The 144,179-nt window shown below is 33.7% G+C and overlaps 2 protein-coding genes across 3 annotated transcripts; both read left to right on the plus strand.

Moving 5' to 3' along the window:
- The first annotated feature begins 28,763 nt into the window (after nt 1-28,763).
- Nucleotides 28,764-106,967, plus strand: LOC145276998 (threonine--tRNA ligase 1, cytoplasmic-like). Of its 2 annotated transcripts, none has more exons than XM_080128579.1 (20): nt 28,764-29,054; nt 45,942-46,001; nt 47,530-47,711; nt 52,395-52,510; nt 55,926-56,055; nt 58,315-58,432; nt 63,506-63,570; nt 64,297-64,375; nt 64,508-64,654; nt 65,865-65,963; nt 66,831-66,926; nt 75,877-75,947; nt 81,022-81,184; nt 86,824-86,961; nt 89,399-89,476; nt 89,745-89,845; nt 92,322-92,426; nt 95,048-95,120; nt 100,141-100,255; nt 105,767-106,967. In XM_080128579.1, exons 1-20 carry the CDS (start codon nt 28,986-28,988, stop codon nt 105,913-105,915), a joined length of 2,154 nt encoding a protein of 717 aa, XP_079984705.1. In that variant the 5' UTR covers nt 28,764-28,985; the 3' UTR covers nt 105,916-106,967. The 2 variants fall into 2 exon arrangements, with proteins under 2 accessions (XP_079984705.1, XP_079984704.1); XM_080128578.1 differs by having other exon boundaries at nt 28,955-29,182.
- Nucleotides 106,968-117,878: 10,911 nt separating this feature from the next.
- On the plus strand, nt 117,879-138,757 carry LOC145276999 (NADH dehydrogenase [ubiquinone] iron-sulfur protein 4, mitochondrial-like). Its single transcript, XM_080128580.1, has 5 exons — nt 117,879-118,015; nt 125,229-125,316; nt 126,199-126,374; nt 131,004-131,077; nt 138,525-138,757. The coding sequence occupies exons 1-5, from the start codon at nt 117,957-117,959 to the stop codon at nt 138,626-138,628; spliced, it is 501 nt and encodes a 166-aa protein (XP_079984706.1). The 5' UTR covers nt 117,879-117,956; the 3' UTR covers nt 138,629-138,757.
- Nucleotides 138,758-144,179: the final 5,422 nt, after the last annotated feature.

The raw sequence follows: 144,179 nt of genomic DNA on the forward strand, positions 1-144,179 counted from the left end.
TAACATTTTCGTTCTGTGATGGGTACGTACATCATAAAGATTTTCTGTATTTTTTTTTTAGGCTGCAATCGGCACTTGCACTCAAACCTTTTTTAATAGTTTTGTGTCAATGGATCTTTCCCTTTCATTTAATCTTTTTTTTTTTTACAAGGTAGTCACCACTTATCAAGGCCCGGAAGCCACCCAGGGTTATTGCGCGTACAGTACGTTAGTATTGGAGATTTGATAAAGTGTCTTACGTAAGGGGGCGGTTCATCAGAAATTTGTTTATGTTGGACTTGAAGACATCAGGTTGTAGTCAGGTTGGAAACAGGCAAACGGAACAGAGTTCCACAGGCATGCAGTTCTAAGAAAGAAGCTTTGTTCATGGAATCTACATTTTGGTTTTGGCACAGATAAAGAGTGGGGAAAATTTTTGACAGTGGTTTCAGCTAGATGGGTGTTTATCGTGAAAGACTAGCAAGGGGGGACTAGAGATTCGAGCTCAGATGAGCATTTGCCATGGTAATAACGATAAAACAAAGACAGGCTCGCAATGTCTCTCCTGTGGGAGAGAGGTTGCAGGGAAAATTCAAATGCATACATAAAATGCTAAAAAACGTAAGATGTCATTGTAGACAATACATAATGAGGTGAAATGGCACTACACGTTCATGACTGGATCGTTTCAGAAAAAGGAAAAGGCGGAGAACTAGGAGACGACCAAAATAAAAAACTCAAAAACAAGCTATCTTGATATTATAACTGAAGGAAGGTACAACCTAAACTTGTACCGGAATATTACAGCAACGCCTATTGTGAATTGGCTGAAAAGAGTGGACATGATTTGCACTCTGCCGGAAGTTTACAGGATTAATCAAGTAATCCCCTTGTGACTAGCTGAAGAGGTCTTTGATATTTATTAGCAACTGGCAAATGCAGATAGGACCAATGTGACATGGGTTAAAAATGTGTGATGCAGGACCTTTGTACTTGGTCCATATGAGGCATGCAAGCAGTATTTGAGATGCACCTAATGCTCAGAAGAGTCAGTAAATGAGTTCTACACTGCATTGATAAAACACTCCAGCTTGTGCGGAGGAGTACCTAGCCAGAAACTGAAGCATGCATTCACGGTTGAACTGCTTGCTCATACCCAGGAGTCATTGCATGCATCTGCCAACATTGACCAAGTCCAAATGGAAAGCATGCACAGCCAAGCAAGAGCCTTTGTGACCAATGAAAGGGCTGCTGACACCATCGACCGATCACTCTCAGAAATAGTACTTTTACCTGAATCCACAGAGAACTTGCTGTATTGCTTTCATTGCTTTGGGCCCAATCATTTGGCTAAGCACCAACAGTTTGAATGACCGAGAGAGCAGCATAAGCCAATCATCTGGTGTTACAAATATCAGAGTGGGTGCCATGTAACATCAAAATGTCCAGAAAACAGAGACAAGGGCAAGATATAAGCGTCACTCTCACCCCGGGAAAAGTGAACACCAACCTGCCAATCATGCATGTGTATCAATGGAGTAATGCATAACACCTTGATTGACTTAGAGTGCATACGGTCTCTTGTGAGGAGTTCAGTTTCTTGTCCACTGAATGGACACAAGACAAAAGTGCTGGCCATTAATGAGAAAAGCATGACCAGCAGGGGAGCAACCGAGGTCAATCTGTAGGTGGAGCTGCTGAACATGGATGGAGATCTATTAATGTTTGATGTCCTGCTTGGACGACATCATCTGTCTGTTGGTTGGTGTTCATATAAATGAACAGGGTGAGGCCAATTAACTAAATGAAATGATCAGTTTTGGCACTGCTATTTTAGTAAAATAGAATGACCCGACTTTGATGCCATATTCGATCCAACTAAGAAACATTGAAATGTGATCTGGAAGTAATCATGCAAGCGATTGACAAAACAGCTGATCAATCTGACATCTGAATACACCATGCCTGAACACGTTTGGAAGGATTATAATTGCAAATTGCAAACTTGGATTTGCAACAGATAGTTGATACTGTACTCAGAGAAAGAACTTAGTTTCTCAAATGGATTAATCCAACTGATGGCAATTGTTCAGCATAACAAAGGAATAATGCATCCTGTTATGGATTACTTTGCAAAGAAAATGTGGAAGTTGGATTTTGAATGTCTTGGCATATCGTGCCATTGTCTTCCTTTGTGGGAAACTGATCAAGCATTTGTCAGTGTATGTGTGGCTCTGAGCAGCAACAAGTATTATAAATCAAAGAGACCTTGTCATGACTCCTAGATGGGACACCCCACAGAGGATATCCCACTCCAACAAATTGTTCAAGAAACAATATCGAGGATAAGTAGAGTGATTCTTCACAGAGCTTGTGGTGTGCACATAGACGTTAATCTATGCATAGACGCAAGTTCCTTGATGACTGGCATGCTCTTGGAATGTGATGATGCTGTGCTCAAAGTTGCATTTGGCTGTGATTCACAGAAGATGCCCAGCACATTAACTTGACTTAACTCGATGTGGCACTGGAGGGCATCAATCTGGCAATACAATGGAAGTGCAAAGTCATACATTTAAAAACAAACTCAATAAGTGTGTATCACTGGCCAGTGAACACGCTCAATGGAAAGACTAGAGTATGCACAAAGATCACCAGCAACATTTCACTGGTGAAACAATAAGGTCGCTGGTAGAAGAATATGGATTGTCTGTGGACGTTGCTCTGATTCTGTTGAGCCAGAACTTAGTGGACCCCATAACCTGGTGGCTAAAGAGGATGAAATCTGCAATTAAGCCTGTACTTCTGACCTGTGCCGCGAGAAGTGATGAAATGACAAATAGTCACATCATGAGTAGTGGACATTCAGGTATTCGATATGCAACAGATTTTGCCTAGCAAGTGTGTCCAACAATTACCAAAGCTGATGTGGGATCAGCTCTTAGAACATTTTAAAAATGTCAGAGAATTGATCCAATCCTATTTCATTGAACAAAAAAGAGGGTTAACAGTAAAATCTAATTGGCAAAGGTTGAAGATGGACATAATGGATATATTAAGGCAAATACTTCCTATATTGGATGTATTAAGGCAAAAACTTCCTAACAGTCAACGACTGCAGTACAACACGTTTTATCATTTGGTGGTTGATGTTGTGGAAAGTCTCCAGAAACGTTATTCAGCATCTTGAATCAATATTCTTTGAATATGTCAAACTGCAGAAACTACTTACTGACAAAGACATTGCTATTGGGAAATTCAGGGAGTTTTCCGACAGCTGAAGTATGTGTCTGCTATTTCGGTGTGCCAGCAGGCAATGCCATCCCAGAACGATGCCACCTCAGTATTAAATGGATTGCAACTATAAAGAGGTGTTCTGTTCAGGAAGCAGTGTATTAGTACAGCTTTGCACTCAAGGACGATACATCATCGTTCACTGCATCTGCCAATGGGTTCTACAGATATGAGGTTAGGATAAGAAATATTGACCCAGTGCCCATGTAACTGGCCTCCACACAAAACCAGTACTGTCTGGGCAACACAATATGAGTCAAACCGCCTTGTTATCAAGGACATCCAAGTTCAAAAAAAGAATGATAACAAAAGTGATCAGCCTGCAATCCATTATTGTTGACGGCATTCATGCCATGGGATGGCATTATTCTGGAGTCGCATGTCCTTCCATCAGCTATGATTGGAGAGAAGTCTTAACTAATTCGTAATTGTATGTTTTGATGGCCCAAACTAAGAAGTGAACCTTCAACCTTCAGGAGAATATCCATTCGTATAGATTTCTGTAAGTTAGTACAGTCAAGGAAGCAGAAAACAGGAAAGAAATTCCATTAGTCCAAGGGAAGAAACTAGGGGCATCATCAGTGAAGAGGCGAGATTTTGCTGCATCTGTTGTCTGCTTTTGTATATCATAGCTTAAGTTTTCTTCAATCCCCATGGGGCATTCATTTTGTCAGCAAAATCAGCTGGTCAAATTTCTATATTCGCAATAGCAAGGTTCCCCCTTTCCTCTGCCATTTTTTTTTTATTATTCATAATTCTTTTATAGACGTTATTAAATAAAGAAACATCGACAAATGAAATTGGGTTTTAAAAATGTCTTTGGGGTTGTAGTAGAGGCTTGGAGTATCTACTTCAAGTGAGCTGTATTCGGTAAAGTTGCTCAAAATGATGCACTTTAAATTTTGATAATACATCAATTATTAGCGAAGATTTGAGGTTTTTCAAATTTATCCTGAACATCCTGTAGATTTGGAAACATTATACTTATTACACGAATGTGTACTTGTCGGCATCTATAAATACATAGCTACACAGACAACTCCATAGTAATACACAAATATGACATACAGATCTTACTTTTTGTATATCTACTGAGCAGCCATTATAAGAGTACAGATACATACATACATACATACATATATATATATATATATATATATATATATATATGTACAAATGATTAATAAAATATGTTAAAAGACATCTTGAAAAAGAGTTAAAAACATATTTAATTTTAAAAAAGGAAGCACAAGATAAGTGGATAGTCCTTAATCCGATCCTGCATTTTGCTAATTCCTGCCCTCTGATGAGAAGGAGAGTATTTCTTTGAAACTCCGCGGATTAAGGACTATCCACTTATCTTGTGCTTCCTTTTTTTAAAATTAAATATGTTTTTAACTCTTTTTCAAGATGTCTTTTAACATATTTTATTAATCATTTGTTCATATTATAAGCTCTATTTCCTTTTCGGTTTTATTGAGCTTTTTACATCTGGCTGAGTTTATTTTACTTGTAAATATTAACTCTTTAATATTTATAATATATTTTAAGTTTACCATTTTGATTACCTTAGTAAACTTATTGTAACTTTTATTTTATATATATATATATATATATATATATATATATATATATATATATATATATATATATATACATACATGCTTCCCATTTACATATATTGTACATTTGCATGCATTTATATATACTCAAATATACATATTCACATATACTTACACAGACAGATGCAGTGCCGGCAAAAAGAAAGTCTGCACTTGTAATTTTTTCAAAAACTGCAAATTTAAGCTAAATTTAATGTAACTAAACAACCTATACCTCATTTGATTCGCCTTTTATGCCTCTATAATTTTACCTGTTCATATTTGACTTTTAATTGAAATATTCTAGTGTTCATGTCAATTTAAAAAAATAACTTGAACTTGAGGCGGCAAAAAGAAAGTCTGCAACAAATTCGCTTAAAACCAGCTTAAAATCAGTTTAAAATATCCATCAACAAGCAACAAAGCATCTCTAATCGTAATTGTTGTTGTTCCAGGTTATACAACGTAAAATTTAGTCCATATGTCACGACTCTCTTAGTGATCGTCAGGAGCTCATTAATCTCCACCTTTCTGGTTTATCCAATCGAGAAATTGGCCGCAGATTGAAATGTGATGAGAAAACGGTACGAAAGACTGTGCAAAAGCACCAAAACACCAACAGTGTTCGTGATGCTCCTAAATCTGATCATACTAGAGTTACTTCTAACAGGGAAGACAAAGCTATCAAGATCTGCAGCCTAAGAAACAGATTTGAAACAGCTCCCGAAATCCAACAACAGTGCAATCTTGTTAAAAAAGTGCTCTCTTTCTACAGACTAAAGGAATTTAACTTGCGAGGATATGTTGCAAGATGCAAGCCAATGATTTCTGTAAAAAACAGAAAGCGCCGTCTGAACTTTGTCAGATGCAATGAAGATCATGACTCTTCATTTTGGTCAAAAGTGCTTTTTAGTGACGAAAGCAAGTTCAATAGACCAGGCAGTGATGGTAGGCAGTACGTCCATCAGAGGAAAGACAAACAATTTAATCCTAAGTGCTCAGTTTCAACACTGCAAGGTGGTGGAGGTTCAGTTTTGGTGTGGGGCATTATTAGTATCAATGGTCCAGGGCCTATAGTTCGCTTGTAAGGTCGAATTAATTTGACCAAGTACATTAATATGTTGACTGGTCAGAATTTGGATGATAATCCCATCTTCATGCAGGATAATGCTCCCATTCACACAGCTGGCAATGTCAAGAGGTTCCTCAAAGAGCATGATATTCCGTGTTTGGATTGGCTTGCACAATCTCCAGACCTCAATCCTATCAAAAACGTATGACATTACATCAAGCAACTGCTATGCAATGATAAAATTTCAAATTTGGAAGAACTTTGGACAAAAATTAAACAAAAGTGAGATGCCCTTTCCCCGGAGTATTGCTGCAGTCTAATTCAAAGAATTCCCAAAAGATTGCAGGCTGTCAAATTGCAGAAAGGCTATGCTACTAAATACTAACTAGTTCATTGTGTTCATGTTGTATTTGTGTTGCATTAATGTCCTAAAATTACATTTAAATAACAATTTTCCATTGTGCAGACTTTTTTTGTCTCGTCAATTTGAAGTTTATTTTTTTTAAATTGACGTGAACACTAAAATATTTCAATTAAAAGTCAAATATGAACAGGTAAAATTATAGAAGAATAAAAGGCGGATCAAATGAAGTATAGTTTGTTTAAACAGTTACATAAAATTTAGCTTAAATTTGCAGTTGTTTTTTTTTTAAATTACAAGTGCAGACTTTCTTCTTGCCACCTATGTATATGATGAAAATGATATTTCAACATGATGGAAATGTAAAAGGAAAAACTAATATTAATATTTAAGTATATTTTTTAAGCCACAAAATAACCAGTGCAGCTAGAATGAATAATACCAATCAAGGAGAAGGAAAAAAAAGAAAGAACCGAAGGTGAGACGATTGTTATCATTCTTGTTTGTTAATCAACCTTTGTCAGTCACACTCAGTCAACCACTCTTGTGTAAAGGCAACTAAGGATGATTAACCTCTGCTCTGTCAATGAGAGTTTTAACCTTTTTCCTATTACATATAAAAGAAAGTTGTTATTCTGTGTGCATAGGTGTGTGACGTGCGACAGCTGTAGGTGTTATACGTTCCAGTTTGACAGCTGCTGTCAAGCTGAGGTGTGTTTCTGTTCAGTTCTAAGAAGTTCCCAGGCTTTACCTTCTCTCTGAGAAAGAAATTAGTTATAACTAATCACCTGAGGTGCCTCTTATCAGGAAATGCCGACAAGGCTGCTCAGACATGTTTTGTAGACCAAAGGATGCGGTTATGGCGGCCATATGTAAATGCTGAGCCATGTGAACAATCACGTCACAATATACGTTCTTGTTAGTTCCTTACATTCAAATAGCTTCATGCCTTGTCTTGAACGATTTCCATAAAAAAAATTTTAAAGGCATGAATTTAGTCATATTATAGATTTCCATCAGCTGCACTCAACTACTATTTTGATCGCTACACTATCCCCAATATTCAAAATTTTGCTTTATCTGTGCATAGATGTAAAATCTATTTAAAATTAGATCTTGTTGAGGCTTACGTCCAAATTCCGGTTAATCCTGCAGATATTCCTAAGACTGCTGCCACTATTCCTTTCAGAGCATTTGAAACTTTAACAATGCCATCTGGCTTATATAATGCAGCTAGCACTTTTCAGTATTTTATAGATGAAGTAGTTCATGACTTAAACTTGATGTATAATTATATAGGTTAATATCTTCATAGCTAGCTCGTTACTAGAGGAACATTTAATATATCTCTTTATTCTTTTCAAATGGTGATTAATAATAAAATAAAAATGGCTTAAGACTTCTACCCTGTCTTGGGTGACAGAACAAGAACAATCTAATCTACATTTTATTCATTATAATCCTGCCTTTGTCATAATAAATCTCTTTTTCTTTTTTCTTATTTTTTCATGTCTAAAATACAGGGTGCTCTGCAAATCTTCTTTCACCATGTTTCTTATCTCTAGAATCAATGGTAAATTGTTGTTATATAGTTATTATTATTATTATTATTATTAGACGAATTTACCACTTGTGCGTATGTTACATGAGTTCTTATTAGTAAAGATACGAGTCTTAGTGAGAGTTTGTCTTATTACAGAGAGGGAGATGTTCTTGTAAGAGAGATTTATTAAGAGGGATGTTGAAAGAGACTTTGTTGTTGTAAGAGACTTAGAGAGATTGTTCGTTTATAACGATTCCTATATATTAAATGTTCATTCCTTAGATGTGTAGAATGGAAGAAGAAGCTCTTTGAGTGAGGACATAGTGTTCAGACAGTTTTAGTGTAGATATGATGTAGATTCACACTGTGGATATGAGAAGTCGAGATGTGTATGAAAAGACATTTTATAACACAGATATATAATACAATTTCATTTTACCTTTTTGTAAGAATCATTAGACAAGACGACGTTTTTATACAACGCATGATGAGGTTTATTCTTCACACAACCGGCCGTGATTTCCATCATCAAGAATTCAAAGCTTCACATTTTAGTTTCAAAGTGACGTCTCGCTTCCTAGACGACTGACTCTCTCTGAGTTTCTCACTGACTGTCTCTCTGACCGTCTTCCTTTACTCTAAAGTTTTTCTCTATCCCTAGAACTTCCTATTTTCCGTGACGTCATACACATGTTAAAACATGTGCTTTCTTTCACGTGTTCTGAACATGTGTGTCCAAAACTTTTCCTATACTCAGTAACCTATTTTTCCAATATGTTAAAAACATTATCTTATAAGCTGCATTCTTTCAATTTAAAATTTCATAACAAACTTGACAGTTCACATTCTTTTCTTGAAATATTTTATCTATATTCTAAACAAGTTTTTGTTTTACATTCCTTTTTAATTCTCACACATAATCTATTTCTCAACCTAAATTACGAGGTTCGAATTTCGTCTATTGCTATTTCGTTTTCATTTTAACTAATCTCTCTATTTTTATACTTACATGAAAAGGGGACAGCCCTTATCATGTAACATTGTCTGTCCAGTCCGCATTGTTTAAATACATAGCCAAGGAAGCTTTCAATTGTCTGTGAAATATTTCCACCATCCCATTTGCACAAGGGTGATAGGCGGTTGTCTTAATGTGATTCGTTTCTAACAATTGATTAGATTCGGCAAAAAGAGTTGATTGGAACTGTGAGCCCCTGTCTGTTGCAATTACTGAAGGTACTCCAAAAATTGCTATTCAATCCTACAGTATAACTCTGACTCTTGTTGCGGCTGAAGTGTCTTTGACTGCTATGGCTGTAGGCCATCTGCTAAATTTATCAACTATAGTAAGGATGTGCATATGTCCTTTTATGGTGAGTCCTACTAAGTCGATGTGAACATTAGTGAATCTAGCGTCAGGTATGCTAAAAGTGCCAAGTCGTGATTTTGTGTGTCTGTGAATTTTATTCTTTTGGCAAGGTATACAAGTTTTAGTCTACTTGCGAATGTCCATGTTCATATTGAGCCAAACAAAGCGTTCTTCTATTTATTTCACAGTTGCTCTTTTTCCTTTATGAAGTTATGAAAATGTTGAAAAACTTGTCTCCTGATGCTAGGTGGTATATATGGGTGCGGATGTGTTTTTGATACATCGCAATAAAATTCAGTTGTACCAAATGGTACGAGCATTTCCTTTACTTGTAAGGATGTTTTTTTTTTGTTGTATAGCTGGAAGTGTTTCATATTTTTCCTGCTCTTGTGTGATTAATTTCATATTTAATGAACTGGAACTTAAAGAGGCAATTGTAGCTTGATAGCACATCTGCTATAATGTTCTCTTGTCCCTTAACATATTGAATATCTGCGGAGAACTGAGCTATATAATCGAGATGTCTGATTTCTCGTGGACTGCAATTTATATACGCCTGTATGTAGAGCATAAATGCAAAAATTCTTTCCTTCCAGCAAGTGTTTAAAATGCTTAATTGCAAGATAAATTGCTAGTAGTTCTTTTGAAAAAGTGCCGTATTTTGTTTGTGTCTTGCTTAACTTAGCAGAAAAAAATGATATAGGAGTCATTGTGTTGTTGACCAGTTGGTGTATGACTGCTCCTACAGCTATATCTGATACATCTGTTGTAAGATTAAGTTTTGTGTCCTCACTGTCTTTTATGTAATTCAATTTTGTAAAGTTGGCCAAAGCAGTTTTAGCTTGTTTGAAGGTAAGGTAGGTCCTTCTAACTTTAACTGTTGGTTGTTTGTTTTGTTTTTTAACAGACGTGTCAACGGTGCAAGTATTGTAGAACAGTTAGGTAAGAATCGTCTGTAGTAGTTTATTATGCCTATGAATTAGTGTACTTGTCTGACAGATTTGAGTTGTGGGAAATTTAAAATAGCACTTACTTTCTCAGGTAGTGGAGATATTCCATCCTTGTCAATCAAGTGTCTGAGGAAACTAACCTTTGGTTGCCCAAAAATGCATTTCTCGATGTTTATTTTTAGACCATAATGTGACAGTCTTTGAAATGTTTGCTCCAAGTGTTGTTGGTGCTTGTCGAGGTTTCTGCTGGCAATTAGAACGTCATCTACATATGCAAATATGAATGACAATAACCCTTATCCCTGAGTGGCTTCCAGGCCTTGATAAGTGGTGACCACCGTGTAAAAAAAAAAAAAATGACAGACCTCTAAAAACTTTGTCGATTAGCCTTTGAAGCCGAAACTATACTACTACTTCTATTAATTCTACTGTTGCACTCTCTGGTAATGCTCAATTTAGTTTGCTGCACTAATTCACACTAATGTACTATTTCTCAATGCTCAACCCAGGAGAAGATAGTGTAGTATCTGTTCTGTTGTCATGATACCATCCTCCCAGAAATTATCTCCTCCCTTCGGAATGGAAGTAGTATATGTTCGTTCGTCATGATACCTTCTTCTCAGGCATTACTTTCTCTTTCTTTTTTTAGAGGAGAGGGGAGTAGTGTAGTATCTTTTCTATAGTAATAAAACCATTCTTCCAGGCATTACTACCTTCTTAGGGTTTGGGTGTGTGTGTGTGTGTGTGTGTAGTGTAATATATATTTGTTTCTCATGATACCATGCTACAAACAAATTAGCAAAAATATGAAACCAGATTGAGAAAATATTTGCTAATTAATTTAATAATCTTCGGGATCACTCAATTTGATAAAGATATTTCCTACAAAAAGTCGGCTCAAGATTTAAATAGTTAAAATATGATAAAATATCATTCAACTAATATGTAATTTTTTTTTTTTTTTTAGATATTTCAGTCAAAATACCTTATTCAGCTTGTTAACATATTTACCAGTTGGGAGCTGCATTATCAACATCAGTCCGATAGTGACTTTTGTTGTTGTCTGACTATGGTATTGTTTTGTTCAGCCTCAGGAGGTTCATCCTCCTCTGCTTTTCCTTCTCTTTGAGAAGGAATTCATTTATTTCTAATTGCCTGAGACACTCTTATAGGGGAATGCTGACAGTGCTGCTCAAATATTTTTTGTAGGCCAGAGCATGATAATCATAGTGCGCTGGCTTTTCAAAATCACACCTGACTTTGTATCTAACCCCCCGGGAGAGTAGGTAACTAAAATACTAATGGACACAGACAACACTTGATGATACTGACTCAAACACACACACATGTCATAAACGCACTCACACATCTAGTGTAAGATAAATCAAAACTTGTTGATCACTTACTTTACTGACATGGGCAGCAATCGACAACACTGATTCATATAGACATTAGTTTGTACGCATTCTCACCATTTATTTTTTCCAGTGTGAGCAAAATACACCCAATGAGATATTTTGTAGCAACTGTATTACAAGTGTTAACAGCAGCAGCAGTGACAAGTCACAGCAATATTTTAAATCTGTGTTGATTTCTGAGCTGGACCCTGATTGGTGCAAGCATTTAACTTTGTCTTGGGTTTGCCCAATCGGGAGTCATCTCTCATCCGAACTAAGATGGGCACCAATGATAATAAAAGATGACAGTTAACATCTTCTTCCACTTTTTTAGCAACGAAATGGCACTGCTGCCAACTACTCATCCACATCGCTTGGACTATCACAAACTTTTCTCTAGGGATGTATCCCCCTGGGATTCAATAAAAAAAAACAAGAATTCCACATGGCAATAGTCACACACAGGTGAACTTTATGTAACACACACACACACACACATACACACACACGCACATACATACACACACACATATACCTACATATATGATGATTGTTTCTTCTTGACAAAAGCTTGTCATATCTTCAGATTGATGTAGAGCATCCACACACGTAGGTGGCTCTTCAAATCAGCTACATTCTTGCAAAATCATTCACAAAGATGACAAGGGAACTTGCCAGTATTTGTTGTTGTTTGTGGTGGGACTTCATTATGCACCTTTGAGAATCTTGTCAAAATGCCAGAGGTATAACTGCAATACTTGTGTGGTCTGGGAAGCAGCACAGACTCATACAATTGTTTGTCATACCTAATCTTTTTTTTATTTTACTTTTGTTAGTTTGAAGAGATCAAGGGCAATTAGAACGTCATCCACATATGCAAATATGAATGACAATAACCCTTATCCCTGAGTGGCTTCCGGGCCTTAATAAGTGGTGACCACCATGTAAAAAAAAAAAAATGACAGACCTCTAAAAACTTTGTCGATTAGCCTTTGAAGCCGAAACTATACTACTACTTCTATTAATTCTACTGTTGCACTCTCTGGTAATGCTCAATTTAGTTTACTGCACTAATTCACACTAATGTATTATTTCTCAATGCTCAACCCAGGAGAAGATAGTGTAGTATCTGTTCTGTTGTCATGATGCCATCCTCCCAGAAATTATCTCCTCCCTTCGGAATGGAAGTAGTATATGTTCGTTCGTCATGATACCTTCTTCTCAGGCATTACTTTCTCTTTCTTTTTTTAGAGGAGAGGGGAGTAGTATCTTTTCTATGGTAATAAAACCATTCTTCCAGGCATTACTACCTTCTTAGGGTTTGGGAGTGTGTGTGTGTATGTGTAGTGTAATATATATTTGTTTCTCATGATACCATGCTACAAACAAATTAGCAAAAATATGAAACCAGATTGAGAAAATATTTGCTAATTAATTTAATAATCTTTGGGATCACTCAATTTGATAAAGATAGTTCCTACAAAAAGTCGGCTCAAGATTTAAATAGTTAAAATATGATAAAATATCATTCAACTAATATGCAATTTTTTTTTTTTTTTTAGATACTTCAGTCAAAATACCTTATTCAGCTTGTTAACATATTTACCAGTTGGGAGCTGCATTATCAACATCAGTCCGATAGTGACTTTTGTTGTTGTCTGACTATGGTATTGTTTTGTTCAGTCTCAGGAGGTTCATCCTCCTCTGCTTTTCCTTCTCTTTGAGAAGGAATTCATTTATTTCTAATTGCCTGAGACACTCCTATAGGGGAATGCTGACAGTGCTTCTCAAATATTTTTTGTAGGCCAGAGCATGATAATCATAGTGCACTGGCTTTTCAAAATCACACCTGACTTTGTATCTAACCCTCTGGAGAGTAGGTAACTAAAATACTAATGGACACAGACAACACTTGATGATACTGACTCAAACACACACACATGTCATAAACGCACTCACACATCTAGTGTAAGATAAATCAAAACTTGTTGATCACTTACTTTACTGACATGGGCAGTAATCGACAACACTGATTCATATAGACATTAGTTTGTACGAATTCTCACCATTTATTTTTTCCAGTGCAAGCAAAATACACCCAATGAGATATTTTGTAGCAACTGTATTACAAGTGTTAACAGCAGCAGCAGTGACAAGTCACAGCAATATTTTAAATCTGTGTTGATTTCTGAGCTGGACCCTGATTGGTGCAAGGATTTAACTTTGTCTTGGGTTTGCCCAATCGGGGGTCATCTCTCATCCGAACTAAGATGGGCACCAATGATAATAAAAGATGACAGTTAACATCTTCTTCCTCTTTTTTAGTTACGAAATGGCACTGCTGCCAACTACTCATCCACATCACTTGGACTGTCACAAACTTTTCTCTAGGGATGTATCCCCCTGGGAGTCAATAAAAAAAAGCAAGAATTCCACATGGCAATAGTCACACACAGGTGAACTTTATGTAACACACACACACACACACACACACACACACACACACACACACACACACATACACACACACATATACCTACATATATGATGATTGCTTCTTCTTGACAAAAGCTTGTCATATCTTCAGATTGATGTAGAGCATCCACACACATATAGGTGGCTCTTCAAATCAGCTACACTCTTGCAAAATCATTCACAAAGATGACAAGGGAACTTGCCAGTATTTGTTGTTGTTTGTGGTGGGATTTCATTATGCACCTTTGAGAATCTTGTCAAAATGCCAGAGGTATAACTGCAATACTTGTGTGGTCTGGGAAGCATCACAGACTCATACAATTGTTTGTCATACCTAATCTTTTTTTTATTTTACTGTTGTTAGCTTGAAGAGATCAAGGAGCTCCTTCCTGGGGCTAACACTTGATTCTATTATAGTTTAACATTGTGTGACCTCACATGGTTTACTAAACCGGCTTTAGGTAGAAGAAATCTGCCACAAATTGTGCATTTCAGTTCTTGTTGAAATTTGCAGGAAGTGCAGATTCATCCTTTCTAATAACATGGTTCAATACTGCATGCTTAAAATGCTTAAAATGCTTTTCCTCAAATTTTTTGCATACTTCTGTGATTATTTTCCTCCATTTATTTTGATCTACCGTTTGAATTTCCTAGTCGTTTGTAACAATCTCTAGCAACTTGAGATTAGCCCTCAATACATCCTTAAACCTTTTTGTAGGTTTCTGCTGTGGTCTCTTTTCTATGGAAAGCTCATCATAAAACAGTTGTTTCTGTATCCTATCATCTCTCATCCTCAGTAAATATCCATTTGATTTAGAACGATTCTCATTTCTATGCTACATTCTATTGGATAGGGCCTCCAACTGATGTTCAATATTCTACGGATGCACTTTTGATGAAGATGCTTTCGATGTGTTGTCCAAGTTTCTGATGCATACAGTAGACGTCAGAACACATGCCTCATATGCACTGATCTTTGTCTTCACACAGATTCCTCTATTCGACCATGCACATTTTTCAAGCTTACCAAAAGCAGCACTAGCCTGGGCTATCCTGTGAAAGCTTCCATCTCTACTCAGCATACTCCCAAGATATTTAAAGGTATCAGTGACATTCAATCTCCTCCCATCAACCAGAATAGTTGGTTCCATATATAGCATACCAGAACATGACAATGGTTTTCTTCATACTAATGGTCAGACCGAAAGCTCTGCAAGCATCAGAAAATTTGTTCATTACTAACTGCATGTCCTCTTCTGCATGTGCAACAAGAACTGCATAGTATGCATATGACAACCCACGAATGATTGTGTGGAAGGTTTTTGAATTCACACTCAAACGTTGAAGATTGAGCAGTCCACCAGAAGATCGAAAATGCAATGAACCTCCAACATCATCGTCTCTAAAAGCATAAACAAGCATTGTGGCAAATTAAATTGAAAAAAGTGTGGGTGCCAATATGCCACCTTGCTAGACTCCATTGTCTTTTGATATTGGTTCAGGTAATATACCATTAATGTTCACTCAGACCTTTATGTTCTGATGTATGTGCTACAAAAAAAATTCTTCCTTTCTTTTTCTCTCTTACTTTCCCTCTCTACTCTGCTCTAATCAAGTCAGTCAACCTGTCCCACAAATCCCAAAACGTAACCACAAAAAGTTTCCAGAAAAAAGAACACAAATAAACCCAGAACTCCATCTTCCAACATAGACCCCCATGTCTCCTTCTCCAACATCAGAGGTCTACGTTCCAACCTTCCATTCGGTTGTATCAGTTAAGATGAAAATGACATGTAATAAGTCCTCAGATGTACCTTTCCATCGTACAGTATATCGATACCCTATGGCTGACTGAGATAGCTTCTGTATATTTATATCTGATCTACCTCTGTGCTCCATGTTTAAAAAGGATGTGTCCTCTATAGAATCAAACCTGATGGAATGGTTAATTGTAGGTATAGACAGTTTCATACCTCCAAAAAATTCCAGCAAAAACCTAACAGCCAGCCGTCGTTGTCGTCCTCCTTGTATTTTGATATATTATCGTGGTCCTTATCACCTTTATCGTCTAATTTCCCCTCACTGTCGTTTTTAGCTTTTTCTTTCAATTTATTCCCACTAATATCACCGTCTCTGTAGTTTATTTTATTTATTCCGTCATCGCTATTGCTTAATTTAGTCAGACTACTGCCATTCTTCATTTCGGTAACTATCCCTGGATAAACTTCCATATCCTTTCTTTTGCATAGACTTTGTTTTTTCTAAGACTTCTCCTGCATGTTTGTAGAGACATCATCCCCATTGATCCATTTGGGCAGAATAAAACAAAGGAGACATTACTTTTGGAATATGTCCACAAGTATGGACGGAGACAAAAACATTAGAGATACTACACACACACACACACACACACACACACACACACACACACACATAGCTACATACATATACCTACATACACACATATACCTACATACACACACATACATACATGCACATACTTACATACACACATGAATACGGTTTGACATTAAGAGATGCATATGCATAGATATGTTTTCATCCATACTCATAGACTTATTCATTTTTAAAGGGCATTCTAAATGTAATGCCTCCTATGCTTTATTACACCCAAATTAATTAACAGGATTGCAAATTGTATTGTTATGATGACTGAACTTATACATTCATGACCTGAAAGCTTCATCTCTTTGTTGCAGATATTGATGTTGTGAGACTCAATGAAAGCAACCCCTGTCATGGACATGTGTCAGAAGCAGAGATGTGTCTGAGAAAAGTGCACTGGAATTGATGGTAACTATGTAGAAAAATAAATTCAGGAGCACAAAGCGTTGCTTATTTTAATAGTACCACTCCTGTCCTTGTAGCTGTCCAACTTTTTGAGTTAAAAAATAGGAGGCTTTACTTTTGGAACAACCTTCGTATGACAAAGTGCGCTCTGGACACCCATGCACAGCCATTGTTCATCACTGGCAAAAGTGCATTGAGAATGGTGGTAACTATGTAGAAAAAATAACCTCTGTAGCACAAAACATTATCCATTTTACTAGTATCACTCCTGTCTTCATAGCTCTTCAACGTTTTGAGTTTTTAAAAAAGTATGGAGCTTTACTTTTGGAACGTCCTTTGTATCTGGCTTTTATGTGTACAAATAGATTATTGTCTCAGGAGTAAGATAATTTCTTGAGAGATAGAATGATCCAACCATTTTCCCAGTAACTTTAGCAATAGATTTTATGTTAGTTTCATTTTATGTCTGGAAGCTTAACAATGCAAAGGGCTTCCTCAAAGAGAGAGGCATTCTTTTTAGTTGGGATAAAGTGAAGATCCAAACGTTAGAGATGAAATGGGATATTTGTTTATAGATGTATTAAAAGTAATCTGACTCATTTTCCCCTTTGTAATACTTGTTCCAAGATGGAAGAAAGAGAATCAGAAAGATCTTGATTACGATTGCTCTTTGAACTGCTTTATGGTTTGTCATCTGCATAGATGTCAATAAATGATCTGAGAATGTGATTTGGAAGATCATTAATGAGGACCAGGAAGAGGGTTAATAGTAGGTGTCTATCAATGACTACTCTTGTAGACCTACTACCAGAGAGACTGGACATTGCCCGGGATTGAATGATGATCAACAAATTTTTCAAACTCCCATATTTTTATTATCATTGAAATCGATGAACTCACCCACTTTTCAATCAAATCGATTGATTGCCTTCTCTAGTTGGGGACCCATCACAGGGAGGAAGATTCACATGCCTACTCGCAGTAACTTAGTCCACAATACATTGTAGTCTACATTGCACTGTAGAGAACCTACTGTTGATTTTATAAAATTATTTTTTATATATAATGGCTTGAATTAAAGTTTAAAGTGCAAAAATCAAGTATCATGCTTCAGTTGTGCTCTAAATAGAAACATTTATTTTGAATGTGCTCTTGTCATATCAAAGAATCTACTGTTGATTTTATGTTGGGCTTTTCGGCTGGTGTTGTAATAAAACTTCTCAAAGGCACTTGCGATGTAAGGTGTTAACTTTGGTCGAAGTTGCCTGTTCCTTTTTTCATCGGATTAATTTGACTATTGATTATCAATACTTATCAAAAAAATCATAAAATTATCAATACTTATCAAAAAAATCATAAAAATCAGCACAGGTGTTTTCGAGTCTATAGGAAATTAACTCTCTCACACACACACACAGACAAAAGTTCCTTTTATATAATAGTAGAGACAGAGATAGTGATTAGAGAGAAAGAATTTAAAAAGTATTGTGATGATAATTCAAACAGAAGAGACTGAGAATTAAACCCTCAACAGCTTAATAACAAAATCAAGATTAAATGGAGGCAGATTGAAATTCAATAATTGAATCATCTGCTGTTGTAAATCAAATTGGAATGTACTGATATCTGCTTTATATTGATGCCACAATTGATCCGCTGAATAGAGGATCAATTGCATTTATATTTGCTCAGTTATTGACAGAAAAATTCCAGCAGTTCTAGCTTCAGTATTTTCACCTCTCTCTGAAAGTCATATCAGTGCATGCACACAAACCACAACCCTTTTGTCTACTTAAATTCTTCGAATATTTCATGATTTTCTCTTCATGAAAATCTTTTATGAGTGAAATATGTTATGCTATAAAGACATTAGCAATTTTCATTCTAATTCCATTGAAATGTATTTCACTATAGGAACACCTACACGTTAAGTCTCCAGCAACAGCTGTTTGAGGAAGGCTTTGATTTAAATGATGTAAATTTAATCAATCTGTACAAAAAATGTGTCAGTGGAGAAGAACCCCTCACGTGTTAAATGACGTAAAAATTGTCTATAAAAAATGAATCAACATGACATAGGTTTTGTTGAGAGAAAAATCAAATGTATTCAAAGCATAAAACAACTAAGGTACATTGATACACTGGAAATAAGTTGTACAAATAATTGTCTGTGAAAAAGAAAGAAAGTAGAATTGACAATGACAGAATCTTCTGACATGGATGTTATGTATATCTTTTCAGTTCTTATAATTTGTATAAATAAAACTACAACTCTTCAGCTATTTGGGCTTCAACATCAATCCTAACTCCATTCATGACTCCGCATTCCTAACAAAACCGGATGTTTCGTCTTTGTTATCTTTCTTTTCACATCGTTAACCTGCCCACGCAAATAGAAATCAAATGGTGCAGAATCTCTCAGATCTGCCTTATGAAAGCTGACTCAAGAAGTTTAACCTTTTCTTCCTTGAGTGCCAACAATTACGTGGTGATCTCATTTTGGCCTACAATCTCTCTACTGGTTATTATATATACTGTGTATCAAATTATTAACGAGTTTACATTTTGTTGTGAAGGAACATAACTGGCTATACACCGGTTACAAACTGTATATATATATTGGACTGTTGGGCAGACAGCGGCAGACAAGCAGTCGCAGTAAGACGGATAGTCTTACGTGTTGATTATCAGACTTTCTTCCCCATACTTGTTACTATGTACTTCTATTTACCTTAGGCGAGCAGCCTTACGTTTCTGTATTATAAATAAACCCCATTACACATACCACTCGGTGTAACTCACGTTTGTCTTTATTTCCTAAGTATTTAGGAATATAACAATGGCGACGAAAGGATGTTCTTTCTCTTAACAGAGATAAATTACCGTACCAAGGACTGTGTACAATGCAAGGATTTTTTGTTTTACGAAAAAAACAAACTACACAAGGATTTTTGACCACGTGCGTCAATGAATTTAAAAAATTTTCCTACCTAAAGTAGCGAAAAGTACGGATTTTTCTTCGTAAAGAACTCACAAGAAATTATAGAAACATGTTCAAGGTAAAGTGGAATTTATATTTATTTTGACAAGTAAAAAAAAAAAAAAAAAAAAAAAAAAAATGGTCGCAAGTTGAATTCGAAACTACACTAAAGGATTACGAGTTTCGAAAGAAAAAATATAAATACAACGACTATTGTACCATTTTATGCCACGTGGGAACGGCAGCCATATATTTTTTTTTTTTTTGGAAAATTAATTGTTTGTTATTGCCTTTATATAAATAATTGGAACTATTTGTCGTGGGAAGTAAGAAATATTTTGTGTATGAACTTACGTTGTTGAAAAAAAAAAAAAAAAAAAAAAAAAGAATTATTTTACAAAGCCTGTTGAATTACTATGGATGAACTTTGTTGAAACGTGTTGTGTCTGCATATTGCTACTAATTTACGATATACGTAAATTTACGATTTTTCTTTGGAATTATTGTGTAGAATTCGAAAAGACATTTTTGTACTAGAAGCTAACATGGAACAATTAGCAGAGTTAACTAAGGCTCTAGCCCTTAGCATCCAGGAACAGACAAAAATGACTCAACAATTTTTAGCGCAACAACAACAACAACAACAAATTCAACAACAACAGCTACAGCAACAGCTGCAACAACAACAAGAAAGAACACAAAAAACTTTAGAGGCACAACAAGAACAAACAAACATACTACAACGACAAATGTCGACACAGCAAAAGAATTTAGAAAAGCTAATTCTAACGTCGACCGGGAAGAAGACTAATTTTTCTGCCGAGGGTATTTCAAATTCACTAACGGAATTTCGTTACTCCCCGGATACTGGTGTTACTTTCCCTGCATACTACAGAAGATACGAAACAATTTTTACGAAAAGATGTTTAGACTGGACCGATGAGGAAAAAGTTACCCTGCTACTACAAAAACTGGGTACTGATGAAAACACCAAGTATGCAAATCTAATTCTACCAAAAAAACCGGAGGAGGTTTCGTTCGAGGAAACAATTAGTACCTTGTCGAAAATATTTGATAAAAGGGATAGCCTATTTCACTCTAGATACAAATGTTTGAACATTCAGAAGGCAGAAGCTGAAGACTATCTAGAATATGCTTGCACTGTGAACTGTTTATGCGAATCATTTAAATTGAATGAAATTTCCGCAGACCAATTTAAATGTTTAATCTTTGTACAAGGTCTCACAGCACCAAGGGACAAAGATATACGTTCACGGATCCTAACAATTATGGAGGCGGATCCTAACATAACATTGCAAAAAGTCACTGAAGAGTGTCAACGTCTGATTAACATAAAGAAAGACAACACTCGCATTGAAGAGAAAAATATTTTTAAGGTGCAGCAAGTAAAAAGGCAAGGGACCACAAGAAAGTCCAGGTTCCAAGAACACAGGATCCTTAAAGGATACAAAGACCCAAAGCTAAAGTGTAAATGTTGTGGTAGTTTAAGACACAACAATAAGACCTGCTGGTTTAGGAACAAAATATGTTATGAATGTGGTCTCAGAGGTCACAAGGGAACATACTGTGCCCAGAAGAAAAGACAAGGGACCGATAATGTAAATACGCTTCGCATGAATAAAGAAAAAAGCTGCGAAAGACGGAAATATGTTGATGTTCGGATAAATGGACATCTGGTTACATTGCTTCTGGATAGCGGTGCAGATATTAGTATTATAAATGAAGATATATGGAAAAGGATAGGTCGACCTGAATTAACGAAAACCAGAAAGACGGCGAGAAGTGTGTGCGGCAAAAGATTAGAGTTCAAGGGAGAATTAAAATGCAAAGTGACATTCGCTAACCAGACTCATAAATCCAAAGTGTACGTCGTACCAGGAAAGAATACATGCCTGTTTGGGGTAGATTGGATTGTCCTGTTTAATTTATGGGAGAAAACCATAAATTCGTTTTGTAACGTTTTAACTGCAGAAAAAGCAAACCAAAGGGAAGACTTCCTGAAGGATTTGAAAACTGAATTTCCCAATGTTTTTGCCGAAGGACTAGGACTCTGTATTAAGACAGAGGCAAAATTTGAATTAAAGAAAAATGCCACTCCAGTATTCAAACCTAAAAGAAATGTGCCTTTTTCAGCGATGGACGCAATCGAAAAAGAGTTGGATAGACTTCAACAACTGGAAGTCATTGAAAAAGTTAACCACACAGATTGGGCAAGTCCAACCGTGTATGTAAAGAAAAAAAATAACAGAATAAGGGTCTGTGGAGATTTTTCAACGGGTTTAAATGACTGTCTATTGGACCATAATTATCCCCTTCCGTCCGCAGAAGATCTGTTCTCTAAGCTTAACGGAGGAAAAATTTTTTCTAAGATAGACCTCTCAGATGCTTACTTGCAAATTAAGATCAGCGATGAATGCTCCAAATACTTAGGCATAAATACTCATAAGGGCATTTTTAAGCTAAAGAGGCTTCCTTTTGGATTAAAGGTTGCTCCTGCTATTTTCCAGCAAATTATGGACACGATGCTGGCAGGGTTGGAATTTTCAATGGCCTACCTTGACGATATCCTAATTAAAAGTGAAAATTTGCAAGATCATAAGAAGCATGTAAAAGAAGTATTCAAAAGAATACAGGAATTTGGTTTTAAATTGAGCCCAGAAAAATGCGATTTTTTTATGAAAAAAATTAAATATCTAGGTCAAATAATCGACAAAGAGGGTCGAAGACCGGATCCACAAAGGACTGAAGCAATTGAAAAGATGCCTGCTCCAGATTCAGTGACAAAATTAAAATCGTTTTTGGGATTAGTTCAATACTATGCAATTTACATCCCTAACATACATAATTTAAGAGCTCCTCTTAACGAGTTACTGAAAAAGGGTGTTAAATGGAACTGGAATAAGGAATGTGAATCTGCTTTCCAAAATATCAAAAGATGTCTACTGTCAGACTTAGCATTGGCACATTTCAATCCAGAAAAGGAACTAATACTAGCAACGGACGCCAGTGATTACGGTGTTGGCGCTGTATTACTTCACAAGTATGAGGATGGTAGGACAAAAGCTATCGCCCATGCTTCAAGAACGTTGGTTGCAGCGGAGAAAAATTACAGCCAAATTGAAAAAGAGGCGCTGTCGATAATATTTGGAATTACAAAGTACAATCGATTTCTCCATGGACGATCTTTTATTTTGCAAACCGACCATAAACCCCTACTTACCATATTTGGATCAAAGAAAGGCATTCCCACACATACTGCGAATCGATTACAGCGATGGGCTGTAACCCTCTTAAACTATCAGTTTAAGATGGAACATGTATCCTCAAAAAAGTTAGGACACGCAGATGCATTATCACGGTTGATCCCTAAAAGAAGCGAAAGTTTCGAAGAAACGGTAATTGCTGCGCTTAAAGACGAAAGTGAATGTACAAGTTCAATGTGTAATATGATACGTGAACTTCCGGTAACTTTCGAAAAAATAAAAAAAGAGGCAGTAAATGACATTTTCATTAAGAAAATGAAAAATCAATTGGGATGGATAAAAAAAAATAAAAAGGTAGATCAAACAACGCCTTTTTCCATTTGTGAAGATGTGCTCATGTATGGTGAGAGGATCGTAATTCCACTAACGTTACAGAGGAAAATTCTGAAGGAATTTCATACAGGTCATCCGGGCATTTCGAGAATGAAATCCCTTATGAGAGGATATGTGTACTGGCCTGGTATGGACAAGGAAGTTGAAAAATGTGTCAAGACATGCAGAGGATGTCAATTAGCAGCTCGAGATCCTCCAGTAAAAACGACGCCATGGCCAAAGACGGACCTACCCTGGTCACGTCTGCATATTGATTATGCGGGACCTATAAATGGTTATTTTTACTTGATTATTGTAGATTCTTTTTCAAAATGGCCAGAAATATTTAAGTTTAGACATCCAACAGCAAAAAACACTGTGAGTGCGCTTAATGAAATTTTTAGCCGTTTTGGAGTGCCAAAAACCTTAGTGAGCGATAATGGAACAGCATTTACTGCTCATGAATTCAAAGAATTCTGTGACTCACTAAATATTCTACATATGACAACACCTGTGTACCATCCACGATCGAATGGGTTGGCCGAAAAATTTGTAGATACGTTTAAAAGGGCACTTAAGAAAAATCTTACTACGGACACAGACGAACAATGTATTCAAACATTTTTAGCAATTTACAGGGTGACACCAAATCCTAATAATAATGTCAATTCTTCCCCGGCTGAGCTAATGTTTGCAAGAAAGATAAGATCTGTCTTCGATAGGCTGCTACCAGAGAAAAAGAAAGTTTTCAAAAAAGAAAACCTTAATACCAAGTGCTTCTCCCCAGGTGAAAATGTATATTTCAAAAATTTTCAAAATGGACGAAATCAGTGGGTTGAAGGTATTATCAAAAAAAGGATTGGGAGCATGGTCTATACCATCCAAGGATTAAGTTTTGTCTGCAAAAGACACAGAAATCAAATACGTCCCAGACTATCTCCAAATGTGGAAGAGACACCAATGGAAACATTGTGCGATATTTTTGATATACCAAAACCAGCGTGTGTACCGCAAACAATGAATATTTCGCCTGAACCGACCATACGGGCTGGACAGAAACCTTTACCCCGGGTAACGCTGACCAGAAGGAAAAGCGCAAGAAAGAGAAAAGTTACCAGGAGATTAAGCCCTGACCCTAAAAGGAAGAGGTATTTAAGCTAAAATCAGGAAGATTTCAGCTTCAGGGGGAGGTGTTGTGAAGGAACATAACTGGCTATACACCGGTTACAAACTGTATATATATATTGGACTGTTGGGCAGACAGCGGCAGACAAGCAGTCGCAGTAAGACGGATAGTCTTACGTGTTGATTATCAGACTTTCTTCCCCATACTTGTTACTATGTACTTCTATTTACCTTAGGCGAGCAGCCTTACGTTTCTGTATTATAAATAAACCCCATTACACATACCACTCGGTGTAACTCACGTTTGTCTTTATTTCCTAAGTATTTAGGAATATAACACATTTTTTTTTAAATAGTTAAGAAACAAGTGAATAAAAATCCATGAAACTTTGAGAAAGCGCTTACAATACTATTCAGCTACTCCAGTCAGAAAATAAAAGTATTTAAATCAGTATTAGTGAAACTATGGCAAAAGATAGGAATATCTGTTGATTTCAGTGTGTCAAGTTATTAACGAGGTTGAGAAAAAAATGCAATATACCCATAACTTTTTATTGAAATAATTTTCAAACATTAAATGAACTAGAAAAAATGCGTAGAACACAATAACTACATAGCAATTTCTATGTTGACATAATTAGTAGGGGATATGCAATCTTTTTTTATGAATGACTTTTAAACGACGGTCCACAGAATTAGTCAAATTTGTGATTTCGTCAACAGTTATTCCTCGCGATACCTCTTGGAAACCATCCCACAACACATCTTTGCTCTTAACTTGGCATCCACTTGCATAGAGACGTCGCTTCATGATACTCCAAAGGTTCTCAATTGGGTTCAAATCTGGTGAATTCACAGGCCACTACATCTTCCGTAACCCAGAGAACCCAGTTGGTTCAAATACTGTTTGCTTTTGTTTGCTGCATGCGAGGGAGCATTATCCTGCATAAAAATGATGGTTCTGCGGAATGTCAACCTTTGCTTCTTCAGCCATAGTTCAAAGTGCTCCTTCTTTTTATGCCTTCTGGGACTCCCTATAGACCAACTAAAGTACCTCTGATAATCCCAGGCCAAATCATTATCCCACCACCACCTTGTTCGCACCTTAAACGCTGATGACGATGTCGTCCATCTAGGACCCATCCCTTGCTCCAGCCACCTGGGCCATCAAGATTGACATGCACTTCATCTGTGAAAAAAACCTTGGAAAACTCTGTTTTGATGTTGTCCTCGGCCCATTTCAATTGGTTTTGTATTTAATGTTGCTTTAATGGAGGCTTTGTCACAAGCTTAACAAACTTTGCTATTTCTTTCAGAAGGCGATATCGAGTATTTTTTTGCAAGATTCTTCAATCCAGCATGGTTAAAGACTTCTAGAATTGTCAGCCCAGGGTTCTTAACAACTTCACGTTTAATTTAGAGTAGAGAACGGCGTGAAACAACTCTAGATTTACCTTTATCAACTCTCTTACGTACCTTTATAGGGTCCTTGACAAAGTTCTTCACAGTTTGATGGTACCTTCCTATCATTTTCGATATTTCGATGGTAGTTTTACCTTTGTCTAGCTGTTCTGTAATTGTACTCTTTTAGAACCCATTTTATTGACGAAGAAAACTGCCTTGTTAATAATTTGACAGTGTTATTTTGTCCCGATTACTGTAAAAATACATCTTAAATGTGCCTATGTTTTCTCAAACGTAAAACACACTTGTGAGGGGGTGATCTAGAGATTTTAGTCTTACAGTGGAGCATGTTTCTTAAATCAAAATCAAATAAAAAAGATAATATAAGCAATCAGTTATAACATCAGAAAATTTTTCCGATTCCGATTCTGATACCCCTAAAAGCTCCGATTTTTCTGATTCCAGATTCTGATTAATCATCCAAACACTAGTATTAAGTCACACCCTCCTAAAAGAACAACAATTTTCATCTGATCCTACCTAAGCCTGTAATGGAACAGTACAAAATTTGCCATTTTCTGACAGTCACAAATATTCACATATAATGGCTTCCAGCATTCATTTTTAACATTAAACGAAAACATTTGACTTCAAAACTTGACTGAAAACCATATAAACACAGTCAACTAACACCATAGATATTTTTTTAATACAGTTAATTCCAGTCATTTGTTTCTTTTGAGGATTCACCAAATCTAACATATCCATTCAAAAATAGATTAAGCAAGTTTTGACCCAGCCAATGGGGGTTGGGATCAGAAAGCTTCCACTTTTGACTGAATGCGCAGTTGTCAAACCCAGAAGCCAAAAACACCAACAGTTTCAACAGTAGCAATAGCAATCAAAATGAAAGCACCTCATCTTACTTAATACTATCAAACTTTCACACTCTGCTTCCTGCTCCATCCACCTTATTCCAGCTTGTATCTCTAGTTCCTATTCCTGGTCTGACTCTGGTTTCTGTTTCAGCTCCTTCAGTGGCTCTCTCATCCAGCTCCTTCTTGCAGTTTCTGCTCCATCTCTTTTGTGCAGCTCCTGCACCAGCTCCTTCCAATGGCTCCAGCTTTTTCTTAAAGCACCTGCATTAGCTCCTGTCGGCAGTGTTTGCTCCAGAACATTCCAGCAGCTCCTTCAGGCAGCTTCTGCTTCATTTGCTTTCAGTAGTGCCTGTTCTAGCTCAGTTAAGTGGTTCTTGCTTCAGCTCATTCATGCAACTATTGCTCCAGCTTTATGTTCCAGCAGCTCCTATTTTTGTCAATCCAGCTCTTAGCCATGCTCACATGGAAAGGACCTACTCCTTCTCTGACTCTGACAGCTGTTCCTGTTCTGACTTTAGCGGTTTCTGCTCCAGGTCCTTTCAGTGGTTCTTTCCTCCAGTTCTTTCCTGCAACTCTTGCACCAACTCCTTCCAGTGGCCCCAGCTGGTTCCTACAGTATCTGCATCAGCTCCCTCCAGCAGTGTCTACTCCAACACTTTCCAATTGCTCCTTCAAGCAGCTCCTGCTTCATTTCCTTCTAGTAGTGCCTGCTCTAGCTCAGTTAAGTGCTTCAGCTTATTCGTACAACCACTGCTACAGCTGCTCCTGTTCCTAATAATCCAGCTCTTGGCCATGCTCACATGGAAAGGACATACTTGAGGCATTTTCATACACCTCCAGAATGACTACTGCAATCTCCGTGTGAAGTCATCTCATGCTGTCCAGGATCCAGTTTCACCATTCCTGTCAATCCAGTTCTTTCCTGCTGCCCACGTCCTGGAAACATTCCTTCCTGCTGTCCAAATTCCAGTTCCCTATCTTTCAACCTTCCTACATATGAGGACATCATCTAATGATTTCCGCCAATTCTTCTACACTGTTTCCACTTGTATTTATAGTGCAATAATCACAACTTCTATTTTTTTTACAATTGTTCATCTGAGTTTTTTTTTTCTTCTTTGTCATTGCTGTTACCTTTTTGCTTGTGTCTACTTTCTTAGTTGTAGGACTGATCACCCTGATGACTGGAGTAGTAGCGGTGCTCAGCATTGCACTGATGCTGCCCAAGTGTTGCACTGACATCGCCCAAGCGTTGGTCAAAACTCAGACCAGACCATGAAATTAACTTAGTGTTACTAAAAACAGTATTTTAGCAACAAAAATAATTGGTTTACAAACAGTAGCTAATAGCGATTTGATTTCTTGGCCTTTTGGCTAAGATCAAAGTGTAGTATAAGGTATTTATTTTCAATAAAAATTTTTAATGATTTGGTTAATTTTAAGTAGGACGTCCCCTATAGTAAATGTGGTATTATGGTGATTTATGATTCTTGTTAACAGTAGGATAGACATTTTCTAGTCATGGTGACAAAGGATGATCAATGACATCCATTTTCCCTTGCTTTTGAATGGCCTTTTGTCTAATTTGCTGAAAGGTAAATTTTTTTATCTTTTGTACAAATAAATATTTCAAAGTGTAGTATCTGTCCTGCTACTAACTTGAGGCAGATTCTATTTTTGTTCCAATCCAGAGTTACCCTTTTTTGAGAAGCTGGAATGTTCCTACATCCAACACCGACCTTATGTCTATCTTTGTCCTCGTGGGATAACAAGTAAATAGGAACTTGTCGGCGAAACACGTTAAATTAGCGTTTACCTGTAGAAAAATGGAGCCCATGTCAATGTTATAGTTTCAGAAACAGGAAATGTTATTCAGTTATTTCCCTTTTCAATACTCCCCACCCTTACACGCTTAGTGATTTTTTTTTGTTAATAAAGGAATCTTTTAGAGTTGAGTGGGATGTGGGGTAATGTAAATAGATCAATTGTCATACGCAATATTTGCCTTCGCTTACGTGTAAAGGTGTTTGAAGTATTCGATTAGACATGGCCACTTCACTTTATTCAACCGGAAATGATGAAATTTTTCTAGAGTTATTCAGAGTTATTTCCCTTGAGTTACTGACATGCGCAGTTCTGATCTGTAAAACAACATGGCTGACCAACCAGACGAACTTACGAAATCCATGGACCAGATTAATCTGAATAACACGGATAAAAAGGCATGGAGGATTCTGTAACGTTTTGAATTATTACTTATTTTTGTTAGAAACAAAAAATGCTATCTTGGATTCGTCTTTCCCGTCTCTCGCAACGAATAGGAGTGAGATATGCAAAGACTTACAATAGGGTTCGTTGTTTTCTAACATCGTGTGATGTTGACTTTTATTTTAGATTTAGTCACTTTTTTTTCTCTCTTTTTTTCTTAAATTACCGGCAACTTCATTAGTTTCGTTTTACTTTATTCTAGAAATAAGCAAAGAAGTAATTAATTTTAAATTCTTTTTTTGTTGTTATTGAAAAAGAAAACATCACTGAATCAGGGAAGATGAGAGGTTTTTTTTGTACATATTCTAAGTAAATGATTTATTACATATTTTTTAATTACCTTACACGTGTGTTCTAATTCAGTGTGCCCCCTCATTTTTTTTTTTTTTGAAGGGGAGGCTGGAATTTAACAACTGACTTTTTTTTTTTTTTTTTTTTACTCTGCAGAGAGTATAAAGGCAAGTAAATTATCATACGTGTTAAACTTTCAATGTCCGACCCCTACAGGAATCGGCACGCAGGGGATTTAAGTAATTACGTAGTTAGTTCCGAGTATCGACGGAGAATCTAGAATCAGTCCTGAATAACCGAGCATTTGATTTGAAATCCGTGCAAAAAGCAGTTAACATTAAGCATGTCAATAGTTAAAGGCTAAAATATGTGGTGCTTATGCATCTATGTTACCGGGCTATTTTTGAAATAGTATTTTTTTTTTTTTTTTTTTTTTTTTTACTTCATTCAATTTTTACGATACATTTGTGTATTAAATCAAGTGAGAGTACAGAATAGTAACAGACAGCACCCTCCCCTCCTTATGTTAAGAATAAATAATCCTGTTATATTTTCAACGCGGTAACCACGATGCAGTATGCACATTGCACAAGTACCAAAATAGCTTCTCAAAAAATAGTACTTGTACAGGATTTGAACAGAAGTGTTTTTTTTACCCTAACTATAAATTAACCCTAAACCTAAGTTTTAGATTTAGTTCGACTTAGTTTTGTTCAAATTCTGTACGTGTCTATGAGCACGCACACACACACACATACACATACACACACACACACACACACACACGAAATGTTGGCTTTCAAATCGTATGCTGCTTTCGCGCTTTCCAGGACTAATTTGATTTTTTGGTGTTTAAGATAGTTTACTTTTAACTATAAATAATTTTATACTCGATGAATAATCGTTTTTTGTTTTTTGTTTTTTTTTATATATCATTCTGGACATGACAAGTAGTTATTTTTGCTTAAAAGCACAAATCTGTCGACTCTATCTTAACAAGAAGCACTTGATTTTTTTTTCATCAATAGTCGGAACAAACTTCATAAGAACTGAAATCTTTTGGATGGCCAATCTTTACAAGTTCAGGCTTTATTTACTTCACTGCTCACGAGGGCAGATTTAGACACAAGATCAGATTTTAATTGGTGAATTGGGACAAAAATAAAAATTGCCTCAATGTAAAAATCTCTCCTCCACTACACAACAGATACTTTAGTTTAATCGAGAAGGTAAATTAGAGTGAAATGGGTTGTAACGTCGTAACGACTTTGCTTCCTTTAGCCATATTTTAAGTAAAAAAAAAAAAAAAAAAAAAAAATAGCAAGTTTCATCATACACGTGTACTGTAACGCTAAAATAAAATCTAAGCCGCAAAAGTATAATGTCCATCTTTTTGAACAAGTCGAAAACGAAACCGAACCAGATACGAAAAAACGATAACTCAACAAGCTCATAATTTACTAGTTACAAGGTGTTTATTCAGATTAGCACTTACGGCGGCATTTATAATTAAAGAAAATACAAAAATATCCATCATTTACGAAGATGAAAAATTTCCCAAATCACGTAATTTGATCCAGTAGTTATTATTATTATTATTATTATTCAAGAAAAATCAAATTTTATCTGTTTCGATAAAGGTTTGAAAAGCGTTCAAAGAATCGATGGACAAGGGCAGACAACCCAAATGCACTCGGAAACTGTCAAAATAATCACTAATTACCTCCCCTTCTTGTGTTTTCTAGTAAAATATAGCCTCCTCTGTCACTTATAGGTAAAAAAAAACAAAAAAAAAAACGAGGGTTAATCTGTACGGATAGGGTCCCGACGTCCTGAGTTTGGGGAAAAGCCGTCTGACGTAAGCGGTGTCGAGGCAGAAAATTTCCATAACCCTAAAACCCTTCAGTATGGATTTGACAAGCATGAGTAAATTTTGGAGTTGTTACAATGAGAATTTTCTTACGAGAAAATAACATCTTACGAAAAGAACAAACAAAAATTATTGTTGGAGATGCCCTTCATATGAAGAAATTATTAGCAATCCCAACAAAATTAAGGGGCCCCAGAATAATTGTGGAGATAGATGAAAGTGAGTGTCATAACGAAAAGAAAATATAACTGAGGGTGCATGCGCCGCATGATACAACAGAATTTTTTTTATTTCTTATTATTTGAACTGTTGAATTAAAAAAAAAATTAGGTATACCAAAAATTGTAATTATTTGTGGAATTTATAAGGGGGTAAAAAATACAAATTATTTGAACTGTTTATTTTTTAAAATTTCTAATTATTTGGGTAAATATCCAGATACGCTACTACAGAACACCGACCATTCTAATTTGTTTTTTTTAGAGGTAATTGAGGTCGCTGACAACGAATCTGATAGTCAAACTTGGGGCAAATTTACCGTTTGCATGGTATTTACCCCTGAACCCACGAACTACTTTCCACCATTTTGCAGCTTCCGTTTATGCTACGCGCATGCACGCTGTAGCATAAACGACGGCTTCACCAAGCAAACTACGTTGGGGGGAGGGGATTTTTTTTTCCAGGACATAGAATTTTCTAATTTTCAAAAATACATTATAGCACTTTTTGGATGTGATGTCGGTGTGTTACTTACGGAAAAACATTTAACTAAACTGCAGAAGCACCTATTAAGCCACATAAGTTCTATAATTGAATCCCCCTCCCGCAAAAAAAGAATGAAAAACATAAAGATGTTTGGTGCTTATGTCTTTGTAAACCACATTAAAAACTACGCGAGACAAAAAAAAAAAAGTCCCCCAATTTGTTGTACTTTTCTTTAACTGTAAGTCATTAAAAAAAAATGTCAGTCCATAATTTTTTGATTGGTACGCCATGTGAGAAGGCAGTTTGCTAGGTGAAGCAAGCCGGCGTTCATGATGCAGCGCACACGGAAGCTGCAAAATGGTGGAAAGTTATTTGTGGGTTCGGGGGTTAATACCATGCAAACGGTAAATTTGCCCTAAGTTTGACTCTCAGATTCGTTGTCAGCGACCTCAATTACCTATAAAAAAAAAAATTAGAGTAGGTATCCCAAACCAAAATTTTATTTTTATCATATCTAAAAAAAAGTAATGTGGGCATGTAGATTTTTGTAAACCATTTACAAAAATACCAAATTTATTTTGGTAGGTCAATTAGCCATCAAGTTATGATCATTCAAAGTTTTTCGGAAAGTTGAAATTTGCTATCGTGGCCGAGAAGCCAAATTTCATAGTCTATAACTAAAAATGTAAGCTACTAACAAGTGAAAAATCCTTATAAATGTAATGTCATCTTGTAGTAGATGAAAATTAATACAAATTTAGGCAATAAATATTAGATAAAACCAACTTAAACACAGGCAAAATCCCTCTATCAACGCGAAAATAGTGAAAATACGACACGGAAATGCAACTTTAACTGTTCATATCAATTTCATTTTAATAGCTAATGTATTGATTCTTCTTAGTATGATTCAAAACACATTAGAGATCAAGATAATTCTTTCTTTTAATTATAAATTGATAAAACCACTCAATTGTGGACCATGTAAAAGCAGTCAAACAGGCAATTTTGTAAAAAGGGCAAAAAAGGTAAAAAAAATGAGTCAAAAGTATATGTTACTGAAATTGCTATAAAACTGTAACCATTGGTGGTAGAAGCTTGAAACTTTGCAACTTTACTAATTTTGGGGTGAGGAATTCAAAAAAATGGTTGCCTTGTTTCTAATAACAAAACTTTTTGCCACAGAAATACTTTTACTTTGGGAAATTTAAACTCGCCAAAAAAGCACCGATGACAATAATATTTAGAGATTTTTTATACAAAAAAAAGGCACAAATCATTTTTTTTTAACATTGAAAAACTTAACTTAAAACACAAGTAAGAAAGATATTTTAGGTCTTACTACAATTCCTTTCTTATCGATCTTCTCTCAGAATTCTTTCATAGGCTTCTGCTATGGTAGATATCTCAGGAACCCTCCAAATCCTACCATCACTTTAAACTGGCATTACCTCAAAATCCCATCTGTAGACAAATGCTGACTCTACTTGTGCAATGTCATCTGATAAAGGCCATCGAAAATAATCTTTTCTACTTTTTGTTTGCATTAAAAATTTTACTACAGCATTGGATGCAGATATAATATCAATGACTTGGCCAATGTAAAAGTTGGTGTCATAGTAGACAGCTACCTATTGTCCTTGATGTTCATAACTGAAGATATCCTGAGATGGATCTTCATCACAACTGCAGGAGTTATCTGAATGTTCAGCAGATTCACTTAGGGAAGACATTTTTTGTTCCTTTGGTGGAGGTGGAGATGAATCAATTGGATTTCTTTTCAAGTAGTCAGAGAGAGCAGCTTCCAGTTGAACTTTATTTCCACTGGTGTTGATTTTGACACCTAAAACAACCTTGAGGTATCTCAATTGGTCTTTGAGTGCTTCCAAACCACTTTCTGAAATTTTTTTTTATCTGTTTATCAGATTTCACTGGACCATCATGCTTAATAACAGAGTTAATAATTCTCTCTTTCTCAGCAGCAGCTTGACGTTCTTTTTCCTTCTTTAATCTTTCATTTTGTGCAATTTTTTCTTGGACACAAAGTTTCACAAGGGCTTCTTGTTGTGCATGTTTTTGTCGCAAATGTTTTGCATGTTTTCTGGAGATGCTCAGAATGGATTGCCTCTTTGTTGATGGTATTACTTCCAACCAAGCTGTTGTCCGATTGCGCTTAAGCATATTTGAAGATGATCGATTATGTAGTGATGCATGTCGTTTTGTTTGCATGCTAAAATCTAAATCTCCAAAGGCATGCTCACCTGACAGATTTGTTAAAGGGCAGCTCTTCAAGGCATCTCTCGTCTCCTGATCTACATCTTTTCCAAAAGCACTGCCTTCTAAAAAGTCATGCAACTGGTGCTTAGTGACAATGAGGAACTAAGTATCTTGCGCAAACATTCTAAAACAAGTTCAGGGGCTGTGAGACTAATACAGAGAGACACATTGCCTTCCTCAAAGAATTCCCCATTAAATACACCTTTACAGTCAGATTTTAATAACAACTGGGGATTGTTGATCCAGCATTCTAAACTTAGAGCCATTTTCTTGATATAGTGATGGAAGTCAACATACTGAACAGTGCTGTTAACAAGTTTCCAGAAAGGTTTGGTCAAATTAATGTTCAGCAAACCAACTGCAGCAAGTAGGGAATGTAGTCTCTCATCAGAAATGTCAGCCAAAACACTCTGTAATTTCATATTGCAAGATGTTGCAAACACATAAAAATAATTTTATGTGCTCTTTATGGTGATATATTGCCAGGGCATTTTCAAATAGAGAATTAAACCTATTTGCCCGATAACTTGTGATTTGAGATTGGTACCCTTCTTTGCTGCAGAATGCCAGCCATTCTGTCCTGCAACCACTTTTATTGTTTATGAGTATGTACGGGTTACGACAAAAAAAAAAATTAATATGCGTTCTGTCACAATTTCTGTTAATGCTGACATAAAAAGTTTTTATTTAATTATTTTCAAATTTTAGGACAAAATAATTTAATATATTTGCTAATATATAGCCTTGGAACTGAGTTTTTATATTTAGTCAGTTTTTTTCTACAAAACGTAAATGTTGACATGTTTTACGAATCCAAAACAAAGAAACAAAAAATTAGTAAATGCTTATTTTAAGTAATTTATTTTGAATAATTTTTTTTTTTTTTTCATAATTAAAAAAACTTATGTTTCTGAACAATAACAAAAACATATACTTTATCGTCATAAGTCACTAGCCGAACGTTTTGTTTATGGAATTTAATTAAAATAATTTAACAGTGCTAAAGTTTATCCAACCGAAAAAAAATAAAAGTTTCCGTCAGTCCCACACAACTAAAAATGTTTTGTACACGGTTTTATTAATTAATTTAATTAAAATAATCTAACAATGCTGAAGTTTATCCAACCGTAACCGAAGGAGAAAGCGATGAAAGAACATATGAAAGTTTGAAAAAAGCTATAGAAAATAAAGTGGCATTATTTTTTAAATTGTAAATTTTCATTTTTTTTTTTTAATGACGTTTTAAAAATATTAATTAAAAAAATATCTTTCTATAACTTTTAAATAATAAAGAAAAAACAAACTCACCTAAGAACTTTGGTAAGTCCATAGTGAAACAAGTTGTTTATGTTTTTCAGTTCAGTCAGTCAGTACGTTGTGCTGCTGTGTGGCTACTGGCTAGCTGACAGTTGATAATTGGTCTCTCTGACATTAAGTTGAAAATCTCTGTAGGTACCCCAACTTTTATTAGTGTGTGCTCCTTGATTTATGGGGCCATAAACATGACACCAACAGATTATTAAAGAGGAGATATTCCTCTACAAAACAATGCCTTTTTCGGAATTCTTACTATAAAATTTCTTTCATGCTTCTTTCACTGAAGTTTTCAAGTTGGATCTTTTTTTTAGAAAAACCACTTATAACCTTTTAATAACCTCGCCATGTTATTAAGTGACCTTTTTTCTTTAAAATGATACCATTTTTATATACTTAGAGACTCACAATATGAAGCGCAACAAATTTGAAAAACATCAACATTTTTTTTGTGTAAAAAATAAAGCGACATTTACCAAAATTAGAGGCATAACTTGAAAAATCCTGAAAAAAAAAACTATTAAAGACACAAGAAAAAGAATTATATATCTATAAAGACAAAAGATTAAATTTTATTTAAATCAAAACCATATCAAAATAACCCAAAAAACAAACGAGATATCGCAAGTTAAAGTTAAGGGAAATTTTACTTTACTAGTTTTCGCACCTAAACTAGGCCAGTTTGGGATACCTAATTAGAGTGGTCCGTGTTCTGTAGTAGCGTATCTGGATATTTACTATTATTTGAACTGTGAAAATAAAAAAAAATTCTAATTATTTGAACTTTTTTTTTTTTTTTTTTTTTTGTCGTAAGTTAACAACTCTGCACTTTATTGAAGGGGTAATTTTTCGCCTCGACACCGCTCATGTAGGTGTATCAGAATTTTTGTAGGAATTTTTGACACCCCTAACACGAAACTGTGAATAAAATATTAAAAATAAAAAATGGTAATTTCTCTGTTAAAAAGTGGGATTTTATTTTCTTTATGGATTATACGGTTATCCCTTTACGGAGATGGTCCCGACGTCCGCCTCGTTCTGAGTTTGGGGAGAGGCCGTCTGACGTAGGCGGTGTCGAGGCAGAAAATTACCCTAACCCTAAAATATGCAATATGTCACAGACAGATGCTTTTACAAATATTTTGAAACAAATCACAGAATTTTACAGGGTTAACTAACCACATGGAACTATTCTAATCATGTGGACTGTTTTTTTGTTTTTAAATTCTAATTATTTGAACTGTTTAAAATAAAAAAAAAATAAAAATTCTAATTATTGGAACGGGTTTTTTTCTCCTTAAGTTAACAACTGGGCACTTTATTGAAGGGGTAACTTTCTGCCTCGACACCGCCTACGTCAGACGGCCTCTCCCTGAGCTCAGAACGAGGCGGACGTTGGGACCATCTCCGTAAAGGTTATCCGATTATACTTCCAAAATAAACTAATAAAAGTTGTTTTAAAAGTAATAGAAATATTTTTTTTCATTTAAAAAAAAAAAACGGTAATGAAATTAATTGAATTTTACGAGCTCAGTATTTTTCAATTTTTAAACTTCAAAAATCAAAATTTTTCTATTGATTCAATTTTTACGATATTTTCAATGTCAATATGAAATTTTATGCTCTTTCCGAATATAATATTTTAGACAAACGTTTTTTTTTAAATTCACGCCCTCCCCCCCATTTTCAAGTATCTATTAAAAAGTAAATAATTTACTCACCAAAGTTTTATATATCACAAATTCAAGATAAATGATCAATAAATAATATATTCAAATTTAAAACAAAAAAGTAGTGTTTTTTTTTAATTTACCTGTAAAGTCCGAAGTTTAAAACCTTTTTTAAAAAAAAAAACATGTTTTTTTTTTTTGTTTTTTTTAATGAAACCTTGGTCCTTGCTCCTTTTAATTGAAAAAAAAATTAGGGCTTGAATTACATTTTTCGAGTAGTTATAAGCTTGGAAAGACGGGATGGAATTATTCAATATTTTTCACGAAATTTCTGACGCTCACGTCAGAAAATTTTCCCCTGAACTCAGAATGAGGCGGGACCCTATCCATACAGGTTAACCAAAATGGCAAATTTGTTTTTTTGTAAATAAAAAACCTACTATACAAAATACATCTTTGATCTCGCTCTATAGATTTTGCATAATTTTTGGAATACAAAATCTTCATTTCGTGACAACTAGGTACAATATAAGTTTTAATTTTTGTTTATCAATGCCAATCTGAATAAGTACCAGTTAAAATTATGAACTCATGCAGTTTTCGAGCCGTGCGGAAATAGTCTTAACATCAGAAAGGGGCTTTGTTGATTAACTTTCTGTACTTTCACCTAACAACTTAATAAACTTTGCTTTCCGGGCTGTTGGAAAACTGCTTCTGTGGTACCAGTATTCAAGAATTCTGGCGAAAGAACTGACCCATTAAATTATCGCCCTATTAGCCTCCTCCCACTTTTTGCCAAAATATTTGAGGCTTTAATTAACCATGCTCTAGTCCAGCACCTTACAGATGCTAAACTTCTGACCGACCAACAATATGGATTTAGACAAGCCCGTTCTACGGCAGACATCCTCACTGTAATCTCTGAACGCATATACCATTCACTGGACAAAGCGAGAGAGGGCAGAGCAGTAGCTCTAGATATATCTAAGGCTTTTGACAGGGTATGGCATGAGGGTCTCCTCAGGAAGATTAGATCATACGGTATCACTGGTAGAATACTTAACATAATTAAATCCTTCTTAGATAAGAGAAAAATCCAGGTTGTCCTCGACGGTCGTACATCTAAACAATATGATATAAATGCGGGAGTGCCCCAGGGATCTATCCTTGGACCTCTGCTGTTCCTGATATTCATAAATGACCTCCCCGACAAAATTGCCACTGAGATGGGTATATATGCTGATGACACCACACTCTATAGCAGGCACGACAGGAGAACAAATGAAAATATATCTAAAGTAATGGCAGAAACACTAGAGGATGACCTCCAATCAGTAGTGGAATGGGGACAAAAATGGATGGTCACGTTCAATGCTGCCAAGACAAAACTGGTTTCATTCAATAATTACAAGAAACCTGCTCTACCCCCTATAGCAATGGCCAACGACTCTTTATCTGAGAGTACGTCTCTCAAGCTCCTTGGCCTAACGTTCACAGGAAACATGAGTTGAAACAATTACATCGAGAGCTGCGAGGAAGGTGGGCTCTCTCTACCGTGCTAGAAAACTTCTAACACCCGAAAGTATCCTGTACCTCTACAAGGCCACCATTCGCCCATGTATGGAGTATTGTTGTCACATCTGGGCTAGTGCGTCTACTACTAGTCTCTCGCTCCTTGACAGGGTTCAAAAGAGAGTCGCAAATCTGATAGGCCCTAAGCTGGCATCTAAGCTTCAGCCTCTGTCCCATCGTCGAAATGTTGCATCCCTCTGCCTGTTCTACAAGTACATGGTGAATGCTCTGATGAACTGCAAGCACTTGTGCCCCCACGACGTAAACACCCTTGACAGACCCGACAAGCTGCAAAATCCCACCCCCACACTGTAGAGATCCCTAGATGTAAAAGATCTTTCTACTCCAGTAGTTTTTTCCCCAGAACTGCTAGACTTTGGAATTCCATTCCAGGTCACTACTTCCCCAACTGTACTGACATGCATAAGTTCAAGTGCAACCTGAACCAACATCTTGCTGTCCTAATCCCTACATAGTACCCCAGTAGATGTTTCCCCTGATAGTAGCCCCCTACACCAAAGTGGCAATGTGCCTTGTTTGGGGTGAAAATGTAATAAAAAAAAAAATAAATAAATAAATAAACAATATACTGTAAAATTTGAATTTAACTTAAGTTCTGTGTAAAGAAAAAAAAATTAGTAAGGTTCGTAAACTGCATAAATACCTGAACTAGAGTTATCGTTCTTCTTTAGCTACTTTCTTTGGTGCTTGTTAAGAAAGAATCGACAGATCGATTTTTTAAAAATGTCATTTTAAACAAAAATGACAGTACTTACTTGTCATGTCGAAAATAGTAGTATATTAAAAAATTACGAAAATTTATCGAGTGTAGGCATTGTCAAAAAATGGAAGAAAAACCAAGTTATTTATTTTTTTTAAATGGATTTAAAATCTATTAAAATTCATGATACTTGAACAACTTTTGTTTGTTTTTGTTTTTTTTTTTCAGAAAGATAAATGCCTGAATTTTATCATGAAAAGCAGAATAATAAAACTTATTCTATTTTTAATAGAATTTATATTTTCCAAAATAACACCATTCACCGTCATTTTTGTCTCAATGGCTAATACATTTGATTATTTTTTAAAAGGTTTTAGAAATTTGATTATTTTTTAAAAGGTTTTTGAACCAATTAATTTTTTTTTTTTTTTTACTAAATAAGATTTAAGATGATTTGCTATAAGCATGTGCAAAAATATAACATAAGTCCCTGGATTTCAAATAATTCCATCTTTGATCTCGCTCTATAGGTTTAGCATGGCAAAATTAAAAAATCCAAAATTTAATGATAGTTTGGAAGAAACTATGGTAGTCTTTATAGGACTAAATAAGTTCATTTAGGTTTGTAAATTTCCACATATTTTTAACGTTTGTTTTGACGATTAAGTGAAGAATCAACTTTATAAGGGTTTAATTCTTTTTTCATAAGTGATATATTTTAAACAATACCCCCCCCCCCCAAAGTTAAGCGAAAATGAGGCTAGCCAGTACCAGAGGGATGACCATTTTGAGAATGCTAGGCGCCGTATGTTTTGGAGACAACTCCTGCATCTAGTATCATGCTTGTACATCTTGACCCTGGCTCACCATCAGGACCAAGTGTTTCTAGATGAGAGTGTGGTAGATGCAAATCCCCCATACTTTAAACTAAGTCAAGCGCAAGTCAAAGGAAAAGGAGATAACAACTGTTTGTAAATATGAACAACTGTGTGTAGGCCTTATGGTCTACCATAGATGAGGTATTATCTATTATGTAACAACAAATTGCCAAAACAAATTATTTTTTTTAGCAAAATGCGCAGTTATTTATCTTTTTTTTTCAAAGATTTAAAAATAGTGTTTTTCGTAAAAATAATGATATATATTTTGTTTTTTGTTAATCTAAAAGATAATTATTAACATATTCAACGAATTTCACGCTTCAAAACACAAAAGATGTAAATGTAAACACCTTCAAACTTTGGATTTTCAAGCTTAAAATCTGATACGTACAGTTTGTTTGTTCACATGTATTATCTACAGTCCTCACCCTCCTCACAATGCAATACAATTTGTTCAGATTCTGATTATTATTTTAAGCATATTTGTAACCACAAATAAAGAGGGTGTTGTAGGCAAAAAATATAAATATCGATTATGAAAAAAAAAAAGTACACCATTATAAAGTTCATTCTTCACTCAATAATCAGGAAAAATTTTATATTGATTAGATAATTACTTTATTTTTAATAGATTTTTAAAGATACCATAAAAAATACTTCTTTTTGTTTTGGTTGTAGTGTTTTTAGTAAAAGGTCTATTGCTATCGGCTAAAACAAAACATTGGTCATTAAAGTGTCGAAAAGAGAGTAGTATTCCCCAGAATTCGCGTTCTTCAAGGTGTTCATCTCTGGGGAAAATGCTGTTTTCGTCAATTTTCTGAAAAAGTTACTTTTAAGTATAAATAATTTTCTACTTGATAAATTTTCGTAAATTTTAGATATATTACTATTTTCGACATAGCAATTAAGTACTATTGTTTTTGCTTAAAACAATGTATTTTACAAAATCGATTTGTCAACTCTGTTAACCAGCCCCAATTCGTTTGGTTGTAAAATTTGTATTTTTTTAATAAAAAAAAACTTGGTTAAATTGTTTCTTTTTTTTTTTTTTTTTTTTTTTTTGTCTATCGTTCCGTGATTGATGCATACATTATACAGGCTTTTCTGTATTTTCTTTACTTTGAATTGCTGTCGTAAATACCAATTAAGCAGCAAATTTAATTATAAAATTTTCTGACAAAAATTTTATGTGACTTCTTTTTTTTTTTTTTTTTTTTTTGTAATTATGACCATTTAATGACTAAAATGGGAATTAACCAAATTCTTATGTTAGTTTAATTCATGTAAAATAAATTTCTGACATTTTGCAGTATGGACAACAAAATGTAAAAGTGTTTGAAAATTTATATAAATATCAGGTTGACAAGGAAGTTCTTGTGGTTTTTAACTTTTAAATTCAGACAAACATATCTCAGTTCAAACAAAATTTATTGATCAAAAAAAGCACCATCAGAATCAACACGCTTTTGCCAATGCAAAACAAGTGTATTTATGCCAGTAACATAAAAAAGTCACTGAAGGCGTTTTTTTCTTTTTTTTTTCTTTTTGTTTTTCTTTTTCCTTTTTTTTCTTTTTTTCTTTTTTCTTTTTTTTCTTTTTTTCTTTTTCTTTTTTTTTCTTTTTCTTTTTTTTTCTTTTTCTTTTCTTTTTCTTTTTTTTTCTTTTTCTTTTTTTTTCTTTTTCTTTTTTTTTCTTTTTCTTTTTTTTCTTTTTCTTTTTTTTCTTTTTTTTTCTTTTTCTTTTTTTTCTTTTTTTTTCTTTTTCTTTTTTTTCTTTTTCTTTTTTTTCTTTTTCTTTTCTTTTCTTTTTCTTTTTCTTTTCTTTTCTTTTTCTTTTCTTTTCTTTTCTTTTCTTTTTCTTTTCTTTTTCTTTTCTTTTCTTTTTCTTTTCTTTTTCTTTTTCTTTTCTTTTTCTTTTCTTTTTCTTTTTCTTTTCTTTTGTTTTTCTTTTCCTTTTCTTTTCTTTTTTTTTTTTTTTTTCTTTTTTTTATCACTTAAGTTTGTGAAGCATTTCTCACACAGAAAGTTGTCGAAATGCTTCACCACTGTAATGGTTTCGCTTGCATTCAAAAAATCTTAATGGATGAAATCAGTCGCAGACATTCAGCATGACCTTTTTTTGGTGCAACTCTGGTTTCAGGAAGTGTCGTGGAGCTTTGTTGGCATCTAATCACTGAGCTGCAGGTCATTGGTTGTTGTAAAGAACCCACTTTTCCGTGCAAGTCACAACTCTGTTAAGAAACGGGTCGTTCGTGTTGCAAAGTGAAGGGAATATGACACTTCATAACGTCATTTCTTTTGGTTATCGTTCAATTCGTGAGGCATCCATTTATCAAGGTTTTTGTCTTTTCAATCTCTCTCAAGTGGTTAGAAATCCTATATGTTATGTCTAATTCAGAAGCAAGTTCTTGAATAGCTGTGCATGGATTGGCTTCAACTAAGACTCTTAATTGATCATTGTCAACATCCGATGGCCAACCACTATGCTCATCTTCAAGACTCTTGTCGCCGCCTTGAAATTTCTTAAACCACCCTTGTGCTGTGCCTTCAATAGTTTTTCAGCCTAGCTTTTCCATCTTGTATTCAACGTTCTAAAAGGAAGACAATTGTTTGGAAATGATGAGATAGAGCAAAAAATGCACTTTAAAATAATATATGATGTAAAGGTATTATAACAAAAATTTATTTCCAAATACATCATTTGAGATCAAAATTTAAAATTCTGCAAGAACTTTCTTCTCAACCTAATATAAATAAATGTAACCAAAGGCCAGATAAGTTACTCTTCTACCTACCTGGATAAGATTTTTGTGTTTTAACTTATTTTAAAGCGTTTATTTCCTTTGAGGGTGACATTTGGTGTGTTTTTACCAGTATTTTGTTGAATTTTTATTTTTAATATTCTGGAATAGGCAAAAGAAATCAAATTAATGAACCAATCAATCACAACAATTTAAAACTAAAGAGAATTCGACTGCTGAAAAAAACAAAAAAACTGATTATTTTTACATCTCCTCTAAATATTGACCCACTTTGCAATATTTGTTTTGTTTGTTTGTTACTTTTCAAAATAGAATTAACATTGATAGATTTTCCCACATTAAAACTAGCATTGTGTCTATTCACATGTGAAGGCAACTAAATAAGAACAATATAGTAAAAGTGAAGAATAGTTAACATCAGGAAGTGACCCTATTTTTTCTCATAAGACATCTTTACAAAATTGAAATAAAAAAAAGATCTCAGTTTCAACACATTGAAAGTTTCTGTTGTGCTTGATATAAATTTTTTAATGCTTGTGACATTTATTGGGAGTCGATGGAATCGGCTCTTTCTAATTAATTCAGTGAGTTTTTAATTTAGGACGAGTAAGCATAGCAATTCATTGCCAGCATTAAGAGGAGTAACAACCGCATTTGTTAAACTTGACAACAAAGATGCATAAACAAATGGTACATTCCAAAAATGTCTCCTGTTAAATGATATCTAATTTTTAATGAGTGGGTAGTTAGCCCCTCCCCCCTCCCCATTATTATACAAATTAAATGTTGAAGATTTCTATATTAAAATCTGTTGGAAATACAATCTTTATTTTTACGAACATAAACTAATATTTGCCATAAATGACTGACATTCAGATATTGTTCACCAAAAACAAGGCATTTTTGCCACTGAAGCCTTAGAGGCTATTGTGATAGGGGCCAGATTTAAAGGAAGGGTAATCTTGGTGAGAAGATATACATTTTTTTTTTTTTTTTTACATAACATTTAATGTTTTGCATGTTGGTAGTCAGGTAAACAGGAAGGGAATTCTTAAGACAAGCAGTTTATGAAAAAACTAAAAAATATCTTGTCACCTTGGGATCTCTATAGAAAAGTGATAAGATTTTGCTAGAAAAATTCCATAGAAGCACTTGTAAAACAAACACACAGATGCAACACTGAGACAGAGGCTGGAGCTTGGCAGTCAGTGCGGGATGTATTAAGTTAGAAATTTTCTTTTGTACCCTGTTTAAGAGGGAGAGTCTAGTAGTTGAGGCTCCAACCCAGATGTGACGACAGTATTTTATGCATGATGGCGAGTAGTAGCTTTATGCGATATTGGCACAAATGTGAAGAGGGAGCTTACCTTTCTGTCAGATGTGGCAGCATCTAAAATGTACTTATTCTACTTCATGTTGCCTGAGAATGCCTTGAGAAGAGTGCTATCAGCCATAACGATCAATGGTTGGAAACGTAGTTGTTAAAAGAAAAGACCTTTGTTTTGCTAATATTAAATGTAACCGTTCATTTTTGGTCCCGTTCTACTACAGCCTGAAGATAATTTTTCAAGTATTCAGGCATTACCCCTTTTTTTTTTTTTTTTTTTTTTACAAAAGTCCCCACTTATCAAGGCCTGGAGGCCACTTGAGCATAAGGGTTAATGAGTGTATGGTAGTCAATGGGACAATATAGCAGTAATCGTTAGTGGTGGAAATTTGGTAAATTGGATTACTTAAGGGGATGACTCATAAAAATTTGTTAATGTTGGACTTGAAGACAACCAAATTATAGTCAGCTGAAAAGCAGGTAAACCGAAAAGGATTTCCACAGGCATTCAGTTCTACGAAGCTTTGTTCGTGGAATCTATGTTTAGGTTTAAGCACAGATAAAGAGTGGCGGAAATTATTGATAGTGGTTTCAGCTAGGCGAGTGTGTCTTGTGAAAGTTTGACCAGGATGGGCATAGATTGGAGCTCAGACGAACACTTGCCATGAAAATAATGATAAAGCAGAGACAGGCTTGCAATATCTCTTCTGTGGGGAAGAGAAAAGGGCATCCCCTACTAGCCTACAAAGTCTATTTTGAACTCTCGCTTGTATGAGCATTCAATTTGTCCTCATGTCAGGAATAGTGTAGTGTCTTTAGCAAATTCCCTATCTGATATGCAATTGCACCAGGGAAGTCATTTATGAAGGCCAGGAATAATATAGGTCCAAACATTTTCCAAAATGACTGGATTCAGCATTAAATAACCTGAAAAGGATTGATATACCATAAAACAAATCAACCGAACAAAACTCTTTGAAACTTTGTCCCTCAGACCTAGGAATCACCATCTTCTCACTTTAGTTGTTTTTCTGTTTTTTTTTCTTGAAGCAAAATGTTCTATTTTCAGTTCTTACTGTCCCTTTCTTCCTGACCTCGATTCACGATACTGAGTATTTCCTTTTTTCACCCTCTTTCTGAAACGAACAACACGAAATCTCTCAGCGAGCGAAGCAAATAAAAAAAATACTGCCCACACAAAAATAAATCTGACGTCTTTTATATCCGCGGGGGCACAAACTAATGAAAATGAGTACAAACCGGATTTCCTGTACCATCACGCAGGCGCAGTGTCATTTGTGCATTAGACGTGATAGCATTTGGCTTGTCATACATTGCCTACATCTCTCCAGCAATTTCAGTTGATTCTGTATTGAGATATAAAATGTTATTTTTGTTTTATAGCGAATTATTTTTGTATATTCATTTTTATTTATATATATTTTTTTTTAGTCTTCAAAATCTGCCAAAAAATCCAAAGGAAACAAAGACAATTCCAATGCATCAGCTGAGGTGAGAACTTCAAACATTTTCTTTTCAATTTCTTTTAATGTCTTATTTTTATAAAATAATTGAAGAATTACTTTTGTAGCATTAAAATCACTTTAGATTTTGTTTCATCCACTCAAAATATAAGCGTCATTTCCTGTGTGTATCTATTCACGCTATTATTATTTTTTTTAATGAATATCTTCTTTTAGAAATGAAAGATATTCCATTAAACAATAACTAAACAATAACTTCTCAACAAATAAAGCAAGTGTTCTGACCAGAAATCAAAACTGAAACTTTGAGATCTTCTATGTATGAAATCTTTAGATTTTCTTATGAATAAATGTTAACTCTTTACCACCAGATGTTTTTTTATGCAATAAATAAATTTAGCAATCATGAAACTCACGTGATGGAAAGTAGCGTGCAACTGATGCCCCCTCACTCACTTGTTGAACCATGCATAGACTTGTACTTTGAAGACCAGTTGGGCTGACAAGCCATAAGAGTAAGAAATATTATTTTTTTGAAAGGCGACTTGAAAGTACAATTTGGCAGTAAAGGGTTAAAACATTATGACGTCATAGATTTGTGATTAACGACATGTTTCATATCATTAATTCAAATGTAAGCGATCATAAAAATAAATTAATGGTTAAATATTATCAATATTGAAAATTCTTTTAATAATCCAAAACAATTTATTTTACTTTAACTATCTATTGATATTAAAAACTAATATATACTAGAATTAAGTTCAAGTTCAAAGAGTAGGCAGCTTGAGTGGAGAGAGAGGAAAAAAAAAATGGTAGTAGGCAGGTAAGCTCGGACCCGTGAGGCGAAGGCGGAAAAGAAAGTGAAAGAAAAGCTGAGATTTACTGCTACGCTAAGACGCAACAGGAAGTTAAAACGTTCAAATTAATCAATGTCAATCAAAAAGTTGACTTGCTAAGTGAATAAGTTCATGCAGGCGCAGAAACGAATGTTGGCTGAAGGCCAGTTCAGCTTTCCACCGTTTCATTTATTTGTTTCCTTAATATGTTGGGGAAACAAAGCTCTCCCGAAAAAGAGGAACTCTCAAATGAATAGCAATTGTCTGATATGAAGGGTTTTCCCAACATTGATCAAAGCTAATTGTTTTCAAGACATTCCTGACAGGAAAGCCAGGCGACCTACTTCGTTTCGATTAGCTTTGCTTTATTTATACGAAAAAGAACAAACATGTGAAGGAATAGAATAGAGGAAATTTTATAAAAGTCGATCAAAATAAATATAAAGACGACGACCGTTCGCAAATTGTACTAGGGAGTATATAAAATGTTTTCCAAAATAGTAACTCCCTTGAAACTCCCACCCCTGCAAAAAAAGCCTTTCGCAGACATACAAAAATGTGTGCGCCACTTTTGCCTTTTATATATATAGATGATTAAATAATATTCAAATATCTGTAGAAAATAAATGAAGAGTAATAGCCATTGTTGTTTAAATGTTGATAATTTTTTTTTTTTTTTTTTTAAATATTGATTTTGTTTTTACTTTATTTGTTCAGTTGAACCCTCCTCCAGACTATATCGAATCACGTCAGAAACTTTGGGACAAATTAAAGAAAGAATATGATGAGTGGCTTGCAGCTCAGACTCCGGCACCCATCAGCATTACGTTGCCAGATGGGAAAGTAGTAGCAGGAGAATCATGGCGTACAACTCCTTACGATATTGCCAAAGGAATCAGGTAAACTTGTTCACTTTTTTTGTATAATTTGTTTTGAAACTTGGAATTTTATCTTCTGAATACAGTTTCGCCGTTTGAAAGTATAAGGACGAAACTCTGACTTGAACTTCTAGAATTCAGAAATATCCAACTTTAACTTGTAAACTTTTCCAATGCTTAGACTTCAAAAATTAAAAAATACAATTCCAACTTCTATCCCAGGCAATAGTTGAAACCTTAGAAAATGATCTCCAATCTGCAGTGGAATGGTGACATAAATGGATGATAACATTTAATGCTACTAAGACAAAGCTTCTTTCTTTTAACAATTACAAAGAACCTTTCCAGCCACCGAATGCCATTGATAATAACATTTTAGTTGAGAATTCATCATTCAAAATCTTCAACCTAGCATATACAGATAACAGAAATCTCAGCAAATGCATAGAGGACATTACCAAGGTTGTTACAAGGAAGGTGGGCTCCCTCTACTGCGCTAGAAAAGTACTCACACCTGACAATATTTTATATCTCTACAATATTGCGCATGCATGGAATATTGTTGCCACATATTGGCCGATGTGTCAACCACTAGTTTCTCTCCCTATTGGACAGTCCAAAAAGATCTCTGATCTAATAGAACCTTCACTGTCAACCAAGCACTAACCCCTGTCCTCTCGCTGCAATGTAGCATGCCTGTGCTTGTTTTACAAATATGAGGTGCCTTCAATAAGTTTCCAGACTTTTTTCATATGAGCACGTTTATTGATAGTACACTCATGAAATTAATTCCCTTCAACATAATCTCCAACTGTAATGTATTTGTTCCAACAACTTCTGGAAGACCTCATGGAACTCCTCTCGTGTGAGCGTGTTAATGATCCTTATCACAGCCTCTTTCATCTACTCAGTTGTCATATAACGACAGCCTCTAGGGTTTTCTTTGAGCTTAGGGTGTTAGGTGTTGAGACGTTATGTTGAACAAAGATGGCGGCAGTAAATTAAATCTGTGAAGAATCAATGTAGTCCCGATCTTGAGTCGTTTCGTGACAGGTGACGGCAAACTGATTGAATCCAAAATTCGACATTTTTTATAACTTTTGAAGCTTCTGATTGGTTGATTATTATAACTGTGGTTATAAAAATGATCGTCAAAATCATTAGAGTCATACCCCACTTAACTTAGGGAATAGCCAAAAATCACAGGAAGCAAGCTCTGGACAATGAGAAGGGTAAGAAACTGTCTTGATATCTATCTTGATCAAATCGTTTGTGTCAAGGATAGAGTTGTGGACTGGTGCATTGTCCTGGTGGAAATGCCACTGATCCAATTTGAAGAGTGATGGTCTCTTCCAATGCAATCTCTTCCTGAACTCTGTTAAAACTTCAATATAATATTCCTTGTTTACTGTCTGCCCAGTGAGAATCCAGTGCATGTTGATCACGCCCGTGCTGTCCAAAAAAGGGGTCATCATAAGCTTGTGGGTGAGTTTGCTCTTTCTGGCCTTCTTGGGTTTAGGAAAGCCAGCATGTTTCCACTAGGAACTCTATCTCTTTGTCTCAGTGTCATAGCACTAGATCCAGAGCATCAAGCAGTATGAGATCTGAATTGATCAGCTCAACCATCTCCCTATTGTCATGGCGTCTTTCTTTCTAATCTTTACGGAGCACCCTTGGGACAAACTTTGTGCAAATCTTCCGCATCTTCAGTTCTTCACGAATAATTGTGTGTACAGTTCCTACACTGATATCAAACTGTGCACATATTGTCTCTATAGACACACAACGGTTCTTATCCATGCGATTATTTGGCTAATCTACTTTGGTCCTCCAAAACCTTTCATCATCCATCACAGACTCCCTGCTTTTCTTGAATCTCTTATGCCACTCAAAAATTTATACTATATTCATGCAAGATGTATAGCAATAACATACTGAATTTTCTACAATTTTAAATGCATGTAAAACAAAAAAGTCTGGAAATTTATTTAAGGCACCTCGTACTTTAATAAAATGTGCTCTGAACTTATAACAATTGTGCCTCCCCCTCGATTAAGCTGAAAAGTAACAAAATCCGATGGCAAAGGGTCGCGTACTCTGGAAGTTGCTTCCCTCAAACTGCTAGACTTTGGAATTTTCTCCATGTATCATGCTTCCCAGACTGTACTTACATGCAGACATTTAACTGTAATGTGAACAAACCTCTCATTACTCAACTCCCTACTTAGTGTCCCTGGAGGCATAGTTTCTTATTCATATGAATCCCTCGTCTCAGTGGCAAATTGCCTTGTTTGACATGAATATGAGTGATAAAAAAAACTTCTAGAATTTTTATTAATCCTACTTTGCAATTCTACTTCTGAAGGGGAGAAAATTTTTTTTTTTTAATAAGTATAAAAACATTTATGTCATTTATTGTGTAGACAAATTAAAAAAAACCCCAAAAAACTGTATATTAATCATGATAATGGCAATCAAAATTGTTAATTTCCACACATGAATTTATTTTCAGATATTGTAAAAAAAAAAACAAAACAAAAAAAAAGCCCACTATCTATAGTGGAGCAGATATGTAAAATTACTTACCCACAGTCTCCAGTTTTAAAAGGCTACACTCATCAGGTAAAGTGCCACCATCTTGTATGTTGTGACAGCAAGACAGTGACTTGTTTTAAAACATGCAAAAACAACGCAAACGCTTTACTAAACAAATGGTCAGCAAGGTTACGATCTCAGAGGTTTTGGAAGAAGTCTGTGTTGAAATTGTAAGCTTGCTAGGAATGAGTCATATTTTTAATTTCTGAAGAGTCCAAAGTTTTAGCATTGGAATATTTCTAAATAAGGAGACAGATATTTTGGAATCGTGTGAGTCAGAGATGGAGTCAGATCTTATACTTTCTTACTCTGTAACCCTGATAGGCAGGAAAGTCAGCTATACAGATAAGTCTTTTTGCCAGCACTGACAGCATTCATAAACGGTCAAAATTTGTTTGTTTATATGTTTGTTTTTTTTTCTTCTGCATATGTCATGTTTATTTGCTGGTGATTCTCATAACATCCTGTTTGTTTCCTGTGATTTTCTGGTTTCCGTCCTTCACATCTTTTGTTTGTCTTTCTTGTTCATTTTTGAAAATATAAGGCTTTCCGTTTCCTTCCTGGTTCTTTTTGTCTTGGATATGACCTTAAACTATATCCAGTGGTGAGGCCCCAGCTTGTGGGCTTTGGAGAGTGTGGAGCCCCCCTTTAATACCATTGTTCCCAGGTCCACTCTGACCCGGAGTGGTAGTACCTGTTAGGGTCCCAACTATGGGTTAAATAGAAACCGACTTGAAAACAACAAATATATTCTATTAAAAAATTTTTCTTCAAAATCTTTGGATTCGGCATTAAATAACCCGAAAAGGGTTGGTATGCCGTAAAACAAAAATAACCAACTAACCAACCAACCAACCAACCTGGTTCTTTCTTTAATTTAACTTTTGAAGGCTCCGATTCACTCTTAGACACCAGGTAAATGATGATTACTTAGAAGTATAGTGTTTACTATGTAATAAACCTGACAAAGTTTGTGTCTCATCTACTTACTATTTTACTGATAGCTGCAGAGAGTAGGATGCATGTATAGCATTAGTAAAAGTGATATAACAGCCCTGAAGCAGCATTTTTAGTGTATGGTTGCACCGTTAATTACCTGCATCACAACTGCCAGGCACATTAGTTCCTATAACTAATATCTCGCTTGTTGAAACGTTTAAAAACAATGTAACATCTTACTTTTAAAACTTCTAATTTCTTCTGCTTTCATTTATGTGTAAGCTGTTGTAACTGGTTCACTATGATAGCTAGTGTTACTTGATTAGACTCTGAAAATATAGACTTCCTTGTTTTAAATGCACCAAACTTTAATATTATTGTTTTCTCTTTTTCCTTTGTAAAACTCAATCATATTCTGAAAAGTCAGAAAACAACAATTTTCCTCTACAAAACAACCAAACCAAACACCATGAGTAAATATTTGAAGACATAAAAAATTTTGAGCATAAAAAATTATACCAAAATAACTTGATTCTGCATAAAATAACCCCAAAACTGTTGATTTATTATAAAAGAAAAAACCAAATATAAAAGAAAGCAATAGGGAAAAATAATTGTCTGAAGCTGACTGTTTGAATTAGTTTCAATGTTATTTTTCACACATTTATCACTAAGAATGCAAGTAATATTTTCTAATCTATCTTGTATATTAGTTTGGTCTGTGGAGACTACAAGCAAATAAATATTATCTTGTTGACTACTAAAAGAGTTAAAGTATGCGTGATATCTTTTAAAACTTTGCTCTATTTTCCTTTCTTGTAATTGTATTAAAAATTCACTCTCCATGCCTCTCATCTTTTCACAACTAATTTTGATCCTTTTGATTCCTCAAAATAACAATGATAAAATTTGTCAGACAACACTAAAAAAAAAAAAAATGACACCATTTTTTTTTTTTTTTTTCTAGTTTTTGACTTTTAACTGGACACACAGGCAACTTCTCTTTTAATATAATAGATAACCAGCTCAAGGGCATGTGTAATGTATATGGTAGTTTCTGGGTTTTAGTCAGACATGTACACAATGAAATCTGATTTTCTTTTCTATAATAGATGAAATAATTGTACATTTAAATTCTTTTTATTTTACATTAATATAATTTTATTCTAGCCAAGGCCTTGCCGATAATACTGTAATCTCTAAGGTTAGTGATGAACTATGGGACATAGAACGACCTTTGGAAAAGGACTGCACTCTCAAGTTCATAAAATTTGATGATGATGAAGGTAAGTATTCAGATTTTTTTTTTGTTACTAATTAATGTTATATTTTTCTCTTATAAAGAATAACTCTATAAAATATTTGGACATTCTATGGAAAAATCCTTAAGAAAATGGTCATCTATGTCTGTAAAATATTGACTACACCTCTATAGTGGGATAGACGTCTCTACTCCTCAATGTTGCCTACATGGTATCCCACAATGCCTGAGAATATGATCTTAGTACCTGTGAAGTCATAGATGATAATTATGTGAACTCCTACCCTTCACTTAAGCCTATACTTGGATTTATATACAGTCAGAGAGATTCCGTGTGATCACTCAATTTATCATATCCAGGTTGTAAAGCATCCAATTGGAGATGTGAGAGGTCAATCATGTTGAAAATTGAATGTCTCAACATGGTTTTTATACTCATAAAAGAAGTCTATTCCTGGATAAGTCTAGGAGAAGAGCAAGTGCTTGTGGGTCAATTTAATGCAGATGTATATCATCTGTAATGCTGGTGGGATAATGAGAGGAAATGCTCTTAACATTCACTTAACATTCCCCATATGAACATCGAGGTTGAAAGCGCAGGGAAGAAAGAAACAGCTAACAAATTCTCTTTGGTTTCATTTTGCTTCAAAGTTCTCACAAATTAAGGGCCCTTTTCTTTGATTTCTATATAAGATACATAGATATTTAATATTCTGTGCAGATTTGAGAGCTCAACAGAAAAATTCCCAAAGTTGACAAGATACACCTGAAGGCAGTCGGGTTACATCGATCAAAACATGAAAATAATGCTGAAGATGAACGCTGTAATTTGAATAATCCAATTAGGATTTTTAAATTTAATTATTACAGTGTCTTTTGGTCATTAAATAATTGAACCAAATCATTATAAAACTAGAAGTGCTTTTGTTCAACCATTGTCAGTCAGTCAACAATAATGACAACAAGTTTTCCACCACTCACATGAACGTTTCTTTCACTGAGTATTATGTGATTATCCAAGTGTTTGGTAAACCATTCAATTGTATAGAACATCATTTGTCAGGTCAATTTCAGCCCAAGAAAAAAATGAATACAAGAAAGAGTTATTCAATTGGAAAGGTTCTTGATAAGGTACAGAAATATATCTAAGTTGATTGGACCAATCCTTTCTTTGCAATCTCTTTTCCATATGTGATTTTGCTAGTCTCTGTCTTTATTTTTATGAATACTATTATTGCATGTATTCAAAATTGTTTGATCTAGTTTCTGCTTTCTTTATTCCAGCTCATTTAGCTCCTTAGTCTGATGCTTTTCATTAATTTTCTGTATTGATACTTCATTGTAATACAGCTTCCTATTCCACTAACTTCTTCCCAAGAACTGCAAACTTGTGGCACTCTTTGTCTTCCTTCTACCTATAACCTTAGTTTTTTCAAGACCAACAGCCATTTTTTTGTCTTTCTTGGTAGCTCCTTACATTAAGTGGCTTCATACTTTGCCTGGAGCGATTTTTTTTTTTTTTTTTTTTTTTTTTTTAAATCAGTACAAGTAAAGAATCCTGAAGAAGCATGGTGCCAGAATGGGACTGTTTCCTTCAAATGACAGAATCAATATCTCTGGGTCAAAAAGAACAAGTAGACTATGATAAACTGTCAACAGATGGACAAAAGAAATGCAAAGAAAAACAAGTGTGGATTTTGTGTTATTTATGCAGGTAGATGTGACATGAGGTCGGAAGGTGGGGAAGATTCAAGCTAGTGCCCCATAAAGGAGGAACACTTTAGCCTATTAAAAGAATTGCCAGGGCAATTCAGTCAGTATTCCCCAATATGAGTGCCTTAGGCAGTAAGCAATAAATTTACCCAACCTGAAAGACAGAAAGCAAAATGACTTGAGAGGATGGAATTTCTATAATCGCACAGGAAATGAGCTGTTCTTTAGGGAAAAAGCCCGTTTCAAAAATGGTACACTTTTTTAGAGCCCAGGCTGAGGTTTTGAGATGTGGATGTTTTTTTTCTTTCTTTATAGAGTTGGTAAACTTTAATTTAAACAAAACACTAAAAAATATTTTTTTATACAAATATATGATTTATTCCAAAGATTAATTTTTGGTATTTAAAATTTAAATAAAATTTTGGTTGCAGCTTGCACGTAGAGAGTATAATCTAGGAGTTCAATTTTCACAAATTCTACTCAACTATTTCTTGAATAACATGTAAAATGTTGTCTTCCAAGTTGTCTATTGTGTCTGGTTTATGAACGTAAACATGCAAATTTATATGTCCCTAAAGAAAATTTACACGAACAAGGTGGCTAGTTGACAGGTCCATTTTGTGAAATTATTCATTCATCAAATTTGCATAATTTGCTTTGCTACTTAGGTGTCAGTCTCTTAATGATGAAGTGCCAAACCATGCTGAAGTAAAAAGAACCAATAGTTGCCATATCAGCAATTAAAGAAAATAATTGTTGATTTAAAGTTTGCTGCTTCTAAGAAAAAAAAAACGCCCTGTGTTTTTGAGCAGGTTGATAAAAGGAGTACAAATGTTTTAGTTGTTCAGATATTTAAACATTTGCTCTTGTGGACTACTGTTCTCATCTGGAGTGTTATTCTTAAAAATGTTTCAACCAATGTAACCTCTGACCTTCCTCAGATGTATCTTGTTGAATTTGGGAATCTTTCTGTTGAACTCTGGAATCAGCACAGAATTTCAAACAGAACCCTTTATTCAGTCTGCAGGGTAGCGTGCTATCATTCCGTCAGCCATGGCCAAGTAGAAGTCTTAAGTAATTTATAATTATATTTTCATATTATACTAAAGATTGAACCAGAAGAGTGTCACTTAGAACTGAGTTTTCCCTAATACTTTATCCATTATGCCATGGGTCCCTGAAGCATAGTATGATAACTTAGATACCCCCCCCCAAAAAAAAATAAACTCTCACTTATTTTCTGAGAAACATTAACACAATGTTTTAATAGTTAATTGAATGCTAGCAATTTTAAAACAATCATTGTTGTAAATTGCCTTAAATTAGTTTATTTATTTATGAATTTAAATAGAAAGGAAGAAACAAAATGCGCGACGATTCATCTGTTCAGTGGGTTTTATTTAAACAACTATTTTCAAATGTGAAGTATATTCCTTCAGCTTCCATTTAGTGTTGGGTATATCAGTTTAAATAAAACCCACTGAACAGACAAATCATCGAGGATTCTGTTTCTTTCTTTCCATTCTAAATTTATATCATAAGATTTTTTTTCTAATCCCTTTATTATATATATATATATATATATATATAATCATTTACATTTTACCATTAACTGGTCCCCTTTATGTTGAGCTTGAAACCAACAGTACCAATGTTTTTCTGAACTTCTGTACAATTAAATATATATATTCAGCCTTATTCTTTTATGATAACTTTCTCTCTTTCAGGAAAGACAGTGTTTTGGCATTCCAGTGCTCATATTCTTGGAGAAGCTATGGAACGTATTTATGGAGGCCATCTTTGTTATGGACCACCTATAGAAAATGGTTTCTACTATGACATGTTTCTGGAAGATAAGTAAGTACATACTTTCCCATCTTATTTTTATTTCTTTGCTACTTTGTAACCATTCTCACTTTGAACGCAGAAAATCCATAGAAGTTTGATAACCTATTTAGAAATAATTTTAATAGCCAGTTGTGTTCAAGACAATGGAGCCAGATGAGAACTTAGATGTGAAGGGAGTATATTTGGATGGCAAGGCTATTACGGTTGTTGCCAAGTTTATTTTAATGATACCCTTGGAACACAAGGAGTAGCTGGTACCAACAGGGTAACAAAACATCTCAACAACTTTAATAACACAGGTGTACTTTATCCACATCTGAGATCTCATCCATCAAGCTTGTTTTCAGAATGTAAAGTAAATGTATGATAATTTTTTCCCCCCATTTAAGACTACTTTTCCTCCATCTCCCAAACTTTTTCTCCTCTCAATTAAAAAAATTCCAAAAATTAAGGAAATAGTCAAGTTTAATTGAAATCTCAAGTTTTATTTATTAAAATATAAACTTTATGAATATGATTTTATAATTTTAGTTATTTCTTCCCCCCCCCCCCCCAACACCTTTTTTCTTTCACCATCCATCATAAAATAATTTTGATTGACTTCTATTTTTTGTTACAAAAACATCTCGAGTGTAATCGAAAAAAAATAAAATAAATAAAATACATGGAAATAAAAGCTGCTCTGAAATCATAAAAACTTGAGAAACTATTTTGCATGGAGAATTGGTCATTTAATAAATCTTGCTATTTGCTTAATAGAAAAAAACTTATTGAATTGTTATTAATTTAAATTGAGGTTTAAAAATGTTTCCATGTTTTTATTGACAAAAATTCATTCGGTACAAATGTATTGAAACTTATAAAATGTAATAAAATTAGTGTTCACCTGTTTTCAAACGCGTTGACAAATCTTTGACTTTTAAATGTAAAGATCAAAACTGTAAACATTGTAAATTAGTGTTGCTGACTTTGTAGCTGTTTATTTAAAATTTTTAAGCTTTGCCATCCATTTTACACTCATGGAAATTAAAACGAAATGGACTACATTAAAATATTGGATTTTCTGTATTTTTTTTTTTCTTGATCATCACTTGAACGCAGCAAAGCAGACTTAAAATTCTTACTGCAGTTGTAAAACAGTTTCCTTTGTTCATGCTTCTTTGATAGTCTCAATCTATACTTCAGTGAAGTTTGTGAACATTCTTTTAAATGTACTACAACTATGTGTTATGCTTGTGTGAAAAAAAGCATTTTCGTTACTAAGTATGTAGATTTAATGGTAATGCGAACGTACTTCAGTGTCGATCATGTTATCTCAATCGCTGCTGTTAAAAAAATATTTAGCTTTAAAAAAAGTTTAGAATAAAGTTTTATTTTTAGATGTTAAAATTTTTCTAACAAGTGACAGACTTGCAATCAGACCAAACATAAACAGTCCACCAGTGTAGAACCATGCACAGACCAGAAACTCCCCTTCATTTGTTTTAGAATAAATATATATAGACATTACTGTCTTTCGAAATGGATCACACAAGATCACTTAAAAATCATCAACTGTTAATTTATGAACATGAAAACTGACTAACCAGGGTGTCCATTATTTGAAGTTGATGTAACTTCTGTGGGATTCGAAGTGGTCTACTTTCTCAACATGAACTTTTGTTTTGAAGCTATTATCTATATATTAATAGGATAGTGTGTGTGTTCTTTATTTTGTGGGCTACGCTTACATCTGAAGTACTGTCATTTGATTGTTATGGACTTCCATTTCTTGTAAATTAATAATTTTACCAAGAATTTTTCATAAGTTTTGGTTTTGATTTCGATTTAAGCTTATATGGATATATTTTTTATTTTTGAAATCACAACTTTATAATATATAAAAGTCAATATAACATTAACTCTATAATAATATATACAAAATCTGCAAGAATTAAAATGTCATATTTAAGCGTACTTTATGACTGGGCTATGCTGGATGTCCTTGCTAGTTATTTTATTTATTGTTTTTTGAGTGAACCAATTTCTTGGAGGGTTTCCTCTTTTAGCTAAATATATTTCCCTTTGCAGGCTTGCCATTTGTAGAATGAATTTATTCATTTCCACTAGATGCAGAATTGTTTATAGTTATTCAATCACTTTGCTTTTGCACAAAAATTTCAGCCATGTATGAAAGTAGCCAATGCATATGTTATACATTTCTCACATTTACAACTGTTTATTGTCCTTGAATTCAAGAATATTATTTCTTTATTTGCTCTTTTGCAGGCAAGTCTCTAGCAATGATTATGCTAACCTGGAGAATCTTGTCAAGTCTATCGTTAAAGAAAAACAGCCATTTGAAAGATTAGAAATGAAGAAAGAAGATCTTTTGGAAATGTTTAAAGTATGTCAAAATCTTTCTCGTTTTCCTATTTAACATGTTTTTTTAAAAAATATTTTTGAATATCCGTATATTCTTTTTAGAAAACTCCTTTTTTTGTTAGAGATGTCAAATAATTAAAATTGTGCTTACCACAAAAGTTATCTATATATTAATATAGTAGTATCTTTACCGTATGTACATACGTCACACTTTCCAGATTATAAATTATTCAATCAGGAGATCCTATTAAAAAGGAGTATAGGTGATAATATACTACAAGCATATATATAGATACACTAATTTTATGATCGTAGTATGTTATCACGTATCATTTTTCATAAATAGAATCACTAAACATACAATGTAAAAGAAAATATATATATATATATATATATATATATATATATATATATATATATACACAAGATTTAATAAAAAAAAAAATAAAAATGTTGGTGTGTTAAATTAAAATTTTTGCCGCTGTGGAATTTCCACAGTTCCCGTTAGTCTATATAAACAAAATTATGTGACCTTGTATGTGTTTTTCTCGCTTCTGTGACATTGTTCCCTTTTTATTGATCAGTGATTTTAGTAAATTAAAAGCTGTAATAACAAAGTTTAAAATACTTTAAAATAATCCTATTTATAAATTATGAAATTAAAATCATCAGAATGCTGTTCAGTTTCTTCATAAGTGTTATGACGTGGGTAAATGGAATCCTTCATAACAGTAAAAAACATGGTAATAAATCACATCGATGGAGAGACAAACCAATGGTTATCGATTAACGTTTATTGATATTAACATAACGATTACATAAAAATATATACTAAGATGGGAACAGATAGAATTAAAAATGTCTCTGCTACGAAGAACGATGTTCGTTCCTCCATTGTCCCAATCGCAGACTATCCGCTTCTCGTGCCGCTCTCGTGGTATTCTCATTCCTGTGTTTACATACGAGAATCTCAGGGACCATTCCAGAGTTCAGGGGAAATAACTCTTCTCTAAAATGTTTTAGATTCGTTCTAATTGTCGTCCGAACAATAAGCACATGTGACGCTTCAAATTTTTTATTTATCCGATGCCCCCGTTCGGTCTCAAAAGACAAAGGATACCCCCTGTAGGGGCAGCTGCGCCTGTAATTATGTGGTGAGAGTGCGCAATCTCAAACCACACCTCTCCTGAATCGGCACTGCTTGAGTCCAGTGGCAAAGAAAGTCCAGGACGACTGGAAATAATGCTGAGATAAGCGGGGAGCATATACAGCACCTAGAAATCCCAAATGGTCACCCATCTGATACTAACTAGACTCATTGTTGCTTAACTTCGATGATCTAACGGGGAATCGGTGTGTCAAACGTGATTATGCTGTATATATAGATTTTTGAAGCATTTAAACTGAAATACTCATTTGTTCATCAAAAGATTAAAATTTTTGGAAGCTTACAATTTTGGGTGCTTTTACAGTTTAGCAAAGACATTAAAAATGGAGATAAAGAAAAATCTTTACGTTGTACACGTCCGTTAAGATTTTTTTTTTTTTTTTTTTTTTTTTAAGAGAAGAAAATAAAATTTTATTGACAGTGATCGCAATGGAGCCATGTTGGTGATTCCAGGGGGAGATAACTCCATCTATTTCTTGCGGTTTGCCAAAATGTACATAAAGTTCTAATAATTAATAAATTTTGAAATGGTATTTTGAAAGAAAAAAAAAAAGAAAAATTATTAAAAACTATAAATAATCTTGTCAAATTTTGATAAATTTAAAGAATTAGATGGAGTTTTAATCTCCGCTGGTGCCCTCTTCCTCATAGCTGGAATTGTCAACATTGACTCCATTGCAATCACTGTCATTAAATTTTTTTCTGTAAAAGAAAAAGCTACTTGATCAAATTAAGCGATTTTTTTTTTTTTTTTTTTTTTTTTTTTTAAGTTCATTCCATGTACATCATAGAGATTTTTCTTTATCTTCATTTTCTAATGTTTTTGCTAAACTGCATAAGCACCCAATTTTGTTTTAAAGTTTTTGCTGAATATTTGAAAAATTGAAAGAAAATGTCTCTTCTGAATGTCATTTTTTAATTACATAGCTTCAAAACTATTTCATATAACATTTTTTAACAAAATGTTTTGAGATTTCATTTTTTTTTTTTTTCAAATTTGTTTCTTTAAAAAATATTCTATTAAATCAACACGACTTCAAATATATATTTTACTTCTTGATTTACAATTAGTACTTGTCATATTCTTGCTCTAAACTGATATGAAAAATTCTCTAGTATAATTTGTATTTCTCATCAAAGTGAAATAAATGCATATAAATACCTTCACAAAAGCAGAATGTGAAAACAGTTACAATAGAACATTTTCATAGTTGATGAATTTCATATACTTTTGAAACCTGTAGTTCTATAAATGTTTGCTGATTCACTTAAATTAATCTGGTCTGCTATAAACTTGAAAACTTGTTTTTATTTACATGAATATTAAAGAAGTAGACACTAATTATCATTAATGATGTAAACCAATATTAAAGGTGCTTGAAGGACGTGGGACAGGATAATTATTTTCTCTTTCTATTACTTAATCTAATGGGTGCTTTTGCTTGTGACAATATAATTGACTATCTCCTAAATTTCTCATTTTTCGGTGTTTTACATTTTTATCTTGATTTCTTATGTACTGAAATTTTATTAACTTTGTTCCTTATTTCATTCTATAAACTTTTTAAAAAAAAGTTTTTGAAATTTTAAGATATATACTATGAGATGGTTGCATAGTGACAGTATGAGGAGAAATACATATGAAGAGAGAAAGAAAGACACCAATAAAGAGTCAGCAAAACTATTTATGCTAAATATACTAAAACTATGTTTGTCATGTTATTTGAAAACATTTTAATACAGTAGAACCCTGGGATACAGCATTAATCTGTTCTGGGATTGGTGAAATCGCCATATGGCGGGGCTTAAGCAAAATTTTATGCAGTGCATATTAAAAATGAGTAACAAAATACATACAGTATATAATACACATGTATGCAATTAAAAAACATAAATAACACTATAAGGCAGGGCCAATACCGTAACCAGGGTCTAGAAAATCATTGTATTCCACATCATAACCTGAAAAAAAAAACATATCCTAGGGCCACCGTATCCTGAAGTTCTACTGTACTCATAAAACAGATGGGTATAGGGTTTAAAAGCTTGGTTTTATTGGTACTCTGGAGGCCTCGTTGTATAGATTAGATCTTTCAAACCAGTGCACTTCAGGTGACAACATTATTACATACTTACGTGGCATCAAAATTAGGAGAAATTCCCAAAATTATATGAAAATGAATCACTAGAAAAATAATTACAAGAAAAAAAATTGGGGTGCTTGTGTAGATTAGGGATCTTTTTAAACTGACGTAGTTCAAGTGAAAACATTATTACCTACTTATGTATTAAAGGGAAGATAAGTTATATGGATACATTTTTTGTGTTAACTTTATTTCAAATTATTTTTTCTTACAAATAAAAGCAGTTTATAACATTACTGTTACCAAAGGCAAAATAAGTTGCACTTAAATAAGAAATATGATACTTATACAGAATTCTATCCAGTTTGTACAACAAAATATCACATAAAACCATTGAATAGTTCTATTTTTAAATTAGAAATAAGGTACTTAAAAAATAATTTTAGTATTGTGTTGAGTTCCTCCTTGATTTTAATTAGTTCTTTCATAGTGCTCCAGGTCCTTCCAGAGTTTTTAAAATAATTTTTTCAATGCTTACATAAAATCATTTTTCTTCTATATAGTGTGACAGCTTATCTCAATATTCCATAAGAATCTTTCACTTAGTGATACAAGCACTAAGTGAAAGATTGTTTCAGCGATCTGCCCCACTAATAGGGTGGGGCACTTAGAAACTTGCTTTTTACTAGTGCTCTGGAGGCGTCCTTATTTTTATTTTGTACTTAGCGCTCTGTACTTTCAAAAATTTTTAGTTGAAAGTTATATTTCTATGTCATTAATTGCTAAATAATAGATAAATTTAAATTTGTTTAGTGCAACAAAATATAGATAACATAAATTCAAGTAATTTTTAAATTTAATTTTAATTGAATTTTTATATTTTACTTTGTAAAGTTTATTATAAAAAGTGCACTTTGAAAATTGATAAATTTCAAATTAAATCTTGTATCTGAATTTTTAAAGTTTATAAAAAAATATTTTGTTCAATCATTTTCATAATTTGCAAGAAATGCCTTTCTAACTTGTATATTTATAAATCTGGTCTTGGTAAAAAATGCTCAATGTTTAGATAGAGCATCAATATGAGGCAAATTATGATTTACAAACATTGTTTGTTCATAAAACCAAGAATACAAGATAAAGTGAATTATTTTTTTCCTAGGAGTTACAATAATTTGAAAAAGGTTAGCAAAGGAATTTTATATAACATATATATATATACTAGCAGGATGCTCAGCATTGCCCGGTTGTAAAATATGCTTAAATATGATAGTTTATGCAGATGTCATATTTATTATGGAGCCAATACTCTTATTATATTGTACCCAATGATTTCAAGAGTAAAAAAAAAAAAATACTTCGGTACCATCAGCTGGAATCGAAACAAAACATATACTTCTCCAAATTTAGCTGTTACCATTTGCGCTATCGACAGATTGATAAGAAATGATTAAAAATAAACCATCCTTAATGTATAAATGTACATTTGCACTTGCATAGAACATTTTAAGTTGACGTATGACTGCCAAGTTCAATTTTGTTTTTTACTTTTGATCACTTAGTAGCTATTTTTACCTGTTAAAAAAAAATAAATCAATTTGTTCCACAGGTCCAAATCCCCTATGTATCAAGTTTCAAATCTGTAGACAAAATATTGAAAGCGGAATTTGATAGACTATTCCTCAGACACAGACAAGTTCTTATATATGTAGTGGGCCTGTTGGCCGTTAATAATTGTCTTTAAAGCTGTTAATCTTTTTCTATAAATAAACAAGATAAGGGCTGAACCTTATCCTAATTTTCTTTCTCATTGTTAAGTAATAATTTCTTTCTTTTAATTCAGTATAATAAATTCAAGCAGCGAATTTTGAATGAAAAAGTTACAACTCCAACCACCACTGTATATAAGTAAGTAAACATTTCCATTTTTATCATGTTAATGTAATACATAACCATCTTTTCTAGTTGTTAATATCATTGCGAAAGTCATTGAGCATTAGTAAAACTCATTTGCTGTAGAATTGGTGCCACTTGATTGCAAATCCCAAAAGAAATGACTAACAAAATTGGTTCAAATTATTTTAAAAACTTGTTTTTCTAATTTTACCACTGTATAAGATGGGTCATTCTTAACATTTGCTTTTTTACTCAATTGGATCTCACGAAAGAATCATTTCAGAAACAATTTCTACTCCAAATTCATGAACTATTGATATTTTTCATTTGTGATCCATTTCTATAAATTGCAAATTTTAAATACTACATTGCTAATTTTTGTCCATTTATTGGTTTCAATGAATCTTTTTTGATAAGCATCCAAGAATCTTTATAAGAGGCAACACATATAACGTTTAAAAAGTTTGAAAATATTTCATAATTAAATGCTTTGAGAAACTGATGAACCAGTGCGGGTGAGGGGTTAAGTCAAACCTTGTTTCATACTTTGCACTGCAATGAGATCTAGATTGTGATAATTTGTTTTATAATAAACCACATTTTAGGGGTAATGGTATAGAATAGATTTAGCTGAAACAATATATTTAAAATTGTATGAAAAGAAATTATTGAAGATCAGATTGAATATTAATGATTTGTCAAGCAGAAAATATTTATCATTTTTTTGTTTATATTTAGATGTGGACCATTGATTGATTTGTGTCGAGGACCACATATAAGACACACTGGTAAAGTGAAAGCCTTAGCTGTTACTAAGGTAATTCTCTACCTTCAATAGCACAAATTTCAAAAATATTCTTGTTCAATAATTTATGGAATTTTTTTTGTACTTTTTTAAAAACTTTTGCTCTAATAAATGTTGACTACACTTATTTTCGTGTGATTTCAGAATTCCGCTACGTATTGGGAAGGCAAATCTGATGCAGAGTCTTTGAATCGGATCTATGGAATGTCCTTCCCAGATCCAAAGCAAATGAAAGAATGGAAACACTTTCAGGAAGAAGCGGCCAAAAGAGATCACCGTAAGATTGGTCGGGTAAGAATTATGTTGTTCTAAGGTAGAAGAGGGTGGGGGGCGTTTTTGTTTTTTTCTTTTTCCTAATTGTATTACAATTTGAGAGAAGTCATAAAGTCTTAAGAAGAAAACTGATTATAGAAAAAATTTTTTAATAAAACATTTTTCTGAAAATATTTCTTATCCATTACTGCGATTACATAATGCTCTTGATTAATCCCTAGCATTAACTCGGATTCCGAGATGGTAATAAAATAAAAAGAAATATTGTAGAAATATGAGAAAAGAAAAAATGCAATGCCAAAAGATAAAACAATATACAATAGTTGTAAAATAAAATTTTGTTCATATTTATGTTTCCAGTACTCTGTAATGATTTTGCCATATATATATATATATATATATATGAGCAACGTTGAGCCTGGTCACTGCTAAAATGAGTGACCAATTTGGAAATTCTAGGCGCTGTATGTCGGAGGACGTCGACACTTCCCTGCAAGAAATTGCAAAAACCTAACGTCGTCATCCCCCCTGACAGGGATATACATGTGACTCGGGACCGCTTGTGAATTTCATACTCCCATGAAACTTACCCTTCGGGAGAAGCCGGTTAAACCCGAATAAGGTTAGTGCTGACACAGTTACAGTTACTCTGTAATGGTTAACTTAATTTAAATCTTTATAACAAAACTTTATTTAACCTTCAGAAGAGTATTGCTTAAACTGCATTTTCCTTAGTACTTTATCCGTTACATTATGGGTCCTAGTGAAAAATCCTAGTATGAATTTTAGGAGTCTTAAACTTATTCTTGTTTGTAGATTATTTTCTGACTTTTGAATAAAAGTAGTTTTCATTTCCTTTTTGAGGAGACCAGGCTAATAAAGTATTACTGTTCGTGTGTGTGTGTCATTTATTTCATGTTGCACATTTGTTAAAATTCTTTACATCTAACACTTTTCATTGAAAATATATTTGCATATGGCTTAAGCTTACCTTCCAACATGACTCTCAAACCGAAATAGCTTCACAAAATTCTATTACAATTTTGAATTGAATGAAACAAATACATTTCCTATCATGTAGGATGTCTTATTTTCCATCTTTTTTTTCTTTTCATTTGATAATGATCTATGCTAAAATGTAAACAAATACATTTTTAAATTTTAATATTTTCTATTCTAATAAAAAATGTAAATATTGTTATATTTTTTCCTCAACTTTTCTTTGTAGGAGCAAGAATTGTTCTTTTTCCATGAACTCAGTCCTGGAAGTTGTTTCTTCTTACCAAAAGGTGCTCATATTTATAACAAATTAGTGGGATTAATTAGGGTAAGTTTTATAGAAAAACATTTTTTCTTTCAATTCTTGTGACTTGATTTTGTCATCATTTTCCTTAAAAGTAAGAAAAATGGCTGCTGAAAACTAAATTTTTCTGTACAATAAATTACAGAAAATTCCTTCATTATTTTCAATGAACAAACAATTTCATTTTTTACTTGAGGATTAATTATTTTCATTTTTAGGATGATGATTATCAGGAATAGATTATGGAATCTATTATGACTACAATCTCTTTAGATAAATTTTTAGGATTATATACATATTATAATATAGAAGTGTGTCAAATATGTAGAGAAATGCAAACATGTTTTGATCTTCGATCTCCTCAAGAGACTGACACAAATCAAAGATCAAAACGTGATTTCATTGAATAAATATTGCCAAAATCTACTGACTATTACTCTACTACTGGCAAATATCCTCAAAATATATTTTAATATTTAAAATTCATAATAGTTATATATGGTGTGGATAATTGATAATGTATTTATATATGGTGTGGATATAAAATTTATATGATCAACCATTCAGAACAATGAGACATATCATCATCTTTATCCTATTATATTCATCTCAAATTCCTCATTCATTAAATCAGCCACAATCTAAACTGAATAGATAAACAGCTTTTATGATGCCCCTAGAATTATGTTCAATTCCCAGCTGCAGCCAAAAAGTCTTGAAATGCCAGGTCGATGTGCTGCTTCAGTTTGTCCTTACTGTTCAAATTAAAATCTGCACCATCTATCAACTTAGACCTACATATCTCCTCACAATTAAAATTTTTGATTTTAATCTTGACAGCTTTCTTTCTCTTTTGTCTTAGAATGTTGACATGTCTTTCTATTTTTGTAGAGTGAATATTGGAAAAGAGGCTTCAGTGAAGTTGTCTCACCAAATATCTACAACAGTAAATTGTGGGAGACTTCTGGTCATTGGCAACATTATGCGGTAAATATTTCCTTTCTATTTCTTTTAACATGTTGTTCATTTTTTTTTTAATTGGCACTTCATTATAAATAGCGAAATTGGCCTAAGATTTTCAAAGTTTTCAGAAAATACTTACCTCTCTTGTTATAATTTCAACTCTTGGGTTTCCTTTTTGTAGCAAAACACAATTTTTACTAATTTTCTTCAAAAACTATTTTCATTAATAATTATTTTTTTACTTTATTGGTTTTTGTGATTTTTTGGATATGTTTATTACTGTTTTTGTGATTTTTTTTTTTTTTTTTATGTGTGACATGAAAATTCAGGAGATACTATTAGTTTTACTTGAAATTCAGTGTTTTGATTTTTGCTATTATAATATTATATATTATAATGAAGAAGTGTCTAAAAATTTGTTACAGTTGGAAATTAATTTTCTATATATGGAATTAAGGATTTAATTTTGAGTTTCATAAGTTTTTACCAAAATTTTATTTTAATATTAAATAAAATTTGAATGCTCTCTATATAATTATATCATCTGAAAATTGTTTTCCATTCATTTTTTTTTTTTTTGTAACCATTTTAACAACTCAAAAGTAAGTTTCTTCATTACGATTAAATTGTACACTGGAGATGATGGAACTTCATATCGCAAGGGAAGATTAGAATGCCCATTCTCTCTTTCTAGCCCTGTCAGTGAGGCATTAGAATACGCCATCTGCCCCCCCCCCCCCCCTGCAGAGAGTAAAAGTCCCTCAATGAGGCCACGTGTTGGCCGTGGGTGGCAACCCATGATGCCTAGGAAAAGGATCCTGGTGGCTGAGCAACTGATACCTAGAGAAAATAAAGGTATCAATTGCAACACTCCACTTTGGCCTCGTACTAGGCTAGACGGGCGGTCGGAGAGGTCCGATCTGATCAATTGGCTGGTCAGGTCAAGCCCTAACGTCTCTCATTAAAAGCCCAGTCAAAATAAGAGAAAACCTAAAATACTAAATAATAATCTCCTCTTATCAAATACAAGACAGAAACAATTAAACATTGTTTCTATAATAGATGTTAGAAGGCGCTGGCTAAGGGTCAATTGGTAAGTGAGGAATCCAAATCCAGACATGGCTGATAACCACAACATTTATGCACTAATGATTTGGATAGTGTAATAAATCTGGCAACAGGTGCTCAGGATTTCTCACTTGACCAAGTATACTGTCTTGTGTAGCCCTGACATTGTCAAGGCGAATGGGTTTCCCTCTTGAAAGGTCCCAATATCGGGCTCCAAGGCAGGTGGGGAACACAGACAAAGAAAATTTCCACTTAAGTCAATGTCCAAACAAACCAAAAAACCCAAGCGCGCCTTATCAGATTCAGAAGAAGAAAGCCCGGAATTCCCCAGATTCTACGTTATAGAATCACTTGAGGAAACCCGATGGCTAAACTCCACCCCTTTCTAATAGAATATTATGAAATAAAATTAAACCTAAATCAGTTAAAAAACTGAAAGTTGGGAACCTGTTGATTGAAATAGAAACCAAAAATCAAAGTCTTAACTTGGAGAAAATGAAAACATTCCAAAACATTAACGTAAAAACATCCCTGCATAAAAATCTTAGCCAATCTAAAGGAATAGTTCGCAGCAGAGAATTAGCACTTGCCTCCCCTGAAGAAATACAAAAGGAGCTAAATAACCAAGGAGTTATCAGTTACAAAAGAATAACTATTAAAAAAGACAATGAAAAGATAGCAACTAACACATACATATTTACATTCAATACCCCTAAAATACTCCCAAAAATTAAAATTGGTTATACCATCGAACCAGTAGAAATCTACATACCCGACCCTCTGAGATGCTACAAATGCCAGAAGTTTGGGCATCATAGAGATGTATGTAGAGGACATCCCATGTGTGCTAAATGTGGCACCAAAGAAATAAGTCATAACGAACAGAAATGCCAGGAGACAAAATGCATTAACTGATAAGGTGAACGGCCCACTTATTAAAAAAAATGCGAAAGACGGAGAAAAGAAAAAGAAATTCTAACCACTAAATAAACGTAACATCTCCTATCCAGAGGCAAAACAAATAGTAGGAGCACTCACCAAAAACCAAACCTATTCAAAAATTACTGCAAAATCAAACACCATCAATCAACCCGGCAAATACCTCGAACTAATTGAAAAACTTATAAACCTAGAACCTAGCGAATTGCCTAATTTCCAAAAGAAACTAAAAATAATTCACTCCCAAAAAATAGAAAAAACTAAACCAGAAACAAAAAAGAAAACAATAAAATACTTATTTCCACCCAAACCACCCCTCTTCAAAACCAAAACTTCAAAGAACAAACCTTCCCAAAACCAAACAACAAACCACCAAATCAAAAAACCGAAATACCCCTAAAAAATTAAACTGAACAGAAATGGACGAAATGGAAACAGAACAAACATAAATCGCAAAACAAGAAACCCCTCATCAATCACTTCCCAAACAAAAACAAAACAATAACAAAATAGACAACAGGTCCCGTTCAAATTCCAGATCTAGAACCCCGAATAATAAAGCCAAAATGAAAGACCAAACAGAAGATAAATCAAAAACGGAAAAAAACAAAAAAATTAGGGCCAAACGGAAACCCTCAACAACCTGCACCTTTCACCAACCCAAAAGGCTAAAACCCAAAATCAAGTCGAAGCAACAGAAAAAATGATCACGGATAATCAAAACCTCAACATAAATGACCCATAAACCAATCTTCATTCAATGGAATATAAGAGGTAAAAAGGCGAACCTTGATGAACTACACCTTCTCATTCATCTTATCACCCAGCAGTTATATCTCTCCAAGGAACCTACAAAAAATCTCAAAAAACACTCTGCATAAAACAATATACTTCATATGACTACATACATAAACAAGCAAATAGGGCATCCGATGGAGTATCCATCTTAATAAACAACAATATAACTCAAAGTGAAGCCAAGTTGAATACATCTCTCTAAGCAGTTGCAGTTACCATCAACCTAAAAAAAACCACTAATAATCTGCTCCCTATATCTACTATCAAATGAAAACTTAAATAAAACAGACTTAAATAAACTAACTCAACAGCTGCCCAAGCCATTCATTTTCATGGGCGATTACAACAGCCACAGTGAACTATGGGGGAATGAAAAAACAAACAGAAGAGGACAAATTATTGAATATTTCTTAAATGAAAACCATCTATGCCTCCTCAATAATGGAACAAACACTTATCTACACCCAGCTACTGGAACATCCTCTGCCATCGACCTCACTATATGCGACCTGTCCATCTTCCTAGATTTTAACTGAAGAGTCTATGAGGATACTTGTGGAAGTGATCATTTCCCTATTATCCTCGAAAACTCAAATCCTCATTCCGAAAAAAAAAAAAAACACGCTGGAATATTCATAAAGCTAACTGGGAAGAATTTTTAAAATTATGCTCATCAAAACTAAACCCAGAATCTAATCTCAGTAATGAAGACCATCTTCTCTATTTCACTAAAACCTTAACATCTATAGCAGAGGAATGCATACCTAAATCTTCTCCCTCAACAAAATTTAACAAACCTTAGTTTAATGACCAAAGAAACTATAAGAGCACGACGTGCAGCTCTTAGAAAATTCAACTCTCACCCAACCAAAGAAAATTTATATTTCTTCAAAAACTGTAGAGCCAAAACCAGACAAATTATCAAAGAATCCAAAAAAACTACTTGGAAAAATTATATTTCAAAATTAAATTCAAACACTAAAACAATATGGGACATGATCAGAAAGATATCAGGAAAATATGACAGTAATCCAATAAAACACCTCACCATAAACAATGTAAAACTCACAAATAAAAAAGACATTGCAAACCACATAGCAGATACCTTCTCACAAATTTCATCCCCACAAAATTTAGAAAGAACTTTCCAAAATATTAAACAAGAAGAAAAGAAAAATATCAACTTTCAATCAGAAAATACGGAAAACTATAATCTGCCTTTTTCGATTACAGAACTCCGAGACTCACTAGCCAAAACCCATAACACAGCTGCTGGCCCAGATGAAATTCCCTATGAATTTATAAAACAATTGCCAAAAATTTCTCTTATATACCTACTTAATATATACAATAATCTATGGATAACTAGCAACATTCCTACACTCTGGAAACAGGCCACTATTATCCCTATTCCAAAACTCCAAAACACAACAGATCACCCAAACCAACCAAATACCATGACAAACCAAACAAACTTCCAACCAATTGCTTTAACCAGCTGTATTAGCAAAATACTAGAGCGTATGATCAATAAAAGATTAACATGGTACCTTGAAACCAACAATCTAATAACCAACCTACAAACAGGATTCAGAAAAGGAAGAGGGACAATTGACCACCTTGTCAGACTGGAAACATTAATACGTGAAGCTTTCCTCCAAAAAGAAAATCTCACTGCAGTTTTCTTTGACCTTGAAAAGGCTTATGATACCACGTGGAGATATGGTATAATGAGGGACTTAAAAACACTCGGCTTAAAAGTTTGACAACTTACTAAAAAACAACTTTTAGAGTCCTTTTAAATGACACTTTCTCAGACTCGAAAGAACAAAGAATGGGAGTTCCGCAAGGATGCATCCTCTCTACCACATTATTTAACATTAAAATTAATAACATCACAAAATGTCTTACCCCTGGTATAAAAGGCTCACTATATGTGGATGATTTCTTGATCTGCTAAAGATCAAAACACATCTATACTATAGAACATGAACTTCAACAATGCCTAAACAAAATAAGCAAATGGACCACAGAAAACGGCTTTAAACTATCAAAAGAAAAAACCAAATGTCTACATTTCAGCCATATACACAAAATGCATAATGACCCAACTCTCAAACTCTTTGATACAGAAATCCCAATAGTCAAACAACATAAATTCCTTGGCATTATATTTATCATAAACTCTCCTTTATCCCACATATAAATCACCTGAGAACCAAATGCAACAAAGCCATCCATCTCATAAAGACTATAGCCCACACTGAATGGGGAGCCGACAAAAACTCTCATTAAACTTTACCAAACATTAATACGCTTCAAACTAGATTATGCATGTTTCATTTACGGATCAATTAGAAAATCTTACCTACTAAAATTAGATACAATACACCATCAAGGTCTAAGACTCGCCACAGGGGCTTTCACTACCTCCCCAGTAGAAAGCTTATATACAGAAACAAATGAGCTCCCACTAAAGCTAAGAAGGCAAAAATTGGGAACACAGAAATATATAAAACTTGCTTCAAACTCCGCTTACAAAACTATCTTTGAATCCTAATTTAACCTACCCCTCAACATAAAAGAAAACACTATTAAACTTTTCAGCTTTCGCATAAAAGAACTCCTCTCTGAGACAAATAAACATTACCCACATACACAAAACTGTCACTTCAAAAACACCCCCATGGCTACAAAAACCTCCAACAATTATATTAGACGTCGCTAAACATCCCAAAACTAAAACAAACCCGATCACCCTCCAAGAAAAAAAACCAATCCATAATAAATGTTTTTTGTAACTACTTGCACATATATACTGATGGATCCAAAAATAAAGACAAAGTAGGGTGTGCTGCTGTACTTAATAACACACAACGGCAACAACACATTCTGAACAATGCTTCAATATATAGTGCTGAAATCCTGGCCATCAACTTAACCCTAGACATCATCACAGCAAACCAATCCAGCAAGTTCATAATTTTCTCAGACTCCAAATCAACGCTCTTATCCTTATTAAACCAAGAATCGACAAACCCATTAATCATCAAACTCTTACATAGAATAAACCAATTATCCACAAGCAAAAAAAATCATTCTGCTGGATAACTAGTCATATTGGCATCCCCAACAACGAAAAAGCTGACAAAGTAGCAAAAAAAATCACTACACCTAAATATTTCTGATTTCAAAATCCCCCATTCAGACCTCAAACCAACAATCAACAAGTTTTTTAGAAATAAATTGCAAGAAATATGGAACAATCAAGCAAACAACAAACTTCAAAATATCCAACCTAATATCGAGGAATGGTATCCAGGATATCGGAAAATAAGGAAAGAAGTACTAACCAGACTCAGAATAGGACATACTCATATTACTCATTCTCATCTTCTAAAAAACGAAGTACCCCCAACATGCATGTCATGAACCATTTGCAGTAAAACACATATTAATCTACTGCCATGGTTTTAACTCAATTCGATCAAAATACTACCAATCCAAAGACCTAAAAGACTTATTCAACAATACAGACCCAAACAAAATCTTGAAATTCTTAAAAGAAATAAAACTAAACCTTCCCATTCTGTAGAAACATTAATTACTACACCATTGACCAATATTTAATCTAAAACCGAACATGTCACCAATAGCCAAACAGAACTCTGCATTAAATAACCTCTAACGGTTGATATGCCGTTAAACAAACCAATCAATCAATTCTCTCTTTCTACATCTAGAGATCGTTATAAGATGGTTGAATAAAATGCATTCAATTTTAGTGGTCTGTTTTAAATGTTCTTCAGAATAATTAATGATACCCAATGATGTCACACCGTTTATATCTGTAAGAAACTTTTAGAATTTGGTTTTCTAGTTTGAATTTGTATTCATATGTATAAAGACTGCAAGGATTTAATTAATATACATCTGATGATTGGATATTCTTTGAAACTTTAATAAACTATTAAAATGAACTTAATTTATTATTTCTTATATAGTGTTTTTTTTTACATTTTTTTAGAGGCTGCAAACTTTAAATTAAATAAATCAAAGATTCATTTTTATTATATGAATATGTAGTCTATTCCAATGTGTGTGTGTATATATTCTTGTACAGAATTCCCTCTACATTAAAAAATCAAAATACAGAAAAATCTTTGATTTATGTACCCATGACAAAATGAGAAAACATTTGTGTGTATATATATATATATATATATATATATATATATACACACACAGTGCCACCAAAAAGAAAGTCCGCACTTGTCATTTTTCCAAAAACTGCAAATTAAGGTTAAATTGAATGTAACTGTTTAAACAACCTATACCTCATTTGATTTGCCTTTTCTCCTATAATTTTACCTGTTCATATTTGACTTTTAATTGAAATATCCTAGTGTTCATGTCAATTTAAAAAATTAACTTCAAATCGAGAAGACAAAAAAGAAACTCTGTACTATGGAAAATAGTTATTTAAATGTAACTTTTGATGCAACACAAATACAACAGGAACACAATGAACTAGTTAATATTTAGTAGCATAGCCCTTGTGCAATTTGACAGCCTGCAAATTTTGGCTCATCCTCTGTGGCAATACTCCAGTGAAATTGAGCCTCCACCACCTTGCAGTATTGAAACTGTGAACGTACTACCTATCATCACTGCCTAGTCTATTGAACTTGCTTTCATCGTTAAAAATAACTTTCAACCAATATGAAGAGTAATCATGTTCATTGCATCTGATGAAGTCCAGACAACGCTTTCTGTTCTTTATAGAAATCATCGGCATGCGTCTTGGAACACAGCTTGGCAAATTAAATTCCTTTAATCTGTTCTTAACTGTAGAAAGAGAGCACGTTTTAACAAGATTATACTGTTGTTGGATTTGGTGAGCTGTTTCAAATTTATTTCTGAGGCTGCAAATCTTGATCGCATTGTCTTCCTTGTAAGAAGTAACTCTCTCGACGACCAGATTTAGGGGCCTCACAAATACTGCCGGTGTTTTGGTGCGTTTGCACAATCATACCTACCGTTTTCTCATTACATTTCAATCTGTGGCCGATTTCTCGATTGGATAACAAGAATTATGATTAGAGGTGCTAAAATGTGGATATTTTAAGCTGGTTTTAAGCTCATTTGTTGCTGCGGAGTTTCTTTTTGGGTTTCGATTTCAAGCTAATTTTTTAAATTTACGTGAACACTAGAATACTTCAATTGAAAGTCAAATATGAACAGGTAAAATTATAGAGGAATAAAAGGCGAATCAAATGAGGTCTAGATTAAACAGTTACATTCAGTTTAGCTTAAATTTGTGGTTTTTGAAAAAATGACAAGTGCAGACTTTCTTTTTGGCAGCACTGTGTGTGTGTATGTATGTGTGTGTGTGTGTATATATATATATATATATATATATATATACACACACATACACACACAATATTATGATTAATATTTTTAAAATCATTATCCACTTAACATGCGTTTCATCCTTTTCTAGTAATCATCAGTGTGGAGGCTGTTCTGCCAATTTCACGATTTGAAATTCTCAAACCAAAGTTAATATTAACTTTTTCTGAAAAGATGCATGCCTAGGACCATGATACAAAGATAGCAACCACAGTGAAAGAAAGTGCGAATACATTGCATTTAAGTCTTTATGAACTCATAAAAATGCTTTCTTATTTTATTTATTTTTTTTTTTTCAAGTGTAGGTATTTGATAACAGATGTTAGACTACTTGATCCAAACTGTCTAAGACTTACTGATTTTATCATAGGAAAAGCATATCTTCTGGTATTGAATATTCAAGAAGTTTTGGAGTTTCAACATGTGCAGATACAGTAGATATGTTGTAGTTAAGTATAATCAACTATTAGCTAAAAATGAACACAAAGTGCTTTATTATGAATATTAAAAATTGGATCAACTTGGAAGCAATCTTAAAGTGAATAGATTTCATAAAGATTAGCTGGAAGTAGTTCATATCAAGTTTATGTTACAGAACTATTATAGTTATCAATTTGCATTGGATTATGTTTCAGTAATAAAATCTTTATATTTTAGTTAAAAAATTTGATTTCTATTAAAAATGTCAAAGAGGTATGTGCGTTCATAAATGTAATTCTTTGCATGAATAAACATTTCTTTTTTCTCAACACAGGAAAACATGTTTTCATTTGAATCTGAAAAGGAAACTTTTGCTCTGAAACCAATGAATTGTCCTGGACATTGGTAAGTAATCAAACTTTTAGTTTTACAAAGAAAAACCGTTTCAGAATTTTGTAGATGACGATTAATAATTTGAATTCTTCAGCCTACTGTTCTCATTTTGGATGTTGTTTTCACATTTCAGCCAGATTAGCCTTGAATCTTCCTCAGCTGCATCTTGTTGAACTCTGGAATATAGAATTTCAAAAAGAACTCTTATTCCACACAGACTCTCCCCGTGGTGAAACAAATAGGTGCTAAGTAATAATCGATTTAAGTGACAATATTAAGTGAATATTGAAGATCCAATCCTCAGTGTAGGTGCTACTAAGAATATAATCACTAATTAAAATTTCTACCTAGTCATGGTTGACGGAACGAGAACAATTTACTCTTGTGGATTAATTAAATGATTCCATTCACTATTGTGTACTTCCATTACAGATTAGAATTGTAGTCCGAATAATGCGGAAAACAAATGGATATACATGAATGTAGAAATTTTAAATCTTTTTTATTTACTTTTAATTTTCTTGAAATTGAATTTATAAATTAAAAATGAATCATTCACTGGAATTTATACAAAATCTTCAAATTTTGTAAATTTAAATGTTTTCTTTTCCTCTTTTGTTCGTAAATAATGGAAAGATTTACTTTTGCAGATACTTTTTCTCGATTATAAAAATCATCTGCAAATATTAAATATGATGAATCTCGTATTCAGACTTGATCATTAGATTTTTATAAGTTTTCTCACGTTGAGAACATTTTATGAGGTTATTTGAAAACTTTTAGAATTCTAATGTTATATAATTTTTTTATTAAATGAATGAAATCATTTTTTCTTTTTTCTTTTCTGAGATATTGGGTAGTATGCACCTTTTTCAAAGGAGACTTTTTTTCCTTTTCGCTTGTGGTATTAAATATTAAATACGAGGGATAGGCCTCTCATGAAGAGAGCAAAGTATGTCGACAGTTATTGTGGTCTGAATCTGATGTGCATGTATTGTTCGCAGAAATTTTATTTACTCACCCGGTTCTTAAAATATGCTTAAATTCATGCAGACTTTGTATTTATTATTACAGAGCCAATTCTCTATTGAATATTATATATATATATATATATATATAGTAAGTTATAAAATATATATGTCGATTAAGCTACACTGAATATTCCGCATTTCATCCACTTTAGGACTCTTCAGGCTTATGCGCATAAGTCTGAAGAGTCCTAGAGTGGATGAAACGCGGAATATTCAGTGTAGCTTAATCGACATATATATTTTATAACTTACTAACTAGCTCTACCTACGTATTGAGCACTTTTGAAGTAAATACTTAAGGTTTACACATAAATTTATACTTTCGTATATTAATTTTATGTGAGTAAATGAAGTAGTTATATATATATATATATATATATATATATATATATATATATAGTACTGATTTCTAAAATTAAAAAAAAAAATGCCTTGGTTGCCATCAGCTAGAATCAAAACCAAAACATCTAGAGCTCCAGCCACATTCTATCGTTTAACACATTCTCTAGCAATGTAGCTATCAACAGATAGATAAAAGATTTAAAACTAAACCACTTCTACCTAGGATTGAGTTTGTGCATACATAAAACTAATAAAAAATGTTGGCAAATTGAAATGAACATTTTGCATTTCATCTTGCTGATATATTTCTGTATGCGTTATTCATCCCTCCAAAGATTTTGCTTGTTATAAAGCATCCTTGGTGTATGATTAGTATTTCCTATTTCAGTGTTATGTGACCAGTAATTAAAGAGTTCATTGTTTATCAATTAAATATTTACAGACAGTGACACGCACATATACATTTACTGCTTTATTTATGTTTTTGGTTTCATCAAATGTTTTTCCGTATATAGCCGAATACAATCATTTTTTTCAAGATGTATCATTCACTAGTTAGTTTTACTGGCTGATTTGATCTGGAAGTTCACAAACTTATCACACTATCTTCTTGGTGGTTTACTTTTTCTGTACGATTCCACCATTTCCTATAGAGATACTAGATCAGTAATTGGTTGTCTATGCTTTTTATATATCTCTTTTAGATTGGGAATAGAAATTGTATCACTTATGTGTATTTCAAGCAACACATGAGTTCCTATAGACTATAATTTGCTTTTAATTTGCAGCTTTGTTACTGCAAACTCCATACGTTATTAGGCATGTGTGCTATTATGTATGGAAGTGAAACCTGACTAGGCAGTGAGGATTGAGAATGTGTTAGAAAGAAATAATACAATGTACATGTAATGGACTGGTTAAGATCTGACGACCTCAGAGGTAGTATAAGAAGTGTACAGAAAAGTAAACTTTGATGTTATTGGAAGAATGGATGAAAGTTCTTGGGTTATTGAAGGTAGAACAGTTGAGATAGCAGGTTCAGTTCACATGGAAAGGTCGAGGAAAACAGGAAAATAATGTAATGAATGTGTAATGTGAGTCTCAAAAATAGGCTTACCTCTGATGACTCCAGAAGGTTAACTCTGTACAGTGAAGCAATGACATAATTCTAACAATTCTATCTCAAACTTTCTTGTCCTGCCTTGATCCCATATACAAATGCACATTTCACCTTCTTTAACCAAAGTTGGAATATCATCAAGCGATTCTTGGTCAGAACGAAACTGTCATATTCCAAAAGGCATATAAATTGCTCAAATATTTTTATTTTTAACTAAGAAAATCAAATTTTATCTGTAAATGAAGAGGGCCTATTTCACATTGCCATCTTGAAGAAATAAAGGCGGATAACTCAACAATAGTTCAAACTTAAGTGATTAACCTTGTAATGAATACAATTTTCACATTAATCATTTAAAAATGATATTCTTTATAAAAATAAAGCTGTTTGATCAATTTACATGATTTTGGAATATGATTTTTTTTTTTTTTGTCACAAGTACGTACATCATAAAGATTTTTCTTTATTTTTTTAATGTAGGGGAAATTCTATACAAGAACCATTTGATTTAGCAGTAAAATAGTGAACTTGGGATAAAGCAAATAGAATTTATTAGTGATAGCATTATGTACAGGGTGGAATGATAAAATTGTCACCCTAGAAAAGACGACATGATTCCAGTTTTCTTTTGTTGTGGTAGACCATCTACTAGTTGGCCAGTTGTGTACAAATCCCAAAAGCGATAGGAGTCTTCTATCATGTCTGAAAGTGGCGCAATGTTCAAACAAAATCGGAGATGCGCCGCTGTACAACTCATGCTCTCTACTGATCCAAATTTTGCCAGCACCCTCAAAATGCATTGCGGGATTGCCACAAGTAATAGGGACGTGCTTAGGATGATGAAAACAAAGCTTCCGGCCACAGTAATAGTCTTTGGTGTGGTTTCAAGTGAGGGCCACATTATGCCTTCTCACATCTTTAAAGTTGGCTTAAAAGTTAACACCAAAGTGTATCTGGGTGTGCTGAAGAGTGTGGTGCACCTTTGGTGCAATCATGTGATCACTGGCAGACCCTGCCGGCTTACAAGTCCAAAAAAACCCAGGCTTGGCTTAAGAAAGAGTGCTACGGCTTGTACCCTTTTCTCATGCCCCCCCCCCCCCTTCTCTTCCGACCTGAACCTGCTTTGTTTGGTCATACGTCATGAACATCACTAACATGACCTCCCACAACACCAAAGCCAACCTGATCGCCACCATCTGCCGAGTATTCACCAACCTTCCACCAGCACTTGTGGAAAAGACATGCGCTCAGTTCTGAACCCCTATCAAGGTAATGATTGAGGTTGACGGCAGCTACATTGAATAGATGTCAGCTCTACTACATAATCAAGTTACTTGAATGGATTTTTTTCAGTGAAAGTTTTAAAATAAAGTTGTAGTGTTGTTTTCCTTAGGGCGAAAACTTTATTGTTCCACCCAAGTACAAGACTTAGGAAGTATAAACAATTCCTATTCATGTTTTGTAATTTTTGAGATGTAGATTAATAAATCGGATGATTCGGACTACTGTTCTGATTTTAGTTGTTACATTCATAATAATTAAGTTGATTCTATTTTTGGATGAATCTTTTCGAACTTGGAAGCTTGTCTGGAATTTTCAACCGAACCCTTTGTTTAATCAATGGCGATACAAGTGTTATCATTTCATCAACCATGGCCATGTAGAAATGTTAATTTTATGTTATCACCTGTAGTAAGAATTAAATCTTCAACATCCAGAAGACTTAAAACTGATGGTTAACGAATGTTCTTAATCACTATGCCATGGATCAATGTCTCGGTGACAGACTTCTGGGTTTAAAGTTTCAATCTTTACTATAGGTGGTAATAACAAAGAAACCCGTAAATTAACATGTCTACTTGGTCATTGCTGCTGAAATGAGAAAATACTTCCATGGATCAAATAAAGGATTCGGTTCAAATGTTTTGGGGTTTCTTTGTTTTGTTTTTTGATGGAAATGACTTCAGACAAGGCATGAAGCCACTTGACGTAAAAAAAATACAACTTTAAGGTCAAAAACTAACCAACAATAAGCGCTTGTGTAACATGTCAATAACAAATAAGATGCATGTTCAATGATATTCACGTGTAAACATTAAAACAAGGGGACACACATTGCGACATATCTAGTACACATGGCATTTTTACATACGTGTGCTGCTTATTCAACAAATGCACATTTGACTGCACCTGCTGGCTGTTGCGAGTGAGCAATCAAGAACAAATCTATCAATAAAGCTGTGTACGTACAATTTGGTTTTTATTCCTTGAGCATTGCTTCCCATGTGTTTGTGGCCATCGATCTGTCCATTGGATTGTCCTGTTATTCAAAACAAATAAACTCATTCTACAACTACAGTAGGTTGTCTTTCTATTATACAGTTTTCATGAGGTTTCTTTTAATACAGTATCTCTAGTGCAGTACTAATTACAAATACTTTGAATATCCTCTATCATTCGTCCATATCATCTTCTGTGTTATGTGGAGAACTTTAATAGATTTAAATCTTAACTGAACCAAGTAGTGGCGATGTTTCATATTTATTTTTTTTAATTAATTTTCTTCTCACATATTTTCTTTACTGTTTAATAGTTTGATGTTTGATCACCGTCCAAGATCGTGGAAAGAAATGCCTGTGAGATTTGCTGATTTTGGTGTCCTTCATAGAAACGAGTTGTCTGGTGCACTTAGCGGCCTCACCAGAGTGCGACGATTCCAGCAAGATGATGCTCACATATTCTGCCGACCTGACCAGGTGAGAAAAAAAAAATTTTTTTTAAAAGATTGTAAAAGTAAAATTTGATTAATTCATTGTAACCATACCATGTTGTAATAATGGGTGAGTTGATGTAGAACAGAATAAAACCATGGTTGTAATGATTGATTTGAGAAAAAAAGAAGGGGGGATAAATAAAGACCTGGCCTGAGATAGATCAATATTATTTGGATTATTAAGATCTAGCTGCCTTACTGTTTTTATGTAGAGCGTTATTCTCACAATATTTCTGTCAAGGAAATCTCCGACCTTCTTTTGGTGTACCTTGTCAAACTTGAATCTTTGTACTTTATCATGACTGATGGAATGAGAACATGCTACCCTCATGGATTAAATGAATTGTTTTGTTCAAATTTCTGTACAGATTTCAGAGTTTGATAAAAAGATTCCCAAGTTCGACAAGATACGCTTGAAGAAAGTTGGATACTACATTGTGAGAATAACTCTTAAGATGAGAACAGTAGTCGAAATAATATAAATAATCAATCCTTGTCTCAAGAATTTAAAAACCGATAGGTTAGTTTATAATCAATTTCTAAAAGTCATAACATGCTAGCATATAAAACATTCAACTGAATCTAATGATGAATAACCCCCCCTCTCTTACATCAACATTTCTCAAATCATTTACTTTTTATAACAAGATCATAAGTTTTAGTCGAAAATTGGAAGGTACTGATAAGAACTGACAAATCAAATAGAGCCACGTTCTGCTAGCAACCAATCAGAAACCAGAGTTGCTTTATAAAAATATTGAATTTTAAGCATTCCAGTAGATAATTTTTTTGTGTCAACACGAGATTTTTTGCTCTTTGCCTGCAAAATGAAAAAGTCCAGGACATGTACAGAACAGCTACCCATTGAAAATTCTTCATCTTGTACAGAATAGCTGCCCATTGGAAACTCTGAAATTAAATATGGCTTTCAATTCAAGAATCTAATTTGATGAATCTAATCTGGATGGATCTTTATATTTGAAATGTTGCTTTTTGTTAATGCTTCTCAATGAATAAAGGAAAGGTTTTTTTCTGATTATATTACTATCAAAACAGGTTACTCTAACTTAAATCAATAATACATAAGTCTTTTGAAATACTATATATATATATATATATATATATATATATATATATATAGTAATAAGCAAAGACCCAAACTGATGTATTTAAAAAAGAATATGCAAATTAGCTAGATATTTTGCTAGTGAATGCATTTCCACAACCCATATATAAGAAAATTGTATTTTCTTTTTAAATAAATAGAAAAGAGGGGTTTTAATATGAATATCAAATACACACAAAAGAAAAACGAATTTATAGGAGTATAGATTTTTTTTTATTCTTTAATCGCATATCTTCATATATATCTATATAATTATAAAACTCAAATGACCTTGTAACGATGTATGTAACCCACTTTCCGGTTTACAACATCCGGTTGGGCATGCGCGCATGACCTGCGCACTGAAATATTAACGTTATTATTTCGAAATTATTATTTAACATGTGAAGAGTGGGGTTTAAAATAACTTAAACATAATACAGAAATGAACGATGTAAAAAAAAAAAAAAAGCAAACAGTATTAACAATTGTTTATTTGGGTAATTTAAACATGAAAAAAAAACATAAGAACAATTGGGATGCTGAAATATTAACATTATTATTTCAAAATTATTATTTAACATGGGGAAGAGTAAGGTTTAAAATCACTTAAACGTAATACAGAAATGAACAATGTAAAAAAAATTTAAAAGAAAAAAAAAGCAGATGTATCAAAATTTGAATTTAACTATAATAAGTATTATGGTATCTGTTCAGTGCACATTTACCTATATGTATGACCAACCATATAATTCAGTAACTCATTTTTTTTTTTTTTTTTGTTCAAAAATAATCAATTATAATAAACAAAACGACTCAGAAATCTATGTTCTTTTTCCATTACTTTCATAGAAATGTTTCTGTTATGTCAAAAAAAACAAAAAAACTTTTCTTTACGTCACAAGTGTCACACTCATACATGAATTCCATAGCTCACATAACATACTGATCCAACGGGTCACGGGTAGTCTAGTATATATATATATATATATATATAACTTAATTAAACAGTTATTTTAAAAGATATGCGATAAAGAAATAATAAAAAACAATTGATAAAAAAGTTTATAAATTTTTTTGTTAATATATTTTCAAACATATTTAGGTTTTGCTTTTGTTTTTCAAATATAGTTACTTTTTTATTTAAACCTGCATAATCTATTACAATCTTTTTTATCAATTATTTTTCTTATATTTTTAATCGCATATCTTTTTACTGTTTTTTAAAAAAAATTTTAATCGCATATCTTTTCAATTAACTATGTTTAAGTTAATGTTATATATTTTGTCAAACTATTTAATAGATTATGCAGGTTTAAATACAAAAACTATCTTTGAAAAATAAAACCTAAATGTTTGAAAAAATATTAAAACATTTATAAAAATATATAAAAATACAAACTTTTTTATTGATTGTTTTTTTTTTAATTTTTTTAATCGCATGTCTTTTTTTAAATAACTGTTTAATTAATTTAATGTTTTATATATATATATATATATAAAGATATGCAATTAAATAATTGATGAAAAAAGTTTACATATTTTTATATATTTTTATTATAAGGGGTAAAAAAACAAAAAACAAAAAAAACGTAAAATATAATTGAAAATTGTATCGATTCTGTGCTTCCATACCTCAATTGAGAGACGCGGGTGCCAACTTTTATGCACCATTAACAAACTTTAACTTAGAATATTGAAAAAAATCATATAAAATAACAATTTTGTTATTTTATTTTTTCCCTAATTAATAATAACACTGGTAATCTTTTTGTTCTTTTCCAAATTATCGAAAATGTGAAATGAAAATTCTTTGTCTGTAAAGAAAATTAATTAGTTTATGCTTGGCGGATGAGCTGTTTTTCCTTTTTACTTTTTTGTTTGAAGTCTGTGGCCAAGGTCGCTGGGAAAATGGTGAGATCCTTCTACCGCTCCAGAAGATATCTCACTAATGATGCAATTCTCTATCTACATAAGAGCCAAGTACGTCCAAAGATGGAGTACTGCTGCCACATCTGGGCGGGAGCTGCTAAAAACAGCCTATCCTGCCTTGACAGAGTACAAAATAGACTTCGTGGCTTGGTGGGGGATGCCCTTTTCTCTACCCTGCAACCTCTTTCCCACAGAAGAGACATAGCGAGCCTGTCTTTATTCTATCGTTATTTCCATGGCAAGTGCTCATCTGAGCTCCATTCTCTAGTCCCCCCTCGCCAATCTTTTTCCAAAAACACCAAACTGGCTGAAACCACCGTCAATAATTTTCCCCACTCCTTATCTGTGCCTAAATCAAAACGTAGATTCCATGAACAAAGCTTCTTTCTTAAAACTGCATGCCTGTGGAACCCTGTTCCGCTTGCCTGTTTCACTCCCGACTTCAACCTGGGTGTCTTCAAGTCCAACACAAACAAATTCCTGATGAACTGCCCCCCTAAGTAATGACACCTTACAAATTCTCCAATACTATTGCTACACTATCCCTTTGATTACTGTGCATATAATAACCCTTATCCATGAGTGGCCATTGGGCCTTGATAAGTGGTGAACTCCATGTAAAAAAAAAAAAAAAAAAAAAAAACTATATGTGAACATTTTTATAGGCAAGGTTTTATTTATAGAGCCCCATCCCCTATCTCAATATAATGAGACAAAAACAAAAAAATGTAGAATCTCTCAAAGCCATTATCAAATGTTGACGGAATAAAAATTTGTCTTTTCTTATGAGAACCAGTTCTATTTGATATTGTTCATGTCGGTACTTGTGCATTTAACGAACCAGACGTAACTCAGTATTTGCTCGGCTTTGTCCCACACATGACGTCAACAGCCGGATAAAACCGAGCATTGCCGATAAAATAAAAATAACGCTCCAACAAAATAATTGTAAAATGTAGAAACATCCAAAACTAAATGAGTAAAAAAGCAAAAACCTACCGTTCATTTGTTTTTTTTATTAGTGTTATTGTTTGAAATTGTTTTTTGTTTGCAAAATAAATACATATAAAACAAGTTTGTTTTTTTTTTTTAAATAATAGTAAATTTTTTTTTTTTTTTCAGTTTTTAACGAAACAAAAACATTGTTTTCATTTTATGAACCTTTTTTTTGTTTTAGTTTTTAACGAACAAAAACATTTTTTATTTGTTAAGCACATATAATAAAAAGATAAAGCCTAAAAAAAAAGGCAATAAAAAAACATTTGAGGGAGGGCAGGAACAAGGATCCCGTCCGCTTTTTTTTTTTTTTTGCCAGAAACAAGGATTTTTTTTTTTACCCAGAATCCCTGCGTGATATGTACAAATTTTTTTTTCAGGAGGATATATTTTCCTCAGACTTTTGGAGGGCTTCAGACAACAAAGTAGACGGAGAAGAGGTAGCGATTGTGATTGGAAGCTCCTCCTTACCAACCGGGTAGCTTTCGGCTATATGGGTTAATATGGAGTCAAAAGGCTGCCTACCAAACTTTTGTCACTGCATAAACTCAATAAGATATGTGTTCAAATGTTCCCGGTTGGTACCGCATTCCCGTTTATTTCGTTGCTTGGCCTCCTTCCACATCCGCTCCACATGTTTTGTGGTTGCCTGTGTTATGGGATCAACAAAATTAATTCAGGCTGTGGTTCACCGTCAAATGGTTATACCCCTCTCCTCCCACTTTGTTATAAGCCCTTCAACGACCGTGGTCCCCGGCAAAATGTATTTTTTATTAGTGGAAGGAGGGTTTCCGCGTTCCTATTTGGTACAGTGACCAAGAACCCCTCCTTTTCGGTGGGGTCGTATCCACCGAAGACCCAGATCGGTGTCAGAAGTCTGCCAACGTTGTGTTTTCTGCGGTTAAAAACAGATTCGTCGATTTCTACCGTATGGCCTGGGCCCCCAATCTACCGGGGATTCCTGAGAAAATAGTCCCTGCATATATCATGCAGGAAATTTTTCCAGTCCACAATTATGTGGCGAGAACATAACCCACATTCTCGATGGAGATTTTTTGTCGAGGCCATCTCGAACACCCATAAATATATTAGCTTTGATACATGCGATAGTTACTCGCTTTTTCAAAAAAGGTCCCAATCCTGATGGAGGTCCAACAGCAGCAGTTTACATTTCGACACCGCCAACCGTACCCGTCGGAAAGGCTTGTTCTCTTGGCAAGTAAGTAATCCTGGCCGCAGTGGAAACACCTTTTCGCTTCGGCCAACAATTTCCGTTGCTGGCAAAAGTTTAGTACAGCCTCTGGGGTCTGGATCTGGTTCACAAGATTTGTAATATTCATATTTTTTGTTGCTTCTTTTTACAAAACTTTTTTTCACCTTCTTCAATTCAGCGTTTCTTACGTTTTAACACTCTTCCAATTGATAGCGAAATTCTCGTCTGCTCGCTCGGTTTTATCCGGCTGTTGACGTCATGCGTCGGACAAAGCCGAGCAAATGTTGGGTTACGTCTGGTTCGTTAAATGCACAAGTACTTTCATGTCTATTTTGTTTTTCTGCTGTCTTAAAGAAGAAAAACTTCTAAATTTCAGATCAAAGAAGAAATTGAGGGTTGCCTTGATTTTCTGCGGAATATTTATGGAATCTTTGGGTTTACATTCAGTCTAAAGTTATCTACTCGACCTGAAAAATACTTGGGGGATTTGGAAGTGTGGAATGAAGCTGAAAAGGTAATGTTTTCTTAAGATAATTAAAAATTTTCGACAATAAAATTTAAAACTTTTCATTTGAAATTATGTATAACTAAAGTTGCATAATTACTAAATAAGGTTAAACTGGACACTTGTTACTATAATGTTTTTGATATATTAATTAAAACTTCAGAGAAAAAAACTGTTTTGTCCAGAATTCCCCCTATATTAAATAAAGATAAATTTATGTGATTTCTGTATCCAGTGATAAACCCAAAATATCATATTACAAAAATTAAGTAAATTAGTCAAGTATTTTTATAAAGAAAATAATTTTTAAGCAATTAATAGAAATTCGTAGGCATTTTTACATAATCTCAAAAGTTTGAATTGTTTGAGTTATCTTCCTTTGTTTTTGTTTCAGATTGTTTTTAAAATAGACAAGACAGCCAATTTTAGGTTACTCATAATATTTGATTTTTTTCTTTTTTTTAAAAATAAAACTTGATCAATTTATATGACTTTTGGAATATATTTTCTTTTTATCATGAGTACATACATCGTACAGATTTTTCTTTACTTTTGTTTTTTAATATAGGGAGAATTTTAAACAAAACCCAAAAAATCTTAAATGATTTGTATTCCAGAGCCAGTTTCTGTTCCAAACCAGTTTCACATTCTGGCTACTGCAGTGATTTAACTTAAATACAGGCACATGAGTCTAAACACTTCTCATCTGCTGTAGCTTCAATAATATGATCGTGCCATGAGCGGATGAATGTGCAGCAGCCTGTCTCTGCTCTGTCATTATTTTTATAGCAAGTGGTCATTTGAGTTTTCAAACTATGGCCCCCTTCTTACCAAACTTTCACAAAAAGTACTTGGCCAGCTAAAATCACTATCAGTGATTTCTCCCAATCTTTATCTGTACCAGAATTTAAATGCAAATTTCATAAACAAAGCTTCTTTCCTGGCACTGCCTGCTTGTGGAACTCTGTTAAGCTACCTGCTTTCTGACTAACTACAACCTGGTCATCTTCAAGTCTAATGTAAACAAGTTTTTGTTGAGGCATATCCTTAAATAATAAAATTCTACCTAATTTCCACAACTAACAATGATCACGTCTCATTGACTACCTGACACTCATTAACTTGAGTGGCGGAATTATTGATGGCTTATGCACTCTATGGCTAATGGTTTGGACAGGTACTACTTGCCAACTCTTGCATCAACTCCATAATGCATCTGGATTTAACAGGCACTAGGCAGCTCATTAGATCAAAAGACCTGGTTTGAATGGATAACCAGCTATGTTGCTGCATGCAAGCTGATTTCTACTAACCTCTTGAATTGAACCGCATGGAGAGCAGGTATGAAACCTTACTTAATGTTGCCCACATTTGGGACATTTTGCAACGCTTAAAATACAAAAACCAAATGAAGAAGAGATAATTTATGAGTAGCAAACTTTAGAATAGAATTAAAATAAACCTTGATGGTTACTAAATGTAAAAGAAATTTGATAAATACCTAAGTGTTTAAGAAGGTTGTTAGCAGTATAAATTACTGAGATAGTGACATATGAACGAAAATAGACGACTATCCCAATTATATTAAGCAATAAATCCATATTTACTGATATATACGTGAAAGAATGTATTTAAAAATAAATAGATATACGAAGATTTATAATTAAAATGCGGCCTTTGGTTTTCTGTTTTTGTTCCTACATGTCTCTTCAACATTCTGGTATCCTACATTGCTAACAGCCTTCTTAAACACATATTTGTTTACCAGCATTGCTTCACGCAAACCACCGCTTCCATTTTATATCTAATAAATTAGTTCAGTAGCATTACAATTTAAATGAACATAACAGCAAAAGTATATATTTGATGATATCCTTACAATGTTTGGAAAAAAAATTAAAAGAAAAAAGCACATTTATTCTAAAATGGATTTACCATCTTTTCAGAAAGATAGTGTTCGTGTCTTAAAAAAATGATTTTGTTATATATGAATGCAATTACATAGGATGGACATCTCAACAATTCATTGAATGAATCAAATAGTATGTTCTATCGTAAATATATAATCACAATTATTTTAATTAGCAACAGAATATTTCAGACTCTTAATGGCTCATTCCAGTACAATAAAAGGTCTCTTATTTGTTTCAAATTTTTTATTTATGTATTTCTAAATCATACCATTCCTGAAGTTTTGAGCTTAATGGGTTTCTCCAAGCGGATTTTATAAGCATTTGAAGAAATGGTCAGTTTTGAAAAATCTTAATATTCTTGATTTTTTTTTTTTAGCATCATTAGTTTTTATAGTTCAGTGTAGCTTTTATGTTATACTCTTGTATTTCTTATTTCTGAGTTCAAAGTAAAAGAAAAAAAACGTGAATAAATTTTATTTATATTTTTACCTTGTTGTAATGACATTTAGTAATTCTTCCATTTCTAATTTCAGCAATTATCTGAAAGTCTTGATCAATTTGGACAAGAATGGAAAATAGATCCTGGTGATGGTGCCTTTTATGGTCCTAAGGCAAGTGATAATGTGTTTTTACAAATTTTAACGCAATCATAATTTATAATGAAACATGAAGCTAGAAAAGATTTAAATTTTAAAAATTTCTAATCAAGTTCTGTTTCTAACATTTTCTGTTTGTTATTTTATCGACAAGACATTTTCCTTTTAAATTATAAACTTTATATAAAAAGAGCATTGTATCAGGTTGTTTTTTTTTACATTGCACACATCTATATAATTGTGAATATTTTTCAAATCTTATTGATCTTTTTCTTATATTTAGATCGACATTACAATCTTGGATGCTTTAAAGAGAGCCCATCAGTGTGCTACAATTCAGTTGGACTTCCAACTGCCATTACGTTTTAACTTGTCCTATATCAGGTCAGACATTTTTTTTATTGTCAAATTTTCCCATTTTAACTGCATTTTAATTTAACACTTTGCAACTGATTTTTAATGAAATATTTAATGAGTTTTATTTAGTTTTAGTTTTTAGACAGATTATTTTTGTAAAATATAAAATCTTGGCTGGTGCATTTACCACTAGTCGCTTCTCTCTAATCTAATAAGTCTCACATCGTCAACTAAACTCTAAACCCTGTTTTTTTTTTTTTTTTTTTTTTCTTTTGTTTTTTTGTTGCAATGTTGCATCCCTGTGCCTGTTTTACAAGTATTTTAATGGAAAGTCTTGTGACAAACTCATAGCACTTGTTCCCCCACAACATAAATACTTCTGACTAACCTGACATGCTGCAAAATCCCACCCTTTCACCGTAGAGGTTCATAGATGCCAGAGGTTTTCTACTCTAATAGTTTTTTCTCTTAAACTTTCTTCCCTAACTGTAATAACATGCAAAAGTTTAAATATAATACAAACATCTTGCTGCTTAACTCCCTATGTAGTGTCTCTGTAGGGATGGTTCTAAATAGTAGCTCCTTACATTCAAGTGACAATAATTCTTGTTTGAGTAAAAAGAAACAAAAATAATAATTTTACTTGTATTATTTTTTTTGTCAAATATTAAATATCGAGATGTATATTCATATTAACTTTTTTAACACTGAAAAAATTCAGTTTAATAGAAATTTAATCTTTTTCATAAAAAATTCAGTGAAAACAAATCTCATTGCAATACAGAAATTGCAATGTATTGCTCTCCTCACCTTACCTTTCAAAACGACAAAATTTTCCAATCCAAGGGAGATCACTCGTTTTAACAATTTTTATATAATTATTTGGTACCTGCCAATAAATTTTATGAAATTGTATATTTTTCAACAAATTGAGTAAACTAGTTTTACAATTCATAAGCATGTGAAAGTTTCAAAGATTAATCCAATAATTAATGTAAATTTTTACATTAAGAATGTACATGTTAGAAATGAAAATGAGTCAAATTTTTATCCAATATTATAAAATTAAATACTTCATGGTAAATTTTGAAAATATGAATATTTTGAAAATATGACAATATTTTAAATAATATTTGTAAATTTAGATAACTATTTAATGATTCACAAATGAAAGAACTTACAGCAAATTCATTTTTTTTTTTTTTAAACTATTGCTTTTAAGTGTAATTAGATCATCATATCATAGGAATCTGAAGAATTTGTTGTTGGCATTGGTTTCTCTGATAATTTGTCTTGTCAGAATTCTTTCTAGAAACACATCCAGTACACATTGTAGGTACCACAAGAAGGTTGCCACATTCTAAGTGAAAGTGATTTTTTTTTGTGGAACGAACGAAATTTAAACTTGGAATATCCAGGTTCTCAGTATGTTAACCGCTAGACCACCGTTACCTTCCAGTGTAATTAGATATTGAGCCAATGTTGGTACATTGTGCATCAGATAAATAAAAATCAAAAGTTATACATGTTCAAAGGCATTGATGTCTAAAGCAGCTTTAACAGAAACAATAAACAAAACACCCACTTTTTGCCATGTCCCATTTTCACATTATCAAAGGAGTTAAGGGTACATTGTCATGTCATAGCAACCTTCCTTCTCTCTCATTCCCCTTTTTTCTCACAACACTTCTCTTATCTGCCTTTTATTTATGTTAACTGCCCTTTCTCTCACCATCTAAAACATTTATATACAAATAAAATGAACGATGACAACATATTAAAAGCATAAACAAGATTCTATGAGTTTTAATAAGTTTTTTTTTGTCCAGACTTTCCCCATATATTAAAAAACATAACATCTATATGATGTATGTGTCCATGACAAAACAAAAAATATCATATTCCAGAAATTATGTAAATTGATCAAGTATTTTTACTTTTAATAAAGAAATTCATTTTTAAGCAATTAACAAAAATTTGTAGGCATTATAACATAATTCAAGTAAGTATGAAGTATTGTGGAGCTATTTCCCTTTATTTCTAGAGATATTTCTCAAAATGACAGGCAAAACTGTCACTTGTCTGATACTCATAAAATTTGATTTTATTTAAAAATAAAACTACTTGATCAATTTGTGATTTTTGGAATATATTTTCGTTTGTCATAGGCTTGTACATATAGATTATACAAATTTTTCTTTTTGTTTTTAATATAGGGGAAATCCTGGACAACAATATTTCATTTGAATTGGGTGGACATTAAACTGCATATACTAAAATTTATTTAATGTGTTTAGCTGATTTTACATGGTTTTATTTATATTTACAACTGGAAAACTACTTGAAAACTATTCTAAAAGTTAAAGCTATATTTTCATCCTTGAAAGTTTCTAGCAATTATTTAAATGAAAAAAAAAATCACTTAATCGAAATAATCTATTTGCCATTTCCCTTTTTGTTATCATTTGTTTTCTTGTTAAATGTTGTTTTGTTTTCAATTTAGTGGAGAAGGTGGTGACAAGAAAGCACCTGTTATTATTCATCGTGCCATACTTGGATCTGTTGAAAGGATGATAGCCATTCTCTGTGAGAATTATGGAGGCAAATGGTAAATCATCTCTCAATTTCTTTAATCATTTCATCTATTTTTGGTTTGAAATATATTTGCACGCTTATTTGCTTGTATCAGCAATTTTCTTTTTATTTTAGTTTATTTAAGTTCAGTATTGAATTCTTTTTAAAATTACAAATTATTTCTTAGAGTTTTATCTTTAGAGACAGGAGGAGGTGCAACCTTCAAACAAACATTAATCTGAAGTAATATTATCAACTCCAAACAATATTTTCTCTCATACATTTTTGTGTACATCTTTGGCAAAATTACCATTTGAACCAATGTTGCATGGTTTAAATATTTTATTGCACCGGGTTAAATCTGTGATTGACTTGAGTTTTAAGTTCTACCAGACTGGATATGATCTGTTGTTTTGTATGGCTTTTTGATGAAGGAAACGGTTTGAAGTTATGGAAATAAAGATGTTGCATTGGACTTATGGTCTGACAAGATTCAAACATGTCAGAAATTAACACTGCTACAATATTAACTACCACTACAGTGTTATACGAATCTTTAAATGAGAGGAAATAAGGGATGTACGGTATGAAAACCACAACACCATTGTAAAAAGGGGATTCAAAATGGAGACCTCTGCAAAAAAAAAAAAAAAAAAAAAGGCCAAGAAGACTGCCGAAAAATGAATGTGATTGAATATCCTACATCAAGATGTCAAGAGAACTGATTTCATCCTAACCAAACCTTTGACAATGTGTGATGGAGGGAGAAATATAGTACTACAGAGAAAAACTATCAAAACAATGGCATAGACTTTGAGGCCCAACAGGACCTCCATCACCCACTGGCTGGAACTTAAGATGAATTAAAAATCATGGGAAATCTTAAATGTAAAAGAATTAACTTGATTTTTTTAACTTTTTAAAATTGTCCTTAATTTTATGTTACATTTTAATTTACATCTGGCATCAGTTGAAATGAATGGCTCTCCTCTTGAGGAGACCTCAAGTTTTGACAAGCTTCTGGGCTTAACCTTTACTCCTGATCTTAAATGGAACAGGTACATCAAATCTGTTGCCAAAGACGCTGGAAAAATGGTGGGATCTTTCTATCGATCCAATAGATATCTCACTGCTGATGCAATTCTCTATCTATATAAGAGCCAGGTACGTCCAAGGATGGAATACTGTTGCCACATCTGAGCAGGAGCTGCTAGAAAGGACTTGTCCTGCCTTGATAGAGTTCAAAATAGACTTTGTAGCCTCGTAGGAGATATCCTTTTCTTTTCCCTGCACCTCTATCTCACAAAAGAGATGTTGCGAGTTTGTCTCTACTGTATTGTTATTTTCATGGTAATCGCCAAACTTTCACAAGAAACACTCGTCTAGCAGAAAACACTATCAATAATTCCCCCCACTCGTTATCTGTGCCTAAGCCTAAATGTAGATTCCATAAACAAAGCTTCTTTCTTAGAACTGCACGCCTGTGGAATTGTCTTGCGTTTTCCTGCTTTCCAGCTGACTACAATCTGATTGTCTTCAAGTGTAACGTAAACAAGTTCCTGATGAGCCATTCAACTTAACAAATTTACCGAATTTCTATTACTAACGATTACTATATTGTCCAATTTCTACTGTACACTCTTTAACCATTATCCTCGCTTGGCCTTGGTAAGTGGTGATGCTTATGTAAAAAAAAAAATTCCCAAGTTTTTAATTTAAAACAAAACTTTTAATTATTTCCATTTATCTATTATATAATTGAGCTAAAGTATGTGCGCCCTTCCACTGTATTTTTATCTCAATCATTAATACTTATATTTTTACTGTTAACTAATCTTTCTTTTAATAACCAATTCAGATTTTATGTGTGCAAGAAAATTTGAGTAAAAAAAAATAGGAGTCTTTACTTTTGGAACAACTTTCGTAGTATACTAGTATCAAGAAGTTTCATTGGATGTCCTGCTAGCCATTTTTTTTTATTAACAGATAATTTATGATCATTATTAATTTTTAATTCTTTGGTTGTATTTTAATATATATTCAGAATTTTGTGAATGTATATAATTAAAAAAAGACTTAATTTTAAGAGAATGAATAATTGAAACAATTCATAAAATAACTATCATTTTTATTTTGTCTTCTGAAACAAATGTTTTAGTGAAATAACTTCTATTTTATCAACTTGTCCCAGGTGCAACATTAAACTATTCAAGACACCCTTTCACAAGGTATCAATCCTAGCACCTGAAGTCCATCTTTTGGGGCCTTTTCTGCTTTTTTTCTCTGCTTTTCCTATTTTTTTTTACCCTATCAACTATTCAAGCTTCCACCATCCAGCAACACTGATTATTTGACTCTTCTGACTATTTTTTTTACGTCAAAGTATTTGTAGGTTTGTGTTGACTTATATTTAAAAAGTCATCATTTCACTTCCATGATGGTTGTTGAGGTGTTGACGTTTCACCTGAAACAAATGGACATCATCAGCAAAAATAGTGGGCAATTCATTTTGTGTATCAGATCTATTATAATTGACAACATATTTAGTTTTATTTTGCAAGTATTTTGAAAGCGAAATGTTAAAACAGAATAAAAGAAATATTTATTGTTCTTTGATTAGATTCGTTGTTGATATTTTTTTCTTTGTTTTTCCAGGCCTTTCTGGTTGTCACCACGTCAGTCAATTGTCATCCCAGTTGCACCACCATTCGATGAATATGCTCAGAAGGTAATCAAGCTATTTATTGAATTTATCAAAAGACTAGCAGGAAGATCCAACGTTGCTCAGGATTGAATGAGATAAGCACTGCACACTTTTAAACCATGCTCATAGCACTAGACATTTTTTTTTTATTGCCCTCCTCATCCCGTTCCATCTCTAGTCTCATAATATAGTTGGAAGAAGCTGGAATGTTAGAAAACTATTTAAATTAGTGTCTTATACACACAGTTAAAATTTTATTAAAATCTTATACACACAGTTAAAATTTTATTAAAATCTTATACACACAGTTAAAATTTTATTAAAATCTTATACACACAGTTAAAATTTTATTAAAATCTTATACACACAGTTAAAATTTTATTAAAATCTTATACACACAGTTAAAATTTTATTAAAATCTTATACACACAGTTAAAATTTTATTAAAATCTTATACACACAGTTAAAATTTTATTAAAATCGGAAAAATGTATTTAAAGTTTTAAGAGGATTCTGTTTGCATCAGTCACTTATGGAGTATGTAGATAGTAGGCACTTAGAGGGTAACATTTTCCCCAGAGAAAATTTCATCAGAATAGGATATTATGGTTTGGAGTTCCCTTACATTTAGATGTTCAAAACCATTTCCATTGTCTTCCCCAGAAAATTTTATATAAATGGTGGAAATATGCTAAAAATAGGATATATTTGGAGGGAATATCTAAAAAAAAAAACAAAAAAAAAAAAACACAAATAAACCTAGAACCCCATCCTCCAACAAATTCCTGATGAATCGCCGCCTTAAGTAAGACACTTTATCAAGTCTCCATTACTAATGATTACTACGATACTATCCCATTGATTATTGTACACACAACCCTTATCCTCGTGTGGCTCCCGGGCCTTGATAAGTGGTGACCTCCATGTAAAAAAAAAAAAAAAAAAAAAGTCTGCATAGTTCCCTTAAAGGCAAAATTAGAGATTTGGAACCATTTCCATTATATTCCCTGGTAAATTTTGCATAAGAATACACTACATTTTATTCCCTAACTTTTCCTTCTTTAGGAAACATATGCGTTTAATTTTATATATAAAGATTAAAAGCAAAGTCCAAATTAAAATAATGATTACTATGTATTTTTTTTTCTTTCTTTACTGAAGTTTATTAATAAAAACTGAACTTTATTCAATTCTAAATCAAAGTTGCAAATCATCGTTCTCTTTAATGTCTATTCTTCACAATTTGGATGTCTATCACTATTTTGTATTCTGTGGATGAGTCTTATTCTGACCAGATGCAGGCATCAAGGCAGTTTTCTATCGAGCAAAACTGCAAGATAACAGGAATATTTTTTTACACAACACAAAAGCAGTTGGATTATTCGGACCATTGTTCTTATTTTGGTTGTTATTCTCACAATGATTTGTGGATAAAGTACATTTAAAGTAAAATTTAGGTCTAAGCGATACTCTTCTAGTGGTTGAAGGTTCAATCCTCAGTGCAGGTGAAGTGTGGGAATATCTAAGACTTTTATCCAGTCAGGGTTGACTGAATAAGAGCATGCTACCTCCATGCATTAAATAGAGTTCTGTTCGAAATTCAGTGCAGATTCCTGAGTTTGACAAGATATACCTGAAGAAGGTTGGAGGTTACATTATCTGAAACACAAGAATGACACTTAAAAATAGAACAGTAGTTTGATTAATACAAATTATCAATCTCCATCTCAAAAAAAATACAAATTATCAATGTCCATCTCAAAAAAAATACAAATTATCAATCTCCATCTCAAAAAGTTCAGGAACAGAATTGAATGGCTATAGAAAGTCCATGAATACTTTTATTTTTCTTTCTTGTCAAATCATGTAAAAGTCTGTAGTCGGGGTCAGAAATTTAAGTGAGATTAAATTTCCTCGCCCCAAACAAATAATTAAAAAAAAGAATGAGAATGAAACAAAACGACACCTACTTCTGATTTAAATGAACCGCATTTATTTTTTAAACAACAACAATAAGGTAATTACACAAAGGTAAATAAATGAACAGAAAGTGTTGTTTTCTTTGTGAATGGTGACTGAGGTAATTAAATGCTTTTTATGTAAAGAAGAAAACTGTTCTTTTCTGGTTTACTTAGCGGAGAGATATACAAGGGTAAAAAGAGTCCATCAGGGTAACAAGTCCATCTCCACATGGAGGAATTAATTGTTGGCCGTACGCGTGTTTAACGTCCAAACGCGGACGGGTCGACCTTGATGTTTACGCCATGCTCAAAAGATCGACTGACTCATATGGGCGCAAAAATGCTCTTTTTATAGATCCAGACCAGCTCCAGAGAGCATTAGATTCTGTTGATATTTTGGTGTTTTGGAAATTCGTTAAAAAGATTATATAAATTTTTCATTGGCTGGTTGTTTCACGTGACCTGCTTTCAACTACGTCTGCCAAAAATGTTATTTTTACTTTTGTTATTTTGAGCAAAGTGTGTGGGCATATTTGAATTTGTACCGTTACTGAAAGATTTTTTTTTTTTTCTCAAAATGCGTGGGGAAAATTGCAATGAATAATGGTTCGTTATTTGCGCGCGAGTGTGTGTGACTGTATAAGTCTACAATGTTTTTTAACTTGTCAAGATAATAAAAAAAAAAACATGTAGATTTTTAATTCTGTTTTTTTATTTCTTTGTTTATAATTTACAAAGGCTTAGTTGATCCCAATAGATAAAGCAAAGTGACTGAAAATAACCTGAGCACAAATTCTAAACACTCACTATAAAATGAAGCCCTATTCTGAAAGAAGAATGGTAGTAATTGAACTTAAAAACTATGTAAAAATGGTTAATTAATAAAATGTTCTTCTGAAAATAAATATGCAAATAAAGTGTAAACTGTAGATTACATTTATGTAAGCAGCATATCCAAAAAATAGCATTTCAATATCACTTGCAGTTTTCTTTTTTATTCTTGTTCACCCCCAACATGGTACATTGCCACGTGGAAATAAGTGGCTGCTATTTGGGACCGTGCCTAGGAAAGATTAACAAGATGTTGGTTTATGTTACATTTAAACTTCTGTATATCAGTACAGTCAGTTAAGTAGGTAGCAGAAAGTGAATTCCAAAGTTTAACTGTTTGAGAGAAGAAGCGATTAGAGTAGAAAGCCTTCTGACATTTGTAGACCTCAACAGTTAAGGGGTGATTTTGCTGCTAAGCGGGTTTTTCGGGGATATGTGTATCGAGAGGGCACAAGTCCAACGAGTTCATCAGACCACATTCTATTAAAATACTTGTAACCAGGCACAGAGATGCAACATTACGGCGATGGGACAGGGTTTGGAGCTTAGTTAACAAAATGGGATGTATTAGATTGAAAACTCATTTTGGACTTTATTCAAGAGGGAGAGACTAATGTTAGATGCACCAGCCCAGATGTGACAATAATACTCCATACATGGGCGAATAGTGGTCTTGTAGAGGTACAGGATACTCTCGGGTCTTAGTAGTCTTCTGGCACGATAGAGGGAACCCACCCTCCTTGCAGCAGCCTTCACAATGTCCTCAATGTATTTGGTTCCAGTTCATATTGCCCGCAATGTTAGGTGAGGAGTTTAAAGGAAGAATTCTCAGGTAAGATGTTATTTGTCATGGATATCGATGGTTGAAGAGGCATCTTTTATTGTTAAAGGAGAGCAGCTTAGTCTTACTAGCATTAAATGTCACCATCCATTTACAGCTCATTCCACTAGTCTAGAAGTCTAGGTCATTTTCTAAGCATTGTCTTAGATTTCTGTACATCGTAATCTGTACATCTGTAATGCGAACAACGTTTCAACTTTATAAGTATCCTAGCAGGCTGCCCGGCATTGCCTGGTCATAAGATACACTTAAATATATTTGAATTCATGCAAATTATGTGTTTATTATTATATTATAGAGACGATTCTCTATCGATTATTATATTGAACCTATTATATAGTAGTAAAATAAAGACTAAAAAATTGTGACTTTGATGTCATCAGCTAGAATCAAAACCCTAATTTACAACTTTCCACCCTCATTCCTGAGCCTCTGAGCCATGCCTATATGCATATATATATATATATATATATATATATATATATATATATATATATGAACATATGATTAATAAAACATGTTAAAAGACATCTTGAAAAAGAGTTAAAAACATATTTAATTTTAAAAAAGGAAGCACAAGATAAGTGGATAGTCCTTAATCCGCAGAGTTTCGAAGAAATACTCTCCTTCTCATCAGAGGGCAGGAATTAGCAAAATGCAGGATCGGATTTTGCATATAAAAGTATTTAATGAAACTACAAGTAAGTCACAGATCTTACTTGGTTAAAAAAAAGGGTGAGGTAAGGGGAACAGGAGGCAAAAGAAAAATGATAAAAAGATTTCACATGAATGGAGATATATATATATATATATATATATATATATATATATATATATATATATATATATATATATATAATTTACTTGTCATCCCTTTTTTAAAAGATGGAATTTTCAAAGACAAGATTCAAGTAAAGGCAGACATTCCAGAGTTTTATGATTATATAAATATGTATTTAGTATTACATATTTTAATTTTAATTTAAAGTTTCAGAAATGTACATTGGAATTCTTAAAGTTTATTTTTATATGCGTTTTCATTTTAAAAATGAAATTAAGTACCAAGTAAACAGGATGGTGCAGTCAAGAGAGACCATATAAAGGTTGGCGATATCCCTAAATGAAAGTGTTTTTTGTGGAAAAAAATGAATTTGAACTTGGTGCACCCAGGTTGTCATGGAGGAAGCCAGTTAATGCCATTTTCAATTTATGCTATTGAATTTTTCATTCTTGTCCCAAATTCTCTCCATATTAAAAAACAAAACTAATAAAAATCTGTATGATTTACATAGTCATGACAAAACAAGAATATCATATTCCAAAAATCACGTAAATTGATCTATTAATATAGTTTATAATAGAATATCATTTTTTTTTCTTAGTTTTCATAATAAAATTATTTCTGTTGCAGGTTTCTCAAGAAATTCATGATGCTGGATTCATTTGTGATCTGGATTTGGATCCTGGCACAACAATGAACAAGAAGATCCGAAATGCTCAACTGGATCAGTATAATTTCATCTTCGGTTTGTATTTATTTTCACTTCCAACTTCCCTATCTGTTCCCATTTTTGGTGATATAAGTTATAAGTGTATATGAAATGAACACTTGTTCATAAAGCCAGAGTATGTTTAAATGATTCATTGTAGACATGGTTTTAATTTACATGCCATGTTTTCATGTTACTTGGCTGGTTATTAGACTGTGTGAATGGTCTGATTGCCTCTTTGGGAAAGATGCCATTTGTCAGCGATGTTTTATAGTTGTTTATTTGCCAGACAGGCCCCCTCTTTTTTTTTCTTTTTTTTTTTTTATCACTTTTTGTTCCCCATAATATATGATCATTTGCCGGAGAAAGTAATTTAGTATATCCATGATCAGGGGGATGTGCCTAGAACAGTTATGTCCTGAAAATAGCAACCAGCTTCCCCGGGGGAATAAATGATAGCTGATCTCCTTTACATCAAGAGGTTTATATGTCATCAGATAGATCTATTCATGGGTTTTTTCTTTGCATTCTCTAGGCATCGTTAATGGCAGGATTTTCGTTGTCCTTAATGGCAGGGACTGTTCTGTTGGAATCAAATGCTTATGGGCACATACCTTTAAAATCTAACATGCATTTACTCAAATAATGCCCACACACACACACACACACCTTCAGTACGTATCGGTTACCTGCCCTTGTTGTAATTTCTCGTTTGCCCAACAGGTGGCGTTCTCTACTTCTGTTTTTCTCTTTCCCTCGATCTTTCTCTTTCGATTCAAATAGTCCATGTGAGTGGACGCAAAAATTATGCACACGCCTTGGCAGGGCGTTTACCTTACTCAAGGTAAGAATGGATACACATGTTTCCCTTAACTCTTGCATACACAATCAACTTTTAACGTATATCCTTAATGAACTCTGGTGATCACATATGCACAAGAATATATGTTATCCACCTGATAATCAGGGACCCGAACCTTGGATTAACCACTAAAGAGGCTGTCCTATCAGCAGGTGCAAAGTACTGGGGCTGTTTTATTGCCATTTGGTGAATGGATTCTGGACCATGCAGTAGTTTCTGGTGGGGGCCTCTTGATGCCATACTAGTGGGTAATTGTTACGGCTTACCTTATGTGCTACAAAAAAAAAAAAACTTCCTGTCTTTTTCTCTTTTACTTTCCCTCTCTGTCTTGCTCTAACCAAGTCTGTCGACCTGTTCCACAAATCCCAAAACCTCAACATGAAATATCTCCAGAAAAAAACCCACAAATAAACCTAGACCCCCATCTTCCAATATAGACCCCTACTACCATGTCTCCTTCTCCAACATCAGGGGTCTATGTTCCAACTTTCCAGAGGTTGAAATCAGACAAAACCGGACATATTCTTCCGAAGCGAAACTGGCATAGGGTCGACCACTTCCCTAGATGAGTTCATAATTAAAGGATACTCTAACTTAACATCTTAATCTGACCCCCAAGATCGCCATGGGTATGGAATATGTGCCTACATTAAAGATGGCTTCCCGTGTGGTAGGGATATCTCCAGAGAAGACCCCAATTTACCTTTTATGTGCTTCCAGGTTGCACTTGCTTACACCACATTTATTTGCCTTCTATCGCCCCCACAACAGCGGAGTTACTATCTTTGAGTATATCTAAGAAAATAGACCACATCCTGTCTGCTCATCCTTCGGCTAACATTCACATTTGTGGTGACTTCAATGTCCACAATGTTGAATGGCTGTCCTACTCAAATAAGACATGATGAGGAGAGGTTCTGTCATGATTTCGCCATTGCCTATGACCTCACTCAGATTGTTCATGAACCCACCCATGTGCCCAATACTACCGGTCAGTATGAAAGCCTTCTAGACCTTTTTCTCACAACTTCCTCTGAGCTATGTTCATGTTCTGTTCTATCTCCTCTGGGATCTTGACCACCCCGTTGTATCAGTTAAGATAAAAATGAAATATAACAAGTCTTCAGACGTACCTTTCCACCGTACTGTATATCAATACTCTATGACTGACTGGGATAGCTTCCGTACATTTCTATCTGGTCTACCTCTGCATTCCATGTTTAAAATGGATGTGTCCTCTATAGTATCAGACCTGACCGAATGGTTAATTGTAGGCATAGACCGATTCATGCCATCCAAAAAATTCCAACAAAAACCTGACAGCCAGCCATAGTTCTCCCCAGAATGTGCTGCTACCATCACGCACAGAAATCACTTTTTCCATAGCTACCAATGTAATAGATGTACTGAGACTAAAGCTGCTTTCAGGACTGCCAGCAACCACTGTAAAAGAGTAATAAAACATGCAAGAGAGCTATGTGCTCAGTCCGTTAAATCTAAAGTGGTTGAGCAGCAGCTTGGTTCCCACCAGTTTTGGCAAATAGCAAACAGGATCCTGAACAGAAGCGTGCGTTCTATCCCAACCATCATCAATCAACCTGAGGTCATCTCATCAGCATCAGACAAGGCCAAACTATTTGCCAAAAACTTTGCAGCTAACTCTACCCTATGCGACGAAGGCCATTAACTCCCTGTTTTTCCTCCTATAAAAGACAACACACTATGCAACATAAAAATGTCTGTGAGTGAGGTCACCAAGCTAATAAATAACCTTGATTCCAGTAAAGGGACTGGCCCTGACGGCATTCCAATTATAGTGTTGAAAAAGCTTCAACCAGAACTTGCTTCCATACTTACAAAACTATTTAAACGTTGCCTTAAGGAGAAGTGCTTCCCAACATCTTGGAAAACCTCATCAGTATGCCCTGTATTTAAGAATTCAGGTGAAAAGTCATCTCCCTCTCAGTACAGACCAATAAGTCTCCTGTGTGTTATGCGTAAGTTGTTGGAATCCATATTAAATAAAGAAGTAGTCAACCACCTCAGCAGAAATAACCTTCTTAGTGATATGCAATATGGTTTCCATTCTGACAGATCTACAGCAGATGTGCTAATCGTTATATCTCCTAGGATTAGTGACTCTCTCGACAAAGGCTTCCTTTCTAGGTCAATTGCTCTTGACATATCAAAGGCCTTCGATAAGGTATGGCATAAAGACCTACTTCACAAGATTTCTACCTACGGTATAATTGGAAATGTTTTCTCAATTATTAAATCATTTCTCTCTGATAGGCTCATAAGAGTAGTGGTTGATGGGTAGAAATCAGAGGCCACAGTATTAATGCTGGAGTCCCTCAGGGGTCCATCCTGGGCCCAACTCTCTTCTTGATCTACATCAATGATCTCCCAAAACACATACTTAAATCATTCGTTGCCATCTATGCTGATGACACGACCATCTATAGCAACACATCAAAGGCTGTAAATGACAAAGTTCTCTCTGATTCTCTCTCCTCTGATCTTGAGTGCGTGGTACAGTGAGGGACGAGGTGTCTGGTTACTTTTAATGTATCTAAAACCAAGCTCCTATCTTTACATCATCAATGCTCTGATCCCCATCTGGCATCAATTGGCATGTATGGCTCTCGTCTTGGTGAGGCTCCATGTTTTGACAAGCTTCTGGGATTGACCTTTACTCCTGATCTGAAATGGAACATGTACATCAAGTTTGTTGCCAAGGTCGCTGGAAAAATTGAGGATCCTTCTACCACTCCAGAAGATATCTCACTACTGATGCAATTCTCTATCTGTATAAAAGCCAAGTACGTCCAAGGATGGAGTACTGCTGTCACATCTGGGCAGGAGCTGCTAAAAACAGCCTATCCTGCTTTGACAGAATACAAAATAGACTTCGTGCCTTAGTGGGGGGTGCCCTTTTCTCTTCCCTGCAACCTCTCTCCCACAGAAGAGACGTTTCGAGCCTGTCTTTGTTTTATCGTTACTTCCATGGCAAGTGCTCATCTGAGCTCCAATCTCTGGTCCCGCCTCGCCAATACTCCACGATAAACACCCGTCTAGCCGAAACAACTGTCAATAATTTTCCCCACTCTTTATCTGTACCTAAATCCAAACATAGATTTCATGACCAAAGCTTCTTTCTTAGAACTGCACGCCTGTGGAACTCTTCTGTTTGCCTGATTCCCACCTGACTACAACTTGGATGTCTTCAAGTCCAACATAAACAAATTCCTGATAAAGCACCCCCTTAAGTAAGACACTTTATCAAATCTATTACTAACAATTACTACGATATTATCCCATTGATTACTGTACATGCAATAACCCTTATACCCGAGTGGCTTCCGGGCCTTGATAAGTGATGACTACCATGTAAAAAAAATATATATATATATATATGCGTAACGAACGCTTTCTACTCACATACACACAAAACGCTCTCTTAATATTCTCATCTTCTATATTAAATATCTTATATGTATATATGTAACTCTGCTTTAGCATCCTTCATTTTAATGTCTTAAATGTACTCGTAACACATGCTTCATTGTTTTATTAATGCTGTATGATCTACAAATGACGACCTTCGACCCTTCTAGTAATCAAACACGTAACCTTCCCTATAATCAGTTCCACAACACAGCCTACAAGTGGGACCCTAACCTATAACCGGAATAAAACCGCGGGTCCCTACAGTCATCACGATCTCCAACACGCTTGTATAAAATATGCGACATATTTTCTTATGAAAATAGAAATTTATTTAAATATTTAAAAAGGAGCCTTCTCTTCGAACTCTAAAGTTTAGCTGAGTTGGGGACCAACCTGCTGCAACATCCCAACTTTTATTGATCCACCTTGTACAGCGCCCAGGCTTTAACTGAATATTTTTGTCCTCTCTATCAGTTTTCGTTATGAAGAAAATGAAATATGGGCCAAAGGTTTTTAAATGTGTGAAACTAAAGAGTAAATCTCTTTCTTTAGAGCATTTTTGAAGGTTTGCAAGCAACCAGTAGTTGCAAGGGGCCAAATCTGGAGAATAGGAGTGTAGAAGCAATTCAGCGTGCAATTCATGTCATTGTTGCAATCAACTTGTGACAGTACATTGTCTTGATGAAAGAGCACTTTTTACTTCATTTGTGGCCTTTAGTGATTTATTCCTTTTAAACACTAATCTTAATTTTATTTACCTTCTTTCCGGGAGGTTAGACACAAGGTCAAGTCTAGGTTTGATTGAATGTCTTCCTGTGAAATGCACTGGATTCAAACTTGGCACACCAGAATTTCAGTCCATATTAAGCACTTAGCCATCGTCACCCAAGGTGGTTATTTTATGAACAAAATTGTTTGCATATACTACAATATGAAGTTTGAAATTTTGTTTGCTGATGTTTGCATCTTTAGACAGCTTTCGCTTGCTGCTGTCCACTCAGCTGACTCTGGAATGAAATTGTGAATCAATGTTTCATCCATTGTCACATACTGATACAAAAATTCCTTCCTGTTGAAACATTTGCAAATCAACACTCTGAATCATTAATGCAATGTTTCTGATTGGCTGTCAGCAAATGCAGCATCCACTTTGAACGCAGTTTTTATCATTGACAATTTTTTTGTTGTTGTTGCCTCCTGCTTAATTTCTTTTTTTTTTTATCTTTTACTTTTAGTTGTTGGTGAAAAAGAAGTCCTAAACAGTACGGCAAATGTGCGTACTCGAGACAACAAGGTGCACGGTGAGCACAGCATTGTTCACATCATCGAACGCTTCAAAGAATTGGACAAAAATAAAGTTCCAGACGCAGAAGAGAAATTTTAAGATTTTCCATTTCAAGATACAAACGGAATTCAATACCTTCTCAACAACTTTGTGGAGTTTACTGCATTCATTTGCAAACTTTCTTCAATATTATCTAGAACCTTCCTTTTATATGTTGCGTCAGCTTACAGCATTTCTGATTGCAACATTAAATGAAGCTGATCTCGGGAGTCCTTTATCTTTTTAAATAAATGATTAAGTGTAATGCTTGAAACTTTATTCTCAAATAACTTGATGAATTATTGAATCAAATCAACAAAAAAAAGTGATATTTTAACTGTTTTACTTATTGAAAAAAATGGATTTTATTGTAAGTTTTGAATAATTTTCTTCTGATTTTTAAATAGGACTTACACACTTGGGAGGCAAAATAGATGGTACAAGTTCAGATTTCAACGTAAAAAATGAAAATACAGAAAAATGTTATGATGTCCATACCCACCACGGAACGAAAATGTCAAATTCCAAAAATCACGTTAATTAACCAAGTAGTTATTTTGTTTTATTTTTTAACTAAGAAAATCAATTTTTTTGACAAAGGAAGACATTTTGATTAATGTTTAATAAGTATGGTGGACACAACTTAATTCAAACTATTGAGATAAAAATTAGCCTTGTAATGCCTACAATTTCCTATTAAAATCACTAAAAATCATGAAAAAGAAATTTTCTGTATATAAAAAATTACTTGATCAAATGACGTGATTTTTTTTGAATATGACATTTTCATTCTGTGACGGGTATGTACATCATAAAGATTCTTCTGGACATTTTTTTTTTAATCTGGTTGAATTCTGGGTAAGAACCAAAAAGACTTCTGATATTTTCTTTGTGATCAATTGATTTGTTGGACCAAGTAAAAATGATGTCAGAAACTATTTCCTTCTGTTGTTTTCTCAACAACTTTTACAATAGAACATTTTGTTTTTATCACCTGAAAATTGTAACTTGTTGTCTTTGTTTTTAATCAATTGATTTTCGTTTGACTAGCAGAAACAGTCGTTTGCCTATTCTAACATGTTTCTTCTAACAATAAAAGCTTCAGCTGCTTATATCAGTTATTATGTTATTAATCATTTTTGCTTTTCAAATAACACCATGTTTATCCTTAGAAAAATATAAAGAATATGTGAAATGCAAGTTTAGACACCAAATGATTGAGCGATCGGCTGTGACATTCACTGCAGAAGTATGGAAGAATACACTGACCAGACTTGTGGGTAGACAATAGTCTCTCACCCAATGTATAGGGTGGCCATATGGTGGAATAAGGAGAGGTGTATCAAATTTTCCCCACTCTTTATCTGTGCCAAAACCGAAACATAGATTCTCTGAACAAAGCTTCTTTCTTAGAACTGCACGCCTGTGGAACTCTGTTCCATCTGCCTGTTTTCCTCCTGACTACAACCTGGATGTCTTCAAGTCCAACATAAACAAATTCCTGATGAACCACCCCCTTAAGTAAGACACTTTATCAAATCTCAACACTAACATACTGTACACGCAATAACCCTTATCCCCGAGTGGCCTCCGGGCCTTGATAAGTGGTAACCACCTTGTAAAAAGAAAAAAAGAAGCAAAATATAGTGAATTAAAGAATAAGGATGTGTATCTAGGAGCAAGGAGGAAATCAAGAAAAGCAATATACAAAAAGGAGAGTAAAAAAGACATTTCCAAGATATACTGTAAAGATATGATCAAAAGAACAATGTAGAAGATAGCAGATATGTTATTGGAGTGAAGTGCATGCGAAATGACAATGGTAATGAAGAGGACAAGAGAAATGTTTGGAAATGCTGCTATGAAAAATTCTTGAATACTGAGGTTTCATAGAACTGAGAAAATCTTGAGTTGCAGAAGCAATATCTGGTACAGTTATAAGAATTGGAGAAAAAAATAGTACAGGGAGCTGTAAGATAAAAAGAGACAAGGTTGAAGGTATGAACTAATTACTGTGGGGGGTGGGGGTCACTCAGCAGCCGAGTGGGTGAAGGCTTATGCAATGTACAGACAATAATTAATCACATTGTGACACTTGTGTTAAAATATGAATATATCAGTGTCCTGTATCAAGTCTGTTGCTTTTTATTTGTGTGTTAAAAGTTTTGTCTGACAAATTTCATATGGTTTATCTGGAAGAGATGTTGTACGCTGATGATTTAATACTTGTCTTTGAAACCAGGGAAGGTTGATTTTGTTAAGTTAAAGACTTTGGAAAATGCTATGGAAAGTAATGGTTTTGAGGTGAATGTTATCAAAATGATGATCATTGGTTGCATGTGTGGGAATGTTTCACTTAGTTTATCACAGTGCAGTTCAATATTTTATGCTGTACTTATAAACATGGCGTACAAAAGAAGTGCTATGGGACTAGTGATAAGTTGAGAGAAAATCACCAGTTTGTGTTGAAGAAGTGTAAGACTAGAGATGAATGAGAACTGAACTGATGTGGAGAAAGTATATTTATGTGCCAAACTTATTGAGGTTCTTTAGAAGTTTTGTTTTTAACATGACAGCCTGGTCAATAGGGTGACTGGCCATATGTTACATAATGAGGGTATCTGGCGTTGCCTGATTGTGTAGAGGTGGTGTAGTAAGGAACGCCAAAATAACAGTAGGCAGCCCAAGTGGAGAAAGGTGTTTTAAAAAAAAAAAAAAAAGTGGGGTAGGGGGTCAAAACAGTAGCTGCAAGCATCGTTTTGACATTTAAGGCTGATCAAACAATGCAACACAGCTGTAATATAAATATATGTATTTCTTAACTAGTTTATTTTACAAAATATATATTACAATATTTTACAATTTACAAATTAATTTTGAATTATTATCTCCTTAAGCTAACTACTTAGCTACTCCTAACTAGTGCTGGTGGAGAGGGAAGGGCTACATAGGAGTCACCAAGATGCATGCAGAAGAGTAGATTTCAACACGATTTCACATTGAAAGAATAGATGAGAGTTCTTAGATTAGTAGATATAGAACAGTTGAGGCAGCAGGTTCAGTTCACTGGAAAAGAAAACATGAGAAAGTGATAAAAAATAGACCTGGATGACAAAAAAAAAAAGCTCTATTTTATAAACTCCCAGATCTATATCTAATTGTGTAAGTTTTTTTTTTTTTAAATTGGGTAAATGGGAAATGAAGTTAAGTGTTTGTGCCAATCAGAGCTCAGCTTAGAAGTCAAGTAGAGACACAAAACATTGTTAATGGTGGCTTGTTGTCATTTGTAATACTGTTATTTATTAATAATTATTGTTGTTATAGATTAAGCTGTGTGATTACTTTTGACAGATGCTCTTTCTGCCACATTACTGCTTCTACGGGATAGTAGAATTTTTGGTGAAATGTCTGCTGGGTTTACAAGAGGCAGAAGCCTTTCTTTTCTATGCAGGAACAATATTTCAAAATGACACAAAATATAGAAGTTAGCTGAATTTATGATTTTTTTTTCTATATCTTTTTTAATATACATGAATCAAAATAAAATATATCATGAGAAATATCTAGAAAACCCAGTATTATTTAGTATAAATTAATTCATTTTTTTTTTTTTCATTTTTATACTAAAATAATCAAAAACTAAACTAACCCCGGATTGATATACTGGTAAAATAAACCAACTAAATAAATTAACCCTAATCTTAGTTTTAGTTTCTAAAGTCTGTTTAGTTCTATTCACATTATCTTGAAGCATCAGAACAAAAATTAATCCCACCATCATCGTCTCCATCAGAAAATCCATACAGTGATCCCCCACTCTAAAAATTAAAATATTTTAGATACATTTTAATTCTGAAATCATTTTTATATTCGATCCTAGCCAATATCTGGACGTGGGTTCTGCTAGTTTAGTATTAATTTTGTAATTATGTGATGCATAGTACAGAATCACATTCGAGGAGGTATTTTCCTTTCGGCGTATATATGCTTGGTGGCGGAGGAGGAAGAACTGGTCTGATAAGTTAAAACTTGCAGTGAAAGTAGTTCATTGCTAATGACTAGGGCTATGACGACAGCATATTCTTTTCATTGTTTTGACTCTCGAGTGTGTATCCGTTGATATCTTATATGCTGTTATATAGAGTGATGTTGATCCTGTTGATTAATTGTGTCGGATATATACTCAAGTCAAAACGGTGAAAAGAATATGCTGTTGTCATAGCCCTACTAATAACCAAATTTAGAGAATCAACAAAATTTTACAATTAATAGGTTAACTTGTATTATTTCGATTCATTGGACTACTGTTCTCATCTTGAGTCTGATTTTCACGTTTTGGTCGATCTAACCTCCAACCTTCTTCAGGTGTATCTTGTTGAACTCAGGAATATTTCTATCAAACGTGGCAATTTCGAGCGGAACCCTTTATTTACTTCACATGAGTAGTGTGCTCTTGTTCTGTCAGCCATGACTGAATAGAGGTCCTAAGTAATTGCAGAAGGATTTGTGGCGCAAATTAACACTTCTAACGATTACTATGATATTGTACTTTTGAACACTGTACACTCTTTAAGCCTTATCCTCGAGTGGCCTCTGTGCCTTGATAAGTGGTGATTCCTTTGTAAAAAGAAAAAAAAAGTATGTTCCTGACCGCTAACAAAGCTTGAAACACAAAAAAGGTAACAGTCCAGGATTCGACAACAATGCAATAGGTTGTTAAAAATTAAGACACCATCTTAGTTTAACAACAATCCATATTATCTTAATCTCAAGTTAGTCCGATTCATTCTAACAAAAACCTAAAGGCTAAAAACCTCCACTGGTCATGCACTACGCACGTCTTGTTAATTAACACAAGTGCTAGGTGTGCCATAAACATGGCTATAAAGAGAAATTTATCATCCACCAAAGGCCAAATCTGATCATCAAACTCATAGTAAATTTGCTTATCTCTATATAAATAAAATGAACTCATTTTTCCCGCGGATTTTGACCTTAATAGGATTAAAAATAAAGATATTTCATGCAAATATAATATGCACAAACGGCAGAACAATATCTGAGGTGTGTTATAGGCTTATTATTTCTCAAATTCCTCGATAATCTTAGATTTCTATACTTTTTCTGCTGAGAAGTCACGGCCAAAATCGGTTAAGATCAATGGAAGTGGTAAAATATTTTCTCTCTAATAAATTCCTCCTCCCCCTGCCACCACTTAACACCGTTTGGGGATCGTTCACAAGGAACAGTTGAGAAGAGAACACCGGTTTGGCTTCGTAGTTCTTTCATGTGAAGTAATTTAAAATCACTAAACTAAGCTGCAGTGCTCTGTGGCGTAGTGGTTAGCATGCTGGACAATTCACATTATATTTTCACGTTCGCGCTGACCTACCGTAGTCGTTTTTTTTTTTTTTTTTTTCCTAAACAACTGGAATGGACTTTTCTTGGTGGCCGAACTGTTAACGTTGCAGATTTTTTTTTTTTTTTTTTTTTTTTTTTTCCACACTTTATTTTCCTACTTTTACTCATGACTCCGGGTTTGATCCTTCCTACTTACCTACCATAACATTTTTTAAAACTCCCCCCCCCCGTCCCGGAAACAAACACTCGGGCAACGCCGGGTACCCCCGCTAGTCTATAATATAAATCTCACCTGTCTGTTTAAATGTATGTATGTTTGTATGTCTAAAGCTTTCAACAGCAGCGACAGATTTTCACAAGCTCGTCCCTTTGGACGACAAATATAAAAAAATTGGAAAAAAATATTAATTCCTTCATCTTCAGCTGGGCACTTTTCTACAAGGAGTGCTCATTTTTTTTTTCACCAATATTTTCGAAAGTCATCCCCTCTTTTTGATTGTCTAGCCTTAATTTAAACCTTCACCACTTCTGGTTTGGCGATGGACGCAATGGCAAACACATTAGTTTTTTTGTTTTCACGTTCTTTTCCTCCTTCGTAGTACAGGTTCAAGCCTGCCTGCCTACTACTTTTTTTTTTTTTTTTTTTTTAGCTCAACACACACCTCCAAACATCCAGACAACACCGGGCACCTAGGCTAGTAAATAATAAATCGCTTATAAAAAATGAATCAGTGGAGAAAATCAAATTTAGTGTTTGCTACTTTTAACGTTGATTGTAAATCGTGCAGAAAATATATCAGCTTCAGTTTAAATGAAATTCCAGTTTGTTTTCAATTTAAAACAACATTTGATGTAACTCATTTCTTGGGACACGTGGACAAAAATTAGCAAACCTTAAAACAAAATATATTGGCCAGCGCATATCTGGAAATGATATTTGACTCACCAGTGAACTAAGGACCCAGGATCTGCCAGTGGCCACCTAATTGCCACAGGGGATCACCACAGTCTTGAACACATCCAGATACACTTTGGTGTTGACTTTCAAGCTGACTTTGAAGATGTGAGGTGGCATGATCTGGCCCTGACTTGAAATCACACCAAAAACCATAACCATGGCTGGAAGCTTTGTTTTCATCACTAATCCAGCAATGCATTTTGAGGATGCTGGCAATAGTCCTGTTTTCATAACTTGGATCAGCAGAGAGTTGTACAGCGGTACGTCTCCGATCTCATTCATTGAACATTGTGTCACTTTCAGACATGATAGAAAGCTCCTATCACTCTTGGGATTTGTACACAACTAGTAGATGGTTTGCAAAAAAAAAAAATAAAACAGATTTTCATCAAACGGAAATGGAATCATGTCATCTTTTCTAGGGCGACAATTTTATTGTTCCACACTGTAGAAAGTGTAGAATCTGTTAATCTTATATTTTGGAATGCCGAAAATGTCAAAAGTAAGTGTTTATGATGAATAAAAGTACTACTATGACGAGATCCCTGGCGACACCAGATGATCTTGCTTTTCAAATAGAGGAAGAGAGGATGAGGTATAGTTGGGGGCCCATGCTGACAATTGGTCAAGGAAAAACAGATGTTTATGAGAGAAGAAATAGTAAATATTTCAATGAGAAAAAAAAATATATAAATAAATATGATAATAGATAATAGTTGTTCTTAAGCGGTTTTAAATTCCATTTTGTACTTATGTAGCGATAGGAAGAGGCAGGGATGTCCAGAGGGGGTGGAATATTTCGATGGGAAATAAATAAATAAATATGATAATGAGATTCTCGAGTTGGCAGAAAAAAACAATACAGGGTCGTTTTCTGGTTTAGGTTAGAACAACAATTCAAATTATTAAAGAAACAATGTTCTGTTGAAAGGTACGTGGGGGGGGATGCGGTCTCACTGGCCAACATCTATAGGAAGTTAGGGTCAGGAAAAAAAAAGGAAATAGGGTCACCAGCCGAAAATGTTTGACTCAGATGACGAATCACTCATGGAAATGGATAGTTATCGCTTATCACATCAAGGCCGGGGTGGGGTTTTTAAGAGAAAGACAAACGAGAATTTGTTCCTATATCACGGCTGTTAAAAATCTGTTAACAACGAAGAAGTTGTTTTTAAAACCATGTGGAGCAATACGGAAGACAGCTGGGGTGACTAATGACTCCTAATTACATGATAAGTTAACACCTCAGTGTAATGAGGGTTAAAAATGGGGATAGATAAAGCCGAAAGGAGGAGTAGAAATTAGGGAAACAGAGAGAGGGAGGAAATTCAAAAGAAGAAAAAGGGAGTACAAATTAATAGGGAACGAAGAGAAAGAGAGAAAGGGAAGAGGAAAGAAATAGCTCCAGAAAGGTGGAAGGGGAACTTCTGATTTGATAAAAACGATTGGCTTTTTAGAGTTAGGTCCTTAGTTTTTTTTACTAGCTGGCATTCGAGGCGTTCACATTGCTCTCACCCCGCCTGGGGGGGGGGGGAGCGAAACATCCATAAGAGCTAAGTTGAAAAGCTCTTGTTCTTAGCTGGGAAATTAATTAGAGGAACTTAACCTGCATCATGAAGCTTGAATCAAAGAACTCGACTATAACAAGTGTAAAACGATTTATGAATAATTATTTTGTTTCGTTATATAAAAATGTCCCAGAGTTTTTCCTTGTTTCTCGATTTGCCAGCCTGAATGAAGATGCAGTTTATTTCAGGTATGCCCTGACGCCAGATGAAGGAGACAGACGGGGTCAGCACGAAGCCAGAGTGACGGCCAAAATCGACAATGTTGCCACACTGACTTAGGGTCATGCACATTTCGCGTGCCCTGAGCAGCAGAAGGATATTTTCCAGTGACCAGTGAGAGTCTGGTCACCCTTAAGGGGTCCACCACTAGACAAGTAAGAATGTAGCCCTGCTGGGTTGCATCTATGGTCCTGTGAGCTGAGAGCAACGAACACGGTCAGAAGTACATCACAAGTATGCTCCCGTGAACCAGGATAGCGACGGACAGAGAGGGTGTTAAGGTTATACTACAATTCACACTATATTTTTAAATGATTTAAAATCAATACATTTTGAAAAAATAAATAAATATGTAACATAATGTAACTTTCATTGGCTAAGAAACACTTTTTTATTTACAAAATATATGTTTCCAAATTATAATATGAAATGTATTAAAAGTAAAAGGTTTTTAAAAAGTATTACTTTTATATTCGAATAATCTAAACTTTTCATAAAATATTGTCTTGTGGATTGTTATGGTCAGTTAGCATGCGTTTAATGTTATTTTTCTAATCTCATATTCTAGTCACCAAAATTTAAAAAAAAGTTATTTGGAGTAGTCAATTTGAGAATAAAAGAGAACAATTGTCTGATTAATCCAAATACAATAATCACCTAAAAAATTTAGAACTATAATTTAGTGTTTGATACTTTTTAAATTGATTTCAAATCCTGCAGGAAATATATCAGTATCGGTTCAAACGAAATTGCAGTTCATTTCCAATTCAAAGCAGCATCTAATATCATCCTTATTTCTTGGAACACATGATCAAAATTTTGCAAGCCTGATCTATTTGAAACAAAACATTTAGATTGAAAAAATGTCCCTTGTTTAGATTGAAAATGTAAAATACTTACACATTAAAGGTCCTTCATCGGTACTGTTGGAATATTTTGGGAGACTAATGGGGTATGATCCCACACAGTCGGAGGATTCTATTTATAAACGATGCTGCTAAGAACTGACGAATCAAATAAATTCACGTGCTGCTACCAACCAATCAGAAACCAGAATTGCTTCATAAATATTAAACCTTTTCTGGTGCAATTTCACATGTTCTTTCCCGGGTTTCGACACGGTAAGAATATTTTGTTCTGTGGAACTGTCTACTACAAACAAGTCACCTACCAGGACTTGTGTGTAACAGCGAACCATCTGAAATTCAAAGTGGCTTACACTTCTACAGGTACCAATTGAGTTAACTAGTGTGGATTTTAACAAAGGGTCACATCTAGTGCATGATAACTGAAATCTGCAGAGCAGAATCGTCTCCAGAGTTGAGTCAAAGACAACTGACATATAAGGTCAAAGCTAAACGATGTAGATGACGAATGATGTCATGTATTTTTTTTTTTTTAACAGAGAAACAAAGGTTTTCAAACCTGTTTCTCCTTGAAAGTCATATGAACGAGACATTGCAAATAATGTAGAAAAAAACTTTGACAATAAAAGTGTGAAATATTACCTCAATGTGTTCATGCATCACGCATTTCAATTCAGTTAAGAAACTAAATAATAAATAATTAGCTAGGAGAACATTAGTACCTCTCGAGTCATTTTCTTCAAAATAAAACCTTAAAGAAAACTCAACGGACATCTCTTATATTTTTCCTACATGAAAAGACTTATTCATCTTAGTTAAACAGATAAGACAATCGATGACCACTCATGAAATGCTGCAGGAAGAAATAATGGCAACAGACAAAATGATAAAGGACCCAAGTACATACATAGAAAGAACTTTTTTTTGTTATTGAATTATAAAGTAATAATGGTGCTACCAACCTATGTATCTTATAAAGAATTCTATGCCGTGTACAAATAATCAGTAACATAATACACCGCAACAAGTCTACTGTTAATAATCTAAGGTGCCCTCACAGGAGAATGCCGACAGGATTACCCAGGCATTTTTTGCAGATCAGTCTTCCTCTATGGCACTGGCTCTTCAATCTCACTTGTTGACCAATTTACATCCTATAATAAAGAAATAAAAATAAAGACAGCACTCGATAAAGACAGAATCGCTGAGTTTATATAAAATAAATAACATTTATTTACATGAAAGTATTAAAATAAAACGTTCCAACATAAGTATTTTGTGTGTGTGTGTGTGTTTGGACGTTTTAAATGATTATTGGTGAGCGGATTTTGTGTGTATGGCACAGGGCTTGAAATTGCTAATTTTTATGATAGGTGTGCCGCAGGAGGGCTTGGAGTCAAAATGGCTTATTTCTTGATGGAAACTGTCCATAATCCATATAAGTGAATGTGTGTATGTGCTCGCATTGTAAGGACGCTGGTTTGGGATACGAATGTTTAAAAGGAGGTTTGAGTTCTCGCTGGAAGTGATAAATTTCCATGATGGGTATTGTAGTTCATCTGCAGCAAGCGTAAAACTATTGTGGGTGTTTTAACATCTCACAAAGACAGAGTTTCCTTGAATACATGCTGCACTTGAGAATTTGGAGAGAAGCCAGTTTGATTTTGGCAGGTAAATGCCTTTGTAGAGCCCGCCTGCTGCTTGGGGATTGATCACCATATTTAAGCGTAAACCGTAAACATATTTCCTTTGCTTTTATGTATGCATGTGGTCGCATCACAACGTCATGTTCCTACACATTTACAATAAAGCGTAGGCGTTTCAAAGCGATGATTGATGTAGGAATGTTCCTGCCTGTCATTTATTCTGGCTATAAGTAGCAAATCGCAACAATATCAAATTGTGCATGTTTTTTTTTACTGTTGTAATAGACAAGCATATAGTTGCAAGAAAAATACAGACAACTGAATAAAATTAAATATTTTTTATTCTCACCAAATCAGAGATTTATAGCAGTAGAGGAATCATCGTTAGCAACAATGAGTCTGATGTCGGTGACGGCAACGAAGTATACGCAATAGGTTGGTGTCAACAATGACGGCGGTGATATTCACAGTAAGTTGATGTCGTCGTCAGCTATGTATTTGCAGCATCGTCAGTAGCAATGAGTCTGGTTAATGTCGGCGATGGCAGTGAGGTATACGCAGTAGGTTTGTATTGGCGACGATGGTGGTGATATTCACAGTAAGTTGGCGTGGTCATCGTCAGCGATGTATTCGCAGTATGTTGGTGTCGGTGATGACGATGTCGAGATGATCCCCAAGAATGGTAAGACTGCTTTGTGGTCGAAGGAGGAGTTCCTTTTATAATTGGTTTTTGGCTTGAATCGGATCAAAAAAATGTTTCATTTTTTGTGTCTCTGATTGGTCAGTAAGTCGCGTTTTCTGATCACATGGTATGTCGCCTACTACGTCCGCATGGAGAACGCAGTTTTGTTTTTGTTCTTTGCATAGTGTACGTAGGTGCAATTGACATTGTGTACGTGACTGAAATTTTAATGTCCAGCGAAATGCGTGCACAATTGTACTTTTTTTTTTTTTTTTTTAACAGAGTGGATCATGCAGTAATTGAGTGAGATTTGTTATATAACACTGTCAGGACGACACAAATGATAAATATTTTTGTTTAATTAATCTTAGAAAACTTTATGAGAATAGCCACTTCTCACTTTCCGGTAGTTGGATAGGTCTGGATGAATTTGCCTAGCGGGTGATGTGGTTTTCTTTTTTTTTTCCTTTTTCTTTCTTTTCCATTTTTTTAAGAGAAAGCAGAAGGAAAGCAAAATAACCCTTCTGAAATCAATAAGAAAGTCGGAAAATAAGAAATAATTCATAGAAGTTGGTTTAATGAAATAACGATCTATAAATGATTGTCAAGTGTCTAATGGCTGACATTACTAGTCGAACCTTGACAAACGTAATAATTTAAGATGCTGATTTTCTAGGCAATAACTAGGCAACACCATTTTTGAATTTTACAGAAAATAAATTTCAGAACAAATAGCATTCTGCCGGCCGCTGAGTTGTCTCCCTTCCTCCCGAGTTACCTCCCTTGCCCATAACCTTCAAGATGGCGGCCGTAACGAAGTTTCGATGCAATCCCCGATTATTTTATAACATTGCTACCAGGTATTCTGCATTTTAATTTTTTTAAATACCTTTCTTTTCATGTTAAATAATACTTATAATTATATGAAATCTTATTCTGATTTTTATATTTTGTTTTTACTTCCAAAGCAAGCAGGTTATGTTTATACGTAGGACAAGTTGAGTTCTCAGGCTTGTTTACATTGGATATTTCATTCCTTTTTTTTTTTTAAACATTAATTCTGTTTAAGTAATGTATTTTATTTATTTCATTAATCAAAGTTTTGTTTTATTATATTTATTATAGAGGTGTCTATCGTTTTTATAAAGAAATCTCCTTAATATAAATTTGCCTTGACACGTGAGGTGTCCTGAAACACAAGGTCACTTTAAGAAACAGTTTGGAATTAGTATTTGTATTCAGCTTCACAACAATTCTCGTTTGGTTAATTTTTTTTTTTTTTTTTTTTTTTTGATAGGATTTCCCGGTTAAATTCAATTTTTACTGTGTCTTTTTTTTCTTGAATTGTTAGATAAAAGTACAGAATAATTACAAAACGCACCTTCCACTCTTGAATATGGGTTTCTAAATAATAACGTTATTATTTCAGCATGTTCCGTATTTCGAAGTACCGATTTTTTGTGCTTGTACAAAGAAAGGCGAAATATCAAACAAGGGAGATTTTTTGAAAATTAAATTAAATTGTTAGGTGAAAGTACAGAATAATAACAAAGCCCCTTTATGTTAAGAATGGCTTTCTAAATACGGGCAATAATGGCGGAAATCTGGTAGCGGACATACTTTTTGATTGTTTGAAAAAAGCCTAAAGTTAAATTCCAAAAGGAATATATATATATATATATATATATATATATATATATATATATATATATTGTACACATGAAAAAAAAAGTTATAATGAAAAATGGGGTTTGTATTACTATACACATAGATTCGAAAAAGTTGTCAAAAAACAAATATATAACAAATAAATGTTATCAAAGGCAAGATAAGTTACTTTTCTACCTAACTGGATATATTTTTTGTGTTTTTATTCAATGTAACATGTTTATTCAGCTCGAAAAACATACAGTGTTTACCGATGTATTGGAAAATTCAAGATGGCGCCTGACTCTCTCTTTAACACGGTAAGTATGGGAAAAGGTGTTATAAATAGAAAACTAGACAAAATACTGTTAAAAAGCCGCCGAATATATGTCAACCTATGTCACAGTAACATATATTGACCGAGTTTTTAATAGTATTTTGTCTAGTTTTTTATTTATAACACCTTTTCTCAAACTTACCGTGTTAAAGAGTCAGGCGCCATCTTGAATTTTCCAATACATCGGTAAACACTATGTTTTTCGAGCTGAATAAACATGTTATATTGAATAAAAACACAAAAAAATATATCCAGTTTGGTAGAAAAGTAACTTATCTTGCCTTTGATAACATTTACTTGTTATATATTTGTTTTTTGACAACTTTTTCGAATCTATGTGTACAGTAATACAAACCAGAAAAATGTTCTCACTGCCACATTTGGAAGCTGACGAATTCAGCTAAATTTTGAAATTAAATAAATTCATTGTAAAAATCCCTTGAAAGATAAATATTAATTTTCTAGGTCTATTTCAAATATAATTAGTAAAATCCTAAGATATTGAATTAAATAATAAAAAAAACGCCTTGTTTGTAAAAAAAAAAAAAAAAAAAGCTTAAAGCAAGAGATTATGGCTTTGAACAAACAAAAGCAAAATGAAGTCGTTTAAGCATGGATTTTACAGAAGCCCAAAATGTCAGAAAGTCCTAAGGCTGTCTGAAAATGACATCAGGTAGTTGGAGGGAGGTAGGAAGTGCAAAACCAACTGGTTTTCTTTTTTAACCCCCAGCTGTGCGTCCGTACATTCCTATCATGAACGTTTGTGTATTTTTCACCATTTTTTAATTTATTTTTCTGCGAAAAAAAAAAAAAAAAGGGATTAATGATTGCTCAAAGAGAGGGAGAGCGATGTGCACTTACCTTGCTTACTATTAAAAAGAGATAGCATTGCCTTCTCATCTGTTTTAAAGCTTTTCCCTGGTCAGGTGACAGTAATCACATGACTATTTGGTTATTTAAAAAAGATTTCTCTCCTTTGGGGATGATTTTTTTTTTTATTATTATTATAAATAAATTATTATTATTAAATGCATTGGTGGCTGGTGCCGGGAAGCTACTTTACCTCAACTTATCTTTAAATGTTATTAGTTTCATACATCCTCTGGGTTGATTTCCATAAAAAAAAGTAGAAATATTTGAAAAAACAAATTCGCTTTATTTTATTATATAGAAAAAGGAGATAATGCTAAGTTTCTTGCTTAAAGAAATTATGTACAATGCTTGTTTAACCTAATGGATAATAGTGTGGACCATGGGATCACATCAGTTGATGATGATGCCTCCCTTCAGTCTCGAAAGACAAAGGATACCCCCTGTAGGAGCAGCTGCATGTGTAATTGTGAGGCAAGGGTTGCACAATTCCAACCACAACTCTCCTGAATCGGCACTGTTTGAGTCCAGTGGCAAAAAGTATTCCAGGCACAAATTGATAAAAGTTCCATTATCGTATTTTACTTATAAGGTAAAGCTAGAATGCTCGAACATTCTCTATCGAGGTAAATAAATAAAAATACAGACCCCCCTCCCCCCCCCAACCTCTAACACCTCCTTTAAGTACCCGGCATAAAATCAGTTAGGTCGGCTAGTCTTTCCTTCTTCTTCGATATGAACTCAGAAAGGCAGGGTCAAACTCTTCGGACCAAAAGCTAAGTTAAGCCATTTTTCTATCTATAACTTTTGAAATCACCTTGTCTTAATATCGCAAACATTTGTGTATTGCAAACATTTTTTTTTTTTCAGCTCTGACTTAAACTCTGAACATTTTAACTGTACTTATCTGGTAGTTTTTAAAATCTTTTTTTTGTCAAATATATTATTATTAACCAATACTGTTTTCTTATATTAAAAAAAAGAAAAAAAAATTTCCCAAATTAAAACTGCACTATTATCTAAACTCAGAAAAACGCAGCTTTTTCTCTGCAGTATGCATTAATTTTAACTAGTCTAAACTTAGTACGTAACTAAAACGGTATTACTCTTAACCAGTTTTTAAATGAGTTCTTCAAATCTAAATTAATACAAAATAACCCGACTTCTCAAATTGATAAAAGTTCCATTATCGTATTTTACTTATAAAGTAAAGCTAGAATGCTCAAACATTCTAACTTGAGATCGATAAAGCCGAAACCATCCACGCACAATTATGGGAGGGGAGACTATTTTCAAATGTCGTCCTAAACTGGGAATGGAGCAACGGACTTATAAGTAGATATTAATAAGTCCCTCTTACCCTTTTTTTTTTTTAATGGAGCGTAGATAATGCATGTGGATGTGTTATCGGCAGCTTGAGTAACCCTCGCTTCTTCTTTTTTGTCTCTCAGTCCTCATTTCCAATGAGTGATTTTTCTGACAAAGGGTGAAGAAAAAGCTGCTTTCCAGGTCGGTAGTACTTCGTGAACAGTAGCCTGAGATGTCGGAAATTTTCTGTTTTTATGTTTATCCTTGTGGCCATGTCACTAGTAAGGGTGCTGGAGGTAAATGTTTCATCTGGACTGACGTTTTCCGCCAGATAGTCAGGGACCTGAACCTTGGATTAACCACTAAGGAGGCTGTCCTATCAGTAAGTGCAAAGTACTGGAGCTGCTGTATTGCCATTTGGTGAATGGATTCTGGACCATGCAGTAGTTTCTGGTGGGGCCTCTGGATGCCATACTAATGGGTAATTTTTACGGCTTTACCTTATCATGTGCTACAAAAAAAAAAAAAAATTCCTGTCTTTTCTCTCTTACTTTCTCTCTCTGTCCTGCTCTAACGAAGTCTATCGACCTGTTCCACAAATCCCAAAGCCTCAACATAAAATATTTCAAAAGAAAAACACGAATAAACCTAGAACCCTATTTTCCAGCGTAGACCCCTACTACCATGTCTCCTTCTCCAACATCAGGGGTCTACATTCCAACCTTCCAGAGGTTGAAACCCAATTACAGGAGACTAAATCGGACATATTCTTTCTAAGCAAACCTGGCATAGGGCCGACCATTTCCCTAGATGAGTTCATGATTAAAGGATACTCTAACTTAACATCTAAATCTGACCTCCAAGATCGCCATGGGTATGGAATATGTGCCTACATTAAAGATTGCTTTTCGTGTGGTAGGGATATCTCTAGAGAAGACCCTAATTTACCTTATATGTGCTTACAGGTTGCACTTGCTTACACCACCGCATTTATATTTTCCCTCTATCACCCCCACAATAGCAGGGTTACTGTCTTTAAGAGTATATTTGAGAAAATTGACCACATCCTGTCTGCACATCCCTCGGCTAACATTCACATTTGCAGTGACTTCAATGTCCATAATGTGGAATGGCTGACCCACTCTAATAAGACAGATGATTAGAGGAGGTTCTGTCATGATTTTGCCATTGCCTATGACTTCACTCAGATTGTTCACGAATCCACCTGTGTGCCCGATACTACCGATCAGTATGCAAGCCTTCTAGACATTTTCTCACAACTTCCCCTGAGCTATGTTCATGTTTCGTTCTATCTCCTCTGAGATCCTCTACTCTGTTGTATCAGTTAAGATAAAAATGAAATGTAACAAGTCTTCAGACATACCTCTCAGCCGTACTGTATATAAATACTCTATGACTGACTGGGATAGCTTCCGTACGTTCATATCTAATGTACCTATCTATGTTCAAAAAGGATGTGTCCTCTATAGTGTCAGCCCTGACCGAATGGTTAATTGTAGGCATAGACCAATTCATATCATCCAAAAAATTCCAACAAAAACCTAACAGCCAGCCATAGTTCTCCCCAGAATGTGCTGCTGCCATCGCGCACAGAAATCACTGTTTCCATTGCTACCAACGTAATAGATGTACTGAGACTAAAGCTGCTTTCAGGATTGCCAGCAACCACTGTAAAAGAGCAATAACAAATGCAAGAGAGCTATATGCCCAGTCTGTTAAATCCAAAGTAGCTGATCAGCAGCTTGGTTCCCACCAATTTTGGCAAATTGCAAACAGGATCCTGAACAGAAGCATGTGCTCTATCCCAACCATCATCAGTGGACCTGAGGTCATCTCGTCAGCATCAGGTAAGGCCAAACTATTTGCCAAGAACTTTGCAGCTAACTCTACCCTATGCGACGAAGACCATTAACACCCCATATTTCCTCCTATAACCAACAACACACTATGCAACATACAAATATCTGTGTGTGAGGTCGCCAAACTAATCAAGAACCTTGATTCCAGTAAAGCCACTGGCCCAGACAGCATTCCAATTATGGTGTTGAAAAAGCTTCAACCAGAACATGCCCCCATAATTACAAAACTGTTTAAGCATTGCCTTAAGGAGAAGTGCTTCCCAACACCCCGGAAAACCTCATCAGTATGCCCTGTATTTAAGAATTGTGGCGATAAGTCATCTCCCTCTCAGTACAGACCACTTCTGTGTGTCATGAGTAAGCTGCTGGAATCCATATTAAATAGAGAAGTAGTCAACCACCTCAGCAGAAATAACCTTCTTAGCGACATGCAATATGGTTTCTGTTCTGCTAGATCTACAGCAGATGTGCTAATCGTTATATCTCTTAGGATTTGTGAATCTCTCAACAAAGGCTTTCTTTCTAGGGCAATTGCTCTTGACATATCAAAGGCCTTCGATAAGGTATGGCATAAAGGCCTACTTCACAAGATTTTCAGCTACGGTATAACTGGAAATGTTTTCTCAATTATTAAATCATTTCTCTCTGATAGGCTCATAAGAGTAGTGGTTGATGGGCAGAAATCAGAGGCCCACAGTATTAATGCTGGAGTCCCTCAGGGGTCCATCCTGGGCCCAACTCTCTTCCTGATCTACATCAATGATCTCTCAAAACACATACTTAAACCATTCGTTGGCATCTATGCTGATGACACGACCATCTATGGCAACACATCAAAGGCTGTAAATGACAAAGTTCTCTCTGATTCTCTCTCCTCTGATCTTGAGCGCGTGGTACAGTGGGGGAAGAGGTATCTGGTTACTTTTAATGCATCTAAAACCAAACTCCTATCTTTACATCATCAACGCTCTGATCCCCATCTGGCATCAATTGAAATGTATGGCTCTCATCTTGGAGAGGCTCCATGTTTTGACAAGCTTCTGGGCTTGACCTTTACTCCTGATCTGAAATGGAGCATGTACATCAAATCTGTTGCCAAGGTCGCTGGAAAATGGTGGGATCCTTCTACCGCTCCAGAAGATATCTCACTACAGATGCAATTCTCTATGTGTATAAAAGCCAGGTACGTCCAAGAATGGAGTACTTCTGCCACATCTGGGCTGGAGCTATTAAAAACAGCCTATCCTGTTTTGACAGAGTACAAAATAGACTTTGTGGCTTATTGGGGGGTGCCCTTTTCTCTTCCCTGCAACCTCTCTCCCACAGAAGAAACATTTCGAGCATGTCTTTGTTTTATCGTTATTTCCATGGCAAGTGCTCGTCCGAGCTCCAATCTCTGGTCTCCCCTCACCAGTCTTTCACGAAAAACACCCGTCTAGCTGAATCCACTGTCAAAAATTTTCCCCACTCTTTATCTGTGCCTAAACCAAAACGTAGATTCCATGAACAAAGCTTCTTTCTTAGAAGTGCACGCCTGTTGAACTCTCTTCCATTTGCCTGTTTCCCACCTGACTACAACTTGGATGTCTTCAAGTCCAACATAAACAAATTCCTGATAAAGCGCCCCCTTAAGTAAGGCACTTTATCAAATCTCCAATACTAATGATTACTACGATGCTATTTCATTGATTACTGGACACGCAATAACCCTTATCCCCGAGTGGCTTGTGGGCCTTGATAAGTGGGGACCTCCATGTTAAAAAAAAAAAAAAGCGGAGAACACATACAGCACCTGGAAGTCTCAAATGATCACCCATTTTAGTACTGACCAGGTTCAACATTGCTTAACTTTGGTGATCCAGTCGGAACCAGTGTGTTAACGTGATTATGCAGTATGGATCACATCATTCTACTCATCAATACAACAATAGTAGTCTGTTAAATTCTAGAACTGATATTCATTAAAAATAGTTTTTCTCATATTCGTTTGCATCTTACTGGATCATATTTTCTAATTTATTTTCATTTCAGGACTTATTCCTCTGAGAAACGAGTGGCCCACCCAACGATTGATACGACCTTCAAAGGGGAGCAGACATCAATCTTAGTTGAAGATAAAGTAAGTCTACAGTTCTAAGTTTTTCCGGATTGCAAAGACAGGTTCTGGTAGCTGCTAAACAAAATGATCATTTGGAAAGGCTCGGCTAATGCACGGTTTGGAAATATATTTTTATTTTAAGAACCCCCCCCCCATTATTTGGTTTCCAAATTCAAATAATTACAAATTCAGTGTGCCACCTTTAAATCTCAAGCTTTTACCATTGGGCAAATACTTTCACTAAAGAACAAAAATATGCCTGAGACAAACATTCTATAATTAAGGTGTCTATGCTGAAAAACTAAATATTTTATTTATTTTTGAAAAAAAAAAACACAATTTTGTTTGGTTTTTTAATTCAAATTATATATTTAGAGAGAGAGAGAGATGAATGGGAAAAGTATTTTGGCCATATATTACAATGAAATTAACTCCTATGGTCAAATTTTTAATATTTAATCTTTATTATCAAAAGACTTCCTTGGAAATGAGTGAAAATGTAGTTTAAAGAAAAATATTATAAAATTTAATTTCTTGCTCTCTTCTTTTTCAATCTAGTTTTAGTAGCCGTATCAAATTTAAAAAAAAGTAACCTAAAAAATTTTTTTTATTTCTCTTCCTTTTCATTCTTTCTTCTATCTCTTTCCTTTCAGCTTCCCTCTTTTCCCTTCATCTCCTGTCTGTCACCGTTTTGTGTAAATTTAAAAAAAAAATAACAGGATCAGTCATTTCTGCTGAAGTTGTTTAATAATAAAGATGAAATATTAAAAATCTCACATATTGTTTAATCAATCCAACTTTTTTTTTTTTTTTTTGCATTCATCTGTACATCAGTACATTTGGTCAGATTTAATCTTCAGCCTGTTTGTACGCATCATGAATGCATTTTGTTTCTCCTTGTAGGTCGACATTTCATCCCTAACTGGTGTCCCTGAAGAACATGTAAAGTTCCGATTGGCTCGTATTTATGTGCCTGCCCGCAATGCCATGCAGAGTGGCAGTTATGGTACCAGAAGGTGGATGGTTGAATTTGATACAAAGGAGAGATGGGAAAATCCACTCATGGGATGGACTTCGACGTAAGTTAAAATAATCTCCATAAATTGTTTCAACTATCAGAATTAAAATTAAAAAAAAAAACATCTTTTATTTTATAAATAATTATTTCCAGAGGAAACAACAATTTTGATTTATTTTTCCCCCAAGAAAACTCTTTGTGTTGTTTTTTTTTTTTTTTTTTAAACTCTTATTCATCCCAAAAAATCATATTGCACATAATCCTGCCTTGATAGAGTTCAAAATAGACTTCATAGCCTCGTAGGAGATGTCCTTTTCTCTTCCCTGCAACCTCTATCTCACAGAAGAGATGTTGCAAGTTTGTCTCTGATGTATCGTTATTTTCATGGAAAGTGTTTGACTGAGCTTCAGTCTATGGTCCCCCTTTGCCAAACTTTCACAAGAAACACTCGTCTAGCTGAAAACACTATCAATAATTCCCCCCCACTCTTTATCTGTGCCTAAACCTAAACGTAGATTCCATGAACAAAGCTTCTTTCTTAGAACTGCACGCCTGTGGAATAGGGCAGGTCGATTTTGGAACCCCGGTGAGGCAATGGTGATGATAGTTGGGGTTTGACATAGAAAAGACCTACACGAAATATTTTTCTCAAAATCGTTATCTTTGCTGGAGGAAATGACTTTAAAAGTTGAAAAATTGAAGTGATTAAAAGTTTTTTGGTGAATTGTCAAGAACGTCCTGTCATCAAAACAATCCGTACTGTTAAGAAAATAGAATCATTATTTAGAATAATTTTTAAACTACATTTTTAAATAAGATAAGTGGGGATAATATATTAATAAAATAAATATTAAGTGTAAAGGCAAAATTATGTTTTTTAAATAATAATAACCAAAGTTCGCTTTTTCATTGCAGGAACATTTTTTGGGTTGAAACATTTTAGATTTCACCGTCGCAAAACATGCTCGTTATTGATATTAAAAAGTAACGTTTGTTTATTATTTAATTTGAAAACATTACGATTTAGGCTTAATTATTTCGAAAGGAAAAACGAAAAAGACTTGTTTAAAATATATATTATTATATTTCAAGTGTCTGCAGTGAATTTAAACATATTTGTTTTATCTTTTTTTATTTGTTTTTCTATTAGGTTGACATAAAAACACTGTCATTTGTTGACGTTCAAATGAACGTCAAAAGCATTATTTTTGCACCAACCTAATATTTCACATCAAATTCTATTTGAAATTTTTTATTAAAATATGGTAATACTCCAGTTTTATATTAAAATAAAAAAAAATAGTCCATACACTTTTATTCTACACATTCTTTACGAAACATAACCACGTAAATTTTCAAGTTTTTCTACTTAATAAAAAATAATTTGCAGAAAATTAGTGCCAAATTTTAATTTTTTTTATTTTTAGGGAGTAATTATTTTTAAGCCTTGTTTTTCTTCTAAAATTATAGTTTTAAAATCCGATAACCCACAAAGATTAATACAAGTAAATAAGGAAATTCCTTTAAAGGTTTTTCGTTATGTGTGCATTCTTGTGCTAAAATAACTTTGTTATTTAGAAAGCCATTCTTAATATCGGAAGGAGGTTGTATTGTAACTATTCTGTACTTCACCTAACAATTTAATAAACAAAAATTTCATAAAAATTAAATTTAATTTAAAAATACTATTAAAAATATCATAGTAACATAGATGCACAAGCACTGGTTTTCAAACTCTAAACACTGGCACAGCTACAGCAAGAATGAATCTCTTTATGGATAAATTCATGTTATCAAAGGCGGAGCTAAACTCTGCTAAAAATGTCTAAACTAAACATTACTATGCCTCTGATTTGGTTTGACCCTCTTTCTTCAATGCATCTAATTCAACTCTACAAAGATTTTCATTATTTCTAATAACTAGCGCTTATTTTTTTACATATGAAACTGGAAGAGAGCCTACTACAGTTTCCTTCAGTTATAATCCATTTATTTATTTTACTTTTCAGATTAGAATGTCAGTAAAAGCACGACATTCAGTTTTAACCCGTGGTTCACAAAATTTGCTGGTCCACCTTATCATTTGGATGAAACAGCACCCCCAACTTCACGACAAGTCATCCAGTGTAGTTATTTCCTCGAAAACCGTTATCCCCACTTAAAAAATAGTGAGATTTCTAAGTTAATTGCCAAGGAAATAATTAGTATTCGGCAAGCAGTCAATCCACAATTGCCCTTATTAATTATATAGGACAGTAGGTCAATATATTTTGCTATAAGAGGGCCAAACAGATTGACAGGAAATCTCTTGTAGCAATCAAAGTGAAAAGAATGAAGGAACACCTATACAGACTTTTTGATATATCTTCTTGTAGTTGTAAACTTTCTGTGATGACTTTGCAGTAAAGTGCAAGACAGAAAATTGTCAAACAAGGCACATAATCTGCACTTGTCCTTCTAACAAGGAGTTAAAATTAATTCTATAGATTCACCTGCAATTATGTTCTTTTTTTTGTGGAGAATAAAATAATATATTGGTATTTATTATGTAATCTGGCTCTATTATTAAACATGCAAATTTTCCAATTTTCATGTTCCACTAGAAGAACTGCCATTTACAGCAATTTTTAAATTAATTGATGGAACAACAAAAAGCCTAACAACATTTACTGGTCCTTTGGGGAAACTTTGTATCAATAATTATCAAGATTTGCCTCAAGTAGAATTCTAAAAAAATTAGTGTCCCTCCTGATCATCATTATCTGACAACAGAAAAAACAAATAATTTAAGTGTGAAGACCAGAGGCTACTTTTTGAGTATGCTGTTGGCATTTCTTGTGGAGAAGTTAACTTAGAAAATTGGGGCCTTGAATCAAGAAAGATGGCTAACATAAGCCACAAGATTAATGTCTTTATGGACTAGAGTTGTCTATCCTCAAACACTATGATAAATTAAACATTTTGGTCAAATTTATCATCCAAGTGTATGCAGTTAGTTGGTTTGAGATCAAAATCGACAACATTTTTTTTTTAACCAACAACAGTATATTTTAATATGATTCAGAGAACAAAGCAGTTAACTGAAATCCAAATTACTGTTTTAAACAGTTCAGGATATATTGCTTTTGCACTACTTCTGGAAAATATAATATTGATGATAAACTCAGATGTGAGAGAAGAGGGCATTCAAACGATTTTGTCCATTAGGTAAATAAATACTTATCCATTAAATTTTATTAGTTTTCTTAATTTACCCAAACAATAGTTAGTTTTATTCATATTACATCGCAAAAATATAAAAAAAATCAGTGTTTTCAAATAATTTTATTTTTTTTTGTGTTGTTTTTTCCAAAAATATTGAACAACTTAAAAAAAAAAAAAAAAAAAATTACTGCTATCAATGTTGCAGCCACATGCTGGTCAAATTTGATTGATTTTTTCTCCAAAAGTTGTATATGGGCAGGAAGCAAGACATAGACACATTATTACAAAGTCATTGTGCGAGCAAATTAGACCTTCATTTTCCTCAAAATGAAATTATGAAGAACAATTTAGTTCTATTATAAGTTTATATTATTGCCTCTAATAACAAATTAAAATACATGGTTCTGTAACTTGTATCAAGTTGTTATATTGTGCAATACATCTCCACATATCTTTTTGAATTGTGAAATTTAAAACACTTAGTTGCTAATTAGCTTTTTTTACAATTTTTGTTTAATCAATGCAGTAAAAGTTGAGATATTTAGCTAATTGTGATTCATAATTAAAATTTTAATCCATGTATTTATTTTTATTTCAATGTATTTCATATAAATATATCAATTTTAATTGAATATTTTATAAACAATAGTGAAATTTCAAAGTCAGTGTTGTGAAAAATGCTATGAAAATGAAGGATTTTTCAGCATTTTTCTATACTATTTTTAAAATTAAATGCTCAATTTTCTGTTCAAGATAGGAATCTAATTTTTGGTATATGTTCTTATCACATCAAATCCCAATTATCATCATCAGTGCCATGTTGATTTTCTGAAAAAAGTTGCAAATCGACCTGCCCTACTGTGGAATTGTCTTCCGTTTTCCTGCTTTCCGGCTGACTACAATATTGTTGTCTTCAAGTCTAACGTAAACAAGTTCTTGATGAGCCGTTCCATATAAGTTAACAAATTTACCGAAATTTCATTACTAATGATTACTATATTGTCCAATTTCTACTGTACACTCTTTAAAAAATTAAAAAAAAAACACATGAAAGTAAAAATACTCTTGAGCAACAACATAAGTTATAAAATTTAATATACCGGAAGTAACATTAACGGAAACATATAAATATGAACCTTGATGAGGATAATAATCCAAATAAAAACTATGTACATGTGGGTAGAATTCGTTATCCTTCAAAATGGAGACAAAATCATCCTTGGTTTAATGTCTGTTTACATGTTCGAATACGTGGGATATTGCCTTTCAAACTGGTCAGCTTTTTATTTATCTCTTTTTCTCTCAAATCCATCTTTATTTTATCGTGTTTTTCTTGGCCGATTGATCCTGCTACCTCAACTGTTCTACTAACATACAATGTAAAGCAGTCGAGGTAGGAGGGTCAAATACATATTTTTTCTTTGTGTTAATTTCTCTTGCAAATCAGATGCAAAATGCTTTTCTAATGATATCTTTTATATTACAGAGCCGATCCGCTCTCCAACATGAAAGTTGATTTCGCCTCGGCTGAAGATGCAGCTGACTTCTGCATGAAAAATGGTTGGTTGATTTGTAAAACATTTTGTAATCTTTATGAATTATAAAGAACTTATTTTTTTAATCAGTTTTCACCCCAAAATAAGGCAAAGTGCCACTTTGAAGTAGGGCTACTATCGGGTCATAAGTTGCAGGAGCATTATGATGGGAGATGAGTAGCAAGATGTTTGTTCACATTACACTTGAACTTCTGCATGTCAGTACAGTTGGGAAAGCAGAATCCCGAAAAGGAGTTCCAAAGTCTAGCAGTTTTGGGGAAAAAACTATTGGAGTAAAAGGCTTTCTTACACTCAGGGATCTCTACTGTGAAGGGGTGGGACTTAGCTACTTGTCGGGTTTGTCGGGTTGAGGGGGTACAAGTGCTTGTAGTTCGTCAGAGCATTCACCATTAAAGTATTTGTAAAACAGGCAGAGGATGCAACATTTCATCGGTGAGACAGAGGCTGAATCCTAGATGACAGTTCAGGACCTATCAGGTTGGCGACTCTCTTTTGTACCCTGTCAAGGAGTGAGAGACAAGCAGCAGATGCACCAGCCCAAATGTGACAACAGTACTCCATACATGAGCGAATGGTGGGCTTATAGAGATATAGGATACTTTCAGGCATAAGTAGCTTTCTGGCATGGTAGAGAGAGCCCATCTTCTTTGCAGCAGCCTTAGCAATGCTCTCAATGTATCTATTCCAGTTCATGTTACCCATAAACGTTAGGCCGAGGAGTTTAAAGGAAATACTTTCAGGTAAGGTGTTCTTGGCCATTGCTATTAGTGGTAATTTTGTTCTTGTCTTTATTTCTTAAAAGGAAATTTGCTTCTTGTCCAGAATTTCCCCTATATTTAAGAACAAAAATAAAGAACAATCTATATATGTACCCATGATGAAATATCATATTCCAAAAATCACATAAATTGATCAAGTAGATTTTTTTATATAAATAAAATCATTTTTAAGCAATTAATAAGAATTTGTAGACATTACAGCAAAAATCTTGCAAGTATGAATTATTGTAGGGTTATCTCACTTTGTTTCTGGAGATTGTTTTCAAAATGGTGACACAAGTAATTTCACAATTACTCATAAAATTTTATATTCTTTAAAAATAAAACTACTTGATGAATTTATATGATTTTTAGAATATGATATTTTCGTTTCCTCACATACATCATACATATTTTTCTTTATTTTTATTTTTTGATATAGTGGGAATTCTGGACAAGAGTGGGAAACTTTATTAGTTCTACAGAGTCAGTATCCCAAATGTTCAATTTTGCCCCTGAAATTTAAAAAATTCCAGCCTTATAAATCTTTATTATAATAATTTATATATATTTTTACAAAATGTTTAGGATTCAATCCTGAACCGATTCATGAATTTTAAAACACATTTGCTATGTGTAAAAATGGTTAATCTGGTGTATATTTAATGTCAATTAGTTTTACACCAAAGGCGGTGGTGGAGGTCCTTCGTAAAAATACAGATACCTCTGACTTTTGTGAAATTTGACCAATATAAGACATTCCTAAATATTCCTTAAATTTCAGTTTTGGAGTATTTTAAAGAGTTTTTTGGAAGCATAATACAAGTACAATTTTCCATTTGAAAATTCAAAAATCTTTTTTTTGTAATGAACAAAATGTAAATTTTAATTTCATGATTAAAAACCGTTACACATAATGAAAATGGTCCAAATCCAAACTTTTAAAACCCTTGCATATTAATTCCTGGCTCTAATGCAGCATTTTATTTTTGTTAAATCATTTTTTAATTTTTATTAAACCATTTTTTATTAACCATACAGCCGTTTCTCCTGTGGAAGATCATATTTTTTCTTTATTAATTGCATAACAAATGAATATGTAGAACCAAGTTCATCAGCAATGGTTGCCAAGTTACACCTGAAAAATGAGCAAAAAAGAAAACAAATGTCAAATTTCAAAATAAAATGAATACTAAATAAAACCATTTCTTGTTTTATAAAGCTAATCTGCTAACTCATTCTGTGTTTTGTTTTCTAACTCCTCTACCGATCTCTTCCACAAATTTTTCCAATCCCAACAGTAAACCTAGTTACCCAATTTCTAATGTGGATCCTTGCTATCAGATTTTCGTTTTTCAACATTAGGGGGTTGTGGTCCAGCCTTTTAGAGGTTGAAATTCACTTACAGGTGATCAAACTGGGTCTATTCTGGCTGTGTGAAATTGACATTACTCATCAGTTTCTACCAATAAGCTTATGATTAAAGGTTACTCGAACATAACATCAAAACTCGATGAAATTTGTGCATAACAAACTAACAATAACATTAACAAGTAAATAAGTACCATATCTTGTCTTTTTTACCCTTCTGCCAGCATTGAGTTATCTCCCTTCCTTTTAAACTTTTCTAGTCATTTACTGAAATAAAATGTTTTTTGTTTGTTTAATTATTATTTTTATCGCTAAATTAAACTCTTAAAAACAAGTATCCGTTTATTATTTTAATATTTAATAGTTATTAACATTTCTAGAATCATCTGTTTATTAATTTACACTATTTTATTGCCATATATATTTTTTAACTAATCTTAAATGCTTTATTTACTTTGAAAAAAAAAAAAAACAACAAAAACATGCTTCTTATAGTCATAATTAATTCAAAAAATTAAATATAAGGAATTTTTTTATTATAGTTAATGACCGTTAATCCCATTTTTTTTTTGTTAATCAAGCAAGCTCATTTTTTTTATTATGCATTTTATTTATTTTAAAATTACCCAATTTTCTAGTATTTTTTTTTCTACTTAATTTTGTTGCTAATGCTGAAACAAAAAGAAAAATGACAAGTATTTATATTTTAGATAAATTTATTTCACGTGTTTTATTAGGTATTCTTTATTCCTATTATAATAGGATTTAAAGAAATCATTAAAAGCTTTTGTTATATCTTTAACCAATCTCATTTTATAAATTATTTTCAATTTTATTAGTAAGACCATTTATTTGACGTCTTCTTCAATAACCACTCATCCAACTGAAATATCATTCAAATGTGCTAGTGTTTGAATATATGGTTAAGTGTTAGTTTTATTTTTTAGAACTGCATTAAAGCTTCATCGCTCACTCGTTTTGCGACCAAATTTCAAACAATTTTTACAGTTCATAGGTCACCTTCTCAGCTATATTTTGAAAAAAAAAACAAATTTCAATTATTGTTCAGTAAAATAAGTTGTAATAAAATTACTGTGTTCAAAAATTCTCAGAATTTGTAAGGAATGTAGTGACAGTTTTTTCTGATTGGCTGTTGGTTACCATAACAACCAAATCTGTTATGCTACTTCAAATTAGCTGGGAACGGCAGAGATGATAATTTAACAAGATATAATAAAAACTGTCACTAATAATTCACCGCTGTCCCGATCCATCGCTCAGCTGTACTGCTGCTGAGAATTCATTGTCAGTATGCTCAAATGCTAACCGACCTTTCACCTTTGCTGGCTGACAAAAAATGACTGCTGAATGAACACCACAATCCAGAGAGAGAGAGAAAAAAAAGAAGAAATCAAAGAGAGAGAGAGAGAGGTAACAAGTGAAACAGAGAAAAAATATTATTTCAAAGCAAAGCCTGGAAAAATTATGGCTTACATAGAAAAATATTTAAGATTTAAACATGGAAAAGTAAAAGGATAGTTGCTAAAACTGGAAAAGAAAAAGACAAGATATTCTACAAAAAATATAAATTTATAAGTTAAAATATTGCAGTATTAATTAAGAATTGATCATATAATGTTAAATTGAATTTTTTAAAAAAATTCTTAATGCCACAATATTTATTATATTTTTTACTAGAATATCTTTTTTTTCTTTTCCAGTTTTAACAACTTTTGCTTTTACTTTTCCATGTTTAATCTTAACCATATTACTTTTTATGCTTGCATTTTTCTATCTAATTTAATATGATTAATAATAAGTTAGTTATATAATTCTGATTTTGTACTATTTATATGTTCTTACATTTCATAACTAATATGCCAAACTATTTAAATGTTACTTTATTTCAGTTGCTGGTTCTGAAAAAAAAAAAAACTCCAAAAAACCTAAGCAAATATGTGTATTATATTCATAAGTAATAAAAAACTCAAATACTTATACATAATTTTATGATACTTTATTGTGGTTAATCACACTTTGCTATTTTAGTTCTTGTAAACTGATTTTATTTTTGATTTTTAATTACTTTATTTAATTTATAGTTACTAATTTTTTAAAACAACTTTTATCTTTATGTTCTAATACTGGAAAATAGCAAATATTGGTGTTGCTGATAAATTTAACTTAGCTGCTTTTATTAGATATTTTACTTATTGTTATCAGGGGAATTTATTTACTTTTTTATCTAAAGAATTTCTTTTGTCATCATGGTATTCTTTTTACATTAGGTCTACCTCCACAATTTTCTTTAAAATGACGACTATGCTGAATAAGACTCTTTTAAATTTTGCAGAGACAAGTAGTTTTCGAGATATAAAGACGTATTATGCACTGTAATTCACTGGCTGCCATACAAGGCTATAATATTGACAAGTCTTATCGATGGATCAGTCATGGATGCCTTAGCAGCATCACATCTGTTAACTGGATGTATTCTACAAGGATTACCTAATAGCAATCTGCAGCCATATTTTGAAGGATAAAGTCATTAATATTGACTTTTTAAACACCTGCAAGATTGGTGGGATAGAAAACGTTTTGTTATAATAATGGTTATGCTGGATTGGCCATGTTGTTAGAATGGATAAGAGAAGAATACCAAAACCCATGTACAATTAGTTTGCTTATTTTCATAGAAATGTAAGTTGCCTCATGCTGAGATGCAAAGAAAATTTGGAAGGTGCCCTGTTAGCAATCAGTATATCTCACCAAGACTTTGAAAACTGTGTCCAAGAAAGTAAAGGCTGGGGAACGACTTATTGCAATAGACTGGAAAATTTCATGACAACTTGTCTACATAACTTGAGAGATGTTACAGGGAGACGAAAACCTAGTGAAAATGCTTCAACTTTAAGATCAGATTATGCACAAATGTTCTTAATCTATTGGCTTCGCTGCAAGTCTCTCATCAGACTTTGGTGTCATGAGCGATTCAAGCATAAATGAAAAATTGTAGGAACCTCATACATCAAAACTAATGGGAGAGTCTATCATATATATATATACTCATCAACATACAGTACTGTTTCGCTGTTTCACAGCTCATCAGTGCGGTTAGACAGGCTACTATCTCAAGCCAGGATTGAAACCCGACCGTCTGTACGACAGTGAAGACTCCTAACCATTACACTAATCGGTGGCTGCTGTGCGAATCGTGAATTAATATATATATATATATGTTACATGATAAGGGCTGTCCCCTTTTCATGTAAGTAAAAAAATAGGGAATTAGTTAAATGTAAATATGAAATAGGATAGTCAAGGATTCGAACTTGCGAAGCTAGACTTGCAATTGAGAATTCCGATCATAAGTTAAAATAAACACAGAATGTTATTATAAATGGAATGTCCAGTAAATTGTTGATTCTGTTAAAATATTTAATAAATACAAATTTGGCTGGAAACTATTCACATTCTTAGAAAGAATGCATAATAAAATATGGGTTACAGAATTAGATAAGTAGGTTAAATTTCTTTGTAAAACAACAAAGAGAATGGGAAATTTCCTGGTCGTCAGAAATGGTTTCAAAAACGTGCAAATCGCGCATGTTGATAACACGTGAGTTATGGTCACGTTGACCAGACATACATGTGATTTCTCAATATAGGAAAGAGTTTGAAGTTAGTTAGGAGAGTGAGATCAGTCAGTGGAGAGAAGCAGAGAGGTTCAGACCGATTCTCCGTTAGTCAAGGCACCCTCTGGAAGTGAGAGGGTTTTAGAGATAACCATGTAACAACTTTGAATCCCTGAGATAAAATCATGTCCGACCGATCGAAGGAAGAACAAATAATCATGTTTTTATATCTGCCATCTTTCTGTGTTCATCATTACAATGAGAATAGTAACGTGTTTATATTATATGTACAACTGTCAAACATAAATGTCAAATGCACTCTCGGTCTATCTATCAAGATATTCAAAAATCTCTTCTAGTTGAATTACAGGCTGGGTACTCTTGTAGTAGTATGTACCTGTCTGTCTCGTTATATATAAGAACTGTCTCTCTCTTTATATATACCTGTCTATATCTCACCAATGTCTCCATCTCCCAACAATATGAACACACAATGAATATATATAATATCTAGCATCTCACAACATGATCACACAACATAACCCCTAAGACACTACTAAGACGAACATAACAACAACAACAAATATAATATATAAGTCGTCATCTAAATAAGAACTCACGTCATATTTGGTACTTCAAAAATAAAACTGATACGTAACATATATATATTATGAGATATAAGAACAGGTGGCACCAATCCTGTAAGTTGGGAGTCTGTGACTGAAGACTGCACCAGCTGAAAAAGTGCTCTGAAGACACTCTAAAAGGAATGAGAAGAGGAGAGATTCATAGTGGAAGGGGAGGAGAGATCACAAATGGTACAGGGTTGCAATAGAAATCTAAGAATCAGACACCACCTACATCTGTAGCAATTACAATCTAATACACATGCACCACAGTCGCAGCAGACACTGTAATTTAACAATGGATTGATCTGAGACACAGAACTCCATTGTTTCCCATGACAATAATAAGTTCTTGTCCAAAATTCCCTCCCCCCCCCTCATGTGATGTACATACCCGTGACAAAATTTTCGTTTTGTTATGGGCACATACATCATACAGATTGTTCTTCACTTTGTTTTTTATATGGAGGAATTCTGGATAACAATACAATACTAATCTAAATAATGTTCTATTTTCTTATTTTGAAGGATAAAGTCATTAATATTGACTTTTTAAACACCTGCAAGATTGGTGGGATAGAAAACGTTTTGTTATAATAATGGTTATGCTGGATTGGCCATGTTGTTAGAATGGATATGGGAAGAATACCAAAACCCATGTACAATTAGTTTGCTTATTTTCATAGAAATATAAGTTGCCTCATGCTGAGATGCAAAGAAAATTTGGAAGGTGCCTTGTTAGCAATCAGTATATCTCACCAAGACTTTGAAAACTGTATCCAAGAAAGTAAAGGCTGGGGAACGACTTATTGCAATAGACTGGAAAATTTCATGACAACTTGTCTACATAACTTGAGAGATGTTACAGGAAGACGAAAAGCTAGTGAAAATGCTTCAACTTTAAGATCAGATTCAATGGGAAAGATACTCAAATGTATTATGAAAATTCTAACATTTTTATTTAAATTGTGATTAATTGCTGAATTTTTTTTTTTTTTTTTAAACGTTACAATTTGTAAACATCTTTCGTTTTTATAATTTTTTTCTGTTCAATTTTTCAGGTTGGGATTACTACATCGAATCCAAACAGCAACGCACTTTTAAAACCAAGTCTTATGGAGCCAATTTTTCATGGAACAAAAAAACAAGAACGTCAACCAAATAATAATGTTAGATTTTAAGCTCAAACATTTTTCAACCAATCAGATTTTCCCAGTTGTGTATAAAAATAAAATAATGTTATAGATAACAACTAAGTTCTGTATGTTCTGCAATAAAATAATCCTAATCCAAATTTTTGTATTTTATTTATTTTTTCTGGATCATCTACAATGATGGATCTTATCATTTTGCCATTTAATCATGTGGATATAGTCGAAATCATGTTTAGTGTTGTCTTTTCATTTGGTTGGCTGGTAAAGATTAAATGATATACACAGTTGGAATTGGATATTATATTACTCTCTTTTAAATACTAAACTGCTATAATATAATATGCCTCTCCTGTTGAATAGTCGTTAATTGTTTGCTTTATCTTCTGTAGACTGTCAATGTAGCAAAATTTAAGATATTATTAAACAATCAAAATCAATTTTAAACATAGTTTATTGCATTTATCCACACTATAATTCTGACACAGCATAAAGATTTCACTCTTACGAGAATTAGCTGATGTTTTGCAAGCCATTGCATCTAAATTGTCAAACAACTTAATGACAACTTGGAATATTGTCCTTTCTTTAATTATCATCACGAAATCATTGTCATAAACATTTACAACACTTGCTGGACACGTTCTAAGAAGTCAGTCGCCATTTTCTTTCTAGGCCATTGTGTTTATACATTACCATGAAAACTATGTTTGTGTTCATCTTTTCTTTTCTATTTTGGAATATAATTACTGCTAGTCTTTTTCTATTCCTCTCTCTGTTTTATTGTTAACCTATAAAAATGGTTTAAGACATTGACAAACAAATAACAAAAAAAAAAAAAAAAAAAAAAAAAAAAACAAGGATCATTAATTAATGTAACAATATTTATTTTAAAAAAGTGTTGGGAAATATCCTTATGCATGCACTTGCAAACATGTGTTAGTAATGAAAGTCGAATTAAGATGAAATAACTCTTCTTTGAAACCTTTTCTCTGAAAACGTTTCTTTTATCCACGATTTTTAATGCTTCTGCAGTATAATGGAATTTCAAACAAATGCACTTCAGGTGGAAACACTAGTACGTACTCACGTATCATGTTGAAATTAGTATAAATTTAAAAAAATTACAAGAAATGATCCGGTAAAAGATGTGCTAGATCTATTTGGAAATGGTGGATTTTCATTGAAAGCAATGAAAACAAGGGAGATAAATTATAGATCGCAATTACCTCCCCTGTATTTTAAGCCCTGGTCCAGATACGCTAAAACTATAATTCTCAATTTTATTTTTATTTGTAATTATTTTTCCACTAGATCATTTTTCATAATTTTTGGAATTTATACTAATTTTGATATGACATGTAAGTGCATTATAGTATTTTACCTGAAATGCATTTATTTGAAATCCCATTACACTACAGAAGCATCTGATTTTCCCTTGAATGTAGATGTAACGTCTTGTAAAATATTTCAAGCCGTCTGTGTTAAATCTAGATTTCTGCTCTAACTATATGGAAGGATTAAATTCATTGTTTTACAAATTAATGGCACTAGAGAGAAGTAGAAGGTGGGAGAGAGAAAGAAAGAAAAAGACTTAACAAAAGCAGTACTAAGTGATCTTCATATGATTAAAAGTAAAATATTTAAATAAAATTTTCTCTTATAAAAAAACCCGCCTCCATTTATTCTCGAAAGACAATGGTACTCCCTGTAAGAGTGTTTGTGCATGTAATTGTGAGGCAAGGGTTGCACAATTACCGACCACACCTATTCTGAATCGGCACTGCTTAGTCCAGTTGTGAGAAGTCTAGAAAGATAAGTAAAGAGCACATTAGGTACCTGAAATTCCCAAACACTAACCCATTTTAGTATTGACCATGCTCAATGTTGCTTAACTTCAGTGATCTAATAGGAATCGGTATGTCAACATGATTAAGCTGTATATCTTATACACACATTGTAAACAGAATTCATCTTTTATTTGTCCCTCCCCTTCTAATCTAAATTCATTGCTTTATAAGAATCTCCTCTCTTGCTGCATCTTTTCCCTTAGGAGAGGAAATTATCTCATTTTCCTATAAATTACCCAGAAAAACTAAGTACAATACATTTTTTTTTTTCTTTTTTTTTTAAATGAAATAATCTCTATGCATCTTAATACATAGATCCATATATCATCTCCGTTCTGACTTGAGACAATGGATACCCTTTGTAAGGGTAGCTATGCATGTAATTAGGAAGCAAGAGTGCGCTATCTCCAGCAACACCTTCCCCAAATCAACACTGCTTGATACAGTGGCAATGAGAAGTCCAGGACAACTATAAACAATGCCAACATAAGTGGAGAGCGCATTAAGCATTTGATTACTCCGAAATGGTCACCCATTTAGTATTGACCAGGCTGAACGTTAATAGATAATTTTATTTGAGCAAAAGCTCAGCTAAAGGGAAATAATTCAATTGCGAATTAAGTATTCACCTTTGTAGGAGAAATTTTGTCGAATGTTATATGCACAGGAATAAAAATAAACGTAGCAGTTCTATTCATGGTTCTATGAGTAATTTGCTTCTCTCTTGTAATTGTTGAAAAGTAAGGGTAGAATTTGATTATTTAAGGGGACGACTCAACAAGAACTTGTTTACATCAGACTTGAAAATGACCATGTTATAGTCAGCTGGGAAGCAATCTCACAGTATGGAGTTCTACAGATTTGCAGTTCTAGGTAAGAAACTTTGTTTATCGAATTTACATTTAGTTTTAGGCATAGCTAGAGAATAGAAGTTTTTGACTAGCTAGACGTGTGTTATTGTTCATTTTGGTCATTAACGCAATAACTCTGTATCTGCAATGAGAACCACCTTGGGCACTTCTTTTTAAAACGGTAACATGCTGACCACAACAGATAAAACCAATCTCAAACATCCGGTGCAGACGTGGAGTGATCATCTCGCACAATTTGGTTTATGACTAAACATCAATAAAACCGAATGTTTAACAACTGGTGACAAGTATTATTTGGATTATTAATAGAAATCTATAGTAATTTACAGTTATATTCATTCGTACTAGAATTGTGTGCAAGAGCCTGTGACGTAATGGATAAAGTACTAAGTGACACTATTTTGGAGGTTAAAGGTTCAATTATCAGTGTTGGCTGATGGAACGAGAGCATGCTACCTCCATAAAATAAAGTGTTGTGTTTAAAATTTTGTAGAGTTTCAACAAAATACACTTTAAGAAGGTCAGAGGTTACATCATCCGAAACTTTGTGGGAATAACACTCTAAATGAGAAAAATAATTCAAATCATCAATCGTCATTTCAAAACTTCAGAAAAACTGGTAATTAGCATCAACAATATTGAGCTTCCCCGAACAGATGTCTTCAAGTATCTGGGGTAAAGAATTGCTGCTGATGGAAGTCTGAAGTCTAAGGTCATTGCATTCATTAATGCAGCCTAGCTGAAGTGGAAAACAATAATTTTAATGATATGCAATAAAAAGATCAATTACTGATATCTACGATCTATCACTCGATCTTCCGACTAGTTGCAATCTATGGTATTTAATATTGACCCGCCAAATAGAAGCTGGAGAATCCTTCAATATCATGAATACATGTTGCAGCCTAGTTGGGAGCTGATCTATCCTCTTCTCTGCAGCAACTTTTGCACAAGAGAGATGTCGCTCGGTTCTCACTATTGTATCAAACTTCATATGGCATAATCACGTTGACACACTGGCTCTCATTAGATCACCAAAGTTAAGCAATATTGAGCCTAGTCAGTACCAGATGGATGACTATCTGAGAATACCGGGCACTGTATGTAGGATGACGTTGACACTTCCGACAGTTCCTGTATCCCACCTGGCCTCCAGCTGTCTCGACCTTGTCCTGCCACTGGATCATGTTGGTTGGGACGAGAGAGTGAGACTGGCTCAGCACAAATCAGCTTCACTTTAAACAAACTTCAAACGTGTGCAATCTCTAACCTCTTCGATTTTCAGTTGGTTTTTCTCTTTCTGATCGATGACCTGGCTGTATCGATATGTTTATGGTAGTTGCTCGACCGAACTGTAATCTCTTGTCTCACTCTGTAAACATTCACAAGAACCTGCCTAGCTATTACCTACTACAGCAGAGGACTTTCCTTTCTCATACTCCATACACAAGGCCCAAGTGCAACTTCCACGAAAAATGTTTCTTTCTTAGAACATCCTGTATGCAGAACAAAATATCACAACACTGATTCCCAGCCAACTACGAAATGGTCGTCCTCGAGTCTAATGCAACCCCCCCCCCCAACCTTCAGCCTCTGTCGCATCGAGTCACCCTCATGGATGATTAATTCCTTTGAAGAAATCTTCTGTCCATTCCAATCCTTGCATGGTGGCACACCACATTCAACCTACAATCTCTTTAACCCTAATCCTACCTTTTGATAAGTGACGATCCATTAGTATAAAAAAGGTAGCAGGATCAGTTCACAAGGTTAAGTAAAAAAAAAAACTCCAAAAACATGTGATAAGGACGAATTTAAAATGAAGAAGGATAAATTATAACTTGACCAAACATAGGTCAGTTTATAAAACAATTTCTATAAACCATCCACCACATGCCAGCATGTAAAACAAAACAAAGTATTAAACCAAATATGATGATAATCAATGATTGACAAAAAACACTCATATCATGCTGTATGTCATTGATTATGGTGCAATGAACTTTTATAAATTGAAAAAATAAAAAAAAAAGTAAAAATTATGTTAACCAGATTTAATTACGCAATTAAAACAAAAATCGTATTTAAATATGAGAAAAACATCATTTTCTTTTTTTTTTACAAGGTGGTCACCACTTATCAAGGCCCGGAAGACACTCGGGGATAAGGGTTATTGCGTGTACAGTACGTTAATGTTGAGATTTGATAAAGTGTCTTACTTATCAGGAATATGTTTATGTTGGACTTTTTTAAAAATTTATTTTTTATTACATTTTCACCCCAAACAAGGCACATTGCCACTTTTGTGTAAGGGGCTACTATCAGGGGCAACAACTACTGGGGTACTATGTAGGGATTTGGGCAGCAAGATGTCGGTTCATGTTGCACTTGAACTTCTGCATGTCAGTACAGTTGGGGAAGCAGGGACCTGGAATGGACTTGAAGACATCCAAGTTGTAGTCAGGTGGGAAACAGGCAGATGGAATAGAGTTCCACAGGCGTGCAATTCTAAGAAAGCAGCTTTGTTCATGGAATCTATGTTTTGGCTACTGGAAAATGATCGGATCATTTTATTTTAATATAAAAAGTATGACATGTAAGTGATTAAAAGTATGACATGTAAGTGATTAAAAGTATGACATGTAAGTGATTAAAATCGGTTTTATTCATGTTTCAGATCAAGTAGAAATCCTTTTCGGTTGAGCCAAATGTTATTTTGTTACAATCGAGTAAATATCTTTTGTGAGTGTAGAATTTCAAATTTCTCTATATCAGTAACAATTTCTTTTTATAGAATTTATAATATATAAAATAATATTAATGCAAATTATTTAGCAAAGAAA

The sequence above is a fragment of the Euprymna scolopes genome, chromosome 5, assembly GCF_053919585.1.
Source record: "Euprymna scolopes isolate OS-2025 chromosome 5, ASM5391958v1, whole genome shotgun sequence".
Taxonomy (NCBI): Eukaryota; Metazoa; Mollusca; class Cephalopoda; order Sepiida; family Sepiolidae; genus Euprymna; species Euprymna scolopes.

What these genes read in the sequence shown, in the direction of transcription:
- LOC145276998 (XM_080128578.1), top strand. Translation starts at nt 29,111, where the DNA reads ATGCTATCTTGGATTCGTCTTTCCCGTCTCTCGCAACGAATAGGAGTG. An exon ending in ATTCCAATGCATCAGCTGAG is followed by an intron (nt 46,002 to 47,529) that starts GTGAGAACTTCA and finishes TTATTTGTTCAG; the next exon opens with TTGAACCCTCCTCCAGACTA. An exon ending in GTCATTGGCAACATTATGCG is followed by an intron (nt 66,927 to 75,876) that starts GTAAATATTTCC and finishes TTCTCAACACAG; the next exon opens with GAAAACATGTTTTCATTTGA.
- LOC145276999 (XM_080128580.1), top strand. Translation starts at nt 117,957, where the DNA reads ATGGCGGCCGTAACGAAGTTTCGATGCAATCCCCGATTATTTTATAAC. An exon ending in CAATCTTAGTTGAAGATAAA is followed by an intron (nt 125,317 to 126,198) that starts GTAAGTCTACAG and finishes TTCTCCTTGTAG; the next exon opens with GTCGACATTTCATCCCTAAC. An exon ending in CTCATGGGATGGACTTCGAC is followed by an intron (nt 126,375 to 131,003) that starts GTAAGTTAAAAT and finishes TTTATATTACAG; the next exon opens with AGCCGATCCGCTCTCCAACA.